A 105,638-nucleotide genomic window follows, 5' to 3' on the forward strand; every position below is an offset into this window, starting at 1 on the left:
GCCCCAGTGAGCCCCGCCTCTGAGGAGTTTAGGCAGTAGCGGTGACCGGAGCCCCGCCCCCTCCAGTTTAAGTAATCGGGCCGAGGAGCCCAGTCCGGCTCAGGTCCCAGTCAGGATCAGAGACCTCAAGCCCCGCCCCATGCACGGCCTCTCCAATAGCTCCTGGGGTCCGCGCCCCTTCGTTAAGCTCCGCCCCTCCTCCGCCACGGAGCCCGCTGCTCTAGGAGGTTAAGAGGTAGCTGCACCCTGGCCACCTCACCCCGTCTCCCGCATAAAGAAACTGAGTCTTAAGAAAAGAGACGTGAATTACCTAAGGTCACATAGCAGGTCAGGCCTGGAAAAAAAAAAAAGGCCGGTGAGCGTTCATTGGCACCCAGGAATTGAGACTTAACAGTGAGCTTGGTGGGACATCCTTTTTTATCAAGTCCCCTATTTACAAAAGGGGACAAGTGCCTGGCATCGCAACCTAGTTAGGGAAGCTATTTAGCTTGACTGAACCTCAGTTTTCGTAATTATAAAACACGCGGCCTCAGGCAAATCTTTCAACCTCCCACTTATTTCCCTTCTGTTGTAGGTAGGCCTGGCCCTTCCAGCTCTGGTGCTCACCACAGGAAGACCCCAGGCCCAGCTAGGAAAAGAAGGTCCGGGAAGTGGGAGAGGCAAGACCCTCACAGCCGGCAATGGCGGCAGGCACCGGCTTTTACCTTTCTCTGCTGGTGCAGCAGTAACTTGAGACGACGATGGAACCAGACCAGGACTGCTGAGGGCCCCAGGTCTGGACGCACTGCCGGGACAGCCCAGGAATCCCTGGGTCCCTGAGCCCTCCATCTCTGCCTCAGTTCTCCCCAGGGTGGCAATCTTGGGGATGGGAGGTTCAAAAGGCATCTTGGAGATTGACTTGCAAGGTCGCTGGGAATTCCAAACTCTTGGACCGAGTAATAGTGGTCGCTACACCCCTGCCCCTTACTAAACTCTGCAGAAAGCGAGGTTAGCTCAGATTCCCCACAGGGCAGGCATTTGGAGAGCTCCTCAGCACCAGTCCGTGCAGGCAGAGGGACAGACAGCATGGACAGACCTTGTTCCAGGAGATAGTGTGTACCTGACCTACACACGTGCCTGGGCCAGATCTGGCCTACGTCCTGCGGGAGCCCCGCTAGGACCACATTGCTACTGTTCTGAAGGGCCTCTGGGGTACACATTGACCCAATTATTCCACATATATCACTGTGTTATAGTCTGAGGGCGCCCTGTACCACCCATTTTTAGGCATCCTTTGCCAGACTCACCATCGGGAAGGCCAGCCTTCCGCCTTTACATCTTTGCACCCAACCTCCCTTGATTCCATGAGGGAAGTTGAGGCCTAGGGCAGAGTCCCCCACCCTAGGTCTAGCAGCCTGATGTGGCCTCCCAACTGCAGGCTTCTTGCTCGTTGGCACTCCAGAGTTTGTACAACATTTGGTCCAATGACACCACCCAAGGTCACAGGGATTCTACACCCTAGACCATACAGGAGGCCCCCGCTACCCCAAGCCTGCAAAGAAAGAAGGCCTTAGTCTATGACAGGACAGCTACAGGTATACAAGGGGCTACCAACCACTCCTGATGTCCACACCAGGATCTACATGAGGTGCAAGGCACTCCCTCGATCAGGGATGGGCCCTGGGTACTCCCACCTCTTCCCGAGGGTAGGGAGGGGGAGATGGGCACAGACTACTGCTCTCCCACTGGCAGGACCTGTGGACTTAAGATATGTGAGTGTGGAAAGTCTGTGCAGAGTTCTAGGGTGCCAGCTGATGTTAACCCGACCTCCTGCCAAGCAGCTGGAAGTCCTTTTTCTTCGACACAGCCAAAGGAAAGCCAGAGTTGGCTAGAGTCACAGCCAGTGAGGCCAGACTTACTCAGGACCATTGTAGTAGACGGAAAGAATAAAAGCCAGGTGCAGAAGATAACTCTGGTCTGAATACAGTAAGAACATTATGGGGTTTACAGCCAAGGAGGCAGCTTTGGAGGCTTGGCAGATACCAAGAGGCCGAGGCTCAGTTGGTAGAGTACTTGCTTGCCTAGCACACACAGAGCCCTGGGTTAGATCTCCAGCACCAAATAGTAGGCATGACAGTGCACACCTGTAATCCCAGTACTCAGGGGGCAGGCAGGTAGATCAGAAATCCAAAGTCGTTCTTGGTTACATAGTTCAAGGTTAGCCTGGGATAGGTGAGGTTCTCTCAAAAATTAAGATAAAAAGAAAGGCATCATCTGGAGTAAGGGGAGGAATGGGGCTGGGGAGATGGGATTAGTCAGCCTGCCCCATGGCATGAGGACCTGAGTTCAGAGCCACAGCATGCATATAAAAAGCTGGGAATAGGTCCAAAGCCACAGAGAAACCCTGTCTCGAAAAACCAAAAAAAAAAAAAAAAAAAAAAAAGCTGGGAATAGGGCCGGGCGGTGGTGGTGCACACCTTTAATCCCAGCACTCTGGGAGGCAGAGGCAGGTGGATCTGTGAGTTTGAGGCCAGCCTGGTCTACAAGAGCTAGTTCCAGGACAGGCTCCAAAGCTACAGAGAAACCCTGTCTCAAAAAACAAAACAAAACAAAAACCAAAACAAAACAAAAAAGCTGGGAATAGCAGCATATGCCTGTAATCTGAATGCAGATTTTAGTCTTCACATGCACCCACAGACATCCTCAAACATGTACACACACACAAACATGCAAAGTATAAGGGAGACTCTGGCTAAAGCAACTGCTAGGGTTTGCATTGCACGGCTCAAACTCATGCAGATTAATTCACACAATGAGGTGTGACCAGATTGGACTGCCAGGGGTTGATTAGGGCTCTGCCCTCTCAAATGGATTAATCCATCTGTGAATTAGTGGATTAGGGGATTTGTGGGTTATGAGGAATGGCTTTGTAATGAAGGAAAGCTTGCTGCCTCTCACTCTGTCCTCCACTGAGCCACCCAGCAGGAAGACTATTGCCAGGGGCCCAGGAGATGCTGAGGGCAGGCCAGGGTGATCAGACACCACAGGGGTGGGGTGGGGATGAGGAACTGGGCCTCTCCTAACTGAACCAAGTGGCTGATTTAACTCTCCCGAGGAACGGATTGTTTGTTCCCGCTGCCTTCTACCACCCATCATAATCAGCTCCAAACATCAGTCTGTCTCTTCGGCTGCTTCCCTCCACCTTCTTTTTCCCGGTACTTGAGTGTCACTTGGAGCCGCCTGCTCTGTCTCGGTTGGCTCCTCAAACCTACCACTGCTACAGAAGTTGCCCCAGTCTCACCCTAATGGGCACCCATCATATAGAAGGGGAAGTCTCTCTTTTGTGATTTGAGATTTTTCTCTCTGACAAGTCTCCTGATTCGCTTGAGGACATCCCAGATTGGAATTCTTTGCCACCAGGACACTTACTCTTCTCTCTTCTATCCGTGATCCTCCTCCCCACATTTTCAGCTCACTCCTGGAGCTCACTCTGCTCTTGGCTGCTTCCTCTCTAGCTTGGCCTCTCAGTTCCCTCCTGGAACTTTCTCTTGTCTCTAACCAGGGCTATCCACTTGTTTATCTTCATCTCCTTCTAGGAGCTGCCTGAGCTGTCTCTGTCCCTATAAACTGCTCTCTGGAGCCTGCTGTTTAAGTCCCCCAGGGACACTGGGCAGTTTACTATGTCCTCCTGGGTTTCTTAAGATGTTGGATTCCTCCTCTGGCAGTGTTCCTGTTCATGACCCTTTCCCCGCTCAACCTTTCCCACCTTCCCTTCACTCTTTTCTAAAAGATGTCTTTTTTCCTGCCTGTTTCATTCTCAGCTGGGTCCTGTCTCTAACCATGGGCTCTTCCCATTCAGAATACCCACTGCCTTCTCTAATCTCTTTTCCTCCTTGAACTCGGAGATGCCATAAGTCTCGCTGTTTTACTGCAAATGACTTGGCCTCAGTACAGCCCAGTGGCCAAAGATGGCACACTAGATTTCCAAATTCTCACAGACTGTAACAACTTCTATGCAAACAAATGATCCCAAAGTCCCTTATCTCTAAATTTTACTTGCTCTCCACTCTCAAAAATCTCTTATCTCTAAGCCTTCTTTGTTCCACAGATGGAGAGACCATCTGATTGTTAAATTCAGTTCTAAGAGATTCAGATGTCTTTGGGGTGTAGATAATACTAAAATTTTGTTTTATGTTGTTCTACTCTATAAAAAGTTGGATTATGGCCCTTTCTCTCCAGACCCCAGCATGCTGGTTTCAAAGTTTCCTCCAAAATCTCTGTCCTGGGTCAGGTAGGTCACCTGACTCTGTGACAAGGAGGAGAACAAAAACATAACAGCACAGGAAAAGACAGTACGTGTTTAAAACAGCCAAAAGTAAACTATTCCCAATAGGGGTCTCAGCTGCTTCTCTCGCACTCCTTTCCTTGATTTTGTCTAATTCTCTAAATACTCTCATTTCCAGGATTTGTGATGTGAAACTTAAGGCTGAAGAAGGTAACTAAAAACAAATAAGTTTGTTTAAAACCAGGTATACTGATTAGACGATGTCCTTCTCAAACCCCTAGAGATATGCGATGAATATGGCATTTAAAGTGTTTACTGAAGAAGACTTTTCCTGATAGACAAAAGTGTTGGAACCATTTGGAGTCCTGTCCTCCTGCTGCTCTTTCCTGCTAGAGATCTTTACTAAAGGCTGTGTCAAAGTTATTTACCAGCTCTGCTTCACGAGCACGTGTTGCCTTGGCCTTGAGGATCAGAGGATAAGGCTTTCACCTGTTGGCCCACTTGACTGTTGGGTATATAAGCCTCCATGGTGCTATTGAATAGCGGGCTTCTTACCAGTGACTAGAGGTCTGTGTCTCTGTCTCTCTGTCTGTGTGTGTTTGTGTGTTTCAACCTCCAGGCCCTTGCCCGAAGCTCGGCAACTGTATGGTAGCACATAGAGAGCAGACAGGAATTGTGCGCTGCACAAAAGTACCAGCTTTTGGTGGCAGCAGCTGAGGCTGTCTTCATAGATGGGCAGCAATGGACTCCACCTGGAGTTTACTTCAATTGTGATAATGCTGACCACTGGGCGAAGAACTGCAAGGGCCCTGCCCAAGCTGTGGACACGTTGGGTTTACTGCCCTACTCTGCCTTACCAACGTAGGCCAGTTTTCCCAAGTTCCTCCTCCAGAGAAAAATCTCTCAGACCTTCTGGATCTGGAGGCTGAAAGTCGATTCTGTTCTTTGTGTAAGCAGAAGGCTCAACGCTGTCTTGTGTGACATCCCAAGACCGATGACCTGTGCCCCAGGGCCAGCGTGATTACAATGGAGGACCCCGGGCTGGCTTTCCAGGTAGAGGGCAAGTCTGTCATTTTAAGGATACAGAGGCCATTTGGATTCTACTCCCTACTCAAATTTACCTCCGCAAATCTCTGTGATGGTGCTGATGGCACCTGGTAAAGATACTGCTTTATCAGGTTAGCAGCAGCAAGCAGACCTGAACCAGACAGCTTCTTCCCACAAGGCTGCAGTTGCCTTGTCCATTTCATATGTAAAATTCAGGCCTTGCTTTTTCTAGAGTTACTAGTAGGTCCCCTTCTGAGCAAGGCAGACTCACTGACGGGTTTACCTTGCTGACATGCTTCACACCGAAAAAGAGTTGCACAAAATGGGTTTCCATGTGAAAACAAACTCAAGCGATTATGCTGCTTTCACTAATTAAAAAACTGTTTCTTTACTATTCCTTTATTTAAAGGTGTAATGCCCAGCATCCATCCTTGGAAGCCCCCTCCCCCTGGGAGTTGCCTTGGTCTGGACTCCACCTCCAGGAAAGCCCACCAAGCAGTAACCCCCTCCCCAGGGAGGGTCAAAAAAAAAAAAAGCCCACCAAGCAGTGGACCACTCCCACAGGCTATTTAGGCTGCCGCCCAGAAAAGGCACACGTGGTCTCTGGGCTTTGCGTGGTCTTCCCAGCTCTCTTCCCCTCGCCATGCTTTTCCTGGCCACCTGGGAGCGCTGTATTAAACATGGGTATCTTTTATTCCGTCTAATTTGGTCTGATGGGAACTATTTGCATCGGCGGAGAGGCTTGTCTTAAGAATTATTCTTACAAAAGGAACTTGCTTTTCAATGACTGCTCTCAATAACCAACTTCCTATGACTGTGGTAAATGACTGAGTGGAAAAAAAGGTTTAGAATTTATGTAAGTTGTGAGGATCCAAGAAAGCAAATTAAGGTATGTGGAAAAAAAGAGAATTAAAGATGATACATGATATTAAGGTCTCAAAAGTTCAGAGTTTAACATATTTATCAATGTAGTTCTGATGAGTTATTAATCTAGCCTTGGTTAAAGCTTTTGCTACTATTATCATAATCACAGGCTCACATTTTTAAATTTCCTTTGGTGATTTTCTAAATGTAGACTTAAAAGTCCTCCCATAGTGCTGCAAACATATATCCAGCCCTCTGTTTGGAGGAAAGTGTTTATGCTTTTAACACAGAACTATATCCTTTTGGGTCTTCAAACTTCTACTGACTCAAAGGTATGAGTCTACTCCAGCTGTTTATAGACACTGCCAACTGCTTTTTCTACAGTGAGGATTTCAGTGCAGATTGTAGACAGTGCTCATGCTAATACATCTAAAACTTTTATCTTTTCATAGACATGAAAAAGCTCATATAAGCTTCAGGGAGTTGTGACTTGGAGATCCACTTGTCACAGGTGAAACTGACTCCAGGAAAGTACTCCTGTTAGTCAACAGCCTAAGCTTTCCCACCCACTGCCTATCCCTGAGGGTGGGCTCTTCCCTTCCCCCAGTCTTGGGACCCTTCCATACCCCCAACTATTGGGACCACAGTGCACACCCAAAATAAAGATTTCCCCCTAAGCTCCTAAACTTTACCTTCAGTCCCTAGTGTATATCTGTCCCAGAAAATTTCCACTCAGCTGACAGATACCATCCAGGAATCTATTGTGACCTGAAGGCTGCTCCAAAACGGCCTACAACATGTTAGCCCCAGGTATGAACTGACAGGCCCCGGACTTGCTGAAAGCCTATGTAAAGCCTATGAGACTGCTCCCTGCCTCTTCAGGTTGGGTCAGCAAATGAGATGCTTCTGACAAATGTCCCCTACCATAGCCTGAATCCCCTCTCCCCACTGACTTTTGACTCCTGGGCCCCAACAACATCCTAATTTCAGCAGAGAAGTCGGTACAGAAGAGACTACATCACCACTTCTCATTAACAAAAAGCTTCAATGGTTGTTTCAAAGAAAACTTAAGTTGCCCAGACTGCAAAAGGAAGTCCAATGAGCTCAACCTGAACTATAGGATTTCTGATGGTTAGGTAAAAGCCAGCATCCCTCAAGAACTTGTGAAACTAGTTCCCATCTACCAAAAGGAGTCATTTCCCTTACCTCTGGCAGAAGGGAGTTATGGCTATCTGTGCTTCCTATCAGCATATCAAAGCTCATGCTGGCTTCCAGGCTCCCTCAGTATCACAGGTACCTGTTCCACACTTCAAAGTCCGTGCTAGCTAGCATCCTAACCCGTCTCATCTCCTCCCCTACCCTAAACTCCATCCAGCTCATGGGCTTCCCTCCCAACTCCTCATTCTCCTTATAACCCTGCTATTTCTCACTATGTGTGCACACTCTCTTGTTCTGTTCTGTCTTCTCTCACTATGTTTCCTCTATTCTCCCGTCTCACAGATAGCCCTGGCCAGGTCCAGTCTGCTGGCCATGTTCAGTCTACTTTTTCTCTCTGCTTTAGACTCTTCCAGATGCCTCTGTTTTCTCTCATATTTACAATAAAAATCTCCCCTTCAATCATACCATGGAGTCGTCATCTTGTCAGTTTATACACGCACAGGCCAGCAAAGATAAACAATTGTCTTGTGCATGTATGCACACATGGTGCTGACAAACACAGGACCTTGTGTAGACTCACGTGTGCTCTCCCACTGGGCTACATCAGAGCACAGAGCTGGCTGAAGTGAGAGCGCTACAGGATAACTGGGGAAGAGTTCTACAGTACATGCAAGTGATTGTGCTGTGATTACCATTAATGAATAAAGAAACTGCTTTCGGCCTATAGCAGAGCTATAGGGGAACAGAGCTAGGTGGGGAAAACTAAACAGAATGCTGGGAGAAAGAAGGGCGGAGTCAGAGAGAAGCCATGGAGCTGCTGGAGATAGACACTGGGAACTTTACATGGTAAGCCACAGCCATATGGCGATATACAGATTAATAGAACTGGATTAAATTAATATAACATTCAGCCAATAAGAGCTAATAGGCCAAGCAGTGATGAGTCAGCCAAAAAGAAGCTAGAGCTAAAAGGCCAAGCAGTGATTTAATCAATACAGTTTCTGTGTGATTATTTTGGGTCTAAGCTAGCCGAGTGGCCGGGAACCAATAAGCAGCCTTCTCCAACATGCAAGATCCATGAGCGGATTTTCTGTATTGTGTATTTCTGTATCCAGCATAGCTGGAGTGGAGGGGACTAGCAATAACAGTGAAGTCAGAAAGTAACTGGCACATCATGTAGGGGTATGCAAGCCAGCAACTGTGAATTCAAAGTTTGAGGGATATGGTCTTGGGGTTAAAGTGGGCTTATGGTGACCTGCTCTGGATAAAAAAAGAACTGAAAGGTGAGTCTCAAAGAAAGATGGGGACACCAGTGTTCACAGCAGCATCACATACAGAAGCAGAGGCTGATGCCATTCACAGGTAACCAGCGAATGAAAGCAGCTCATCCAGGCTGGGCAGTGGTGGCGCACGCCTTTAATCCCTAGCCCTCAGGAGGCAGAGGCAGGTGGATCTCTGTGAGTTAGAGGCCAGCCTGGTATACAGAGTGAGTTCCAGGACAGGCTCCAAAGCTACACAGAGAAACTGTCTTGAAAACAAAACATTTTTTAGTTCATCCAGACAATGGAATATTTTTCAGCCTTAAAAGGGAAGCAGAGAGCTGAGGAGATGGCTTATTAATAGAGCGTCTGCTTAGAGAGACCCTGGCTTTGATCCCTAGCAATACAGGAACTGGATGTGATAGTGTATCACTCAGAAGGTAGAGACAGGAAGATCAGCAGTTCAGGGCTTCCTGAGCTTCAAGAAACTCAGTCTCAAAAATAAATAAATAAGCAAACAAACTTCAAAAGGGGGGGAGCTGGGCTAGCTCTGTTGTCACACAGTGAGGATGGTACCAGCTAGTTGGTAGTCTAAAGCAGGGCAGTCTCTTGAACACACAAACTGGAGGCCAGCTGGGCAAGGCAGTAAGACCCCATCCCAAAAGCAAACTAAAAATCAAATAGTAAAGTTCCTGATGACTTATGACTATCATCCCAGTCATTTGGGAAACTGAGGCAGGAGGATTTGAGCAAGGCGAGTGAGCCAAATTAGTGAAAAAATGCCTTCAACTAAAAAAGAGACTGGGGCCTTAAAGCACCTGCTGCTCTTGCAGAGAACCTGGGTTCAGTTCCTGGCACCCACATAGTTCACAACTTTTAAGTGCCACTCCAGGGAGATCCACTGCCCTCTTCTGGTTTCTGTGGGCACCAGGCACATATGGTCCATTCACATACATACAGACAAAACACTCATACACATTTAAAAAAAAAATTAAATCTTTAAAAAAATTTATGCACCCAATTGCAGGGGTGTCCAACCTCTGCCATCCTGATTACTACCAGGAAACAGGGACTGGAACTTAGCTGAACCCAGAGTCGTTTGCTGTCCAAGTCCAGGTTGGTGGACGAAGTTCTGGGAAAAGCTGGGCTGTTTCTGACCAATGTCGAGATCCATTGTAGCGAGGCAGACCGGGCCTGAAGCTAAGTGTGGGAGCCCATACTAGATTCCTTCCACCTTAACAAAAGGTTAGAGTTCAGGCCTATTCCTGCTCCCTCAGGGTTACTGACAGGAGGTTTGACTTGGAGTGTGGCTACTAACAGGATGTTTTGACCTAACTGGTTACTTGATGCTTTGGGTATTTGAGAAGCTAATCACTTTGCTTGTTCCTTGCATTTTGGAAAAGTAGTCTTTTGTCTTCCCCTCCTCTTTGGATTGGGCTACATAAAGCCTATGAAACATAAACGTGGGCCGATCTGGTATCCACTGGGCTGCCTAACCGACTCTATCCCGTGTCCCTGTCTTTCTTCTTGTATATTTTTCTGTCTAACATTTCAAATCCACACACCCCTACCCTAGAATGTACTGAGGATGGACCCTGACAGCCAAGACCACAGGACCCTCAGAACACTGCTCTCCACCACCAACAAAGCAGGGAGACCACTTCTGAGTCTGACATCCCACATGCCGCTGGCTTGAATTTCAACCCTGGAAATCTGCAGCACATGAGGTCATCAGGACAAAGGTATGTGACACCTGGGAATATCAACATTCGTTGTCTTTTTAGCCATGATATATAATTTACATTATAAATGTGTGTAGAAAATATATTTTAGCCGGGTGGTGGTGGCGCACGCCTTTAATCCCAGCACTCGGGAGGCAGAGGCAGGCAGATGTCTGTGAGTTCAAGACCAGCCTGGTCTACAAGAGCTAGTTCCAGGACAGGCTCCAAAACCACAGAGAAACCCTGTCTTCGAAAAACCAAAAAAAAAAAAAATATATATATATATATACATATATATATATGTATATATATATATATATATATAAAACGTAAATTATGGGGCATTCATCAGAAGGACAATGTGACTTCTATCAGGTACATGATTACCTTTATTTAAGAAAATATAACCATGGTTTTAGCAGGCAAGGACAGCTGCTCTAGCTTCCTCTTGACTACTTCTTCAGGTTCTTATTCATGGCTCAAACACACAGGAAGGATACAGGACAAACTAACTTTTCTCAATGGCTAGAGACAGGTCATAACCCAAACTGTGGGAGGATACAAGTATGTAAAAAAATTGTTTTAAAATTATGTACACATGAGTACAAGTGCCCGTAGACAGAAAAAAAGTGACTTTCAAGGCAACCACAGCCTCCACCTGGAGCTCACCTTGGAAACCAGCCTCCAAGCTATGAGGAACCTTGAGGGAGGGGGCTATGAAAGGGAGAAGGTTCTCCCTGAATGCCAGCCGCAAACCCAGATCTGTAAGTAACCAGTGCGCAGGGTGCTTAAGTCATCAGACTCTATTAAGAGTCTCCAACAAGCTCAGAGCTCCAGGGAGTGAGAACACAAGATAGGTTTAGGACAACCGGGTTTGAGGTTCGCTTTTTCAAGACAGAGTTTCTCTGTGGCTTTGGACCCTGTCCTGGAACTCACTCTGTAGACCAGATTGGCCTCGGACTCACAGAGATCCACCTGCCTCTGCCTCCTGAGTGTTAGGATTAAAGGCATGTGGGCACCACTGCACGGCTCTATAGTTTATTTAGACAGGGTCTCCTATAGCCCAGGCTAGCCTTGAACTTAGTATGTGGTTGAGGATGGCCTTGATCCTCCTCTTTCCACTCTACCTTGTTTATGTGGTGCAGGGGATTCTGTTTGCTAGACAAGAATTCTGCCAACTGAACCACTCCCATGCCCACCTTTATGTTTTTATGCAAAGAAAACACATTTATTTCTCCCACCTGCAATTTACAGATGAAAGTCCAAGAGGTCCCTGCTTGCAGGCCATGAATGAGGTGCTGGCTATCTGTATTGCTGAAAGTACTTTATTAACATTTTCATATTCTATTATGCAAAACTATATCTGCTTAAAATTTCTCAGTCTCTGTAAAAGAACCCTGGTCATGGCGCAGCTTCTTTGGGACCTCGTTCCCGTAGCAGTTCAATGAGTGGGTCCTGTAACAGCCACAGGTCTCCTCCGGGACAGACGGTTCCCTGCTGGGGCCTCAGCCTTTCGTGTCAGCTAGGCTCCCAAGAGCTCCCTATACCTGGAAGTGACTTCCCTGGCACATCTCCAGCTGGGCAAGTGTTGAGTTGCAGGCCTCTGGCTAGTGGGGTCACCCTGGAAGGTAGACTTTGGGCCTCATAGGCATTCCAGGGGCCGGCCCTGCAGAGTTCACAGCGTGGACCATCACGTAAGTGCATGGAGAGCTGGAGGAGCCACCAGGGCTCAGAGTTCCCATCCCAAAAGTCCAGGGGTCTTTGTCCACACTGCGGGCCATACCAGCCTGCTCTCTGATGTCGCTGAGGTCTCTGTGAGAAGAGGAGGCATGTGTTGGAGAAGGAAGACTTTTCTCTGGACTTACCCAGGACCTTAACAGACTCAGGCTAGACCACTGCCCAAGGGGCCATCTCCTTCTAATAGACGTGCCCACCCCCCAGAAAGCCCTGCAACAAGAGCAATTTCTTCCTGGACCCCAGCTCTCTCATGCCCAGCGCCCAGAGAAAACGAACTCTTTGGGGCTGCTTCAGAGTATAGAGAACAACAGCCCAGCCTCTCTACGTAGCCCTGACTGTTTTAGAGCTAGATATGTAGACCAGGCAGGCTTCAAATTCACAGAGATCCTCTTGCCTAAGGAGTGTTAGCATTAAAGGTGCGTGCTATGACGCCCAGCTAGCATTAAATTTTTTAACATTACAATAAATGGGGACAATTCAGTATATCCTCATTTAGGAAGACAACAAGCATCTGGAAGAATTTAGAACAACATTACTAGATATATCGGCAAGGTTTGTTAAGAGTATATGCACCAACAGCAAGAGCAGAGGCCGGCTCAATACCCAGGCAGTGTGGGCCTTGCCTGAGGGGCAGATGGCCCCAGGCCTAGAGCACCCTTCTTCTTGGGAACCCAAGGCCAGGTGCTTTGAGGCTCAGGGTTATAAGCATCCACCATGCTAAGCTAGAGTTATCTGAAAGGAGGGAGTCTCAATTGAGGAAATTCTTCCATAAGATCTTGGCTGTAAGGCATTTTCTTAATTAGTGATTGATATCGAGGGCCCAGCCCATTGTGGGTGGTGCCATCTATAAGAAGGCAGGCTGAGCAATCCAGAGGGAGCGAGCCAGTAAGCAGCACCCTCCATGGCCACTGCACCAGCTCCTGCCTCCAGGTTCCTGCCGTTTGAGTTCCTGTCCTGACTTTAGTGATGGACTATGATACAAAAGTGTAAACTAAATAAACCCTTCCCTCCACAGCTTGCTTTCTGATCATGTCTCACCAGTCATAAGAAACTCTAATTAGGACAGGGTGTCTATCTATACGAGACCTCCAGCCTGAACCTCAGACGTGTACACCGCAGAGGACAGAAGCCTCCTCCCGTTTAGAGCCCAGAGGCCAGATGCTAAGTGCAAAGGCAGAAACACCAATGCCAACCGCAACCCTGGAGGTTGTTTCTACTCTACCTACCATCCAGGCAGCCAGATCCTGGAGTCAGAAAAGGCTGAGGAGATGGTTAAGTTGATAAGAGTGCTCGCCCAGCATGCACAAAGCCTAGCATTGCACAAAGCAAGTATGGTGGCACCTACAGGTAATTCCAGCACTTGGAAGGTGAAGGTGGAAGGACTAGGAGTTCAAGGTCATCCTCAGGTTCTTAGCTACAGAGCAAGCCTGAGGTCAGCCTAGGTTACAGGAGACTATCAGAGAGACCAAGAAGGATTGTGCCTTTACTGGTTCATTAAAAAAGATAAAGTGTATTGAGAGAGAAAGAACCATCGCTGCTGCCTACCTGGCACTAGGTGAAAGAGAAAGTGAGGAGACATGGAGACCTAAGAGAGAGGAAGGCAAGTAACCCTGGCAGAGCAGACAGCACAATCGGAGGGCACAAAATCTTTGCCAGCTACCGCATCCCACCGAGTTTAAACTCAAGGTGATCATACTAGATTGAGCAATAGCCAGGGCTAGGATGTAAGTCAGGGCAGGGCACTGGAACAGCTTTGGGGTTGGGAGTTGAGGTACCAGAGAAGTAGGTGCACCCAGGTCCCCAGAGTGTGAGGTGGCCAGTGTCGCAGGACCTGGCAGAGCTTGAGCTGGGGAAAGGGTACCCCTAACATTCCCCCTGCCTGTGACCGAGGTAACCCACGTGGAGAAGCTGTGGTTGTCATGGGCCTGGCTGTGCTGAATCCCTGGCTTGCCTCCGCCGCCGCCACCTCCGGCACTACCATGGCCACCACTGATGCTGCTGCTGCTGTTGTAGTTGTGTCCCTTGAGGCCCAGGTAGGCAGCTTGTACCGTCTCCAGGTCCTCGCCTCTCAGCTGGTACCAAAGCTGTGCCGTCCTGGAGAGAATGCAGGATAAAAGACCTTGAGGGGCTCCTTGTTCCTGGCTGTGCACATGTAGAAATACCTCACACAGCTCATCTTGGCTCTGGCTGGCAGCATACAGCAGCTGGACACGTTAGGCAGTGGGACACCTGGGCTATTGGATGTAACAGCCACGGGCGGAGAAAAGCACATAGGCTCCAATGAAAAGCAGCTTAGCAGACAAGAGGTGGACATTTCTAGCACGAGGCAGTGTTAACTGCTGAGTACTGCGCGGAGACACAGAGCAAACAGCACTGCTTTTAAAGAATTAGTTTCTTCGCTCACCTGTTTTTGTGGTGCTGAACAGCATATACAGGGTCATAATTTTTTAAATTATGTTTTTATTTTGTGGTGGGAGGCACAGGGCATGTGTGGAGATCAGAGGACAATCTGTGGGTCAGTTCTCTCCTTCCACTGTGTGGTCCCAGGAATAGAACTCAGGTCCTTACACTTGGCAGGAGGGCCTTTTACCCATGAGCCACTGCATGTGCCCCAGTGAGTAGTAACACAGTGAATTTATGTGTGTATGTTTTAACACAGCGAAACTGCCAGGCGTGGTGGCGCACACCTGTATTCCTAGGCTCCCAGTCTGTGAGATAGTGATGCCCATCTGATGGGTGGAGCATCTATCTGTGGCAGTCCAAAATGTCGCTGACACAATAGACTATCACATGTGTGTGCAAGTTCACTACGTGCCCCCTGTCTGTGGACGGGGAAATGGCTCAGTGGGGGAAAACATTTGCTGTGCAGTATGAGGACATGGTGAGTTCAAATCCCCAGAGCTCAGGTAAAAAGCTGGACACATAATGCAAGTGTCTGTAATCCTAAAGGAAGACAAGAGGGGCAGAAGGGAAAATCCCAGATAGACACCCAAGGTTGTCTGGTGACTTCCACATGCATGCACCCATGTTCATACATGACCAACTGCACACACAGACAGACAGAAAGACCCCCTCCCCACATACACACGTCCTGTGCCTTCACAGCCCAGATCTACACCCCAGAATCTCAAGAGCCGCAGTACCCACAAGAACAGATTGGGCCTGTGGGACCCTCAGACACCGCCCCAGGGTGCCTGGCAGGTGCGGTCAGCAACCCTACAGCCAGGCCCACCTCCTGGAAGGACACCTGCCACCGTACCTGTCGGCACGCCGCTGCTCACCCTTCTTCATGCACTTGAGGAGGCAGCAGGTGAGGAAGGCCATGGACATGAGCAGGATGATGGCGCAGCTCACGATGGAGGCGATCACTGCCACTTTGAAGCCGAAGGTCTCGTGCGGTGGCACAGCTAGAACAAGAAAGCCACCAGGTCCTGGCACAGGGGCACTGGACAATCAAGACAGGTCTGCCTGTGCTACACATACAGCTGGACAACTAGAAAGTGCATCTTCCTCCCCTGAGACAGGGAATCCAGGGCTGGCACAACCCTGACCCTCGAACTCCCAATTCCTAGAATTCTTGGCACCTAGATTAGAACACCCTCCAGGGGATGTTTGAGGCGTTCATGAAGGGAGAGTGGGTAAGGAAGTGGGTAGGGTTTGTTTCCTCATCACAGATGACAGTGAGTGACCCGTCAGGAGTCAGGGCAGCTGCAGGATGGAAGCCAGCCCCTGGGTCTGACATCTGTATTCGGTCACAGTAGTAGGCAACAAGGGGAAAAGAATCCTCAATGAGGAATAGCCTTCAGTGTTAATAGTATTTGGGGTCCCCATCTCACCAGCAACTGAGCTGGGGCATCTCGGGGAGGTTACCTTTGCATACAGGGCTTCCTGAAGACCAGTCAGCGACACTCCCATTCCAGGCACAAGTGAGGAGGCCAGACCCCACCATCTGGTGTCCAGAGGGGCAGTGGAACATGAGCACAGTCCCCAGTGAGGTGCCATCTCCACGGACAACTTGCAAGGTGCCTCGAGGGGGCGGATGGAGCTGAGCACAGGTGCCTGGAGAAAGAGGTGGCTGTGAGGCTGGGGTACAGTGAGCAGCAGCAGAGAGGTACTGCCTCAGCCCTCCAATACACAATGATTAGATGAGCATTGTTCGAAAGGAGGGAGGGAGAGAGAGACAGACCGGAAAAGCAATGTTTCTCCTAATAACAGAAAGATAAACATTAACTCAGATGAACAAAACAAGGAAAGAGATTTAGAAAGTAAACAAAACTCCAGTCTCTTTGATTTGCAAAGAGATCTTACCAATGAGAGTTAAACACAGAATTTTCTTTTAAAATTGAGCTAATGTGTAAGCAAGGAATACAAGAGATACAATGGCTAGCAACCACAAAAACATGCTTACCACACAGCAAGCCAAGAAACTTGAATGACAGCTGATCTCTCCCTCAGCAAGGTTGCTAAGATTTATTTTTATTTTTTATGTTGCTTTGTTTTTGTGTTTTTTGAGACAGGGTTTCTCTGTGTAGCCATGGCTGTCCTGGAACTTACTCTGTGAATTGGGCTAGCCTCGAACTCACAGAGATCCTAAGGCCTCTGCCTCTCAAGTGTTGAGATTAAATACACCAGACCGAGCTGTAAGGGCTGCTCACCATGGAAACAAATGAGATGGGGGTGTCACCCTGCCAAAGCACTGGCCTAACATCAAAGCTCTGGGTTCTGTCCCAGCACCACACAACCAATGACGATGATGACGAAACCCAGCACCCCTTGGGGCAGAAAAGGGACTCCTTGGGTTGCAGCGATGGTCAAGCCGTCCTGGGTGGCATCTGGTGAGTGTGTGGGCTCACGTGATGCACACCATAATGCCACCTCCATTCCTGGAAGCAGAACAGTCACCTCAGAGTCTGGAGAGACAGCCACAATCTGGGAAGCATCCACACTCAGGCAAGAAGCAGATTCACCCATCAAGGTACAAACATGCTAATGCACAGCCACAAATTATAGCAAAAGTTAGGAAGCAACCAGGGACACAGAAAGGCCAGGGAGAAGCTGGCTCAGTCGGTAAAATGCTTGTCATGAGAGCATGAAGACCCGTAGTAGCTTCACTGGCTTTGGGTCAGTAGTTGTCATAGGTACAGTCATAATTTGATTTTTTTTTTTTTTTTTTTTTGGAGACAGGGTTTCTCTGTGTAGCCCTGGCTGTCCTGAAACTCTCCGTAGACCAGTCTGGCCTCAAATGCATGGAAATTCACCTGCCTCTGCCTCCTGAGTGCTGGGATTAAAGGCATGCACCACTACCACCTGGCCATAATTTGAACTCTTAATTCCAGGGTCTCATCTCTCTCCATGAAGCATCAACTTTGTCTCCACAGACATCAGGGCAGGACCGAAGGAAGCTGACTTCACGGACTAATCATGGTCCACACTCCTGCTTTGCCTTTTCAGAATCCTGGAATGTGGAAACACACTATCTATCCCCTGGCCAGGGAAGTGGACATGGGATTCTGGAGCTGTAGTAGACATGGCTGGGCAGACATTAGCCAGGCCCAGGGCTCTTCCCCAGGATGCCAGGCAGCCAACACTTCCTAGTCCTCAAATTAGAGTCACAACTTCTGCATTCTTCTGCAGCTGAGCTGGCAGAGCGGAGGCCCACCCTCACCACCTGCTACCAGCCTGGTCACAAGCCAGACAGAGACGAGGTGGGGGTGGGTAGCAACACCCATAGTGGCCCACCAGCACAGGGCTTTGCTAAACTAGAACTTCATCACAAAGGGTCCAGAAGCAGAAGTATCTGCCACACAGGATGGCCACGACACACTACAGCCCCAGTGGGGGCTGTACCACAATCGGGCTAGCCCCGACTGTGGAGCCAGGGGACCTAGCTCAGGGCAGCCTTTATCACCTGGGGACTTCTTACCCTGGGCTTGTACCATCACCTGCAGATGAAACACCAGGCAGCGATGCGAGAGGACTGGACGAAGAGAAGTCTGTGGCCCATCAAGGAAACCACCCCGTGGTCCACTTCCCCTAAATATGTCTTAGCTGCAGAGAGGGTGGGGCACCGCAATGTCCCCACTTGGTTCACACTATGTCTGTCAGCAGCCACATCCGGTGCTGTGGGGAGGGCTCTGCTGGGACAGGGTGCCTGTCCTCAGCTAGCGGCTGTAGGCCTCGGTATACCTCACAGTCAGTCAGTCACGAATCTTAAAAGGCAGATTTCCTGCCTTGTCATGGAGCCTCACAACTGTGGGGGATGAAGGGTGAAGTTACCAACGGCGACCAAGGAAAGAGGTCCAACTAGCCCTGCCACACTGGCTATCAGAAGCCCAGGAACTTCTGTCAAACTGAAGAGCTAAATAAAAGCAGGAAAACACATCTAGTGAAGTCTAACCAGAGGGATGGCAGCCCCGGAGCAGAAGGTATGAAGTAGGCAAGGTGGAGAGAAGAACCTGGGGCAGACTTAGGGAGACCCAAGATGGAGAGGCTTCAAGGGCAGTCCTGGTCCCAAACTACCAGCCCTCTAGGGAACTCACAGCGGGTAGAGTTCAGCCTCCTAAACACTGTTCTTCCATTTTAAAAGTTAAATAGAGAGCAAGGGGGTGGTGGTGCACGCCTTTAATCCCAGCACTCAGGAGGCAGAGGCAGAGGGATCTCTGTGAGTTCAAGGACAGCCTGGTCTATAAGAGCTAGTTCCAGGACAGGCTCCAATGTTACAGAGAAACCTTGTCTCGAAAAAAAAAAAAAAGTTAAATAGAGGAGCTTGGGCAAAGGACAGAGGTGAACAGTGGGGGTATGCCCCTCCTTGTGTTACTCAAGGAGACCTCAAAACAGGTAGACCCAATTTCCTTTAAACAAGCTGAAGGAAGCACAGAGAAAGTGGCCCTGGCTGGGTGTGTCTCCCCAAAACAAGTCCCCAGACTTTTCCCCCATACTGGGGCAGGGGAAGACACTTGGGCTGCTGGATCTAATTCAAGAACAAGTTCCAGCTCACATTTCACGCTGACCTCAGACTTCCCCACCTGCAAAATGGGTATTCTGCCCTACTGGGTCCCTGGGAGGGTAGGGCTGGTTCACAGAACCTGCCTCAGTGGAACTTGATCCATTGTCTCATCAGGCTGCCTTGAATTCACAGTGTAGCAAATCAACTGCTAACCCTCTGCCTCCACTTCTCCAGTGAGAGGATTAGGTGTGCCACCACACTGGGTCCGTGCCACGCCAGGGTTGGAAACCAGGGCTTCATGCATGTTAGGCCAGTATTCCACCAACTGAACTGCATCCCTCAAGTAGGAATTTAAGCTATGTCTCAAACACTCCAGACTAAGGGTGCTTGTAGTGATATTTTATTTGTATTTTAATAAATAAAACTTGTCTGAACGTTCAGAGAATAAAACAGCTGCACTGATCAGCCTTATAGACCAGGCAGTGGTGACACACACCTTTAATCCCAGTAGTTACACTAGTTTGCCAAAGCTGGTAGTGGCACACGCCTTTAATCCCAGCCCTAGAGAGGAAATAAGACGGGAGGAGACAGCTCACACACAGTCTCATTCTGAGATTCCTGGAGGCAGGATCGCCACTTTGGACTGAGGCAGAGGTAAGAGCCAGTGGCTGACTATTTTGCTTTTCTGACCTTCAGGTTAAACCCCAATTCCTGTCTCTGGGTTCTTGTTAATTGTGCTACAGGTACTAAAATACATGCAGTCACACACACATGCAGTCTCTATCTCCCGAGTCCACAGCACAAGGGACCTTCCTTTTGCCCATCCCTGGGCCTGCAAGGCTAGTAGTAGATTCTACTCTGGGGTAAACTCACCTTCTAGATGAGGAGGCTGAGGCCTACAGATCTGCTCAAGGCAAACACCAGGGTGGGCACCTGGGTTTCCTCAGCCTCGAGTGGCCTTTAAATGATTGCACAGACTGCACCGGGCAGGCAGAGATATGCTGTCAAAGTCTGAGGCCTGCGATTCTCTGGGTGCAATGGCACAGGCCCTCAGGAGGCTGAAGCAGGCAGGGCCAAGAGCTCAAGACCAGCATGAGCAACACAAGTAGACCTCTTCAAGGGATGCTTCAAGGCGTTTCCAAGAGCCAGGCATGCTGGTACACGCCTTTAGACCCAGCACTTGAGAGGCAGAGGCAAGCAGAGCTCTGAGTTCGAGGACAGCCTAAACTACAGAGTTCCAGGACAACCAAGGCTACACAGAGACCCTGTCTTGGAAAAACAAACAAAGGGTACTTAGAGATAGACCTCCAAACTTAATCTACAGACCCACAGTTACTCCTCATCAATGCTCAACAGACTCCTTATGCCAAGGGTCTAAGAATCAAGTCCATCCGCCCCTCCACTGCTCAAAATGTCCCACCAAGCCCAGCCCCAGCGGGTACACTCTACTTCCTAACTAATGTGAAGACACCCCATGTTCCCAGGCAGGCACCCAGCTGAGGTGACAGCAGGTGACTTTCAGCCCTCTCTGGGAACCGCCCCTGGACACTGGACACAGCGTATCCCGCAGTCCATCATGTCTATGCATCTGACCGTAGCTCCTCTGGGCAGTTCTGGTACAGCTTTTACTTCAGTAACTCTGGGGGGGTGGTGGGCACTTTTTTGTTCTATGTGAAAGTAAATCTTCAAGAGAGTGAAAAGCAACAGAAAAAAAATGAAACAAATGGGATTAATGCTAATATGAAAAACACACACGACCCAGCCTGGTCCTCTAGGCTCAGGACGGAGCAGAGGACAGATGGGTACAGCAAGGTGACCCTCCCAGCCCATGAGAGAGTCTCTAGCCTGGCCCACCTGACATCTCAACCCAGTCCACATGCAGTAGCTGTGTTCCCAGATTCTTCTACCCTGAGATGCACAGGGCTGGATCTGGGAGGGGCCCCACTCCTCCTCCCTTTTCCTCCCCCAGTCCTTGAGGCCAGCCGGATGCCTGGGGAAAGAGCCTTGTTGTTAATCTTTTATCTGGAACCTTGGACCACAGGCGGGGGCCAGCATCTTCTGTCCTTCCTGGGGCCCACAGCCCCCTCACCCTGACCTTGTTAATAAGTTCCCTTTTTTGTTGGCAGAGGCTGTGTGAGGCAGGCTTCTGGGCACAGCCTCGCCAGGACTTGGTGGCCAGGCTTGTGTTCCTACCTGCCAGTGAGTCCTTACATAATTCTCTCTGGGTCTGCATCTCTCCAAATGCCAAATGTGAATCATGGTGGTGGTGGTGGTAGGGTTTCAAAGTTCTTTGCAATGACTGACTTACACATACACAGGCACTCTGACGGCAGGGACCCTGAGACACCAGCAGCCAGGACAACATGTGGCTCTAACACTGAGTATGCAAGGCCCAAAGCCTGGCCATGTTTCCCCTGGGAAGCCATCTGTCTCTTCTGAACCGATCTTCCCATGCCCCTGAAACCATGAGCCAACTAGGCTGGGCTCCATATCATCAGCTGTGGGCTCCCTTCCATGGCAAGACAGAATATTCTAACCAAGGGAAATGTAGCCCTGAATCTTCTGGGGGAGTATATGGCAAGGGGAGGGGAGCCTCATGCTGATTTACACTGGCTATCTCTGGGTCTCAGTTTACCCTATATAATATGGGCACAGCAGACTTCAAGGATGAGGTCAAGAGGACACTCAAAAGGCCCACCAGCCCCTATCCATTGAGCTTCTCTTTTTGTACTTTTCAAGGTTCCTTCCGGAGTTAGCAGAAGGTGGCTTGCAGCCACTGGAACCCTGTGCTCCTGGAAAACCTCCCGGACTAGGGAGTTCAGGAGCTGCCCTCGGGCTGAGTCAAAACCCTCCCTCCAGTCCAGATAGGAGACCCTGGCTGGGGGGGGCGGGGAGTGGGACGTTGACAACACTCTTAGTCCTGTCCTGCGACTGCCTTTCCTACCCACGGGAGACCTGACCTTCAGAATGCCTCTGGCCTACTCAGTACGGGGCCCATTCGACAGATTGTGGGAGCCAACTATAATTTAATATCCCAATTATCTTTCTTTTTCTTTTGACAGCACCAAACTATCTCCAAGAGGTTTCAGGCCCCTTCTTTTGCCTTCCCAGCCTATAAAACAAATAAGACAGGCAGCCGGAAGTCCCACTATTGCATTATTCAAGGACAAGGACTCCCTTTGTACTCCTAGCCCTGCCCCCAGTTTGGAGGCAGGGACACAGCACTCACCTTGTATCTCATAAGGGAACTGAGGCACCGGGGTAGGACTCATCCCAGGTGTGAGGGGACGCAACCAAAACTCCAACAATGGGGACTTGGACACACTGAGAGGACCCTATTCTTCCTGAAGCCAGGCAGAGCCAGGGACAACCAAAAGTCTCTGACCTTCTCCTGAGATTCCCTATGCAAATAGTCTTTTGTATGCAAAGTCAGCAGGGCCTCAGGCCACCCTAGGGTCACCTTTTCTAGTTGGTGACCTATTCCTCCAGGCAGAAGGTGCTCACCACTGGAACGCCCCTTTTCTCCAGTACTACCTGACCCAGGGCTGGTCTCCATAAACACACAGGTAATCCTGTGGATTAACCATTAGGAAGCTAAAACTAAGCACACCTGTGGGGCCAGCAATGGCCTGGCCCGCTGGGATAGTATCAGACAAATCAGATCCACTAGAGCACAGTTCTCAACCCGTGTCTGGACACTTTTGGGAGTCGAAAGACCCTTTCACAAGACTATCAGAAAACACAGATATTTATCAGAAAACACAGGATTCATAACAGTGGCAAAATTACAGTTACAAAATAGCAACAAAATAATGTATATGGTTATGGAGTCACCACCACCACCAACAACACCAAAACGAAAACAAAACCCTCTTAAGCACATTTTAGAAACGACACACCTAAAAGTCACTTTGCCTCCTTCCAGAGACCTCTGTTGACAGCGTAGGCGCAACCCAGGGCCGGGGCAGCTGGATGACCTCAGTCTCTCCACTCTCACAGACTTACTTTCCCGTTTTACAAAGTGAGGCTGGAGTAGTCACCAAAGAACTTCAAAGATTAACACCTCTCTCCCACCCAGAGGCCACCCCGGCAGCTCCCTCCGCCCCCGGGCCGCGCACCCCGCCAGGTGAAGCCGGTTCCGACTTCCGCAGGCGTTCGGGACGGCGGCCGGGCGACTATCGCCGAACTCGTGCAAACGCTAGGAGATGCCCGCCGCCTGGTTTCGAGTCGCTCGCCGCCGGTTTCGGCTCAGTTAGGGGTCGCCCGTTGCATCGATGGGAAGTCGGGAAAGTTCCTTCTCGAGGAGGCCTTGGCGGTGCGACGCACGCCCCCTTCCTGGACACGGTCCCCAACACGGCAGCCCCTCGCCCCTCCGCTTCTCCGTCTATGAAAAGGGCGCTGAGACCCGTGGCCCCAAGTCCTCACCTGTCTGGTTCCCTGGGGCCGGCGTGGCGTTCCCGGCCCGCCCCCGTGGCTTTGCCCTGCCACGGAGGGTCGCAGACACCCGGGGCATCCTGAGCGCTCTGCAGCGGTCAGGGGGAGCCTGCCTAGGTGGAGGCGGGGCCTAAGTGAGGGGCGGGTCACTAGAAGGCGGGGATGTCTCTAGTCACACCCAGAACACTCCCTCCAAGACGCTGTTGTTGAACTTTAATCAAGTCCCGCCTTCGCTTTGGGGTGGGACCGGGCTGACTGAGGCAGAGACTGGACACCAGGTAGAGCGGATTTTGAGAAGCCCCAGGCTGATCGCCCAGAGGTCAGCCCTTGAGCTTGAGTCCCCCTGGTAATCGTTCTGCACACCTTCGGCTCACGGCCCTCCTCAGGACACGGGCCAGGCAGGTGACCTTGGAGAGTGCAAGTCCTGGTATAGAACAGAAAGGGGCTCCAGCCGGGCAGGCTCTCCAGCCTCTGCTTTCTGAGCAATGAGAGATGCATCCTCATTCTCCTCTGGAGTCAGGGTTGGTTACACCCACTAATATCCCCTTTCCACTTGAACTTGTGGGTCACACGTGATGGCTTTCTTCAATTTCCTTACATCGAAATCGTGAAAAGTAGGTCCCGTCCACACACCTCACTATACCAACCCCCCTCCCATCTTCCCCGAGCACACTCTTGAGACACCAGTGTTTCCTGCCCAATAGCTAGGGATCCCACTGCCCTGTGTGGCCCCCTCTCTGCCAGTGGGGACTTGCAGGGAACTAAAGTGCCCCCGATGCTCGGGTGGAAGCTGTCACAGATGAGAAAATGGTACCCACTACCATGTGTGGCTCAGGCTCCAGGTGCTCGGCACTGCTGGCCAACAGACTATTTAGGTGGGGGTGTTTCCTAGGTCTGCAGAACAAGGAGCTCCACAGAGAACCACAGAACCGTGTTATCTCATCATACAGGAGGTGGGAAGCCAGAGACCGGGTCTGGGCAGGGCCAGAGCTCTCTGAAGTTCCCAGGGAGCATGTTACTTTTTTTCTTTATATTTTTATTGTATTTTCTGTATATGAGTGTTTGACCTGCATGTATATGCACCCTGTGCATGCCAGTGTTTGGTGTGTGTGTTACCATGTTGAGCACTGGGAGCCAAACTCAATCACAGTCTAAGAACAGCAAGTGCTCCCAACTGCTGAGCTATCCTTCCAGCACTTGTTGTCTTTATTCTGTTTCTTTTATTTTCTTTGAGATAAGGTTTCCCTGTGTAACTTTGATGACCTGTCCTGGTACTTGCTCTGTAGATCAGGCTGACCTCACAATCACAGAGATCCACCTGCCTCTGTCTACCAAGTGCTGGGATTAAAGGCATGCGCCACCACTGCCCAGCTTTGATTCTTTGTTCTAGTTTCTACTCAATAAAAAAAATGATAATTTTATCCTCAAAACCTTTCACAAGGTCAGGCAGTGGTGGTGCATGCCCTTAATCCAAGCACTTGAGAGACAGAGGCAGGTGAATCTCTGTGAGTTTGAGGTCAGCCTGGTAGACAGAGTCCCTGGGCAGTCAGGACTGTTCCACAGAGAAATCCTGTCTTGAAAAACCAAAACCAACCAAACCGAAACAAATAAACAAAACAAAACAAAATCTTTCACAGTGGACCAGGGATCTAAAGTTCCATTGTTAAAGGCTCATAAGATTCAGATAAACATGAAGAACGTGTGGGCTTCTGCTCTTTTTAAAGATGTTTTGCCTTTTAAGAATAAAAGAAATTTTTAAATAACCCAAATTTGTACCTCCAAAAAGCTAGATGTTAGGGGAAACCAGAATTTCCCTTACAACATTTCTGCCAGGCCCTGTGGAACCTTCTACAGGAACCACTGGGGTTAGCTTCCTGGTGGCAGGTTAAGGGGAGGATATGCGGGGGTTCTGGTTATGTCTGGATTATGACCACTTTGTTGTTCTACCTGGAAGTTGAGCCAGTTTGTCAACAACTAGCACCATCCCCAGGTTCAGAAATGATGGCTCGGGGACACCTGGAGGATGTGTGTGTGTGTGTGTGTGTGTGTGTGTATGTGTGTGTGTGTGTGTGTGTGTGTTGTAGGGGGTGACTGCCACCCACCAGGCCAGTTCAGGAGCAGAGGACACAATGGGGTACTAGGGGAAGGGGACACTATCTATTAGGAAGCTGGCTCTTCCTGCGTTTTCACGCCTGGCTGCTGTAGGGCAGCAAGGTTTCAGGCATTCTTTCTTCTGGCCTTTTTACTCTTTCCTGGATTTTCTGACTTTGTTACAATGAGTGAATGTATTCTCTTATCAGAAAACAGGAAATAGGGGCAGCAAGATGGCTCAGTGAGTAAAAATGCTTGCTGTGCAGGCCTGGCAGCCTGAGTTCGGCCCCCAGAGTCTACTAAAGGCAGAAGGAGACTACCAGCTCCACAGAGTAACCCTCTGCCTTCACACACGCTCATGCATGCACGTATACATATGCTAAATTAACATGAAAAACAGGGAACAAACATTCGAGGAGGGGAGGAGGGAATAAAACCATCTGTAGAGATGCCAAAGACAGCATCAAGATCCCTGGAAGCTGGTGTTACAGGGAGCTGGGAGCTGCTTGACGTATGCGTCGGAAACCAGACTCGGATCCTCCAGAAGAGAGCAACAAGTGCTCTTACCTGCTGAACCAACACTCCAGTCCCAGGTGACAGGTATCTTTCAAAGATTCATACTCAGAAACTATTTCAAACACACCCAAGGCCATTGTGCTTTGTAGGTGTCAGAAAAGATGTAGGCTAGTTGATCATGGGGCCCATGCCTGTTACCCAACACTTGGGAGGTGGAGGTAAAAGGAATAGGGGTTCTAGGCCAGCCTGTACCGTGATGTTATCTCAAAGAAGGAAGAAAGGGAGGGGGCACGGAGGGACAGAGGGGCAGAGGGAAGGAAGGAAGGAGGCAGAAAGGGTATGAACTAATGCTCATTCTACAGATGGGGAAACCAAGGCTCAGAGAAGGATGCATCTGGCCCAAGGTCACGTAGCTGTTAGGAGTAGCCTCGTCGTGATGATCTGAAGAGTTCCCTTCTCTTAGCTTTCCAGAGGCAGCCTTGTGTTTTCATTAGCGAGAGGGAGGCTGCTCCCAGATAAGCTGGGAGGTAAGAAGGTGACCGGGTAACTCAAGGGTGACCAGAGGCTTAATACGCTGGGGCCTGCTAAGCTGCTTTGATACCTAGCACCCACACAGTGAAAAGGGCAGGCCTCCAGGGCCTGGGATCCAGACAAGTGTGACAGCCTTGTCCTCCCTCCCTCCCTTCCTTCCCCATGATGCCCTTACTTATGCTAGACCAACAACTGCTTAGTCTTTAGCAACCGTGGGGTTCCTGTGCCTCAATTCTGACTCTCCCTGTCTCTGCTGGGCCTGGCCTCTGGGGGCTCTGAGTAAGCCTCTGCCCCTTGGTGGGGGGCTCCCTGTCTCTTTCTCCAAGTCTCAGTGAAAGAGTGACAGTTTGTGGCCTGCCAAGCACCCCAGCGAAGGTATTCTTTTTTGTGACCCAGAGAGTTTCATTAGGGTTTGCTTACAGGAGCATAGGCACATAACTAGGGGTTACACCACAGAAGACGGGGTTTCTCAGTGCGGGGAGGGGTGTGTAAGTTCTCCCCCTTCTTGGGGGGGGTGTGTTTGTGTGTGTGTGTGTGATTCTTGACTCCTCCAGGGTAGGGATTCCAGAAGGATGTCTCTGTATCCTCTAAGACTGGCCAGGGCTCATCCAAATGGGGGCACAAGAACGACTCTGACCCTGGAGGTTGTTTGCAGACCTTCCACTCTACCAAGGCCTAGCGCACCAATGAGGATCTGCCCTGAACAACACGATCCATCCCAGATCCTCCAAAATGGTGAGCCAAAATGACCCTTTGTTCTTCCTAAATTAACTACCTTTAATTTGTTGATGATTGGAGAGTGATTTGGTCCAACGCAAGTCTGAATCCTAGCAACAAGTTCCATTAGGAGTTATGGTCTTAGACCAGGCTCCCATGGCTTGATGCTGTGCTCCCTGAGCCCATAGCAGTGACCCTGCTCATTGGGGCCTTGGTAGCAGACGCTAGCCTGCTTTCTCCAGCTTGCCTTTGCAGCGCTCCAAGCTCTGGCCTTTTCACCTCACCAGTCACCATTTATGCCTCCCAGTCCAGGGTAGCCATGTTTCTCCTGTTGTGATAGTCTTGGAAAATCTGTCAGTGTCCCAAGTAACTCATGGATGCCATCTGGAAAAAGCCTCTACCCCCAGATATTTCTGGATCTTGTACTCTGAGATGAACCATTACCCATGGGCTACACCCTAATTTCTTCAATAAGTAATGTTCAGCAACACTTTCAGCATTGTGTTCGGACAGCTCTTTCCCTCTCTCCCTCCCTCCCTTCCTTACTTTTTTTCTTCTTTTCCCCCAAGACAGGGTTTCTCTCTGTAGACCAGGCTAGCCTCAGACTCACAGAGATCTGCCTCCTATGTGCTGAGATTAAAGGCATGCACTACCCTTTCTCAACAATGCATTTCCTAATTTTAGCAACCTGGACAGGCCTGCAAAGCCTCAGTCCCCTAATCCTCTGCAAGCATCCCCTAACTGGGAACCAAGCATTCAAATGCCAGACACTTCAGAGCTGACGCATAGCTCTAAGGTATTCTACCGACAGAGAAGTAGAGGCTAAAGATCAGAATGTTTTAAAAACTTCTTTTTTCTAAAGATTTATTTATTGGGTGTACAGTATTTTTTATGCGTGTATGACTGCAGGCCAGAAGAGGGCACCAGACCTCATTACAGATGGTTGTGAGCCACCATGTGGTTGCTGGGAATTGAACTCAGGACCTTTGGAAGAGCAGGCAATGCTCTTAACCACTGAGCCATCTCTCCAGCCTGCTCTAGGATATTCTAAGCTCCTTATATTAGTGCATTTTGCATACACACACACACACACACATATATATATATACATAGAGATATATCCCAAAGTAGGTGAATTTTATGAAAAGGAGAGATTCATTTAACTCACTATTCTGGAGGTTCAAGGACATGATGTCAGCTCAGCCAGGTCTGGGGAGGACTGATGGTAAGTATGTACATGGGAGGAAGCAGTGGTTCTCAACTTTCCTAATGCTGCGACCCTTTAATACAGTTCCTCGTGTTAGGATGACCTCCCCAAAACCATTAACTTGTTTCATTGTGATTTCATAACTGTAATTTTCCTACTGTTATGGATTGTAATGTAGACATCTGAAGTGCGACCACCGTGAAAGGGTCATCTGAACAGCAGTGTTGTGACCGACAGGTTGAGAACCACTGGGAAGAGGTTACGTCTGAAAACAGAGAGACTCGGGTCCCACAGCCTTTTCCCAGGAGACCTCCAGTGAGGTAAAGACCTCCCACCAGAATCTACCTCTTCAGGGTCCCACCCTTGTCACCTTTCTAAGGACTCGGTCTTTGGTAAGTGAGCTTTAGAGGGAGTTACCAATTTCCACATCATAACACCCCAACTTCCACATCATAGCCCCCTAATTTCCACATCATGACATCCCAATTTCCACATCATAACATTCCAACTTCCACATCATAGCACCCCAATTTCCACATCATAGCACCCCTTAAAACTCTCCTGGCGCTGGGAGGCAGTGGCACACACCTTTAATCCCAGCACTTGGGAGGCAGAGGCAGGCGGATCTCTGTGAGTTCGAGACCAGCCTGGTCTACAAGAGCTAGTTCCAAGACAGGCTCCAAAGCAAACCAGAGAAACCCTGCCTTGAAGAAACAAAAACAAACAAACAAACCCAAAAACAAAAACAAAAACCTGTCCTGGCCTCCAACCCCTACCCAACTCCCCAGCTAAGGTCACACTCTCAAGCTCTTATGACAGCAACACAGCTCCCCTGCCCCCACCCCACGCATGTAACACAATCAACAGCAGTTTGTAGCACCACTGTGCCCTCACCAAACTTGACAGTTCCGCATCGCCGAAGCTTTCTCTCTCCCTCAGAGGCTACAAGTCTAACACTGAGGTGTCTGCTCGGCCATACTTAGAAAACTTCAGGAATGATTCTTCCTGTGTCTTCCTAGTTTCTGTTGACTCAGAGAAACCCTCCACACTCCTTGGCTTACCGCTCCACTCTTTGCTTCTGTCATCTAATGGCCTCCAGTCTATATTTCCACATGTCCTCTTTTTTTAAAAACATAATTTCTATATTGATTTTTTGGGAATTTCACATCATGCACCCTAATTCCACTCACCTCCCAGTCCCCTCACATCCTCCCCTTACTCCTACAGCATCCCCCAAAAGAAAATTTAAAAAAAAATAATAAAATCAAACCAAAAGAAAACTAACTAAGCAAACAAACAAAACCAAGAACAAAACAAAGCAAAATACACCCTCTTGGCTTCTCCATCTTTCCTGCTTCTCCAGCTCCTCTTCGTTCATCCCTGTAGCAGAGTGTCACAGGCTACGTTTTTATCCAATCAGCTTCGCTAGCAAATGCTCATTGCAATGAGTCGCTGGTCTGGCTCAAGGCCTCTGGCTTCTGGTCTGCCATCATCACTGGATCCTCAGTAAGCTCCTCCGGGTTGCTCTGAGTCATGGAGATCCTGCTGGTACCAGTCGCTTCACGAGTTCCATCAGGTCCTAGATGAAGTAGATGTTAGGGTGGGCCAACCCAAGACCCGACTGTGGGCCTGGGTGGTAGGTCCAGGTCACTGGGGCCACCTGCCTCAGGCTAGGGAGCAGAGCCAGCTCCCCTACGCCCATGCCATCAGGATCAGTTCTTCCTCACCTGTGGGAGGGTTGGGGCCAGCTCTCTTGCTGCAGTGTCCAGCAAGAAGCATGGCCAGCTTTCCCAGGGCCAGGTAAGGGCAGGGCTGGCTCAGTAAGGCCCTCTGATTTCATCATGTGTGGTTCCTGTGTCCCCTAGAGGTGACACGGGCCACAGATATCAACACAGATCCCAGCTGCAGCTGGGCCATGAACCCAGACATGTCCCTCAGTAGCAATTCAGGCATAGTCAGCATCCTTGCTTTGAGTGGAAGCACTGGTCACACAGATCAGGATGGCTCTGGTGGCAGCATGGTCTCCGGATGTCAACAAGGCCACAGGTTGCGGCCCCAACCCCAGACTTCCATGTGACCTTTGGTGGCAACACTGGCCTTGAACTTCAACACAGATCCCAACCACAGTAGGACCCCAGACCCAGACATGGTACTTGGCAGCAGTTGGGACTAAATGTCCCTGCCCCAGTAGCAGGGAGACCCTTGGACACTAGCACAGCTTCATATCTCAGGCATCTGCACGGCCTTCAATGACAACAGAAGCCTCAGACATCAACACACCCCGGCTACCATAGGGCCACAGACCCAGACATGGCCCTCAGCAGTAGCTCTGGCCTGGACATCACCATGGCATTGCGGAGCAGCAGGCCACTGACATCTGTACGGCTCTAGCTACAGCATGGCCTTCGGGACACCGTGAACCCAGGTGGCTGACCTGATTCTGGGCACCCCACGGCCCTCAGTGGCAACAGAAGCTATGGACATCAACTGCCAGCTTGACAGGATGAAGAATCACCATGGAAATACACCTCCGATGTGTCTGTGCAGATATTTTCAGGACCAGAAAGACCACCCCAAATGTCAGTCATACCATCCCATGATCTAGGGTCCTGAACTCAATAAAAAAGGAGAAAGCAGGCTGAGCACCAGCATTCAGCACTCTTGCTGCCATGGCAACCCCAACCATGACAGGCTGTGCCCTCAAAGCCTGCAGCAGAATAAGCCCTTCTTCTTTTAGTTTGTTTTTGTCAGGTATTTTGACACAAATGCAACAACAGCCTGAGACCCAGGCACTTAGCCCTGTGCAGCCTTCAGATGAGCCCATCTGGTGTTGCAGGAGACTCACCTCTGCAGCCTCGTGGGCCCCAGAAAAGACACAGGTCCCAAATTCTCTCTTCTTCCCTCTGACCCTGTGAGATACACTACTGTCTGGGCTCTGTAATACACTTTATCTTTTAGCCATTCTGGTCAAAGTATCCCCAACCATCCTGGACCTCACTGAAGCCCCACACCTCACAAATCACAGCAGTGGCTTCATCTGAATTTGCAGGAAGACAGGAATCTGAGGGCTCCATTCAATACTTTCCACCTGTGTTAGTGTTGGTCCTTCTCAGTCTTGCTCCTTAATTGCTTTCCAAATAAATTCCTTGAGCCTGAACCATATTGCAGGGTCTGCTCCTGGGAGGAGCAACAAGGTCCTCCCCTGTAAGAGGGGAAGGACAGAAGCTTTCCGGTGAGGCTCTGCAAGGACAGAGGACTCAGCCCCCACCCCCCTCGCCCCTGAGGTGGTTGCTTTGAGATGAGAAACTCTCTCCTAGAAATAGATGGGCTTGGGGGATATCAATAGTTTTCCAGTTGTCTTTGGAGATAGGGTTGCTTTTCCTTCAAAAAAGGCAATAATTTACATCTTTTGAATTTGGACAAAGAAAGGAAAGCTGAACTCCTTCTCGGGATGGAGACGCATGAGGAAAGGAGCCATAGTGTTGGTGCAGGGCTGACAAGATCCCAAGACTAAGCTTCCTGGAGGGTGGGTGTGGCCCTGGTGGTGGGGGTGGAAGGGTCTGATTCCTCACTGAAGTGCTGTGAACCTGGGTTCTGAGTGCGAGATTTGTGGGCAAGGCAAGAGAGTCTAACAGCTGGGCCCTGTTGGCTGTGGCCATGTGGGCAGGTCCCCTGTTTGTTGGAGGTCTGGTCCAATAGAAACAGAAGTTCTGGTGTGTCTGCCTGAGGTACAATCAGAGCTCAGCCTGGCCCCCTTGCCTCTGTTTGGAACTCAGCGAGAACTTCTTTCTACTAGCTCCAAAACGATCTGAACTCATGGGAGCTTACTGCTCCTGTGGTCACATTACCCTCCATCTTGGCTGGCAGTACCATCCTGAGCCAATCCCTAGGACTGGAAGAAACTGGGTACTTACTAGTCCCACCCATGTCATGGATGCAGAGTGGGGAGCCCACTTCTTAGCATATTCTTGCCTTTCCCAGAATTCCGAGCTGCAGTGACACATTCCCAGCCTCCAATGCTTCTCGGAGATGATTTGTGTTCCTGAGACCTATTGGCACAGTCTCCTGTTGTCCTGTGTCTTGCCCCAGTGGTCAGAGATGGCTGAGCCCATTCCCTCGACAGCACATCCTTGGCTTTGCAAACAGGGAAATTAAGTACAGAAGGAGCAAAGATGGCAGAGATTGTGGGTACCATCCTCAGACACCTCTGGGAATGCGCCTACCCAGGGCAACTTCTGGGTATGTGTTCCCTATGGCCTAGCAGGAAGAGGTCTGGAAGTCCTCAGGATCCAAAGGTTGGGCAGTGATGCAGGGTTTCTGTGAGGCCACACCCTGTTCCACTGGTGGCTAAGAAACAGATTTACAGAGGATTGCTGGAGGCTGTGTTTGAGCTCCTACCTGGGGGCAGGCACCCAACTCAGACACCCACGGGCTGGGTGGACCAAGGACGCCTGGAATGTGTAGAATGTTGGTTGGGCTGCTGCTTTCCCAAAGCCTGCCCTGGTCGGCTGCCTTCCACCTTGTCTCACCCAGACCTGCCGCCCCGGCTTCGGGACACCAGAGCAACCAGCGGTGGAGCACTGGTCTGGGAGGAGGAACCTGTGGTCTGGGTGGATCCCCTCTCCTCTCAGTCTTCTGACTGATAGTGATGGATGAGCATGGGAGAAGCTTGGTGGGAGGACTGCCTGTCAATGCTGAGAAGAGAGATAGGCTTAGACCACACCCATGGATATCTGGCCTCATCCACGCCCCTGAGGAACCCTGCTAGGAAGACAGTTCAAAGTAGCCACTGAAGGATTTGGCCATGGAATCAGCACGCAGCAGCCTTGTGATTGCCGGCTGGGCCCAGACTTCTCCCTGCCATACCCCTGAGACCTGTCTAGGGACAAAGGTGAGCATCTCCTTTTCCTGGACTGGTTGCTAAAGGCAAGAAGAGACATCTTGGAGCAACCGGGGCTTAATGCCCAAACCCCAGAGACCACACAAGTGGCAGAGAGAGTTGATGTGGCCAGCATGCCAGGAAACCTAGAATTTGGCAATTTAGGCTGTGGGCTAGCCCTATTGCCTCTGTGGGAGAGTGAGAGGCAGACACATTTGGAACCTGACCCACTGGATCCAAGCTCCTGTCTACCTTGGGTGTGGTCTTAGGGTATGGTGGCCTGTCTGGGACTCATTTCCCCCGTCTCTACAGTGGAAGTTGGTTTGTGAGCAAGAGCTGCCTCTGATGCCTTGGGAACCCTGGTTGAGTCTGTCTGACACTGAGAAGTCCACAGACAAGCCATTCAGGAGCCACACTGAGCCTTTCCCAGCTGCCTGCAGTTATTCGCTGAGCTTTCACTGCATGCCAGGTCCTGCTCTGCGGCAGCATGCTATGTGTAAGCTTATATATGGTGTGTGTGTGTGTGTTCATGTGGGTGTGTGCATTTGAACGTGCATGTACACATGTGTGTGGTGGCCAGAGGTCAACATCAGGTGTCTTCATCAATCTCTCTCCACCTTATTTTTTGAGACAGAATCCCTCACTGAACCCGGAGTTCACCACTTCAGATAGGCCGGCAGTCCAGTGAGTTCCAGGGATCTGTTGATGTCTGCCGTCCCCAGCACTGTGATTGCAGATGTACTCGGCGCTCTGCCATACCTAGCTCTCCTATGAGGTTTGGAGATTAGAACTTAGGTCCTCATACTTGCCGAGAGGACGCTTTACCCACTGCGCCGTGCCAGCCCACTCTTGGTGCTCCAACTGCACACGGGGCAATAGAACAAACAAGAAAGCTAAGAGTCAAACAGGAAGGTGGGAGGCCTAGGCTAGACAAAACTAGGGCTCCCACAGGCGGCCATCTAAGGTCTCAGGAGGAGCCCTGCCAATGCCCCAGCACAGGCAGCAAGCAACAGGTGCAAAGGCCCTGAGGTGGCAGGAGGCCAGCTGTTTCTGCAGGCTGGTAGGTTGAGCATGACTTGGGGTGGGGGAACGATAGTGTCATCAGGAGGAAACAAGGGTGGAAGTGTGACAGGGCCGGGAGCCACAGGTGGTATCCAATACCTCTGATCCCAGAAGCCCAAGTGGCATCCAGCACTCCCACTCCCCTGTGAGACTGGCACTCAGGATGGGTGGCAGCAGTGCCTGGTATGTGAATGAATGGGTGACCAGGGAGTGAACCCCAGCTGGCCCTCTCACTCACTGGGTGACTTCAGGCCGGTGTACTCCCTCTCTGTGCCTCAGTTTGCACCATCCTAGCCTGCTGCAAACTGACCTCTTTTCCTTGAAATGGTGAGGATGAAGCCGGTGCTCTGGGCATAGTGGGGATGGTGTGCCAGGTAAGGTGGTTGGTGGGCTGAGTGCTGACACAGCAGTTGGCTTTTGCCCTCTATGTGGGACCCTCCTCTCCACGGTTTTATACTATTTCCTCCAAGTGGAGCTGCAGGTGGTTGTGAATCATTTGTTGGGAATCGAACTGGGATCCTCTGGAAGAGCAACATGACCTCTGAGCCACCTCTCTCGCCCTTTTACACTATCTCCTATGCACGCGGATGTGGAAGCCATTTCTGATGTTGTCATGAACTGTCACCTTGATGGATTTATAATCACCAAGAAGACAAGCATGTGCCTGCCTGTGAAGGTATTTCCAAAGAGAATTAACTCACCCTGAATGAGGATACCACTATTATCCCACAACTTGGGATACAGGACTGAATTTAAAAAAAAAAAAAAAATTGAGCTGAGCAAGCAGAAGCACTCATTGCTCGTTGTTGCCTGGTGATGGAGGCAATGTGACCAGAATGTGACCAGAATGTGACCAGCTGCCTCAAGCTCCTACTGCTCTGCCTTCCCACCCTGAAAGACCATACCCTCTCACTGGGAGCCCCACCCCCAGCCCCTTCCTTCCTTCAATTGCTTTTTCAGACCAAATGAAAAGGTAAATGATACAGAAAACTGGTACCAAGGAGTAGTAGGGCTACTGGTGTGTTAAACCTGCCCATGTGGTTCTTGGGCCTTTGGAATGAGCTGGCAAGAGGAAAGTGAATCTCAGAATTCAGAGCTGCAAACTAGAGAGGCCTAGGATTCCCCATGTAAATAGAGCTTTCTGGTAGGAGTTCAGAGGACCAGAAAGAGGGGAGAAACTGAGAGGGCCTGGCTCATGAGGTTTTAGAGAAGATCAAGGACTCTTTGGGGAACTGGACTACACAGCCAGTGTGTGTTATTCTGGCCAAGGATCTGGTCTGTCCGTGTTCCAAAAGCTCGCGTGAGGCTGAATTAAAAGGTAATAGACCCATTTGTTTGATGGAGGATGTTTCAATAAACGATAGCATTCGGCCTGTGGTGTGCTCACTGTTTGCTCTCCTAAGTCTACAGTAAAACAACGCAGAAAATGGAGCAGAAAAATATTAAAAAGTGTGCAGCCTGGTGAGCAAAGGAGTGTGAGGGAGGGAGGGAGGCCTTGTTGGGAAAGCAGCTGTCATTGTTAAAGACATTAACACCCTTAAAGAGAAACCTCAGCTCATCACTAGGACAATGGGGAAGAGCCCACCATGGAAGGCTCCAGCTTGCAGACCACAAATCCGCAAATCTGTTTGAGAGGAGGGAGCCTGGCCTGTGAGTGCCACTGAGGTTTCCTGCTTGCAAACAATCACCTCAAGAGCGTTTCCTCTGATTAGGCCACCCTGGTACTCGAGCAGCCACACCTGGGGTTGAAGGGAGCCAGACTACATCTGGAGCCGGAAACAGAACTTAGTGCTGGTGCTGGGCATGCAAGACACAAGGGTTCCAGCGTTTGGGAGGCTGGCACTAAAGTCCTAGAAGGCAGCTGAGGCCAGACAAGGTGTGGTGTGGCCAGATACTCTTCAAATGAAGAGATTTGAAAGACTACCGTGTGAAACCGTGATGGTAGAGCCTAGATTGCAGACTGAGGCTGCCAGGACTGAGAAGCCTCTTGAGGAGAAGCAGCAGGTATGGGGTGGAAGAAAAGACAGGCTATGTGGGCTGCAGGAAGCAGAAGTGGAGGGGAGCGGATACCCAAGGCTGCTGGAGCCTAGATGATGCCATGTGCTGGATCAAGATTTGGTGTTTATCTTGCCGGGTTACAGTTTTGCCTTGATTCAGTCTTACTTGGTGGCCTCTCTAACCCTGTTTTGAAGACTTGTTTTAGTTGTGTGTGTGTGTGCATGTATGTTTTCACATGCATGCGGGTGCCTACAGGGCCAAAAGGGCATCGGATCGCCTGGAGCTGATGTTACAGGCAACCTGTGAATTACCTGATGGGGTGCTGGAAACTGAACTGTGGTCCTCTGTAAGAGCAGAGAACGCTCTGAACTTGAGTCTCCTTTCCGTGCCCCAGGGCTCACTTCTGAACTGGGAGGACTTATTCTGTACCACTGCATATTAGAAGAATGTAACTTGTATTTTTTTTTTTTTTATTTCACAGGGCCTCATAGTTAAGAGACTGCCTGAGACTCAGCAGAAACTTTGTGCTTATACCTTGGGGAAAATTTGGAATTGGAAAGAGTTTGCAAATCCTTTATGAAAACGAGCAGGAGGCTCCGAGGGTGGAATACTGAGGTTTAAAAGCGATGCATTTCACAAGGGGTGGACTTTGTGATGGTTGGTGTTGTCAACCTGGTAGGATTCAGAACACTAAGATGACAACATTTGGGCTATGTCATTAGAGTGTTTCCAGAAAGGTTTAATTGAGAAGAGAAAACAGACCCTGCATGTGAACAGCAACATTCCCTGGCTTAGGGGCCTGGGATGAATAAAGAGGAGAAAGTGGGTGGAGCCCTGCTCTCTGACTGTGGAGGGAATGCAGCCCACACTCCTGCTACCATGTTTTCCTCGGCATGATGAAATGTAGCCTCAAACTGCAAGCCAAACAAATCCTTTCTTCTGTAAGGTGCTCTTGTCTAATGCCCCCAAACTGCAAGCTGACGAGTCCACACCCTGGGGGCAGGATACAAGCCCTGATTCTTCAGAGGATGGGCACTTGGCATCCTTGAAATGCAAAGGCCAGAACTTCTACAAGCAGGAGGAAGCAGCAGAGGATGGCAAGAGGCTGAGGGCTTGTGTCTGTCTAGTGCATCTGCCATGTAGTGTGCCGAGCCAAGGAAAGCACCTCCTTCCTTTGTTGTTCCGCCTGGGCCACCTTCACCACTGCCCCATCCGGAACTGGGTGACAAAGGACTTCCCTGCCTTGAGTAGCCTCATTCCTCCCAGTGTGGAAGTGTTCTGTCTGCTTTGCTGTTTCAGCTCAGCATGGCGAGTCCAAGGCTGTTTGCAGCAATCCTCAGGCAGCCCATGCCCAGCCCAGCTGTGTTCTGACCCTCGCCTGCACCCCTGTATTCTGCCCACCTCACTTCTGCTCCAGCCCGCTTTACTTTTACCCCATCCTACCTTACCCGGGGCCCCATCTCACTGGAGGCCCCACCTCATCGGTGCTTTCCAATGCTACCTAGAACCAGCACCCATTATCCCCTCACCCACAGGTGGTTGCCTTCTGCCTGCCCAGTCGTCTCCGCACAGGGCTGTGCTGATACTAGAGGGCTGGAATCCTGAAGGACCAAAACCCCATCATTGTTTTCTGAATTTCCTGCTCCTCAAGAGGCAACACCCCGAGTCCCACGACCTTTGTCACATCCCCACATCTTGACTGCCAGCACCCCCATCCTGACGTATGGCTTAGCTGCTCACCCACTTCCTACAGCAGCTGGGATACAGAACCACTCTCCCAGACAAGTGTGTGGTCCATGCCATTTCGTCTCCTGCACCCATCATCCCTCTGCCAGTCACCTGCCTCGAGGGGAATTCTGTTAAGAGTGGATTTGAAGGTCCCTAGGCCGAAGGCCAGTATTTATTTATACTGAAGGTCACCCGCTGACAGCCAGCATTTATTTATACTGACAAGCATGGCACCTGCCCACAGAGAGACCAGTCTGAAATCCCATAAACCTGCCACACAGGGGTGAGGGCCTGCCTCCCCACAGTCTCTGAGTGTGGCTGTTTGGGAATGGTAGGATGAGAAGGCCCTCCTTGCTCCTTCCCCTTCAAGGGCTCAGCAGAAACGGTAGATGAGCAATGCTTCAGGAGAGGACGGGGTGTGGAAGTGGGGCCCAGAGGAGTGGAGCCCAGGTCACGGTCCAGCTCACACAGCGGACAGATGGACAAAAGTCAGGCCAGGTTACAGACATCTCTGCCTTTCCAAGAGTGACATCACACCAGGTTAGACATGCTCACCCCTGGGCAGTGCCCACCTGACCTCCTTGTGCCTTTTGAGGGCTGGTATCATCATCCAGTCCACTCAGATGACATTTGATAGTTGGTAGTGGCCATTCTCCCCTGCGCTGACCACAATGCTGGGGCGGGAGCCAGAAGCCCAACTCTTGTCTAAGACCTGTTGAGTGATCTTGGGCCCACTGATACGCTTCTCTGGGCCATCAGTCCATCCTTGGTGGTCCCAGGAGTTCTTCATTGCTTCATGTGACATCTACGGTCACTCAAAAAGAACACAGGCTAAGAGAATAGTGGAAAGGCCAGCAGGAGGCTCTGCTCAAGGAGTGTCACTGCTTGCTGAGGCTTGGGGCTGCGCGGCACCAGGTCTGTCCCCAGTTGTGTCCCCACAGGCAGCAGTGCCCAGAGCTTCCAGCCAACTCTGCCGCAGCTTTGTGGAGGGGGCGCTCAGCCACCAGGTCTGTGGGCCCTGATGTAGCTTCCACACACATCCTGTCTCCAGCCCCTCCTCAGGGTCGGGCACCGTTATAGTACAGCCAGAGAGAGAGATGGAATGCAGCAGTCTGCCCGCCTGCAGGAGAGACATGGGGTCAGTGGGGCCTCCAGCTCATGCCAGTGGCCACACAAGCAGGCCACCATGCCCAGGCCCACATAGTGCAGCCGGTCACCAGGACAACTGCAGACAGGCTGCCTGACAGGCTTTCGGGTAGTTCCTGGGAGGAGCTTTTTCTGCTTCAGCAATCCTCCCCAGACCCATGGCTTCCCTCAGAACCCCTGTCCCAGGGTAGGTGAGGCAGGATAACTCTTATAACTTAGCAACGGGAGTTAAGAGTAGCCGGGCAAGGCTCAGAGTGCCCAGATGCATCTGCCCAAGATGTATGAATGAACGAAGGGGTGAACGAGTGAGTATGTGTGGAGAGGAGGGTCCAGCCTCCGTGTCCTTTGACTATCCGGCTCCCACTCTGACATTACAGGGACCCGTCTTCCATGAGAGGGGAGCAGAGAGTTGTGCTGGGCATTGGGAGAAGTGTGGGCCCAGGTTCTATGACTAGAATGGTCCAAGTGGCCCAGACCTACTATGCGCACTTCAGGCTTGAGGCTCTGCACTGTGGTAGCAGAGTACATCTCATAGTACATAGGCCTGGACATGAACAGGGACAGGGACACATACCTGGCTGCCTTCCAGCAGGTCCAGAACCTGGGGATCTGACTCACGGATGTCTGCCCACACGTCACTCCAGGCTGTACCATTGTCGGACAGACGCAGGGTGCTGCAGAGCCGAGGATGCACAGATGGCGGCTTCTGGAGACAGAACAATAAATAGGGTTGGGGGTAGCCTCACCTGTAGTGATCTCTGTCACCTGAGGAGCCTGGGCTGGCCCAGGGCCCATGGAAGGAAATGATCACAGAGATATAGCTAAGGCCTGGATATAGGTTGGGGCCAGCTTTATATGGGTCTAAGGGTCACTGGAGGCCAGTGGGAGGTCATGTGGTCTCAAGTAGTGTTTGGAGCTGGGCACTCTTGGGAGAATGAGACCATTCCAGGTTAAGACATTGAAGTATCAAGGGGAAGCCAGTTATGGTACTGTGTGTTTATAAATTCAATAGTAGGTACAAGAGTGTGGGTCACGAGGTGAAGGGACCACATACATTATACCTTCCACCTTCCACTCACCACACACACACACACACACTTTCCACAGCACATATGTGTACACACACACACCTCACCTACGCCTCCTGTAGACCCTGCTTCCCTTCTGACGTGTTGCAGTGCTATCACGGAAACAAGACACTTGGGCCACATGAACATGATTTCGATACCTCTTGCTGGGAAACGGTTCTCCCAAGACTCAGTGCCCCTCCAAGGTCTTAGACCACATCCTCAGGACTCCCAGAATGCATCTCCACATGGAGAGTGCAGAATGCAGGCATATCAGTAGATGGGGCCAGAGCCTCACCGTCAAGGCCACTGCAGCCTCAGTCCTTAACAGCCTTTTGTCCTTGACTTCCCAGTTAGATTTACCAGCCAGGGTGTTAGGAGCTTTGACAGTTGCTGACCCTAACCCTCTTGGACCATCCCACACCATCTTTGGGAGGGAGACTGACATCTGAGAGAACTCCCAGGAGACCACAACAGCACCTAATCAAGTGGGGACATAGGAGAATGTGGTTTTCCTGGAAAACAGAGGCTTCCTTTTCAGGGATGTCCTGCTACTCCATAAAAGGGACTGGTTCTTTAAAGAAAGAAGGCTGGAAAAGTAGCGGCCACACTCAGGAAGAAGAGGTGGTAATGGAGAGGGGCTGACACCCCCAACCCTAACCCTACCCCATCATTAACCACTAGCATGCACACGCACATCTGGGGTTCCGCCTGCCCCAAGCTGAAGGAGGGGCTCCATGAACCTCAATGCCTAGAATTGGGGGCCATTTGATGCTGCACCTCCAGTCAGGCCCAAAGTGGAGCTGACACGTTTCCATCTAACTCCTAGGTTACAAGTGGTTCCCAAGCTCTAGACCTGACTAGTCCTGAGAAGTCTTCAGACACACACACGCTCCAAGTATCTTTCCCTGATTCCAGACCTGTGGACCACATTGGGCTGTCCCCTTCATCTGTCCTGGCCCCAGGAACCAGGGACACCCACCTCTGCACTCTCTTTGAGCTCAGTGGGAGTCTCAGAACTAGGGTTCGCAGGGACCAAGGGCTCTTCCAGGAAACACTCTCGGCAGACGCGGTTCTGCTTACTGTTCTCAGCCTTGAACTCTGAGCACTTTCGACAGATGACCTGCAAGAGAAGAATGCCCTTGACCATGCATGCATCTTGAGCAGATGAAGGGGAAAAACCTGTAGAGGGAGAGGCAAAGCTTGACCTGGGATGCTGGAAGCCACATCTAAAGGCAGAGAGTGACTTTAGTCTCTCTTGGTGCCCAGGACTGCTTGCCTTACCAGGACCATCCAGAGTTCAGAAACCCTGTGTATAAGAACATGGCCCACTCACATAAGAAGACCCAGGACACTACCATTAAGAAAATCAAAGCCATGGGGTATAGCTCAGTTGGTAAAGTGTTTCCTGTTCAAGCATGAGGACCTGAGTTCAGATCCCCAGGGCCCATGTAGAAGCTGGGTGTAGTGACTCGCCTCTGCAGTCCCAGTGCTGGGAGAACAGAGATGGACAGGTAATTGGAGCTCACTGGCCAGCCAGCCTAGGATCTTTTCTCACTTCAACTGCAGCCCAGGCCTGGGTAAAGCAGCCCTCACCCTCACACCTCTTCCATTCCTTTTTTTTTTTTTTTTTTTTTTTGACGGGGCTTCTTTGCATGGCCCTGGCTGTCCCGGAAGTCGCCCTGTAGAGAACTCACAGATCTCTACTGCACAGCCCATTCCTCTCTTAATAGAGAGCACAGATTCCAATTGTCTTCCAGGTGCTCCTACCTCAGTTGCAATCACTGCAACACACTGCAACTCTGCTAGGAACCTCCTGGTATTGGTGACGTCTTTAAGCCCATGCACTTGGACTGGAGCCCCAGCCTGCAGGCTATTCTGTGCTCTCCAAATTCCTCTTGTATTCATCCATTCACCCATCCAGTCTCTCTATCATGCATTTACCACCCACTCATCACCCCCATCCATATCTGTCTATCTATGCATTGAACAACCATCTACCATCTATCAATCCACCATCCCATTGTTTAGATATTTATCTATGCACCATCCACTGTACACCCATGACCTGCCCATCTATCTATCTATCTATCTATCTATCTATCTATCTATCTATCTATCATCCATCCATCCAAAAGTTCATTCTTTTATTCTTCCCTCTACTCTACCCCAGCCAGTATGGTGCAATTTTATGAAAATGTGTAATCAGAGAACACCAGTCTTTACGTCCTTTGAATAAACAGTTTCAAGTAAGTCTAGGAGATACATAGCTTCCTCTCTCTCTCAGTCTCCTTCTCCCTCTCTTTCTCTTTCTCTCCTCACTTCAATCCTTCCCCCAGATGCAACTTGGATATCTAAGTCTAAACATACTTAAACCATTAGTTCTTTCTTCAAGGATAATTTGAAGTTCAGTATTAAGTAATGACTCAGCTGCACATTCCCAAGAGCATGGACTTTGGGATTGAGTGGAGAAGACTGGAGATGGTATATTTGGGAGACACCAGTCAGTGGTGGCCCCTTATGGCATGATCCCATCAGACCTTGCTCACCATTGGCTCACTCCCACCATGGTCAAGCCCTCCACTTTCTCCTGCCTCCTCAACATCTTACATAGGATAGCATTGTCACCTCTCTATCACAGGACAGAAATGCTACATTTTACTCCCAGCTGGGGCAGTGAATCTCCAGTGCTAGCAGTATTCCAGCTGGAAGGAATGTTGTCATACATCAGAGCTGCCCAGAAACCAGCTTCTACATCAGAGGGTCACACTGATACACATCTATATGTAGGGGACAGTGTGCTGGTTTAAAGGTGAAATGTCCCCCCACAGGTTCATATGTGAGAACACTGGGTGTCTGGTGCTGTTTTGGAAGATTGTAGAAAACACTGTTAGAGGAAGTAAGTCAGTAGGGGTAGGGCCTACTGTTTGATTGCCCACCCCCACTTCCTGTCCACTTCCTGCTTCCTGACTTGCAGATACAACATGACCCAGATACTTCATACCCCTGATTGCCATGCCTTCCCCGCAACAATGGATTGTGTACCCCCAGACTGTGAGCTACAATAAAGCCTTCTTCCATTAAGTCGGTTTCCCTCAGGTATCACATGTCACAGAAATGAGAAAAGTAATACAGGATCTGGAGGAGGCAGCCTTACTGGGCTGCCGTGTGGCTCATGGAGCCCCCCAGCTGTGCACATGAAGACTCTCAAGAAGCACATGCCACCTGCTAACAGTGGCTGCTGCCCACCCTTAGAACCTGTGAAGACTCCGTGAGTAGCAACCTGGCCTCCGTCTAATCCACTCCCCCGCCCTTGCCCTGTGCTCACCTCTCCACACAGCTTGCAGCGATGCCTCCGCTTGGTGATGGAGTTGAAGGTCTCACCACAGCTCTTGCATCCAGGCTTCTCTTTGTCACGTCTTGTTTTAGAGGACAACTTTCTGGACTCAATCTACAAGAAGACGAGTGGCCATTGTCAGCTTCAGAGTGTGAGCACAAGATGACGCACTGTGGGTCGGGGTGGGGGGTTAGCTAAGGATTCTGCAAGTGGCCATGCCCAGAGCAAAAGTGGCGACTGCAGAAGGGAATAGGCAGAGCGAAAGCAGCTGCACCCCTTCCCAGCTCCTATCCCAGGGACCACCCCAGTGCATCATGCAACACACCATGCACTGCCCAAAGGAAGGTTCCAAGAGGTCAAGACAGCTTGGCCAGTGGCTTTGTAGGGTGTGTCTGAGAAAAATACTCCAAGGCAAAGCAGAAGAAAGTGGTTTGGACAGGCACCTGCTGCCACAGCCTGGGGTGTCCTTGACTGCAGCCCAGAGGGATCATGTGACCCCTAGATCCTCAGGGTCATCTTTCACCCTGCCACATGCCTAGTCTGTGTTGAACACTTGGGGACAGACACACATCCATAAACACACATGTGCCTCCACACGCCTGTGTACCAATCCTGCAGAAGCAGGTCACATGAGGAAACCAAGCCATCTGAGGCTGTGCTCAGACTTGACCTCTTACTGTGTCTCCCACAGCCATTGCCTTCTTCTGTCTTGTGAGTCCTTGCTCCAAGGACAAAGTTGGAAGCTGGCCTTGGCTTCCTCCCTCTGCAGTGTACTTTGTTTTCAGGTCCACTGTCAAGCTTTGTGTCCAGTGGGTGGAGGGCAGGCATGCCAGACCTGACGTACAAAACCCTCACTCCCAAGAGCTCTGAGTCTTTCTGCCTCCAGAAGTGTACCTTTCACCTAGTCTCAGGAGCCCCCAGCCCTACATAAGACTTTCCCATTGTGGCCTCCTCTCGGGACTGCCTAGACCAAGTCACAAAATGACCCAGCAGTCTACTCAGACACAGGCTAAGAACACCAGGTCCTATTGGAAGTTGTTCCAACAGGAGGTCTCCTGGCTCAGCTGAAGCTAAGGCTGATCCCTCTATTCTTCTAATGGCAAATCTGGTCTGGAGCCTAATGGCAGGTACAGAATGGGGTCTTATGGAGAAAAGGCAGTTCCAGTATCACGGGGAAGCCATTGACTTCTGGGTAATCAGGGACAGTGTTTCGATGGCAGATAAGATGGGGCTGTGTATCTCTCACAGTAGGTCTGGAGCTCTGGAGGGGGCTTTCAGACTGTCATTGTGTGTGTGTGTGTGTGTGTATTTCTGTTAAGGCAACTGGACTTTTAACAGAATGAGGAAGTCTTTGAATTCTGCAAGGGTGCTTGCAGAACTTCCTGGATGGGGTTCGGCTTCTCTTAGGAAAGACGGCTGACAGAAGCTGTGTGTCGGAAGACACCTAGGCACAGGGCACAAGCCCAGTACACTGAAGGGATTTATTTTCCTGTCCAAAAAAGCCAAGAAGCAGTAAAAGTCTGGCACCAATGGTCGAAACCCTTTTGATTAAAAATGAAACCTTGCTTTTGAGCTTCTTGTAGTTTTCCTCTGTGGTAGACCCTATCATGCTGTTCAGTGCAGGTCCATAGATGCCTCAGAACCATCCTGAGTTCACCAAAATCTCAGCTCAGCTCGGCTCAGCCCAGCCCAGCCCAGTGGAGGAATCAAGGGAGAAGCCCATGGCCATACTCTCCTGGGGTATCCATTGTTTGTGGGCCATTTGTTAAGGAAGGGCTGGCCTCAGCTTGGTTTAGTGAAGAAAAGGGGACAAGGACATCAGAAGTGGACACTGGGCTGCTGTGGCGTGAATGTTATGAGCCTGTAAAAGACTGTCCTAGGGCAGAAGCAGGAAAAGCAAGTGGGACAGACCAGGCACGAAGTATGGCCATGGTGCCTAGCAAGTGCAGTGACCATGCTGTGAGATCAGGCAGGCCCTGGGTATGGCTTGAGGCCTTGACTCTTGGGCTCCCATCTGTCCCTTCCCAATTAAAGGACATGAACAGCTAGCAAGAACAGCCTGTATTAGGTACCTCAGAGCTTCCCCGTCTCTCTCAGAAGGCAGTAAGGCCGCAGAAAGCAACACTTACCCAGGGCCTCAAACCGGAGCCAACTCTAGCTCCTTCCAGCTGTATCCCCCTAATCTTGGTTCTGACCCCCACTGAGCCCCAGCCGTGAGATATCTCACTTGCAAGCCCCACTACTAATGTCCTCAGAGCAGTCGCAGGCACCACTGTTCCTATAAACAGTCCCTACCTCCACCCTGAACCTCTGCCTGCCTGCAGCTCCTGGAGGCTGAGGGTTCCCTTTCCAGAGCCTGTGGGCTTAGCCTTAGAGACTGCACAAAGAGCTGGTGATTTCCTGGGCCTGGATGCCTCAGCCATCGCTGGTCACCAGAAGTGGCTCCACGAGCTGACCCCAGGGCCGAGGATGGGACAATGCAGGAACAGAGCCCAAGGCATCATCAGGGAGATGGTCATGGACACCCATCCTGGCATTTCAGACTATGAGTTCATGAACTGCTGAGCCTGGCTTGGCCAGGTAACTGTGTGTCCCTCTGGAAGCTCAACTGTGGTGCAGCCACAGCCACATAACCACAAGCTTCAGGAAAGAGACTAACAGGATTGCAAGGCTCTGGGTAAGGCCAACCTCATTCATAGATGATATAGATATAGATTAGATAGATAGATAGATAGATAGATAGATAGATAGATAGATAGATAGATAGATAGATGAATTGCGTACATATATATTAGCAACTCAGAAGGTTGACACTAGGTTAGGTGTCATGAGAATGAGAAGTATTTAACAGGAACCCTGAGACAAGCCATGGGGCTTCCTGGATGTAGGCAGAGCTGATAGTGGGTACAAACATCTGGGACCTGGCAGAGCCAGCGGGAACCAGAACATTGCCAGTAGGTGGCAGGAACAGGCAGACCAGTGCAGGAAGACACTGGGGTATCTACATGTTTGTTTCCCCCTTGGCTGCATGCAACACATTTAGACTTCCTGACTTCCAGTTTCAACAGAGCTCATCCTTGGGGTTCCTCTCTGCTCTGTAGTGGCCAGACTGCAGCAGCCTTTCAACAAGGGTCCCTCCTCTTGTCCCATTCCTTTTATTTTGGGGTTCGCCTTGCTCTTTCCTCAGCAGGCCTTATCATGTCTCAGCCTTCCCTCACCTCACAAGTGCTCTCAAGGTTTCCTGACCAACGACCAGTGTGAGCTTATATCTGTGGGGCCTGGGAGAGCTGCGGTCACAAGGAGGGGAACAGCAACATTCAGGGCCACCCTGAGAGGCTATGGTTGCACACTGTGCACTGGACTCATTGCCACACCAGCCCTCCTCTGTTCTCTATCCCACGTGGCTCTGCCCACAGTCTGTCTCTCGCCTGCTTCAAGGCAGCTCACCCGACTGACCTGAGCCTATGTCTTTAGGGGAACAAAACCCCAGCAGTTATAACCTAAGAAGGTCATAGTCTCAGAGCTGCAGGGCCAAGTCACCAGCTGTTCTGAGCCCCATTCAGGGCTCCAATGCAAGGAGATCCAGGCTATGTATGAGCAACTGAGAGATGGAGACGGAGACAGAGGAGAGAGAAGCATAGAAGAGACATGGAGAGACAGAGACTGTGAAAGAGAGAAATAGAGACAGAATGAGAGACAAAGAGAAAGGGGGGTAAAGAGCAGGAACACTGGGAGGGGAAGAAGATGTGCAGGAGAAAACAGGGTACTGTACCCCCATGGTACTGTCAAAAGGCCCAGGGAGAAGAGCCCATGTCTGGGATGGGCTGGAGACACCTTACCAGATGGCGCCAGTCACTCCCCTAATGCAGTAGTCCACCAGGACCCAGCAAGCCGCTAGGCAGAATCATCACTGCAGGCTACAAGGACACTGTGCCCCAGAATTGCCCCGACTACTGTTGCCATAGATGTTTGTGAATGCCAAGCCCCAAAGTGAGGCTGTGGCTTGGTTGCTGTCCACAGCAAGCATGCATGCACCTTAGCCTATCACACATCCCCAATTAAAATAAGGACACCCTCCCCAGTTCCCCCTGGGATCAGTTCCTAGTAGATAGGTCCATGTGCCCAGTTTCCTGGCCCTGAGAACACAAAGGGTGAGAGATGAGGTGACCATAGCTTCCGGGAAACCTGCCTGGTATGAGGGACAAACCCGTCCTTCACATTGCTGTCCTGGGGAGCTGGCACTTCTTTACTGCACATGTTATCAGGGTGAAATTTGCACACAGCAAGCTTGTAAGCATTCAGAGATCAGATGACACACATAGTTGTGCGATGTATACAGACAGGTTCCCCGTGGCCTCCACCTTTGGTACTTAAGTCACCAGTACCTTGCCTCAGGTGCAATCTCACATCTGCACACCCAGGCCCAGAGAAGGCAAGCTGACTCCTGGATCTTCACCCTCCAGGATGCCTTGGTTTGACCCCAACCCCAGTATCTCCCTTTCCTGCTAATCTATAGGTATCAATCACTCACCCCAGCAGGACCCCCATTACTGTCGGCTACCCCTGTAGTTTCCACGGAGCTGGCACTCGTGATCTGGAAGAGAAGAGAGATCAGTGTGAAGTGGTTCTCCAGTCACATGGCACGCCCCATGTGGCAGAAGACATTTCCTCCACCTAATACCTCTGTGCATCGAGGGGTAGTGTGTGTGAGACAACCAGTCTAATAAAGGCTGGGACTCCAGGAGCCACACCATTCCTGAACTGAAGGCACCAGGGTGTCAGCAGGTGAGGCTGACTTAGCCTACCCTAATCCTCATACTGAAAAAAGTCACACGTTATAGAAGGATGAGGTGGTCCCTGAGGATGCTCTCCCCATCCTTGTGGTCCATGAAGACTCTGCAGGCTTTCTAATGCTCCGGGCCCTGCTTACTAACAACAGCCTGCTCTGTACCCTTTGTCTCCAAGTCACTTGCCCTCAAGGAGCTCACAGGGTCCTTCTAAGAACGCTAACCTTTCCTCAAAAATATATCCAGGGCCAGGTGGCGGTGCATGCCTTTAATCCTAGCACTCAGGAGGCAGAAGTTCAAGGTCAGCCTGGTCTACAGAGAGAATTCCAGGACAGGCTCCAAAGCTACACAGAGAAAACCCCGTCTCAAAAAAACAAAACTAGGGGCTGGAGAGATGGCTCAGTGGTTAAGAGCACTGGCTGCTCTTCCAGAGGTCCTGAGTTCGATTCCCAGCAACCATCTGTAATGAGATCTGGCATCCTCCTCTGGCATGTGGGCATACATGCAGGCAGAATGTTGTATACATAATAAATAAATCTTAAAAAAAAAAGAAAAAAAAACTAAACTAAACAAAATCCCAGGAAAAATGGGAGCAGATTTGATGCAAATAATAAGGAAAAGGCAGACCCTCTGAGGGCAGGAAGCCAGTCAGCTGGAGGTGGGTAGAGACTGAGGAGTTAGGAGGGGCCAGATGTTCCCTCCAGATGTACCTGGTGCGTGTGAGCAAAGCAGCCCATGAAGGTGGGGGGAGTGTGTGTGGTGGGGAGGGGCGCACATCACTGTCCCAGAGGACTTCTCTACAGGAGTTTTTGCTGCACCCTCTGGTGCAGCCTCTAAGGCTGCCCTCCCACAGGGCAGAAATCATCTTCTGCATCCAGTCTGCTCTCTGATTCTGGGGAAACCCTAACGTGAGGGATGGATGCCCATCCCCCATCCCTGCCTCAATCGCCTCTTCTTATTGTACCCCTGGGGCCACTCCACAAGGGATGGGGAACCATATGCTCCTGGTACTACTGGCAGAAGGGTTGGAGCTGATACCTCAGGGGTGCAGGAGAGTCTGGGGAGAAACCATAAGCACAAAAAGGCATCCACTTGCTGTTCCAAGTGGAGTGGAAGAGGGGCACCGTGGCCTGAGGGTATTTGTACCACTGCAGTGACCTGGGGGTATCACTGAGCTTCTGAGGCTCAGTTCTAGGAAGAAGATAAGGCTCTTCGTTGCTTATGGCTATCTTGCTGAAGGCATGGAGATGACGAAATAGCACTTAAGGAGCGCAGCCTCCACACAGATGCTAACGTGCAAGGCAGCAGGCCCAGCCCGTTGCAGTGCTCCGCAGCATAGGGCAAGCAGAGAAATGTAAGTTCAAGCTGTCTGCATAACACCCCTAGGCCTCTCTCCCTGGCCAAGAGTTGACTTCCCACTTCCCCTTGACGACAGGCTGCTGACTCACAGGCTGGTCTGGAGACAGGCTGGGCTCTTCATCCTGGCTACAAGCACTGCTGAAGGCCCTGAAGGTCTCACTCTTCTGTTTATGCTTCTCCACGGTGGCCTGAATAACCTGGACACACAGCAAAGCCACAGGGCTGTCAGGAAGGACCCTGAGAGCTCATGGTCTAGGTGCCCCGGAGAGCACCCTTGGTCATCTATGTTATCCTCATCGATGACTCATGCCTTGGAGCCAATATGACCAAAGAGACTGGCTCCAGAAAGACATACCTAGCCCGAGGCCCCTCCTGGCCTTGGTTTCTTACTTGTGGAGAAGGGGCTCAAACAAGTAAATGAAAGGCTTATGGTACCTGAAAGCGTAGAGAGAGGCACCCCATGGCCACTTCCTCCCTTCAGCATGAGGACAGGCAGTACTAGCATTAGGAAAGAGTACCTGGCTCATGTAGTCCAACATGAAATGGCCATACTATAATAACATGAGGATGTAAGGCATACATGGTGATGCATGTCTGAAATCTTAGCCTTCAGGATCCCAAAGCAGGAGGCTTGAGGGTTTGAGGCCAGTGTCATTCCCTTAACAAAACCTATCCCCCAAACACAAGAGCTGACGATTGCAGCTAGCAGCCGAGCCCTTGCCGAGCAGGCCCCAGGTTCTAGGTTTTATCCACAGGATGGAGAGACAGACAGAGAACAAACTTGAGAAGCTTCACCTGAATCCATTCTTTCTTCTCTTCTTCTGTCCTACGAACACAAAACCAGTATTTTATCAGTCCATCCACGGACACCCGCTGCGTGCCTACTTAGCCACTCGCTGTCTTGTGACTGTGACTCAAGGCTGGAAAGGTAGTTTCAGTGTTCAGGACACACGTGGGCCCGTGGGGCTAGCTCACCTTGTAGACCAACAGTACCCTGGACCCTAGCAGGTGATTACCAAGTTCTCACGTCATAGGTGAAATGGGACTGGATCTCTGACACACAGCCAGCGAGAGCTCAAGCTTGGCCTTGGGGGACAGTGTGACCAGACAGAGCAGGCACACCACACGCTGACCGGTAGTTCTCCCTCAGAGACACAGCTCACAGAGGCAGTAACACGTGTGCACAAAAGCCCAAGTATGGGACTCTGTCCTTGGCACAGTTTGCAGAAATGAGACTCAGACTGTCAACAACGGGCCCTGTTGACGATTTTTGAAAAAATATCATTACAGTTTAAAGTTTTTGTGTATATGTACGGGTGTTAGTGCCACCTATAGAGGCTTAGGGACAACCTGCAGGCATTGGCTTTTTCCTTCTACCATGCAGGTCCCACCATGAAGGATGACACTCAAGTCATCAGGCTTGGCAGTGGTGTTTCTACCCACTAAGCCATCTCACTGGTGCCAGTTGATAATACTGACAGGGTTTGTGCAATTCTGGGAAAATATGTGAGATTATCAGATGAATCTTGACTCATTAACTGAAAAAAGCAAGATGAAGAACTGGTGTTCTGTCCAGCGTTCTGTCAAACTGACTAGGAAGAGGACCGTCAGGGGAGAGAGTGTCTCCATCAGATGTCCTGTAGGCAAGTCTTGGGGCATTTTTTTTTTTAATGACTGATGTGACAGGATCCAGCACACTGTGGGTGGTACCGCCCCTCTGCAGATGGCCCTGGGGTCATATAAGCAAGCAGGGTGAGCAAGCCATGGGGAGCAAACTGGTAAGCAGGTTCCTCTATTTCAGTTCCTGCGCTGACTTCCTTCAGTGGTGGATATGACCTGAGAGTGTGAGGGAAATAAACCCTTTTCTCCATAAATTGATCTCAATCATAGTGTTTTATCATAGCAATAGAAACTCTAACCAAGGGGCTAGAGAGATGATGGATCTGTGGTTAAAAACACTAGCTACTCTTCCAGAGGATCACAGTTCAATTCCCAGTATCCACGTGGCAGTTCACAACTGTAACTCCAAGGTCTGACACCCTCACACAGACATGCATATAGGCAAAATGCCAATACACACAAAATAAAAATAAGTAAATCTTTTTTTTTTAAAAAAGAAACCCTAACCAAGACACATGCTATTTGTTATAGCCACCCCTGAGTGTGTCTGTGTGTGTTTGTGTGTATACATGTGGTCATGTGTGTAGAGGACAGAGGTCAGTATTGTGTGTCTTCCTCAATCACCATCCACCCTACTTTTTGATACAGGACGTCTTACTGAACTTGAAGCTCATTAATCCACTAGGGTGGCTAAAGAGCTAGCCTGTCTCCATCTTCACAGGACTGGGATTACAGACACACACTGCTGTGTCTAAACGTAGGTCCTCATGCCATGTGGCAAGCACTTTACCCACTGATCCATCTTTAATTTAAAAATGCAGACACGCTGGGTGGTGGTGGCGTTCACTTTTAATCCCAGCACTTGGGAGGCAGAGACAGGCGGATCTCTGTGAGTTTGAGGCCAGCCTTGTCTACAAGAGCTAGTTCCAGGACAAGCTCCAAAGCTACTGAGAAACCCTGTCTCAAAAAACAAAACAAAAAAAATGCAGACACACACATACACACAAATGCATGTGCACACACATGCATACACAGATGTGCAGAATTTTCTAGACCATTACTTAAGAGATGGTTAGTATCATAGTAACACAGGCCTAGAATTAAAAGGCTTAATTCGTAATTGTTGCTGTTAAACATCCTTAGCTATGTAAGGTGTTGAACTACAAGTGAATAAGAACATATTGAAAAGTTATCTCCTTCAGTAACAGAAGCCATCTGCTACAATCTCAGGCCAAAGGTGTTCGTGCAGCTGCAGATTGCTAGTGCCATACCGAGTCTGAAGCTCCAGGGACCTTTTTCTTCCTGTTATGATGAATGTGCGTGCCGCATTTGGTTTTGCAACATCTTGCACCTGCAGGAAGAAGAACACAGAACAGAGCAAATGAAGGCGAGCTGCCATTTTAGCTGTTCCTTAACCCAGACCTGTGGTCTCTGAATCAGAGGTTTTTCTTTCATTTGTTTCCCTGTGGAAGTGTCGGGGTGACCCCAGGGGCTCTCAGATCTATAAGGTGGGAATACTGAGGCTCAGGGGGATGGCAGGTCATTGGTCTTGCCCACCCAGAGCTGGGCCAGTCTCTGTGATAGCCAGCTGCTTGGCAAATGTACCTGTCCATCAGGACTCCTTGAGCCATTGTCTCCCCGCAGCCCTGGCCAAGTCTTTCCCCTCCAGCACAGCTGCACCTCCGTGGGAGGAATAAAAATGTTAGAAGATCCTTGACTCTGTCCCTAAGATGGTGCTGGAGCCCACATGGACAGGTGCATTATGGGTTTACAGGAGTGCACCCAAGGAGTAGTGTTGTTTCCTTGGGGGCTCTCAGATTTCACCCTCTTCCATCAGCACAAAACCACAGAGCACAGTTTCTCCCAGCAGCTCTCAGGCTGGTCCCTGTAAGAGTCCCTGACCTTGGTCAGCTGGTTAGGGATCACAGAGATGCAGTCCTGGGCCCAACCAGAAACCTCCGGGCTTTCTCACTGCATGTTGAAAAATGGTATTAACATATAAAAGTCACTAAAACAGGGCTGCTTTTTTAAAGACTTATTTATGTGTGTGTGTCTGTGTGCTGTTATGTACAAAAGTGCAGGTGCCCAAGGAGGCCAGAGGGAGAAACTAGATCCCCTGGAGCTAGAGTTAGAGGCAGTTGTGAGCCACTCAGTTCGGGTGCTGGGAATGAAGTTGGGTCTTCTGAAAGAGCAGCAGGAGCTCTTGACTACTGAGCCATTTCTCCAGCCCAGGACTGATTTCTCATAGAGCGACATGGCAAAAGTGGATTCTTCTAACCATGGAAGAAGCAATTTTTTTCTTCTGTAGAAAGTCATTGCTTGTAATTATTTCTTAACCTGGATCCAATGAAATTTCTATGGAATGGGCAGTTGTTTAATCAAATCTTTGCTTTTTCAGATACTTAGAGTCATTTAATTAGAAAATATTTCTGGAGCAATTATTATTTGGAGCAGTAGACTGCCCACCCAAGGCTAGTCTACCAGGACCAAGATGCTGGCTCAGAAACCCCTGAGTCACACAAGTGGTCATCAAAGCCTAGCATTCCCATCCCTGTTTTTACCCCTTCCAGGGCAAAAGCGGGGAAAGAGGGACCCACCCACCTGGAGATCAGAGATGTCCATTTTCTCCCGTACACTGAACTTCTGGCCCATGAGCCTTAGTTTGGGTACACAGTAGAGCATTACATTGTTGAACTGCAAGAAAGATGCCATGGGGAGAGACAGTCACAGGGAACTTCTCACAGGGGACCCATATAAGCTTTCTTTAATGTCTTAAAGTTATATATATATATATATATATATATATATATAATATGTAAGTTATACATGTGTTTATTTAAAGATGCACCTATGCCTTTAAGCACAACATTCAAAAGGCAGATCCTGAGCCTATAACAGACAGTAATGGCCCCACTAAATTCCAGAGACTAACAAACAAAAAGCCCAGCTTCAGGAAAGCATTACTTCCTTTGGAGTGGCTGGCCAGTGAGGGCCCATAAACCCCCACACAGTACAGGCTACCGCCAATGCTCCTGGTTACCGTCCAGAACTTGATGGCTTTCCTGCTGAAAATGCCACATACTTGAGTCACAGAACATGGGGAAATCAAGTAGTACTGACCTGGAAGCTTCATTCCTACTAAATAGCTTCTATAGCACTGAAAGATGCCACGCACTTTACCAGAGGAGCCAGTCATGAACCCTGTGAGCTACAATAACAACTGGTCTGGCAAGACATGCCCACTGGCACAATAGTGGCAGGAATGTCATGGGAGGAACCAATCACTTTCTGGTTGGATTTAAGGCCCATCCCATAAAATGAAACCCATATCTAGTATTATTAGCTGATAACCTGTGGCTAGATATGTCACAGGCCTTAGGCTAAAAAAGGAAAAATTTCAAAGGCACAGCTACTTATTTAAGAATAGATGAAGGACTATGGGTACGAGGCAGTGTGATAGGGTGTGTGCCTAGCAAATGTGAGGCCTTGGGAAGAAGAAAGAAGAAAGAAGAGGAAAGAGAAGAGGAAGCAGAGGTAGGGGAAGAGAAGCAGCTATAGAAAAGTGGAAAAAAGAACCACGTCTCTTCCTATACATCAGGTGCTCGAGGAGAGCCCTCACTGTGATTCCTTCCTGTCTTTCCCCCTCCCTATAAACCAGAATTAGGTTCTGGGGACAGTTGGGATCTTGATGTTTGGCTACAATTCCTTTTATTTCTGGTTTCTGGAGACTCTTTAATTGTAACAGAGGTAGATCAAAGAAAACAGAAATGCTGGATATAAGGGACATCAATACTAGATGCTTGTGGAAACCAGGGCAGAGTCATTGACAAGAGACAGCCCAGCCAACTATCGGGGAGGCCATGGAAGAACCTCCTCCTTGGGCTTCTGATTCTGAGTCTTGCTAGCGTCTGAGAAGGCAGATGGGGAGTTCTGTGGCTGGGGTGGCAGCCTGGCTCACCAAGAAGAGGTGTCGGTCCTGAGCGGTGCCGTTCTTGGCTGACAGTTTCTGGATGTTACCCTCCTTGATCAGCTCATTGGCTGGGTTGACGATGTCCTCTTCCCCGCCCAGCTGTTCATACACCTCCAGGAGTTTGTGCATTTTCTCCTGCAAGGGGACAGGAAGTTGTGGCAGCTGCAAGGTCGCACAGGCTGATTCGGACCCAGAGGTGAGCAGAGCCATGCTCTGCAACTGTCATCCAGAGTCCGACATAGCAATGAAATGACCACCCGTGAGAAGGGAAAGAAACACAGGGTGACGTTTGAGCTGAATAATAAAGGTGACTAGAAACCCGTCATTCGGAGAATCACAAACTTCTGCAAGCTCTACGAGGTGAGTGGCATTGTTATCCCGAGTTACAGACAAGAAAACTGAGGCATGTAGGGATCAGCTGAATAGCCATGACCCAGACTGGGCCAATCCACATATCGCGTTCCCCAGACCCGGTTAGGGTGACATGATGCACAATGATACATTGGGGACAAGGTTAACAGTTCATGGGCCCTACTCAAAGAAGAATGGAGCTGCAGTGTCCTGTCCTTGGACTTGTAGAAATTACAAGTGTACCTAGAGTGGGCAGGTCAGGCTGGCCCTTTATGTTTCTTGTGTGGATCCCACAGATGCTGGTGGACCAAACAACACAGGATGCATGGGACCCTGGAGGGCAGGGAAGAACTCATGGCCTTGCAGGAGCTGGTAGGTATGTAGAGGAGTAGTATATATAGGTGTAGCCACGGCGTGTCCTGGCTTGTATTGGGAAGGTAGGTGTGGTACAAAGAATATAACGCCTCCCATTAAGCTCACAGGAAGAGGCAGTAATAGGAGGTGTGGCCTTGTTGGAGGAAGTGTATCACTGTGGAGGCGGGTTTTGAGGTCTCTTTTTGCTCACACTCTGCTCATTATTGACACTGAGACTACTTCCCATTGCCTTCTGATCAAGATGTAGCTAGTACCACGTTTTGTCTGCATGCTGCCATGCTCCCCGCTGTGATAGTAATGGACTAAACCTCTGAAATGGTAAGCGAGCCACCCCAGTTAATGTTTTGCTTATAAGAGTTACTGTGGTCATGGCATCTCTTCACAGCAATAGAAACCCTAAGACAAAGGGTATATGCCTTCTTGTTTTGTACAGAAAGAGGCTGAACCTGCACTTGGTATTACCAGGGGGTACTGGGATGTGCACCTGGCGTATCCTGGGGAGACAGGATACACATGTGTTCACTGATGGGGCCCACCTAGAATGGGGTAAAGGTCCTCCCTGCCCCCGACCCTTCCTGCATAGCTTTGCTTCCCTGCAGCAGACTGCACTCACCATCTTCCTGATGGCAGCGTTGGAGTGGTCGGCAGCTGTAGAGATGAGCTCCAGCGACCCTGAATGGGGAGAACTGATTGAGACTAGGCACGTGGTAACGCTACAAGTTCTTACTGGAGAGGCTGACATTGAAATGGAGGTGTGGCTTCCAGTGGGAAGATTTGTTCCCGTTCCTTGCTCGGGGTGCCCAGACTGCTTCAGAGGTCTGGCTCAGAGAAGGGACAAAGCCCAGAGCCACTTGCTGATCCTGCTGGGGCCCACACAAGTAGGACCCCTGACTCTTGCACAGTCCCCAGCCCTGTGCTGCCCACCAGTTACATTGGTTATGTCACTTGAAATAAGAATGTCCTCACTGTGGGGCCCATTGCTGGATCCTAAGCTCTGAAGAGAGCCAGGGTTTGGCAGTGTCTTCCCCAGAGACAGCATCCTTTCGTATGATCTTTCTCCTGCCTTTGTGTGTCTCAGCCCAGGGTTCTCAGCCTCCTCCAGAGATTCCCCCTCAGCCTTGCAGTCAGCTTCACTTACTCTCAGCATCCTTCCAGTCCGGGGCATCCCTGGGGAGCCTCTTTAGGTAGTCTTTGAGCAGCAGCTCGTAGCGGGGGACCCTCTGCACAGGCTCCAGCATGTGATGCTGCAGTGTCAAGTTCCCACACACCTCTTGCTTCTGGGGGAGCAGAGAACACACACGGGGTCACCAGCCTAGCCCCTGCTTCTGGGGGAACACACACGGGGTCACCAGCCTAGCCCCTACTTCTGGGGAAACATGCACGGGGTCACCAGCTTAGTCCCTGCTTCTGGGGGAACACACACGGGATCACCAGCCTAACCCCTGCTTCTGGGGGAACACATACAAGGTCACCAGCCTAGCCCCTGCTTCTGGGGGAACACACATGGGGTCACCAGCCTAGTCCCTGCTTCTAGCAACACAGTCCCTGGCGGTTGCCTGGAGCTGTCTGCTTTTCAAGACACAGTTGGCACAGACCACAGGTGCCCACGATGGAGAGAGAGCTGCAACTCTCTGGGTGAGCAGGTTGGAGTTAAAGAAAACAAGCACCAGGACCAGGCCTCCCCGCACCTTGCAAAAGTGATTCCCACCCCTATCCCATCCTTGTCACCCTCAGGTCCACTCCCTCCATTTCTGTGCCTAGCTCCCCCCGCCCCTGCACAATAAACAGAGAGAGCAGGTGGAGGCAGGAAGGCCTAGCCCTGTGTTGTCCACACACTCCACACCTCCCCTCCTCTCTCCATATCACAGTTTCACGTCTGCCGCACTTTAGAACCTTCTTGGCACAGGCAGCAGGAGTCTACACCCTTGACCCTGCACACCAGCCTGCCAGCGATGACTGCCAGGACGTCATTGCCTCTTCACTCGCCTTGGGCTCTCCTGCCATGCTGCCTGGTTCATCTGCCTCTGCCATGCTGACAGCTGAGAGAGCTTGCTGTTTCTCATCCTGACCACTGCACTGCCTGGAGCAACCTCAGGGCTCCGGCTACCCACACCTTCCTCGGGTCCCACCAAGCCATTTTCTCAGCCCCTAAAATAATTAGGGTTTTTTTTTGGGGGGGGTCAGGGAGTTGTTTTTTCAAGGCAACATTTCTCTGTATAGCCCTGGCTGTCCTGGCTTTGAACTGAAAGATCCACTTTCCTCTGCCTCCTGAGTGCTGGGATTAAAGGTGTGCGCCGCCATGTCTGTCTTTGTTTTCTAAATGAAGGTTGCGCTTATGAAAAAAAAAATCTAGCCGGGCGGTGGTGGCGCACGCCTTTAATCCCAGCACTTGGGAGGCAGAGGCAGGTGAATCTCTGTGAGTTCAAGACCAGCCTGGTCTACAAGAGCTAGTTCCAGGACAGGCTCCAAAGCCACAGAGAAACCCTGTCTCGAAAAACCAAAAAAAAAAAAAAAAAAAATGAAAAAAAAAATCTGAGTATTGGTGCTGGAGAAATGACTCGAAGGTTAATAGCACTTACTGCTCTTGTAGAAGACCTGGGTTTAGTCCTAGCAACGGCACGGCTAATGACCGTCTGTAACCCTAGTTTCAAGATATCTGACATCAGCTTCTAAACTCCTTGAGAACCAGACATGAATAGGGTTTACAGACACATGCAGGCAAAACACTCATACACACACAATTCAAGAAAATGTGAAAAAAAAATGTCTGGGTGTCATGGTGCTTGCTTCTGATCCCAATTCTGGGGAGGCAGAGATAAACAGATACCATTGGCTAGTGTGCCTAGCAGAATCAGTGAGCTCTGGGTTCAGTGAGAAACCTACTCCAAAACATCAGATGGGGAATGATAGAAGGCACTTGATCTCAGCTGACCTCTGACCTCTGCTTGCACACACACACACACACATACACACACACACACACACACACACACACATATATATATATATATATATATATATATATATATATATATATATATATATATGAATGAGCATACCCACATACATGTTCAAGGGCATATACCAGAGAGAGAGAGAGAGAGAGAGATTGAGATTATTTCAAGCAAGAATCAAGGGAAGATGTGGGGAATGGATGTTCACAGGGCTACAAGTTATCTCCCTCCTAGGAACTTATGAATTGAGGCAAAAAAAAAAAAAAAAAAAAAGACTTTACTCCAGTAACACTCACACAGAGGCACAGCCCCAACTGAATCATGGAAAAACCGCAGAGAAACCCAAGCCAAGAGGCAGACAGTTCCCTCAAAAGGATAAGGACAGAGCATGTCCTAGGGAAGGACTCAGCCTGATAATGAGAACAGCGTGTGGTCCTGGAGAGAAAACTTAGAAGTGCATCGCCGGGATCGCTGGTGACTGTGTGGGCTGTGAGGTGATAACAGCTGCGGCAGCCATGTGAGCTTCTTGATTTCAGTCAGCACTGTGGATGTGTGGGAGACACTCCTTCACTCAGCCCTGAACCTGCAGTACTGTCTGCAGATGAGTTTCAAAAGGCAGTAACCACTGTGCGTACTTGGAGATGATGGCGCAGGAGGTCTGGACTGTCTGCAAGTTTGTCCTTTTGTGGTCAGGCCTCGGTGTGCTGTGTGCATGCATATCTCTGGCTGAAAACTGAGTTTCCTCTAGGCTTGCCCCTCAGCCCCAAAAATCTACCTGTTACGTGACCCTACCCTCGGCCACTGGCACGAGGGTTCAGACACGTGACACCATGCCTGCCTTCACCTGGTGCTAGAGATCCAAACTCAGGTTCTTGGTTCTTTCTCTAGTCTTAAGTTGGTCATTTTACAAACTCTTAGTAAACGTTTGGATTTTAAGGCCAATAATTTAAAATATGCTTTGGATCAAGCAAAGAATTCTCTAGAGACCAAGAGAAATCTGATGGTCATTTGATCCCATTTTGTCCAGGTCAAGGCTTCTCAAACAATGCAGGAGAATTTTCTGTTGTGGGCAGTTCTGTGCACTGTAGACATGCCCCAGATTCTAACCTCCAGATACCAGAAGCAACACCAGTATCAATAGACACAGTCCAGGTCTTTGCTGAGAATGGATAAATTGTGTTGAGGCCTAGGGACAGAACCATGGCTGTGTCTATCAGGAAGTATCCCCAGACAGTACCCACTGTTCAGGGATAACAGAATGCCGAGGTGGTCAATACAGACAAATTGTCATCCCAATCCTGTATGTGCTTTGTCACCTGAGGACCTGCTGGACCTGGTCTGCCCTGTGTGGACAGGAACAGTTGTGTGTGGTCAGGTTGAACACTGCCTCACCCTCTGGAGGCAGATGTGTGTGGAACTCACAGCTATTGTGAGGTTCCCCTCTATATGCTATGATTACCATTAATGAATAAAAGCAGAGCTATAGGGGAACAGAGTGAGGCGGGGAAAACTAAACAGAATGCTGGGAGAAAGGAGGTGGAGTCAGAGAGAAGCCCTGTAGCACTGCTGGAGACGGATGCTGGAACTTTAGCTGGTAAGCCACAGTCACGTGGCGATACACAGATTAATAGAAATGGGTTAAATTAATATGTAAGAGTTAGCCAATAAGAAGCAGAGCTAATGGGCCAAGCAGTGATTTAATTAATACAGTTTCTGTGTGATTATTTCAGGGGTCTGGGTGGCCAGGAAACGAACAAGCAGCCAGTGGCCTGCTACTACACACAGCACAGATGAGTCTTGTACTAAGCACTTGCGTGGGGAGTTAGTGCTACCACTTCTCCAGAGGCCTGGGATGGCGGTGTAGCTGCTCAAATATGAGGACCTGAATTCAACCCTAGAACCCATGTAGAAAAAGCCAGGGATGCTGATGCGGGCCTGCAATCCCAGCATTGCACAAGCCAGGTATGGTGGTGCACACTTGTAATCCCAGCACTCAGAAGGGGAAGTTCAGGGTCAACCTTAGCTACATAGGGAATTCAAACCAGTCAGGTCTAGAGACCTTGTTTTGTTGTGGAAGGTTTATTTGTTTGTTTGTTTGGTTATGGTTTTGTTGCTGTTTTGGTTGTTCGTTTCTGTTTTGGACATGGTCCTAGTACATAGTGCTGTCTGGCCTGGGGTCTCACAAACATTCACCTGCCTCTGTCTCCTGAGTGCTGATATTGAGTGCCTGGCCTGAGACCCTGTCTTGAAAAATCTTTTTGGTGTTTAAAAGTGAGTATGTCACACTCCTGCAGTCACCTACCTGGATGCTGTGGACAACATCACTAAACTGTGGAGAACGCTGGGTCCATGTGCTCACCAGCCCCATTGCCCTATCAAAGTTCTTGACATACTCGCCGTACATCTTCAGGAACGGGGCCAGTTTCTGCAGGATGTCTCCGAGCCGAGGGTTTGTGTCCCTGTGTGGAGAAGCACGGTCGTCAGATGAACAGTCTAGGCGGAGTGGGGATGATGAGTAATCTCTGATGGTCACCCTCCCAGACTGTGGAGCAGAAAACAGTGTTACTGGACATTAGGAGAGGGTTTCTCTAAGCACCTCAACAGTACTGGCTGAGGCCCAGAGCCCAAACACAGGGTCCTCACAGAGGTGCTGCCCTCAAGTGGCAGACAGCAGTTATCAAAGATGGTCAGTGAAGTGACATTCTAAATGAACACAGGTTAGAAATGACGGCTCTGTGCACCACCACCAAAGCCACGGAGAGAAGGTTTTGCAGGACTGCAGCCACCTTGAAGTCACCCGTGCTCACTGCTTCAACTAAGTTGGGACTTAGTGGAATCCATTTCTAATTTTTTATTTTATTTATTTTTTTTTTTATTAAAAATTTCTACCTCCTCCCCGCCTCCCTTTTCCCTCCCCCTCCCCCCCTCCCCACACCCCACTCTCTTCCCCCTCCCTCTCCAGTCTGAAGAGCAGTCAGGGTTCCCTGCCCTGTGGGCAGTCCAAGGTCCTCCCCCCTCCATCCAGGTCTAGGAAGGTAAGCATCCAAACAGGCTAGGCTTCCACGAAGCCAGTACATGCAGTAGGATCAAACAATTTTTTAAGAAATTTTTCGGTCTGTCTTTGGAGTCCTATCTTAGGTAAGTAGGTATTGTTCACATCTCCACGGGAAAAATTAACATAGTAATTTTTGACCTTAGCACTCTGTTTTGGAGATTTATCCTTAGTGACTACCAAAAGAAGAGGAAAAAGGCACAGGTACAAAGTCACCACTTGGTGTTCCTAGGAAGCTGCACCAAGGATTGATTTTATAAATTGAGCAACTGGGGATGCAAGGCAAGTGGCCCTGTGTCATCATCATTACAGGACTGCAGAGATGCTGTGTGGACCCAGAATTCCAGAGCACAGAGGGGAAAGCCTGTGCTGCCAGACACGGACTTTGTCACCAGAAGTCTATGCCCAGCTCTCAGCACCTTCAGGACACAGTGCCACCTGCCCCACAGCTTCCGAAGATTCCCAAAGTGGCCCAGCCACACAGAGACAAAGATGACAAGACACCCTCACAACCACACAAGGCAAAGTCAGGAGACACAAGGCACATGCAAGCCCTGCAAAGGAAGGCAGGCAAACTTCAAGCCTCCCAAAATGCAGGGGGTGCAATGGTTAAAACCAGTTTACCTCTCCCTCCCATGCCATTGCACTCCTTATGGCTTGTAGCTTTTGCTAAAATAGGCAAAAACTGAGGGGCACAGAAAGCAGAGGACCTAGAACCACTTCTGAGGATAAGGTCCTTTTTTTTTTTTTTTTCCTGAGACAGGGTTTCTCTCTTTAACAGTCCTAGCTGTCCTGGAACTACCTCTTGTAGACCAAGTTGGCCTCGAACTCACAGAGATCCACCTGCCTCTGCCTCCTGAGTGCTGGGATTAAAGACGTGCACCACCACCACCTGGCAAGAAGGATTTTTTTTTTTTTAAAGCAAAGGTAGAACCAGGCTGAGAGGAAAATAAAATCATCAGTATTGTTCACTGTGCTGCTTCCAGATATCAGATCTCATCCAGATGTCAGATCTCATCTAGATCCACAAGCTAAGAGACGCCCAAGGCCCAGTCAAAGCCACCAGCCTGGTCTCAGCCAAAGGAGGCACTCAGGCCTCCAGGCGACAGCCTCCACCCCCATGAACCTGTCAGGCTGCCAGGCGGAAGAACCCAGGCTTACGGACCCTGTGGGTGGCCATGGACCACACTCACCACTCCTCTGTGATCCTCTTCTGCAACTCAGGCAGGAGGAACTGCCCGTGGAAGCGGTAGATGGACGAGATGTTGGAGAAAATGCCAGTGGTGACATCTGGAGGGACCCCTGCTTCTGTCAGCTTGGTGCGGAAAACCTGAGCACAGAGAAGCCCACAATGGCCCCTGAATATGAGCCAGACACCTGCCACAGGAGTGGGCTCTTGGGTTCCTTTTTTTTTCTCCTGACCTCAAACTCACAGAAATCCACCTGCCTCTGCCTCCCCGGAAGTGCTAGGATTATAAGGATCAGCCCCCATGATTAGCCTGGCTTTTTTTTTTTTTGGTTTTTCGAGACAGGGTTTCTCTGTGGTTTTGGAGCCTGTCCTGGAACTAGCTCTTGTAGACCAGGCTGGTCTCGAACTCACAGAGATCCGCCTGCCTCTGCCTCCCAAGTGCTGGGATTAAAGGCGTGCGCCACCACCGCCCAGCTTAGCCTGGCATTTTTACATGAGTTCTAAGCATCAAACCCAGGCCCTGAGCACACACTTTACTGACTGAGACACCTCAGACCCCAGCATCCATTCATATGTTCAAACGATACATCCTCCATGAAGAAATGTCCCCCAAAGAGAACATACTAAGTTCTGCTCCAGAGCCACAGTTTTCAGTCCAGACTTCGCTTTATCTGAATTTTAGTATTTGTCAATTCATACTCTATGCATAATAATTAAACAAAATGAAGGGACGGATACTCTGAATTCTGGGCATGGAGAGAAGGGGATCCCCAGCCCTATGGGCTACCTGGTCCAGCAAGTGCAGCCGCCTCACGTAGGCTTCTTCCGTGTGCAGAAGCTCCTGGGCAATGTGCAGCAGCTTCTGTGGGTCAGAGCACTGCAGAGAGAAGGGAAGTCACTTACTTGGGTGGAGGGGTACACCTAACAAGGTTACCCACAATACACCAGGATGCCCAGGGGCAGAAAGAACTGAAGGAGGATTCTGGGTTTCAGATGTGGTATTTGGTTCTCTTAGATGCTATTTCCATGGAGTGTTCTAGAAAGCACAGCAGTTTTGCCAGTCTCCCCAAAGCTACTACAGTACAGATGGGACAGTTCTGTTTCTGGACTTTTAACTAGGGAGCAGCCATAGCAACCATATTAGAATCCAATGTACAGGTGGGGTGCAGTTCAGTGAAAGAAAATTTGCCTACCATGTACAAAACCTGTTTCCATCAGTAGCAACGCTCGCGCTCACACACACACACATACATGTAGACACACACACACACATGTCCTACTGTGATGCGGAATATATATAAATATGTTTTACATTTCTTTTTTTTTAATATTTATTTATTTATTATGTATACAATATTCTGTCTGTGTGTATGTCTGCAGGCCAGAAGAGGGCAACAGACCTCATTACAGATGGTTGTGAGTGTATATGTGCATGTGTGTGTGCATGCATGTGTGTGTGTGTGTGTTCAGGCATATGTGTGTAAGCCAGAAGACAATCTCAGGTGTTATTCTCCAGGACCTGTCTTCCTTGTTTTTGAGACAGGGCCACTCATTAGCCTGACTAGGCTGGCTGGTCAGTGGGCCCCAGATCCATCTCTATACCCTCAGCACTGGGATTACCAGAGCAGGCCATTGTACTCAGCTGTTTTTTTTTTTAAATATATATATATTTATTTATTTTATTATGTATACGATATTCTGTCTGTGTGCATGCCTGCTGGCCAGAAGAGGGCACCAGACCTCATTACAGATGGTTGTGAGCCACCATGTGGTTGCTGGGAATTGAACTCAGGACCTTTGGAAGAGCAGGCAATGCTCTTAACCACTGAGCCATCTCTCCAGCCCTGTTTTACATTTCTTTATGCCAGGTAATATTACTTGAATTGTGTAAAGGTGTGTTACATTTGTTTCTGCTGCATTCATTAAATTATATAAAGATGTGCTGCTATTTCACCTTGTCTGCCTAAGGTACCTGATTGGTCTAATAAAAAGCAGAATGGTCAACAGATAGGCAGGAGATGGATAGTTGGGGCCAGCGGACAGAAGAGAATAAATAGGGAGAGAAATGTAGGCAAAGAAGAAGGAGGAGGAGAGAGGGACATACCTGGGGCCAGAAGCCAGGCAGCTGTCATCAGACCTGGAGACAGTAGGAAAGTAAGACACATAGGAAGGAAGGAAGGAAGGAAGGAAGGAAGGAAGGAAGGGAGGGAGGGAGGGAGGGAGGGAGGGAGGGAGGGAGGGAGGGAGGGAGGGAGGAAGAAAAACAAGCCTCGAGGCAAAATGTAGGTAAAGAGAAACAGATCAAAGTAAGAGCTAAGACAAGGCCAAGCTAAAGCCAAGCATTCAAAACTAACAAGTCTCCAAGACATGATTTGGGAGCTGGTTGGTGGCCCCCATAAAAGCCTACTACATTACTGCAAAGGGACATCAACAAGACAGTAGGCCAGTGAGCTGCAGGTCCTCCACAGAGACACAGATGAAACAATATACGAACCACAAAACCTATGAGATTTGGAGACACAAACTGAGCAACCACTGTACCTACAGGTGATGCCGAGAAGGAAATCCCCGGGGAAATGGTGGCACTGGGTGTGCCCGAGGTAGTCTGATTGTTTGGCAGATAACAAAATGCCCGTGAGTGTATAGTTTATAAACAACTGAAATGCATTCCATGGCTATGGAGGCTGGAATTTCAAGATCAAAGCACTGGTGGTTCTGGTGTCTGGTGAAATCACAAGTCTCTGTTTCAAAATGGTGACGCTAATGCTTGAGCTCACAGTGCGAAAGGGGCGGAAGGGTGAAGAGGGGCGAGTGCTGTGTTCTCAAGTGACAGAAGGACAGAAGGAAAGGCACCCACAAGCCTCCACAAGCCTTTCCTATTTTATTGTTAGTACTGGGGATTGAACTCTGCCCTGACCACACCCCGAGGCAAGCACTCTGCAGCTGGGCTACATCCCCAGGCTTTCCCGCTCCCTTCTATGGGGACACTGATTCCATCCTCATTTCTTAACACCTCCTAAAGGCTAACCATGAAGCCTTTGATATTAAGACTATGGTATTAGTAATATCACATTGATGACAGGACTCTAGCAGGTGACATTTGGGGTGCACATTCAGTCTATAGCAATGCCCTGCAGCATTCCTCCCCTTATGCAATATGACACAGAACAAATGGGAGGGAACCTCCACACCAGGGCTCCTCCCACACCAGGACTAGGTCTTCAGGGCAGAAATAGAAAACAGGCACTGATAAGCCAGGCTCCTCAGAGCTCCACCCAGGGGACTTGGGACTGTGGACTCTGTCTTGCATGAGTGAGCAGATGAACCCAGAACTAGAGTATGAAAGTCACTGAAAACAAAAGCACATTAGAATTCCAGTTCCACAGGCAGACGCTCTGAGATCCCTGGCTGTGTTGATGGGGGAAGTCTTCACCTAAAGCACAGAGCGCTACACAATCTGGAGGGATGGTTTTTTCAAATGCCTCCACCCATCCAAAACTAAAAGCAACAACAACAACAAAAACCTTATAAACAATAAATAGAAGCAGGAGCATATGACCCAATCAGAAGAAGAAAACAGCCCACATGAAGTTAACCCTACAGAAATACAGATCTGAGACTGAATGGTGGTGGCGGTGGCGCACACCTTTAATCCCAGCACTCGGGAGGCAGAGGCAGGTGGATCTCTGTGAGGCCAGCCTGGTCTACAAAGGGAGTTCCAGGATAGCCAAGATTGTTACATAGAGAAACCCTGTTTTGAAAAAAGACAAAAAACAGAGCTAGTTCCAAAATAAGTTCCAAAGCTACAGAGAAACCCTGTCTCAAAAAACAAAAACAAAACAACAACAAACAAAAACCAACCAACCAACCAACAAACAAAAGAATGAAGCAAATATTCTAGAGTCTGAAGAGTTCATAAAGAGGGTCCATCTATACCTGAACAGACAAAAGAAACAGCAAACTTACAGAGAAGTCATTTAAACAGGCAAAACTGCTGTGATCGTCTCTTCTTTTTTATTTTATATGAATCAGTGTTTTTAGTGGCTTGTGTCTGTGCACTGCGCATGCAGTAACCATGGGGGCCAGAAGAGGGCATCAGGGCTACAAGCTGTCATGTGGGTGCTAGGAATCAAACTAGGTCCTCTGGAAGAGCTGCCAGTACTTTTAACTGCTGAGCTCTCTCTCCAGAACCACACCCTGCCTTTTTAAAAGATGTATTTATTTTTATTTTATGTTATACAAATGTTTTGCTTGCATGTATATATGTGTACTGGGTGTATGCCTAGTGCCTGAAGAGGACATCATATCCCTTGAAATTGAAGTTGTGGGTCATGGGAACTGAACTCAGGTCTTCTGCAAGAGCAACCAGTGCTCTTAACCCACATCTTCAGTCACAATGGAATAAAGTCAGGAAAAGGGGCAAATCCACAGATACAGGCATATTAAGTAACAGTGATGCATTCAGGAGGCAGGGACAGGGAATCCCAGGACAAGCTGGTTAGCTACACTAGCCAAATGGGAGAACTGGAGGCTCAAGGAGAGCTCCTGCCTCAATAAATACAGTGGAGCGTGGTCTAGGAAGACATCCAACATCAGCTCAGGGCCTCCACATGCATTCCCACACAGGTGTGCACGTGCCTGCATACATGAGTATGCTCCCCACGTGTGAATACAGACACTCAAAAGACAAAGAAAGAAGTGCGAGAATGTAGCTCAGCGACACAGCACTTATCTGCCATGTACAAGGTCCCCGGTTCCATTCCAAGCATAGAAAAATTATATATATACACAAACGAAATCTTAAAACAAGCTAACTGCACATATTGAGAAACTAGAAGAGCAGAGTAGGCTAAGCCCAAGGCTAGGCTAGAAGAAGGAAGGAAGTAAGAAAGATCAGAACAGAGATAAAAGACAAAGAATGGAAAAAAACAATCTCAAAAGAGTAATCAAGCTAAAGTTGGTCTTCTTAAAGGCTCAAGAAAGCTCACAAATTTTAACTATGTTACCTTAGAGAACAGAGAGAAGACTCAGTTGCCAAAGTCAGTGAAAGAAGGGTGGGATTGTTACAGTTGGTGAGGTGAAGATACAGTTTATAAGAAAATGAGTAACTATGTGCTAACGGGTTGTACAGCCTAGAAAAAAATGAATCCTCAGAAATACTTGGCTATAAAGATTACTGAATCATGAAGAAATAAAAATATCTGGAGAAAGCAATGAACAAGGACCTTGAATGAAAAATTCCCAACAAAGGGTAAGGCACAGGTGGCCTTACTGACAAATCCTACCAAATTTTTAAAGGAGAATTAATAACTATCTATGAACCCCCCCCCCTCTCTCTCACACACACACACACCCCACACACCAATAAAAAGAAACCACATTCAAGTGTCATGGATGAGCACACCCAGGGTATCTGGGGCCCCACCTGGCCTTTTCTGGTATACTCCATCAGAGGCATTCTCCTTGCGTGGAGCGAGTGTGTGGGTACATTTCCTGAGCACAGGTGTGGGTGTTACACACTACAAATCTCTGTCACTGCCCAGGCACCCTGTGTTGGGTGTAAAGGAAGGGAGGCTTACCTGAGTCAAGCCGACATTCTCCTCTGACCTGGAAGGGGTGATCTTAGGGTCAGGGTCCTCACCCACGCCACTATCTTCCTCCTCCTGGGCGGTGGTATCTTGTGGGACTTGGCTGTCCACAGCTGTCTCAGGGTGTAGTCTCAATATGGCTGGACCTGGGGAGCCCTCACTGCCCTCTTCACAGGGGAAGTTCTCACTGGCCACGCTGGAGGATGGACTGTCAATCCCACTGTCCCTGTTGGGGATCTTCATGGCACCACTTGGCTCCCCCAAGTATCTGTCCCCTGCTGAAGCTGGGCTGCCAGGAGCCCCTCGGTGGGCACCTGGCCCAATGGGAAGTACTTTAAGCTTCCCCAGTGGGGAGCTTTTGGGCCCAGCACCTAGTACCCCAAGAGGGGCAACGGCTTCTTGGGGAGTTGAGGAGCTTCCATCCAATTCCATCTTCACAGCCAAACTTGCTGGGCTCTGCTCAGAGGCTGGCCGGGGACTTCCTGTTAGAGAGAAAGACGCAGGCTCCGTATGGTCACTGAAAGCAACCCTCAGAGAGCCAGCCTCAGTCAGACAGGGCAGGCTGGGGCTGTGTGGGAAATATCACTTCACAGAACCGCACTGGCCTCGGGTGGGTTCTATCCAGCTAGTCTTCGAGAGAATGGCAAAGAGAGCATGTTTTATCTGAAGAGTAAGGTTTTTACCGACATAAAAAAGTAATCCTGTCCTGGGGAGTCCGTGGGTAAAGAGCTTGCTGCTGGGCAAGCACAAGGACCCCAGTTCAGACACAACACCAGCTTTAAAAGTCGGGTGTGGTGGTACGTGACTGTGCATGACCATGCGTGACCGTGTGTGCAATCCCTGCGCTGGGGGTGAGGGCTGTGGAGGCAGCTGGATCCTCGGAACTCAACGGCCGGCCAAAAGAATGAGTTCTAGTGAGTAATCCTGCCTCAAAAAAATAAGAGGGAAGTTGGGCAGTGGTGGCGCACGTCTTTAATCCCAGCACTTGGGAGGCAGGGGCAGGCAGATCTCAGCCAGTTCAATGCCGTCCTGGTCTACAAAGCGAGTTCCAGGACACCCAGGATTGTTACTCAGAGAAACCCTGTCTTGGAAAACATAAAAACAATAACAACAATAAAACATAAGAGACAGATGCTGATATGACCTTTGGCCCCTTCTCTCTCTCCGTCTCTCTCTCTGTGTGTGTCTGTGTCTGTCTGTCTGTCTGTCTGTCTGTCTGTCTGTCTGTCTGTCTCTCGTATACATAGATGAGCATATCCCACCCCCACCCACACAGAAGTTATCCTGCGGAATCGTGTGTGACGCAGCCAGCAGTAGGGTGGCAGCTTCCATTCACAACACACTGCCGGGTCCACACAGCTTTTTAAACCCTGGCATTCTCAAGAGAAGAAGCCAATGACCTGGGCACTACAGGCAGTTCACATGACACTTGTACACTGGACAGGAGACAAAGTCAAGTGTCAATTCTCAGAGCTCACGGAATTCGTCAACAGCTCTAGGAGGGTCAAAGGTGAGACTCAACTAGAGGGAGATAGACCATTCCTGAAATCATCTTGAGGCTAAGTACAGCTTCAGAGGAACAAGGGGGCTGCAGACAACAGTCTCTTACCTGTTACCTGATGCTGTGGCCCAAAGAGGCAGTCAGAGATTGACTGGCAGGCAACTGCTTCCTCCTGGGCTTTGAGACTGCCCAACAGAGGCTAGAAGAGTCTATAGAAAATTTCTTGCCCAGACCATAGGCAGTGGAGATATTTAGACAATACTGGAAAAACACAAAAGAGAATGGTGTTTGGAAGGGTCGAAGCCAAGTTCTAAAGGAAGGAGCTGGAGAAAGGCATCTTAGGCCCCCACCCATCATACCAAACCCAAGGCAGAACACAGGCTTCCTCGGGGTGGATGGAGGCACAGCAAGGCTCACTGTCAGCTTCTAAACCACACAAGTGACCTAAGAAGGGTCAGTGCCCATGGGTGAGCAGTGCCCTGTAGTCAGGGATGAGCTGAAATCACGGGCCACGCCCAGGTTTAGGAGAGCTGGGCGCGTTCTCCCTAGCCCACACTGTCACCAGATACACTCCTAATAACTCACTGTAGAGTCCCCCACGCACACACAGTAGTGATCTTAAACACTCACACACAGTAGTTCTGCTATTCACGCGGTCACTCACACACACCCACACTCTCCTAGCCACACTCTATAACACATTCCGACAGTGGCCCCAGCGGACACACACAGCCAACGTGCTCACACTGTTCCTACCCTGGACACTCGGTAGCTCGACGCTCTTGCTGGCTCCCCCACACTCGCTCTCAGATATTCCCTGGCCCACAGCTTCTTTCCTCACGTCCTTCTTCCCTGGAGAGCAGAGTTAGAACCATGGGTGCAGCCTCACACACTCTTGCGCACAGAGAGATGTCTGTCCTTGTCCTGGAGCTACACTTGACTGCCTCGCCTCTAGACTCTCACAAGGAGTCAGTGGTGTCCCCTATCTCTGGGCGCCAATCGGCCACTGGACGGAGCCCCTCCCACCCACATAGGCTCCTTAGCTCTTACCTTCCTGGGGCTAAACTATCTTGGAGTGGGTTTTTCTGTCAGCGACTCCAAAGTCACTTCAGGAAGACAGTTTTTATTGGCTAGCGTCACATTTTTTTTTCTTTAAAGGAAATAGCTTTATTACTCAGGTTACTATGTAACAGCGCCTCAAGGCCAATGCCTGTTAGGTGTCCAAACGTCTATAGTAGCTGGACTGTAAGTGAATTTACCTGTCAAATTCCACCAGAAAGAAGTTTGTTGAGCATGCTCCAAGACGGTAGCAAGTTAAACAGTAACTAGAATTCATGTTTCATTCTTTGCGGGCTCGCTGGACAGAAACGTTAGACTTCCAAACAGAAAATACATGTTTCGCTGCATTCTTGACATAGCACGGGAGATAAACTGCTAGTTTCCAGAAGTCACACATGACACAGCAATAAAAAGCTCTGTAAGGAACGTGAGTATTGAGTTCAATCTCAGCGTGGTCAGAGGCTGCGATTCCGGCAGAGTAGAGGCTGTCTCTTTCCCACTACAGGGGAGTTGTGCTTCTTGGTCAAGACATGTGTTTGTGTTTGTGTGCGTGCCAGAAGTCAACACTGAGTGTCCTGCTTAGTCACTGTCCATCTTATTTAGACATGGCCTCTCAATAACCCTGAAGCTCAGTTTGTTTAGACTGGCTAACCAACAAACCCAGGGATTCTTCTTCTTCTTCTTCATCTACCCAAAACTGGGATTACAGGAACTGGCTGCCGCGCCCAGCTTTTTATGTGGGTGCTGTGGACCGAACTCAGATTCTCGTGTAGTACAGCAAGCATTTTACCAATTGAGCCATCTCCCCGCCTCATCTTTGTTTTTAAGATAGGGTCTCATGTAGTTCAGGCTGGAGCCAAACCTGCTAAGTAGCCGAGACTAGACTGACCTTTAACCCCCGACTCCTACTGCTTCTATCTCCCAAGGCCTGGGATGCTGGCTGTAGACTGTCATGTCCAGCTCAGAAACCAGATTTATTTTTAGTGGAGCCAACACCAAATGGAGAAGAAAATGCCCGTTACAATTGGTGTGCTGAAGCCAGGCGGTTGTGGCACAAGACTTTAATCCCAACACTCGGGGGCAGAAGCAGGCGGTTCTCTGTGAGTTCAAGGCCAGCCTGGTCTACAGAGCTAGTTCCAGGACAGCCAGGCTACGAGGAGAAATCCTGTCTAAAAAACAAGCAAACAAACAAACAAACAAAAAACAATAAAAACAAAATGGTGTGCTGTATGCTACTATATACCATACAAAGGCGAGTTCACAAGACAACACACATCAGACGGCAGAGCCCCACTAGCCTTGAGACACGGCAACCAGTCCGGTGAGATCGCTTGTTGTCTCACATGACTGCCTAAGGATCACTGGGAGCCACGGAGCAGGAAGGGAGCCAGTGGGCTCTCAGAGGTGAGATGTCCCCCATAGTTGATGAAGAAGGCTGATGGGGCTGACAGGACAAAGCCCTACAGAGAAGAGAACTTCACAGAAAAGACCCAGAGACCTGCAGAGATGTCCCCAGGACTGTCAAGTACATGTGGGAGGAAACTCTAGAAGCCTGGACCGAGATCAGCCCCTCAGAGGACCAGAGGGAGCATTTGCAACACCCATGGGGCAGGTTCCTGTGACCACTGTCCAGCCAGAAACTGCAGAGCTGCAAGAAGTCAGGCCCAGTACTCAGGAGGGTCTTGCCTCAGTGCGGGGAGGTCACTCACCTTCTACTGGCCCACCTCTGCCATACCACTTAACAAGTCTTAACAGGAAGGGCAAACTGTTTACAATTTAGTTTTATACTTAAAGAAAACTCTAAAATATCTAGCACCCAGGAAGGCAAAAACAATAATGCCTAGCATCTAACCAAAAAAACGCCAGGCAGGGCTGGGGATGTAACACAATCAGTAGAGGGCTTACGTAGTACGCATGCCCTGGGTTCAGTGCCCAGTGCACTAAACTCTGTGTGGTGGTGCACCCCTGTAATTACTCAGATGAGAAGGCGGGGGCGGGGTCAGAAATTCAAGGTCATCTTTGGATATATGGGAGGTTAGAGGATAGTCTAAGCCACATAGACCTTGTATGGGGAAAAAAATTCTCTCCTCCCAAATACCAGACACATGATGGAAAAAAACCCAAACCAAAACACTAGTCAGTTGAAACTGACTCATAACTGACAAGGATGTTGGAACTATCAGACAGGAACATTAAAACGTACCCTATATCTAAAGATAATGACAGAATAGCTATAGGTAAGCCACTTTGGGTCCTTGCTTAGCTTCTCCTTGGATTAACTTAATGGCTTCACATTGAAAACCCACCAAGTCCAAGTGGTGGTGGTGGTAGTGGTGGTGCATGCCTTTAGACCCAGCCCTCTGGAGGCAGAGGTCGGTGGCTCTCTGAGTTTGAGGTCAGCTTCCTCTACAGAGACAGTTCCAGGACAGGCAGAGAAACCTTGCCTTGGGCATGGTAGTGGTGGTGGCGGTGGAAATCCGCCAAGTCCATATCATCCAGGAGCAAGTCCCAGGGTGCCTGTAGCCTGCTTGGCCCAGGTAGGACAACCAGCTCCCAACCCAGCAAGATTAATGTCACCTCACGACCCAGAGGAGCCTGGGAGCGATCAGCACTCATTGTGGGTTCTCAGTCTAGGAAGGGCTCTAGTAGCTGCTGCTGTGGCCAACGGCCCCCATCTCCCACAGGGCGGTGTCTGCTGAGAGCATAATGGGGTGCCTCATGCCTTGGAATTGGGGGTGGGATTAAGTGGGACCTCAGAACAGAGCAGGGGTACGAGGGCAAGCTAAGTGCAGAAGAAAGATGATAACACAGTATCTAATTTTGTTTTTTTTGTTTTTGTTGTTTTTTTTTTTTTTTTTGAGACAGTGTCTTGTTAGTGTCCAGGCTGACTTCAAACTCAGCATCTTCCTGCCTCAGACTCCTCAGGGTTGGGATTGCAGGCATAAGCCACCATGTTCAGAGGAAACAGTTTCTTTTGAACCAAGGGGGGGGGGGGTGAATGTTGGGAGCTGTGAACCCCCAGATTCTGATTTCTTGTAAACAATGTGTTATGCTTGCAGCTGCTCTGAGCACAAGACCCTCAGGAGTTCCTGATGGCAGGGGAGTGGTTCCTGGTGGGTTTGGCTGGGGCGTGGCTATCAGTTAAGGATCCCTATATAAGCTGCCCCTGGACACAATAGAGGGGGCATTCTGGCATCAAGGATGACCTGTTTCTGTCTGTGAGTCTTTGTGTGTTTCAATCTCCAGCCCCTTGCCCGGTTCACGAACTGTATGGCAGCGCATAGAGCACAGACGGGCGTGGTGTGCTACAAGTAAAAGCTGTGAGAATTCACATCAAGATACCAACATCTCAAAGCACCTGAGTTTAATCCAGGTCGAGTGGCACTCCAGGAGCAGTGGGGCCCACAGAGACCTCAGCCATGCAGAGGACACTCACCACCCTGTTTCCGAAGCCTCAACACACAGATTTGGTTCCCTATACCACTTACTCTCTTTTCCCAGTCCTCCCCACAAGATCAAGGCCCAGCTGTACATCCTGTCACCTAGGGTTGAGGCTGGGGACAGTGAGTGGTGGCACAGCATGGGGGAGCTGATATTGTGGCCCTGGTATTAGTACAGCTTCAGCATATAACTCTAGGAAAATAAATGCAGGAATGACTTTCTCGTGGGCTACTTTTCTAGGTCATAGTAACCTCCCTGGATGACAGACCCAGAGACGGGGGAAGGGGAAAGCAGAAGGAGAAAGCTGGACCCCTGCATATCCAGGAGTATCCATGTCATCTATCTGTCAGGATCTACTTCACAAGACAAGGGACCAGGTAATACCATCTCATAGGATCTGAGAGTCCAGGCTAACCCACCTACAGGCCCTGAGAGCATAGGATCAGGTCATACCATCTTATAGACCCTAAGAGTCCAGGTTAACCCACCTACAGGACCTGAGAGCATGGGATCAGGTCATATGATCTCATAGGTCCTGAGAGTCCAGGCTAACCCATCTACAGGCTCTGAGAGCATGGGATCAGGTCATACCATCTCATAGGCTCTGAGAGTCCAGGCTAACCCACCTACAGGACCTAAGAATCCATGTCATTCCATTGCCCAGGTCACCCATGTCTTAAGAGCAGGGTGCCCAAGTGAGGGTAATAATTGCAAGGAACTTAAATGCTTTCTATTGCAAGAATGATCCCTGGGAATGCGACCTTTGCAATGCTATTTTGTAATCTCCTCATCTTTAAAGATTTTTGTTTACTTAAAGGCCCTACCCCATTCCCAAAATTTAATGGCCAGGGCAGAGAACCCCTTTTCTCATTTCATTCATTTTCTTTGCACTGAATTTTTCCCTCTTGTTTTTTTATTAGTTCTCTGAGAATTCCACACAATATGTTTTATGCAGTCACTCCTCTCCCCTGACTCCTCCCACACCCACTCCCTTCTCTACCCACCCAAATTTGTGTCTTTTTATTTTAAACCATTGAGCTCAGCTTGCTTTGCTCGTATGTTGGATATGTGGCCTTCCACTGGAGTATTGTAGGCCTACCGGGGACTACAGTCTTGAAGAAAGCGAGTCTCCATCTCCCAGCAGCTATCAATCACCAACAGCTCCACTGCTAGGCGTGGGACTCTGTGTCCACCTCCACTCTCCATCCCAGGGTTGTGTACAGCCGGAGCTTGCACCAGGTCAGGTATGCGCTGTGCCAACCATTGTGAGTTCATATATGCACCTGTCCTGCTGTGTCCAGAAGACAGTCTTCCCTTATAGTCACCTGTTGCCTTTGGCTCTGGCAATCTTTCTGCTCCCTCTTCTGCAATGATCCCAGAGCTTTGGAAGGAGGGGATGTGACAGAGACAGCCCATTCAGGGCTGGAACAGGAAGGATTAAATTGGGATGGGGTGAGAGGGCAAAATAGAGGAGGGAATCCAGGAAGGGATAAATAACACTAAAGACCTTTCAAAAAAACTCATATGAAAGACTATTATACACGTTTCTTTAACACAGAGAGAGAGAGAGAGAGAGGAGTTAAACTAGAGCTACCTTATAATGGGGTGACTAGTAATACCCTTATTAAACACCATAGGCTAACAAGTAAAGTACCCAGGACTAGAAGTGGGTTACCTCTTTTGGAGTTGTTGGCAATGAGGTCCCATAGACCTCCAAACATTACAGGCCAATATTATTGGTCACCCTACAGAATTTGATGGTAAAACCCAGTTACTGAAGATATCCATATTGGAGTCATGAAACATGGAGGAAATAAAGCTGGTGCTGACCTGGAAGTTTCATCCCTGCTAGCTAGCTTTCATAGCGCTGGAAGTTGCTAGCAGAGGAAGAAAGTAACCATCAGTCATACCCAGCTGTGCCCTGAGTTACCATAATGACCGGCCTAGAAAGACAGGCTCAGCATTGTAGTAGTGGCATGAACACCATGGGAGTAAACAATGACTTTCGGATTGGATTTAAAGCTCATTCCATAAGAGGAAACCTATACCTAGCACCATTATCAGGCCAAGAACCTGTGATGAGACACATCACAGGCCTTAGAGAAGAATCTATTACCACTATTCTGCCAAGTAGACATTGTCTTAAATACTCTCCTGACGACTTACTAGACCCATAGATTAGTGTGCCCTTCCATCCTCATCAGAGAAGCTTCTATTTGCAGTAGGTGACAATTACCATAGAGACTCACAAACTTGCACCAGATTTTAAACTAGCCAATAGCAAGTAAGGTTGAACCCCAGCCAGTGGGGAAAAGACACAAGACCCTTGCATTAGGATAAAAACTTGCTTGATGTGCTTGCCACCTAGAAATGTACCCTTTTGCAAAAGTAAAAGCTGCTTTGTCAATTTATTTCACTTTGTCTGTGTGTTCTTTGTGCAGTATTGGTGGGGTCTTTAAACTCCAGGTTTCATTTCCAGCATAGGTGACCCCACTTCCTAGGACCTGAGTGTCCAGATCACTCTGCTTTACAGAACCCACGCATCTAATTATCCCTCATCCCTAGGGGTTCAGAGACGGGCAGCGACACAGTAGAAAGGGAAAGGTAACAAGAGTGAAGTTAACAGACCAGGCCATGTATTAGACCGGGCCATCCAGGGCAGGGGTCACTGGCGTGGGTGTTGGGGAAAGGACTTGAGACCAGTAAACTAAGTTCAGTGTCAATGCAGATGGAAGCCAGTAGGCACAGCCCCAATTGGGGAGTTTTTGAAACAGGGTCTCACCAGTCAGCTTTTTAAAGGAAAATCAAATGTGAGGCTCAGATGCCACAGAGCCTACCTGCTGACCAGAAGAGGCTGTCCTAGCACTGAGTCTTAGCACTGAGAGCACCAGAAGGGAGAGTGGGAAGGACCTCAAGATGGTTCAAATGTCTGCCTCCCTGTGGGTGCAAGGCATGTCATCGGGCTGTACTTGGCTTGCCTTCAACCCATCACGGTGCTGCCTCCATTTCATATAGGATCTGCCCTATTACACTCCTCCCACCAGCACAGACCTGTTGGGTCTAACCCCTCGTTCGCCTGCTGGGTATCTGGGGCATGGAGGATCCTGTGCATAGAGGGAAGTGACCACAATGAATGAGGGCCTTCTCATCTCTCATTTCCTTCCTGGACTAGCTTGGTCCCTGCCCAGTCAGTCGCCTTGCCCAGAAGCAGGCAGAGACAGGCCATCACAGCCATGACCAGCCCTGTGCTTTCTTCTGTCCTGGTTCAGCACACACCCATCTCGGAGCCTTCTTGTAGCCGTGAGAACAGTCCACAAACCCCGCATCATCTGGGTTTTATATCTGCCCAATGCTGCTTTTAACTCCCTTCCCAGTCACTTTACAAAGGAGCCTCAGTTTTTCTATCTGTACATAGGGCATCAGTCAACCTACCTAGGGCCTATAAAAAGGTACAATGCAGCCGGGCAGTGGTGGCGCACGCCTTTAATCCCAGCACTCGGGAGGCAGAGACAGGCGGATCTTTGTGAGTTCGAGGCCAGCCTGGTCTACAAGAGCTAGTTCCAGGCCAGGCTCCAGAGAAACCCTATCTCAAAAAACCAAAAAAAAAAAAAAAAAAAAAAAAAAAAGAAGGTACAATGCAGTGGAAACTTCCTGAACATGCACTAAGATACCCAAAGTCGCCGGGCGGTTGTGGAGCACCCTTTAATCCCAGCACTTGGGAGGCAGAGGCAGGCAGATCTCTGTGAGTTAGAGGCTAGCCTGGTCTACAAGAGCTAGTTCCAGGATAGTTAGGACTGTTAATCCCGTCTCGAAAAACCAAACCAAAAAAAAAAAAAGATACCCAAGTCCTGTTGTAGCCTATGGAGTTGGCTTTCACCACAGGGCAGCAGGACCGTGCTCATCAGTCAGGCTTCCGAAGACAAGCTCATTTCAGTGCTAATCTCATAATGTGTTCTACCTCTATACACACAGTCCAGTGTGGCTCTGGGGCCCCTGAACATTGGGAGGTACGGATTCCTCTAGAAACAGAAGTTATAGCCTCTACTTCTACCCCCAGGAGCAGAAGCAGGCTTCATGGGGCCTGTAGCAGCCCAGTTGAGACAAACCACTTCCTCCTGTCCTTGCTGGGTCTGGCCCCACCCATCCCCCAAGCACTCTGTAAATTATCAGCTCAGAGAGTTTCTGTGGGGACTGGCCAGTTCATTCACAGGCTTGAGAGGCCAGGATGAGCTAACAGAGTGCTCTGTACCTGCTCCATCTCTCACTGAAGCAGGGCCTGGGAAGAGACCTCTGTCAGTAAACCACTTGCTTTGCAAGCGTGAGGATTTCAATTTGATTCCCTAGAACTCAGGTTAAAAACAAAAACAACAGCTGAGTACAATGGCCTGCTCTGGTAATCCCAGTGCTGAGGGTATAGAGATGGATCTGGGGCCCACTGACCAGCCAGCCTAGTCAGGCTAATGAGTGGCCCTGTCTCAAAAACAAGGAAGACAGGTCCTGGAGAATAACACCTGAGATTGTCTTCTGGCTTACACACATATGCCTGAACACACACACACACATGCACGCACACACACATGTACATATACACACACATACACACACGCGCGCACACACACACACATACACACACACATACACACACACACACACACACACACACGAATGACTAGCAACGACCCCCAAGGGTGTCAAGAAGGACCAGAAGGACCAATCTAAACTGAGGCAGCGCTGCATAAGCTCTAAACCTCAGCAAGCTTGGCATCATTCAGATTCCACTTTATGGACAGGGAAATCAAGGCAGAGTCTGAGAAGTTGCCCCAAGTCGCAGTTCTAGGCTCTGCAACTGCCTGTTACCCTGTTTCCGGCTTTCTTTCTCCATCAGGGTCCTCTCCTTGTCCCCTCAAAGCTGCTCATCCTCTCCTCACAGATCCCCAGAAAAACGGAAACAGGCTGGTCATTCACAATGACAGTGAGTCCTGCCCCACACTCCCCACAGGTCCCAGAGCCCGGCTTTTCGAATACGCCCGGCCTCTTCTGTCTCTGTGCCCTCTGCACGGCACAGAATCAGACTGTGATCACAATCCTATTGATCCATCTCTGCTGCTGTGATCTTGCCTGCCCTAGAGATGCCAGGCTCCTAGGGTACCACTCACTCCCAGAGCTCCTCGGGCACAGCTTGGGGGTCCCAAAGAGTCCTTGGTGGGCTCAGCTTTCTTTCCTAGCAGTGCCCTGCTAGGCAGGTGCATCTGTGAATATCTAAACTGCAGATTCTAGAAGATTCCAGGCCACCTGGAGTGGGAAGGCCTATCCCCCACTAAGGACTCACCTGGGACTACCTCCTCAGCTTAGATAAAGACCTGCTTTCTTTCCCTCAAGCCTGGAGGACACCCTGAATGGGGTCATCACTTCATGGGGTCAGCCTTGGATCTGTGCCCCTCTTGAGCTTCACCATCTCATCTCATCAGTCTGAGCCATGCCCCATCTGCCAACAGCACGTCCAGCACTCTGTAGTGACAGAAGTTTCTCTGCTTGCCAGCCAATGCCTGTAGCAACTGTCTTTTCTCCAGTGCAAGCCACTGAGGGACAGCGACAAGAAATGAGACGCCGCTAGCACTCCCCAGCAACTTCCTGCCCTGAAAACATCTGTCTGCCTTGAATGGTTCCTGTTTGGCTTCTAGTGTTTCCCCACTACCCTCCCCCATGTAACCCCCCTCACGACAGCGGCAACATTTTAGGGTTCACCAAAGATCCCAGGAGCCAGTCTCTACTCACCGTTCTTCCAAGACCAGTCTGTGTCTTTGCCAGGGCTGAACTCACTCAAGAACAAAACCCAACTTCCTCTTTCTAATTTTTGCAATATTGGTCACACAACAGTGGCGTATTTGCATTTCCGTAGCAATGACGCAACGTGAGAGGAGGCTGCTTTGCTGTTTCTGAAGGGCCTGATCTGCTTGTGGTGTGGATGACTTCGAAAGCGTAATTCTTAGTCACATGGGCTCCTAGCTCTGCAGGAGCAGCAGCCAGAGCTGAGTTCAAGTTTAACAGTCCATGGGTGAGGACCACTGCAACCCCCATCCTGCATCTGACTTGGTGGGCTCCTCTGAGCAGACCTAAGATCACTGAGGTTTTCAGAAAGAGGATGCGATACACAGGACACAGGTGACCCAGGCCAGACAGACTCAGAAACCCCACTTGGTCTTCAAACCTTGGTTGGAACAGCAAAATGACTACAGGTTGGAAGAGGCAGACCCCACCCCACTCCAAGAGACCTGGAGAACCTCTGGTGAACTGGCTGATGAGGACTGCCTCAGCAGGCCTGAGTACTGCCCGTCAGCCCTAAGGGCAAGGCCCTCTCATTATCTCAGGAAGTCAATAAATAATGGGGGCATTTGCCTCCATTTTAGTAAAATAATTTTTTTTGGTCTTTTTTCAAGACAGGGTTTTTCTGAGTAGCCCTGGCTGTCCTGAAACTCACTCTGTAGACCAGGCTAACCTTGAACTTCTCTAAACTCCTATTTTATTCAGCTGACTTTTTGTGTGCATATGAGTGTGCACCCGTGTGCATGGGTGTACATGCACCTGTGTGCACTTGCACCTGGAAGCCAGAGGACACACCCAGGCATCATTCTTCAGATGCTGCCCATCCATTTGTTTTTAAAGCAGGGTTTCTCAGGGGACCGGAACTGAAAGTAAAAGCTAAGGCCGATTGGCCAGCAAACCTGAGGGATCTGCCTGTCTCTGCCTCCCCAGAGCTGGGGTTACAAGTGCTTGTACCACATCCAGATATTTTATGTGGACTCTGGGGGTCAAACCCAGGTGTTCATGTTTGCAAGGTGAGCATTGTCCTCTTCCAGAAGCTGAAGACTGAGGTGATGCAGAACTTTTACAGGTTCCTTCTGACTCTGTTGGCCACTGTGTGTGGGACACACTCACTCACACACACACACACACACACACAGCTGCTGTATGCAGAAGTGATAGGCTCGAATGGTCCAGATCGCCAGGAGCTCAGACCTTAGCTCTCAGGACGTGTGTCCTTGATGGAACTTCTCAGAGCCTCAAATTCTTCTTCCATAAAATGGAGAGGTTGTGCACGTTAGAAGTGTTGTGAGGAGTGAGGGCTAACCCAGACGAGTACCTGAAGACTCAGTCCCTGTCTGAGCCTCCCTTGCTGTGCTGTCAGTGTGAGGCCCAGAGACTTTTGCTTCACTCCCTGAAGGACCATGTGGCCTGAGGAGGGGGCCTTGGGCCACCCAGATGCTTCCAGCTCAGGCCAGGAAGCACAGCACCTGTTGTCCCCTCTGCTGCCACATCCTGAGTCTGGAGGCCAGCCGTGGACTCTCACCAGGCCTGGGAGCCATTCGTCAGGACCAGCTGGAGGAAGTCAAATGAGCAGCGGCAGGCCAGGCCAGGTGTGAAGACTGGAGAGAAGGGCTTCAGAGTAGGAGAGGAAAGAAAGTGAGGGAGGAGGGAGAACCCCTGTGGCTTAAAAGCAAAGCCAAGGCCAGGTGTGGTGGTGCTCGCCCCTAAGAAGCACTCAGAAGGCAGAGGCAGCCAGCCTTGTCTACAAATCCAGTTCCAAGCCAGCCAGGGCCACACAGTGAGACTCTGCCTCAAAAAAGTGAGGGGAAAAAAAAAGGGCAGAACGGAGGGAGGCCAATGCCCTCTTGTCCCTGAGTGGGAGGAAGCAGTGCCTGGACTTGGAGTGACATCTCTAAGAAGAACCCCCATGAGCCAGACGGTGCTGGCACACAGTTTTAATCCCAGCACTCAGGAGGCAGAGGGAGGCGGATCTCTGTGAGTTCGAGGCCAGCCTGGTCTACAGAGCTAGTTTCAGGAAAGGCTCCAAAGCTACATAGAGAGCCCTGTCTCAGAAAATGACTCTATCCTGATAAACTCTTACATTGCCCTTCCCACTATGAATGACTCATAAATACTAGTGTCCAATACAGCCTGCATAGGTGGCCGGGTGACTTTCTAGATCGGGTCATTCACACACAGCACTGCTGTTTTCGTTGGGGTAGGGTAGACTCAGTCTCCATGTTGGAAGGGTATTCAAGCAGCTCTGAGACTTATGCAGAAGAAACCGAGACCCCAGCCAACAGTCTGCACCAACTTGCCCTGAATGAATGAGTTACCTTAGAAGATGACTATCCCAGCCACCATCTGACTGTATCCAGAGCCAGGCCACACCCAAATTCCTGACCAGACAACTGAACAGAGGTAATAGATTCACTACTGTGTGTGTGTGTGTGTGTGTGTGTGTAAGATATGAGTATATACATGTAAGTGTGTTCACCTGTGTGTGAATGGGTACATGCACGCAAGTGTGCACATGTATGCTGAGGTCAGAGGTCAATGTAGGGTATCTTTCCTATCTCTCCCCTCCTAACCTTTTATAGTACATTTTGCTTTGAGTGTTTTTGAGTGGGTGCACGTGGGCCATTGTGTGCATTGGAGGCCAGAAGACAGTTTCAGAGGTCAGTTCTCTACTTCCGCCATGTGGGATCACTTCCGCCATTCTAGGGATCAAACTCATTTCATCAAGTTTGAGAGGAAGTTGGCCCCCGCTTAGACCCAAGTGTGTATATCAAGTGTCCTTCAAGGTTTCTTGTTTGGGAATAAGCTGCCCCCCCAAAACTCTGTGACAAGGAGGAGAAGACAGCCTAACAGCCCAAGAGTGAAAACTGTGTCCTGGAGAACGGCACTTCCAAGAGGGCATTATTATCTATCATATGGTAGAAAAGAGCCTGAGGTGGGAAGAGAAACCAGGGGCTCAGTCACGGGGAGAAAGCTCAACCAGAAACACTCGGGCTGCCTGCCTCAACTTTCCCGGTCCATGTCTGCTGCTAGATATTGTGAGTACTAGATTTGATGAGGCCATTCTCTGTGTGGTGTTCCTTGTTCTTTTGGTTGGAAGCCTCCCCGGAAGGGACGCCATACAGAATATCCCTGAGCCATCTTGCTGGCCTTTCACATTATTTTTCAAGACAGGGTCTGACCCTGACCCTGGACCTGACTCTTTCAGCTGGACTGGCTTGCCAGTGAGCTCTGGGGATTGACCCTGACCCTGGACCTCATTCTTTCAGCTGGACTGGCTGGTCAGTGAGCTCCGGGGATTGACGCTGACCCTGGACCTGACTCTTTCAGCTGGACTGGCTGGCCAGTGAGCTCCGGGGATTGACCCTGACTCTGGACCTCACTCTTTCAGCTGGACTGGCTGGCCAGTGAGCTCCGGGGATTGACCCTGACCCTGGACCTCACTCTTTCCGCTGGACTGGCTGGCCAGTGAGCTCCAGACATACACTTCTTTCATTTCCTCAGCACTGGGTTACAGATGAGAACTGCCCACAATGGCTTGTGTGTGGGATCTAAATCACTCACCCAATCATCTCCTAGCTCCTACCACTTTTTTAAGCCACTAAATTCTGGGTGATTTGTTAGACAGCAGCAGATCCACGGTACAATATTTTCATCAGGAAAAGAGCAAGGAGATGACCTGAGGTCAGAAGGAGGGAAGCTCCGGCCCAAAGTAGAAGAGTGGGCACTGGGAAGTGAAGGTACATGTTCTAATTTTTCTGATCATTTCAGCCAGCAGTACATGAGACCAATGGCCTGACGGACCCACAGCCCTGCAGTGTTCCTGAGGTGTTAACCGTGTATCACTGAGACACATTGCCTGACAGATACGGCTTAAAGGAGGAAGGACCTATCCGGGCCAAAGGTTTCAAGGTTCACAATCTATCAGTCCATTGTGGCAGTGGGAATGTAATAGAATGCTTTACACAGTGACTGATCAGGAAGCAGAGAGGGTGGGACTGGAAGAAGCCAAGGATAATACACATCCAAGGGATGCCCCCAGTGAGTGATGTACTTCCTCCACAGAGGTCCCACCTGCTAAAGGTTTATGACCTCCCCTAATAACTCCACCAGCTATGAAGTAGGAATCTAACACTAACCAGCCAGTCATGGTGACACATGCGTGTCATTCCATCCCTGTAGAGGTGCAGAAAGGAAGGATCAGTTCAAGGTTGTCCTTGGCGACGTATTGAGTTTGGGGTCAGCTTGAGCTACATGGAACCCTGTCTCAAAAACTGAAACAAACACATGAACTTGTGAGAGACATTTCATATTCAAGCCACAACACTGTAGACATGAAGGCCTGTATGTGCTATTCAACCTCAAGGACCCTGGATAACTTCGTGCAGCCAGAGGCTCTGCAGAGGAAGGCCACATCGGCTCCAGGTCCCCCTCAGATGTCCATCAGCGGTGTTTTTCTCTTCTGCCAAGCAGCTCACTGCACAGGAGGCAGCTCCCAAGAGGAAGGACACCCCTTCCTAGGCCCCTATCCTGCCTATAAGATCCCTAAGCCTTATTCTCTAAGAAACCTAGCAATGACTTAGGGGGAACCAGGCCCCTAACTCGGGTTCCTCTGCAAAGATCAAAAGACAAAGAGCAGACTCAGAGGTACCTTGAAGGAGAGGGAAGTGGAGCAGAGACCTGTCTACAGGGGAATGTATGGGAAAATGCCACTTTCTGGGAATCCCCATAGGAAAGATCCACTTGCCAGGACAGAACCCACAGCTGAGGCTGAGCCAATGCTGTTACCTAATCAATGACCCTTTACAAATCAGCTGCTAGACATAGAACATACAGCAGGCTCCACAGGCAATTCCCGGAGAAGAAGGAAAGACAATGAGACCTTTCAGAGCAAGGAAGCCCTCGTGCTGGCCCTTCGTTTGTTTGGGTCCCAACCGGTCACTCTAACCATGAGGGCATGGAGTTTTCCAGTTACCCATCTGTTCTTGGGAACTGAGAGTCACAAGTCCCAAATCCTTCCTGGAACCCTTTAGAATCCAAGTGCTGGGCAAAATGCCTAAGTGTGTCTTATCTTTCCATAGGTGGAGACCCTTCTAGTACTTCCAAGAGGGAGCATCTTTGCATGTATGTATATGTGCATGTTCATGTATGTGTGGGCACACTGTGTACATATGCATGTGGAGGCCAGAAAGCAACTTCAAGTGTGGTTCTTTAGGTCCTGAACACCTTTTCTCTCCCTTCCTCTCTTTTTTTGACACAAAGTCTCATTGTGTAGTCCAGTTGTCCTGGAGCGCTCTAGGTAGACCAAGCTAGCCTTGAACTCACAGAGATCCACCTGCTTCTGCACCCCACCCTACTCCCGAGTTCTGGATTTAAAGGTATGTGTCATTATGCCCAGATCACTTTTTCTGTTTTGACACAGTCTCTTACTGGCTTAGAATTTGTCAGCTAGGCTAGGATGACTGGCTATCAAACCCCAAAGATCCACCTGTCTTCACTTCTCAGCACTGGGGTTACATGCCAGTGCACCATGCCCAGAGGTGTGTGTGTGTGTGTGTGTGTGTCTGTCTGTCTGTCTGTCTGTCTGTATCTGTGCGTGTTGTGTTTATGTGTGTATGTGTATATTCATGTGCAGGTGTGAATGTGTGTGTACGTGTTGTGCTTACGTTGGTAGTGTATATGCAGGTATGAATTGTGTGTGTGGGCACGCGTGTGGGGAAGCCATCAGTCAAGATCAGGTATGGTCCTCAATTTCTGTGTCTGAGTGCTTTGCCTATATGCATGTCTATGTGTGTACTATGTGCACACTTTGTCCTCAGAGGCCAGAAGAAGGTTGGACTTCCTGGAACTGGAGTTACAGATGGTTGTGAGCCACTGTGTGGGTGCTGGGGACCAAAACCTAGTCCTCTGGAAGAGCAGCAGTGCTCTTACCCACATCTCTCTAGCCCCTTCCTTACTTTTTTGTACATGAATATTTTTGTTTGTTTGTTTGTTTTTGAGACAGGGTTTCTCTGTGTTACAGTCTTAGTTATCTTGGAACTAGCTCTTGTAGACCAGGTTGGCCTTGAACCCACAGAGATCTGCTTGCCTCTGCCTCCGGAGTGCTGGGATCAAAGGCGTGCGCACGGGTATTAGGGATGTAAACTCAGGACCTAATGCTTGCACAATAGGCACTTTACCAACTGAGCCATCTCTCCGTCTCCTTTTATGTAAGATCTGAGGGTTGTACTCAGATCCTTGTATTTGCAAGGTAAGCACTTTACAGACGGAACTATCTTCCCAGCCCTCAGACACCCTTGTCAGCTTCTGGGTCCAACAGCCAAACTCCTGCTGAATGATAGCCTAGACCCAGGAAGACAAAAGCTTCCAGGAGACCACTTGTGTGGCTGTGTTGGGGTGATGAGGTTCAATAATTTTTGTTTTCTTCTCAAAATTTCTCAATAACTCATACATTTTACAGAGATTAATTCACAATATTTGTAACCAAGAGAAAAGCCAATCCATTTAAAAATAAAAGCGCAAAACTTCTGGTTGCTCGTCCACGATTCTCAGCCCAGAGTTCTTGTGCAATGAGAGCCAGCTGTCTTCGTGTCTGTTTATGTATGGAGATTTTAATTCCTACTTCACTGCCCTTAAATTTCCCTAAGGAAAAAATGTAGCCAAGAAACTGAGAGAGGGGTGCTGAGAACAAGTCTTTTCTTTTCTGAAAACCATTTTCTTTTCTTTCAGAAAGCTTTCTAGGTCATTCAATTACAATGGCACTCAGGTCAGGGGTGAACAATATTTCCTAAACTTTGACATAATTTTGCCTTCTTTCAGGAAGTAGCCACAGGGTGCTCAAAAAAGGTCTGTGTGTGAAGTCAGTCAGCTTGTTGACCTTGGATGGGCCCTTAACTCCAACTAGGTCGTGCGTCCATGTAAAACACTGGGAACAGAGAGTAGCTAATTAATGAGGCTTCTCTATACCTTTTAATCTTAAAAATAAAAAAGCTTTTCAAATATTTGATGGTTTAGTCATCTTAGCGCACCAAGCATTCAGCTCTGAACTGAAGAGGCAGTACCAGCTCAGTGCCTAAGTGAAATGGCATTTTGAGAGCATCCCAGACAAGGGGGCATAATTACAGGGTGACTCTGGCAGTCCCTCCAATAACAGTTGAGCCTGAAATGAAAGCAATTGCTTCTTCTTACTTATAACAAAAAGCTATGATGTGTCTGCCCTTCATGCGAAGTCTGTGACTGGTGCTCCCCTCCCCCCACTTTTTTACACTATAAGAGAAAAAAAGCGTCGAAGCATAAATAGAGTGATCCATAAAAACTAAGGCACTAAAAGGGTGGCCACGCCCCTACTCCATCAGGCCCTGAATAGACCATAATTCCAGCTTTGTTCCGGTGCAGCTGCGCGGAGTCAGCCAGGAACACCCTCTGAAGCCTGAGTGATGTGGAAACTGCCTCTACCCTCCGCATCCAACCCAGACACTAAATCCTGCCAAATGGTTATTTTTACCACCACTTGGACCCAACCTTTACTCTTCACTCTTTATTCCCAGGTCCTCCCTAAGCGAAAACTGCTCAGGGTTCAACAGCAGGTGGGTACTTGGAGGGTTACAGGATGAGGCTGAGCTGGGAAGCTGAGGGTGTGGAGAACTGGAAAGAACGGAGCTATCAGCTACTGAGGATGCCCACAGAGGTGCACCATATGAGCTATCTAGAAGGGGGGACATGGGGAGAGAGAAGGAAAGAAGAAGGGAGGGAGAGGCAGGTGGATCTCTGTGAGTTCGAGGCCAGCCTGGTCTACAGGAGCTTGTGCCAGGACAGGCTCCATAAGGAGATTAAAAGTTCCTCAGTTGGCTTGGGGACCTTCATGGGACAGCATACATGAAGCATGGGGTTCAATTCCCAGAACTGTGTAAACTGGGCATGGTGGTACACACATGAAATCCCAGCTCCCGAGAGCTGGAGACAGGAGGATCAGCAATTAAAAACCGCCTTTGGCTACAAAGCAAGTTTGAGAACGGACTGAACTCCACGAAACTGACTCAGAGCTCCTCAGCAGACTGCAGGAGGGTGGCTGGCTATACCTTCACTCGCTCACACAGATCACGGTAGGCACAGATGGCTGCACCTTCGCTGGCTGCACACCCGGGACATGATAGTCATCCAGGGACAGGTGCTGATCGTCGTGGGACTCTTCCCTCTTCCTGAACACATCTCTATCAGCAAAGCTTCTTAACCTCTCATGGGACTGTTGGCCACAAAGACACATATGGGGTCTCAGATGTCCCTGGAGCGCTGAGCTGAGTCTCCACCCCAGCTCCTTCTGTCTCTGATAGTCCACGCGTAGCCTCCCTCCATGGGAGAGAGTGTATGCCCCAGCAGCACTCTGAAGCTGCAAGGGTGATGTGACGCTACATCCATTACGTAGTAAATGGACCAGATGTGTATGGTCTCCCCGAAGCCTGGAAGTGGGGAGCTCTTATCAGACCCGACTGCCAGCCACTCAGGGCATAAAAGTACCCTTGGCTTTTCCACGCCACAGAAAGCTGCCAGTAAGTGACACATGATCCTCTTACAGTGGGTGCTCTGACCCCAAGGCCACGTGTGTGTAACCCACTCTTCTGGAACAGTACCAGACCAACAATAGGCTGACTCTCACCAGGAGCCTGAGAGACAAGCCCTCACAGCACAAATAAGGAAACTAAGGTCTCTTTCAGGAGCCGGAGCTCCGAGTCCCTGGGCTCAAGGATGAGGAGACACCCTGGGACCCAGCCCAGCCTTGGGGCGGAGGGACTGGAAATCAGTTGCCCACCCTAGATAACTCTGGTTTTCAGGCCTCAAAGCCAGAAGCCCTTCAGTGGAGCACCCCCTGCCCCAGAACGAAGTCAGGGAAGGAAAAGCCGTAAGCTGTGGTCCAAGAACAGCTGGGTTCACCACTACAGAGATCCTTGACTTCTGTGTATAAGATTCAGCCCCTAATGACCTACTCAAACCCCTCGTTTACCCTCCCCCTCCCCCACACGGCTAAACACACATTCTTTTCACCTCACGCTAATTTCAGCCAACCATGCCTAGGTTCTCAGTTGCTCTAGAAAATGAGAAACTCTGTCTTAGCTTACAGAGTGATATAGAGCAGTGGTCCTCAGCCTTCCTAACGCTGCGACCCCTGAATACGGTTCCTCACGTTGCGGTGACCCCCAGTCAAAAAATGATTTTTGTTGCTGCCTCACAACTGTAAATAATGAATGAACTGCTATGAATCATAATGCGAAATCTGATGTGCAGAAGGTCTTAGGCAACCCCTGGGACAGGTCTCTCAACCCATAAATGGTTCATGGCCCATAGGTTGAGGACCACTGATACAGAGCATAATCTACACACAGCTGAGCTGGATAATGGATACTGTAGTGTATGTCTATAATCTCAGTCCTTGGAAGGTAGAGGATTTGGAGTTCCAACTCAACTACATGTGAGTAGGAGGTTAGCCTAGGCTAACATAAAAACAAGAAAAGGAAGGAGTGGAGGATGGAAGGGAAGAATGGGAAGGAAGGGAGGGAGGGAGGGAAGGACTGGGACTTTCTGGAGTGTCCAGGGGCCTGTACCAGAAAGTGCAGACAGGCCACTGCATGACCCTTTGATAAAATTTCCCCCTCCTTCACCTAAAGAGCAAGTTTCTTTCCATGATCCTCCAATTCCCCACAGAAAAGCGGAAGATCCCTTTTTCTCTTGGTTTATTTTCAGTTGCGTTAGAGGTGACTTTCCGGGAGAGCAGCACTAGGAACACTAAAGGAAAAAGGGTGAAAAGATGCTTATCCACTGACATGGGGCCCCACCATCATGGGGCCCTTACAGGCAATGATATATCATTTAAGTACACTATTTTCCCTTGCTGTTCATTTGAAAACAAAATTGGAAGAGTGGACTAAGGGTGGAGAAATCTCTACATATTGTCTAATAAACACCTAGACAGTTAATTCTGTGTGGAAACTGGGGACCCCAGAATCATAGCAGACAGCCCCAGCGGCTTCCTCACAGCCTTACTCAGGAGGCTTCAATTACACACCTTCCTCCTCCCTCAGAAAGAGTCCTGCCTGCCGGCTCCACCCCTTGGAAATCAGCCACACAGATTCCCCAAACGAGGCCCCAAAGCCACCTGAAAGCCAGGGTACTTACCGACTTCCTTTGGGAATGAAAGTCTTTTTAAAACAAACAAGTTCGCGCCTTCCGTCGCCCCAAGCAGGCAACCTTGGAGACTGGCACACTTTCCGAGGGACAGCTTCCGGAGGAGCTCACCCGGGGCCCAGAGGGCAGCGAGCTGGGGGGGTCTCCTCAGAGATGTCAAGAGCTGAGCTGTGCTTCAGGCCCTGATCAGTCCCGCTTGGGGTCCTGTGGGTGGTCCTGCCTCCCTGGCAGCGCCCTTGTCTTCTGCTGGCCACTGCTGTGGAGACAGAGCCCTGACAAAGCCAGCACGTGGAGAACTAAGGAGACAGGCAGGCGGGGCTCAGCCCGGGATGCTACAGGCTGGTCCCCATAGCAACAGGGCAAGGAGCTAGGCTGGTGGTGCCGAGCTGGTAGTGAGTGGAGACTGTGGCCTGGGCGAGCAGAAATCCATGGGGGTTTGGGTTCCAGGCGGGTGCAGGAGAAAAGGCTACTTTTTTTTTTTTTTTTTTTGACACCATCATTCACCTACCACTTCTGACAGACTCTTGAGGGTCCTGAAGCTGCAGGGATCTTTAAGTATCCTTAATACCACAGAGAATTCCTTTTTGTGGTGTGGGGACACTTTTCCTGTGTATAGGGAGGCTACAATGAAAATAAACGTGCGTTTTTTTATTTTTTGGTTTTTTGAGGCAGAATTTTTCTATTTGTATCTCTGGTTGTCCTGGAATTCACTCTGTAGACCAGACTGACCTCAAACTCACAGAGATCCGCCTGCTTCTGCCTTCTGCGTGCTGGGATTGAAGGAGTATCACACACACACACACACACACACACACACCGGCTAATGTGCATTTTCTTAAGGAGGTCTTTGTGTGGACGCTGTGCCAGGGTGTGTATACACATATGTGTAGTATAAAGAGTGTGTGATGTGCGTGCCCAATGTGTGGTGTGTAGGGCACATATGTGATATCCATCACGTAAGTCTGGGTATGTGCCATGTGTGGTATGTATCTATCTGTATTGTAGGTATGTGGTGTGTATATGGTGTTGCTTTGTAAATAAGGAATCTAAGAAGTCTGGACAGTCTCTATGGTGTTTATTTGTTATAAATGGGGAAACTGGAATAAGCTCTAAAGAATCCCACAGTCCTGGGTGCTACCAGCTAACCAGAACTCATGAGTCAGTAGCTCTGGGTGGCCAGTTCTGTCCAGCCATCTGCCTCTAAGCCCAGAGCTTCTCGGGTTTTGTCCATTTGTCTATATACCCACCATCTCATTACACACGTGGAATTCATTAGAACAAGGCCAAAGTCCCACAGATGTCCCTGAAGTGCCCTCCACATGCTAGGAGGGAGAGGAAGTCAGAAACTTGGGTATCTAAGATGCTACTTGTGAGATTAAAATCAGATGCAATGAAGAAAATCCATCCTGAAGGAAAAGAGTCCCCTTGAGCAGGATCAGTGGGGGCCTGCCTGAGCCCAGTCTTCACCTGGAGGGGTGGGTCTTGCTCTGTGAAGATCTCGAGTGAGCTCTCAATCCTCAGTGCTGGATACAAATGCTTGTGCCTCTGATGCAGGGTCCAGCTCACAGTCATTGCCTAGGTAATTTCTTCAGGTGCGGTCAGTATTTGTATGTACTTCTTATTCTTTAACCAGCGTTGACCCCACATGTAGACACAGTTTTCCCACTCTTCAACCAACTGTAAATGTTCTGTTGATTCCGAGTCTCCCACCACTGAGAGAGACCCTTTCTGCCCCGTCTCTCTGCTCTCTGGCCTGCTCTTTTCTCAGCCTTCTCCAAGTTCCCCTCATTCAAACCCCCGACAGAGGCACTTCTCTCTCCCCCGTGTGCCAGCTTCTCTTCTCCAGCCCTGAACCACAAGCCCACGCAACCTCAGCTGCCAACCAGGATGACGACCACAGATGGTGATTCATTTTTACCCGGCCACGTGGCTATTTTAGAGATGGATGGAGAAGTTTTTGCCATCTTAAGATGCCTCACACTCCCCAGAGCGTGCAGGCCTGCGCCCCTCCATATCTCAAGCTCTGTTTATTTATTTGGAGATTTATTTAGCTCATTGTTTTTGTTTGTTTGAGACGTGTGTCTCTGGCCTGCCTTGAACTCACTACGTAGCTGAGGATGACCTTAAACCCTGAGGCTTCTATCTCCACCTCCAAGTCCTGGGATTATAGGTGTGTGCCACTACATCTAGTTTGTGTGGTACTGGGGATCCAGCCCAGCACTCCCTGCATCCTAGGCAAACACTGGACTACACCCCCAAATCCAGACCCCGTACGACCACATTTCTGATTTGTTCTTGAGTGTTATGTCAGGAAAGGAACAACAGGAATCTGGTGCTCTGCACCCCAATCCCATAGCTGCAGCTTCCCACAAGGTGGTGGGCTCTCCTTGTGTGTGAGACCCTGCATGCAGTGTTAGTCAGGAGGATGACCATGGCTGCAGCTGCCCACAAGGTGGTGGGCTCTCCTTGTGTGTGAGACCCTGCGTACAGTGTTAGTCAGGAGACTACAATCAGGGGAGGTGCTCGGTACCCCAAAACTGCTTACCTTTCAACCCTCCCCACTTGAAAACAGCTCTGGCTTTGAAGCTGCAAGTGTCCCCATCTGGCCTCCGCTATGTTGGGAAAATCCCTGAAATAACAGCATTCGCTTGAGGTCTGGGATGAACGTCTTCATCTTCTTGAGGAGCCCTTGCTGTGAAGAGCTGAGGCACTGCATGTCATGTGGTCACCAGAATAACCAGAGGGTGACACAGCAACACAGGGAGTCACTCAAAATAGGTGGGCTGGCAGAGATGCGGTTAGCACTTGGAAAAAAACAATTTCTGGAAATGTGGGGCAGGCAGAGCGTGGGGGTCCATGGGAAATGCTCCCTCCTTTCCCACCTGCTACCATGACGAACAGTAAACAAAAGGCAGGGCAGAAGGAGATTTCCTTTGTTTCCGGAGTATTCATTGTGTTACAGGCACGCTTCATAAATGGCTTCATTTAATTGTCCAAATTCAGATCATTTTGCCCCAAACTAACCCATCTCTTGGGAAGTAAAAGGAAAAAAGAGCTGCTGGGATATATCTCAGTTGATAGAGTACTTGCCTTGCATGCGTTGGTTTTGAACTCGGCACTACACAAACCAGGAATGGTGGCGCGTGCCTATAATCCCAGTATTCGGCAGAGACAGCAGGATCAGAAGTTCAAGATCATTCTTGGCTGTGTAGTGAGTTGAAGATTAGCCTGGTGTTTATGGAACCTTGTATCAAAAATAAGAAAAAAGCCTGTTTTGTAATCCCTAAAACACTGGGGAGGGGCAGAGGGGGGAGCAGCACTGTCTCATTTCCAGGATTCATTCCAAATTCTCCCTAAAAGAAGCCCCCAGTGGTGCTAACCACACGTCACACAGAATTCATCCCCAGAGGATCTGAGCCTATAGTGGACTTTGTAGTTCAAAATCTAAATTTAAGGTTTGAGGAGTGTGGTTTCCCAGAAGCACACAGAAAAATGTGGGCCACATTTTCATCCTGAGCTTCATCTGCTGGGTCTAAAGAGGACCCTAGCTGCTGGCTGTGCCTGTGGGAACTTTCTGCTTTATTACAGAAGGGAAGGAAGGCCAAAGAGTCCCAGGGAATCTCTCTGTCTCTCTGTCCCTCTCTCTCTCTCACTCTGCGTGTGTGCGTGCGTGCATGCGTGCAGGCACACATATGCCACAGCGTGCACATGGAGGTCAGAGGACATCTTTCAGGAGTCACTTCTCACAGTCACCTTGTTTGAGACAGAGTCTTGTTTCTAGGGCTGGGCTGGGAACTGCAGGATAGCTGGCCTTGAGTTCCCAGGTCTCCTTACCGCTCAGCCTTCTATCACCACAAGACAGTGCTAGAATTAAAGATGTGAGGGCCTGGTGTGCTCAAACGTGTTCGCAGTGATTAATCCATCACTTATTTTGTAAATATTTAGCAACCAATTCTCATTTAATTTTTATTAAATATATGCAGTAATACTTTATTTCTGTCTTTTGATCTCATACTGAATAAAAATTCTGAATAATTTTTTTAAATGTAGCTCAGTATTCTCCTGCCTCAGTCCCCTGGATAATAAGATTCCAACTATACACTATCACACCTTGCCAAATTCTGTTTTGAGGTGGGTTTTCCTTCCAGGATATTGCTCATTCCATTTTGTGTTGGCACACACTGAGATACCTGAGATGCCATTTCTGGCCAGTGGGCCCTGGCAAGCCTGATACATTATGGGTCTCATGGTAGTTCCCCAGTGCTGGGATACTAGCTTGGGAGTTTGGGGAGGAGTTGATGTTGCCACTCTTTCCCCTCTGAATCAGAGTCACAGGTGGTGACCAAGGGAGAGGACCTGGGCTGGGTGCCTTAGGCGACACAAAGTTCCTATTCATCCTGTAAAATGTTGCAAGCATAGGCAAATGTGACAAAGAAAAGAGATCTGGGCAGGGGTTACAACTCAGTTGGTAGAGTTATTGTCTAGCGTACACAAAGTCCTGGGTTCCATCCCAGGCACCAAACTAGGCATGGTGGTAACCCCAGATCTTGGGAGGTGGAGGCAGGAGAAACAGGAGTTTAAGGTCACTCTCAGCTGTGTGAGTTTGAGGCCTGCCTGTCTCAGAAGTAAAGGAGCAAGAAATCCAGGCAGATGGTTTAATGAGTCCAAGTACTTGAAGCACAAGCCTGATGTACTGAGCTCAGGTCCCCAGAACCCACATAAAAAGCTGGATGTGGTAGCACACATCTGTGGTACAAATTCCCTGTGGTAGGGAGAGGATGCATGCCAACTTAGAAACCAACACAGACAAATTGGCTGAAAGATTAAGGAAACACAAGCTGCAGAAAAGGCAAATTCAAGAAGATGGTTTTCTCTGAGGAAGAAGGAAGAAGCTGGGGGCTGGAGGATAGATTGTTGGGAACTGCAGACTTCAAAATGACATTGTTCTTAAACCCTGCAATAAAAGTGACTCAGTGAGAGAGAGAAAAAGGCAAAACTCAGCAGGGCAATCATTTATGGGAACAAACACTTCCAACACAGGCCCCAAATTTTCCATTATGGAGTATTTTTCTGTCTCCAGGCTTTTTTTTCCCCCGAAGACTTCTATCCATAATAAGAACTGGTCAGGGGGTTTTGTTTGTCTGTCTGTTCATTTCTTCATGTTTCCCTCGATGAAAAATAAATTAACGAATGAACAAATAAATAAAAACATTTTTCCCTGGCTCCTGGTGGACCATCATGTGGCAAGCACTTTTGAGCTCGGCTCATGGGCCTGGATATCTGGTATTTGCAAGGGTTGTCTTGGAGATGACACTATTCTCCTAGAATCTTACACCCTTCTTGGTCAAACTCCCCAAAAGGTGTTCCCCATTCACCTCTCCTTTTCCTGTGCAACAGGCACCTTGAGTCAGGCCATTTGCACCCTGAACATACTGACTGGGTCAAGGAGACATGCTGTTCCCAGGCCAGGGGCCCAGATGTCCTCATACATGGCCGAGATAAAACCTGCTTTCCAGGTCCAACTTAGTCGGACAAACGACCTCCAGAGATCTTCTCTGCCAAGTGCTAAGGGCAAATTTCGCTGGGCTCTGCGACTTGTGAATACTGACCAGGCTGTGTGTGCAGAGCAGAAGAGGATAATTCACACTCCTTTCCTCTCTCTCAAGGTCTCTTAACTCTTCATGGCGTCTCACGTCTGCACTTAACATCACTCAGAAAAAACTGAAAATTTGGAGGTCTGTCTTTGTGGGTTTTTTTTTTTTCTTTTTGAGACAGGGTTTCTCTGTGTAGCCCTGACTGCCCTGTAACTCACTCTCTGTAGACCAGGCAGACCTCAAACTCAGAGATCCCCCTGCCTCTGCCTCCTGAGTGCTGAGATTAAAGGCATGCGCCACCACTACCTGGGAAATTTCAAGTTTTAACACCTGGCTAGAGAGATGGCTCAGCAGTTAAGAGCACCTGCTACCCTTTCAGAGGACCTGAATTTGGTTCCCAGCACTCTGCAGCTCTAGCTCCAGAGGATCCAAGGCCATATTCTGAGCTCCTTGGTCACTACACACACGTTTTAATTGGCATGACTTTTATGGTCTTGTTTACGTCCTGCAATGTCAGGTTTTCTTTTGTTTTTTTGTTTTTTTTTTTTCTTTTTTAAAACATCTGATGTGTGTGTGTGTGTATGTGTGCTCATGTGTGCACCATGGCATACACATGGAGGTCAGAGGGCAACTCGTAGGAGTCAGTTCTCTCCTTCTACTAGGACCTTTACCTCATATGCATAAACCTAGAGTTCAATCCCCAGTACCACGCACTCCCGTGGACACACACAGCTCAAATGCAAATATAAACCTTCTAACTTGCAGGCAGGACCACCAGTTAAATAAGCTGTCCTTTGTAGCTGCTTCAGGGTGGAGGAGCTGCAAGCAGGACAGAGAAGCAGATGGTAGCTGATTGGTAGGCTGGAAGGAGGAGGAAAGAGTCCCCAGCCTTTAGACACAGGGAACTTGGACACTCACAGGAGATGCAGCTGCTCACGGCTGCTCACCAACCTGTGACCCATGCTCCACAACTGCTGGGGTCCCTTTGACTGCTCTGCAGACCCCGAAGCAGTTGAGCTAGCCTCTTCCCTTCCCACAGTCATCACCCCATTCTGTGGTACATACGCGACCCCAAAGACTCAGAGTTTGAATGACTGCAGCGATGTTCACCCTCACTTCTAGATGTCCCAGGGTCTATATCCTTGATTGTGACTCTTGAGAAGCCACAGGAGCCTCCTTTGACCTAAAAGACCTGTTCACTGCCCTAGGCAGACGGTGCCCTTGTCAGGCTTGGAGGCAAAGGGGGATGGGGGAAGGGTCTGAGACACCAGGGAGAAAGGGAAGGGACCCCTGGGAAAGGCAGGAGGGCAGCAGTAATAGGGCTCACTGGATCCCATTCACTCCTGATGAATGATCGATCATTATCCTATTGGAGTTTACCCACAAGCACATGTTCCATGATAAAAGGGCTTAGAATCATAAAATAGTGACAGTTTAGCATTCTACCATATGCAGGACTCTGAGATCGCAGACATGGACCCATGAAGCTGCCCTGAATGCAGAATGGAGAGGATCTCAATATCTTGGTCTCACAGAGCAAGGAGTTAGGAACCCCAAGAGGTAAAACAATGACAAGATAGGCACAGCAGAAGTGGGTGAGACCGTGTGAGCGCCACGAGCACAGACTCAGAGAGGACAGTGAAAACTTCCTTAGTTATAACTTATGGATCTTGACGGATAAGTGGGAAATCTTTAGAAGGAGGCCGGGCAGACATTCTAGGTGTTGAAAGGGAAGGTGTAAAGGTTGCTTCAGCCAGATTTCAGGTGGAGCTCATGCCGAAGATAAGCTTGCCGGGAACTAACTACCTTGATGTTTGCAAGAGGGACTCTGCCATTCTGGCTGTGGCCCATGAAAGAATCAGTTTTCAGTTGTCTGTCGTAGGCACAGGGTAGAGAAGAAATGGTGAGATTCTTCCTTAATATGATTCTGGGACCAGAATGGGTGACAGTGGGCTGTGAGACAGGAAGTGAGGAGCTTCTGGATAATGGCGGATATGATCAGCTACCAATGATTCTGAGGCTGATGTACCAGACCTTCCATAACCACTTGGTTGGGTCCTAAATATCTAGCTTATATTTTCCACTCTGTTTGCAGGAACTGAACTGTGCCCAGGGAATCAGCTACTACCTGGAGGCCAGTGTTCATTCTGAATGTTGAAAGAGACCTGTTCCTCCTGCTTCAGTTTCTTTATCTATATCACAAATTCTCAGAGTCTCCTGGCTTGGGTCTAAATGTGGTGCCCAGACTTCATGATTGCTTATGGCCTGGCACAGTGTTCATGTTGACTGACAACACCCAATATCTTGGGAACATTGCTCAGGCCCCAAACCAATGTCCTGATACTTCCTCAGTCCAAGTTTCTGTTCCTCCTCCCTCCAGTCCACTCCAAGTGCCTTAAGTCTGAGTTCTGTGAGTTCCAGCTTCATGCAAAGCCCAGAGAAGGAAACATACAACCCAGCATTGCTTCCAAAGACCAGACATCATCGCCAACATCCACATTACCAGCAATACTGATGCCTAGTGTTTTTTCCATCAGGAAATGCAGATGTCAGTGCCAGCTAAACTTAGAAATCTTGTGGGCTATACCTGCCCTGAGCTGGGCACCGCAATTCAGGAACTCAGACACTTTCCCCATAGCCAGGTTGGCTCCTATTCTCAGACAACACACCTCTAATTATTGGAGCAAAGAAGAAATCCTGAGCCAGGAGGTGGTGGCACATTGCCTTTAATCCCAGCACTTGGGAGGCAGAAGCAGGCAGATCTCTGTGAGTTCAAGGCCAGCCTGGTCTACAGGCTCCAGAGCTACACAGAGAAACCTTGTCTCAACACCCTCCAAAAAAATGAAAGAAGAAGAAATCTCAAGAAATAAAACTAACAGTGGATGTTAGGGCTAGAGCAGGGGGTTGTATAACTGGCCTGGAACTTACTATGTAGCTGAGGATGACCTTAAATTCCTGATCCTTCTGCCTCCACCTCCTTATATTGAGCTCTTAGGGGTGAACCACCATGCCCAGACTGTAAAATACTTTAGGCCAAAATAATATATACATCTTTAAATTTGTTGGAGATGGGTAAAACTATGTTCACACAGGATGTTTATGAGAGATGTTTGTTAAAGAGAAGAAACGTCTGGATGGCAATATAAGCATCTGTCTTGAGAAACGAAGGAACAAAACAACCCTAAAACAAATAGAAGGAAGCAATGAAAGATAACAAACAGGACTCAGTGAGAATTAGAGAAAAATCAGTAAAGCCAAGGATTGGTCCTTTGAATTGATTCAACAAATTGGTCAATCCTTAGCCCTGTCTTAGTCACTGTTCTATGTTGTAAAGAGACACCATGACCACAGCAACTCTTTTTTTAAAGATGTATTTATTTATTTATTATGTATACAATATTCTGTCTCCATGTATGCCTGCAGGCCAGAAGAGGGCACAGATCTCATTACAAATGGTTGTGAGCCATCGCCATCATGTGGTTGCTGGGAATTGAACTCAGGACCTTTGGAAGAGCAGCCAGTGCTCTTAACCGCTGAGCCATTTCTCCAGCCCCAACCACAGCAACTCTTATAAAGAAAAAAAATGTTTAATATTTTTTTCTTTGGAGACTTTCTGGAACTTGCTTTGTCGACCAGGCTGGCCTTGAACTCACAGCGATCCGCCTGTCTCTGCTTCCTGAGTGCTGGGATTAAAGGCGTGAGCCACCACTGCCTGGCTCACATTTAATTTTTTTAATAGTTTACATTTTCAGAGGTTTAGTTCATTATCATCACTGTTCGACGTGGCAGCTTGCAGGCAGACAGGGTCTGGGTAAGGAGCTAAGAGTCCTACATCTTGACCTACAGGCAACAGGGAATAGTCTGAGACACTGACGTATCTTGAGTACAGGAGACCTCAAAGTCCACCCCCACAGTGGCCACAAGGCCACACCCACTCCAACAAAGTCACAGCTCCTAATAGCACCACTCCCCATGAGCTTTTGGAGGCCAACTACAGTCAAACCGCCACAGCCCCTAATAGGAGAAAGGGGAGAGAACTCATCAATCTCGTAAGCCAGTGAGATGGCTCAAAGGATGAAAATGCTTGCCGCCAAACCTGACGACCCAGGGTTGATCCCTAGGACCCAATGGCGGAAGGAGAGAACCGACTCCTACAGTCAGACTCCTCTGACCGGCACACGTGAGGCACTGCTTGTGTGTCTCCCCACCCCAGACAAGTGCACAAAATACATAAATATTTAATGAAGCCAAAAGAGAACAAGGGTTTCCGTTCCCATTTCAGCCCTCTAGTGAGTCACTGCCCTAAGGGTTAGGTGCCGCAGGACACATCCATTTGATACGTTTCCTTCGCTTTATGTGGATGGGGAAGTATGTCCCCCCCCCCCCCCCCCGTCTGTGGAAATGTAACTTTGCAGTATAAAATGACACAGTTGTCTCTGTCAGGCACTTTTTAATCATACGTTTAACATTTTCAGCTTTGGTTCACTATGAAAAGCCCGGTGTGACGTGTCTATTCCTGCCAGAACCAGCTTATAGCTCCAACAAGGGGTTACTGGCATGACCTCCATATGGAGGGTTGCCCTGCCCTGATCCCTTTGTGGTTTCTGTCTCTGATGTCAGAAAAGAGAGTTCGTGTGTGTGTGTGTGTGTGTGTGTGTACACATGTGTTCATGCACTTGTGAGACATTGATGTTGAATGTCTTCTTCGACTACTTCCTGTCTGATCATCATTTGGGTGGTATTGGGAATTGAACCTAAAGCCTTGAACACAGTTGGCCAATGTTCTATCACTAACTTCTGTCTCCCACCTTATGTTTTGAAACAAGGTTTCTCCCTGAACCTGGTGTTGAGCTAGGCTGACTAGCCAGCAAGCCCCAGGGAGTCCCCATCTGCCTCCTAGCCCTGAGATTGCAGGCACACACTCTCATATCTGGCTTGAAAAGAGAGTTATTAAGGGCATCTTATACCCCAGAAGGAGCAAGAGACTCACTTTCAAGTAGCCCCCCTCTGCTCAGCAGCAGTTCCCCAAGGCCTCCCTGTGTCAGACCCTAACGGGCACCTCATTTGAGTCCCCTGGGACACACGCCTGCTACATCTACTTGATCTTAGAAGGGTTCTTCAGATGTCAATAGTGAGTTCCTCAGGGCCACACGCAACTTGGGTATCCTTTCAAAAACCCACTTCACCGCTGCTGTCTGCCACACGGCCAAGCCACTGGTCACTGCTTATGAGTCAGCGAGATCCTAACATAAGGACTCTTAGCATTGTGCAATCCTTCCACAACTGTAAGGAAAACGGCCCACAGGTCATCCCATTGGGTGGATTTGTTCTTACTGCCTTCGCTCTGAGATTCTTCATTAGTAGGTCATGTTATGGTGGCCTTGGGGTCAGATGTTAGCCATTCACCTTAAAATGGCTATCTGTAAGTTAAGCAGCTCTGAAGGTCCTTGGGGACTGCTCATGGGGCAGCATCATTGTGGCCATAGATCTGGAAGACCCCCCTGATGGTTCTCTGTTCATCCTGTGGGTGTGCATCCCCCGGTTGATGTTCCAGCTCACTTGGGAAGTCTTCTCGGTACCGTCTTCCCTGGAGTGTGTCTCCGCCATCACTCATGCATTGTGGGTATTTCAGATTTCAGGGCCCTCAGGCTTAGTGGAGTTCCGGTAAATGCCTACTTGCAAGCCAGTAATTTTGTCTCTAACAATAGATGTACATAGCAACTGACAAAGTCCTTGTCAAAAAATCCCAGTACTCACCACTGGGTGGCACTCGTGGACTCCTTTCATCAACCAGAATCTAAGGTCTAGGAACCTTTTGTGAGTCACATGATGGTCTGAAGTGAATTTGTTGGTGATAAGTTGGCAATGCTTAACATTATCATTAATTAAAATGATCATCTCTCTCTTTTTTTTTTTGCCTTTTTGTTTGTTTGTTTGTTTTGTTTTGTTTTTCGACACAGGGTTTCTCTGTGGTTTTGGAGCCTGTCCTGGAACTAGCTCTTGTAGACCAGGCTGGTTTCGAACTCGCATTGATCCTCCTGCCTCTGCCTCCCGAGTGCTGGGATTAAAGGCGTGCACCACCACCGCCCGGCTGTTTTTGCCTTTTTTGTTTTGTTTTGTTTTTCGACACAGGGTTTCTCAGTAGCTATGGTGCCAATCCTGGAACTAGCTCTATAGACCAGGCTGGCCTCAAACTCACAGAGATCCATCCACCTCTGCCTCCTGAGTGCTGGGATTAAAGGCGTGTGCCACCACTGCCCAGCAAGTGATTATCTTCTTATCCAGCAGGTATTGTACATTGTTTCAAATTAATGGCATATAAGGACATATATAGGATTAGGTAATTCTGTGTGTTATCATGGGGTGTAGGCAAATAATATGGACTGAAGAGCAAATCTACATGTTTGTCATCTCACAACAGGTCGGCAAAAAGTCTCTAATCTGATGTGGTGTCCACCCCACGAACACATGCAGGTAGAGGAGACAACTGCAGTCACTTCACAGAACCCATCCAAACATTCCTGAACATTCTCAGTTTGGACTCCTCGACCCAGCAGCGATTACTTTCCCATATAACTGAAGCCCCAGTCAGAATTTCTCCAACAAGCTGTTAGAATTCCAGTTTACAGGGGTCCCATGTCCAAGTATACCCGAAGGGTTTCTCCAGCCCCTGGGAGCCTTTAGGAGGTCATGAGGGTGGGGTTCCTGTCATGAGATTAGTGCCTTGTAATCAGGGGACTCCCTGGAAGCTCGCTCCCCACTCCTTAGCCACTCTTCCTCTCTCCCCATCTTCCTCCTTTCCCTCTTCTGATTGAGGGATATGGAAAAGAAATATACTCTTTATTCCCCCTCTATTTCTTACTTTATTTCCTACTGTCTTTATGTCTTACTATCTTTTCTATCAAAAGGTTAAATAAGACAAAACTCTGTTTAAAAAAAAAAAGAATTGTTTGGGGTGGATAGACGGGAGGTGGGGGAGGAAATGGGAGGAGAGGAAACTGTGGTTGGGATTAAAATAAATTTTAAAAAATTAATTTAAAAAATTGTAAAAAAGCCACTTGACAGAAATTCAAATTTCTCCAGGGTCAGTACTTCTTGAAATCGAAATATATGTTCAAGGTTATATTTGGTGCCGAAATTTTCATTCTCCTTACCAGTTGTGGTGCTTTAAATTAGCCAGTCGTATGCCATGTGAAGTTGAGCTCCTGACCACGCTGAAGGAGGCACAGGACGGATTCACGTTAGGATTAAACAACCAGTGGCCCCTGCTGTGAGCGCTTGACTGCTTGGCCTGGCACAGGTGCTCACCCTTCGGCAAAAGCAGACATTTTATCCTGACAATACCTTCTGGGTTGTGCAGTCATTGTGTTGAGACTCATTTCCTTCTGTAGAAGCCAGAGAAGAATTGGATGTGGTCATGGTTAGAGCCATTCTGCTCAGCCTCTGCTTTTTGGCCAAGGATAGAAGCCATTTTTGGCTCTGAGTATAAGCTGGCAAGCCTTTGGCTGAATGCTCAGCTATGAAGTCACAGAGGCAAAAGCTGGGAAGCAGGGCTTGTGAATAAAAACAAAACAAGACAGCTATGTGTCGTCAGGGAGACAGAGTCTGGGAGCAAACAAACACACAAACAAAACCATTACATGAGTTGGTACAATACTGTCCTTCAAAGGCCATGTGTTTAACAAACACTCAGAAAAAAGAAATCCAGAAAGAATTGTGTTTGATTGTCTTCAGACACTGGATTTATTAGACAAAGCCTTCAAAGCGGCTATGCTAAAGAAGTTCAAAGATTAAGTTTTAGAAAAGTCAAGTAGCTAAAGGACGAGCATGGCGGCATAATTCAGCAGATAAGGAGGTTCCACAAAGACAGGTTACACCGAAGAAACAAGCGGGAATCCTAATCTGGGAACTGAAAAGCACAGTAACAGAAGAGGAGCACCTACTGGAGACAGCAAAGGCAGAACAAGCAATTGCAGACTTAAAGACAGACCAATAAAAATTGGCCAATCCAAAAGCAAAAAGAAATAGAGATGGATAGCAATTTTACTAGCCAAGAATAACGCAGGCTCTTTGTATCCAACATCAGCAATTTCCATAAATATTTAGTCTGATGCATGCGACTGGGAAAGAAACTTCCAGAGCACTGAGTGGATTGGGTGATGGAGGTGGGTCATCTTTTTATCTGTTGTTTTTATTGGTTAATTAATAAAGAAACTGCTTGGCCTCTGATAGGGTAAAATTAAGATAGGCGGAGTAAACAGAACAGAATGCTGGGAGAAAGAAGCTGAGTCAGGGAGTCGTCATGATTTTCTCACTCCAGACAGACGTAGGTTAAGATCTTTCCTGGTAAGCCAGCTCGTGGTACTACCAAAATATTAAAAATGGGTTAGATCAATATGTAAGAGCTAGCCAATAAGAGGCTGGAGCTAATGGGCCAGGCAGTGTTTAAAAGAATACAGTTTCCGTGTAATTATTTCGGGGCATAAGCTAAGCCATGCGGGCGGCCGGGTGCCGGGGACGCAGCCCCGCCGCTCGTATTACAACAATTGGGCTTTTGTATTTTGGGTTTCACTGTTTTGATTATTTTCTCCAGACTCATAGGTGCTCTTTGGGGGGAAACTGTACTAATCTTATAGCTATATTGCATCCAAATTGATGATTATAGGGCTACAAGGTGACTCAGGTAGTAAAGGCCTCACTGTGCAAACGTAAGGACCTGAGTTCAGATCCCCAGCGTGTGCCTGTGATCCCAGCCCTGAGGTGGCAGAGGCAGGAGGATCCATGGGATTTGCTGAGCAGCCAGTCTGGTTGAAAGATGCACTGTAACTTCACTGCCAAAAACAGGAAGAAGGGCTGTTGAGGAAGCCACTCCATATTGGCCTCTGGCTTCCACTCACACCCCCACAGCCCACATGAACACATGGAACACACACACATGTACCCACGCAACAAGACTGCAAATAGCATTTTGTTTGTAATGTTTTCTATCCATCTATTTATTTTTGCAATACTATAGGTTAAAAGTAAAGCTTCAGACCTAGTAAGAAAGCATTTGCCTCATGGTGGAGGCACAGACTTTTATACCAGCAA

General features: G+C 49.3%; 2 protein-coding genes across 4 annotated transcripts; both read right to left on the reverse strand.

Moving 5' to 3' along the window:
• Positions 1 to 10,726: 10,726 nt before the first annotated feature.
• Positions 10,727 to 23,511, reverse strand: Susd3 (sushi domain containing 3). 2 transcript variants are annotated; one of them, XM_057787628.1, is made up of 5 exons: positions 23,422 to 23,511; positions 15,921 to 16,109; positions 15,310 to 15,457; positions 13,950 to 14,144; positions 10,727 to 12,125 (listed from the first exon to the last, which is right to left on the reverse strand). In XM_057787628.1, exons 1-5 carry the CDS (start codon positions 23,507 to 23,509, stop codon positions 11,930 to 11,932), a joined length of 816 nt encoding a protein of 271 aa, XP_057643611.1. In that variant the 5' UTR covers positions 23,510 to 23,511; the 3' UTR covers positions 10,727 to 11,929. The 2 variants fall into 2 exon arrangements, with proteins under 2 accessions (XP_057643611.1, XP_057643612.1); XM_057787629.1 differs by lacking the exon at positions 23,422 to 23,511 and adding an exon at positions 17,974 to 18,040.
• A 14,847-nt stretch (positions 23,512 to 38,358) lies between these two features.
• Fgd3 (FYVE, RhoGEF and PH domain containing 3) lies at positions 38,359 to 91,155 on the reverse strand. 2 transcript variants are annotated; one of them, XM_057787490.1, is made up of 18 exons: positions 90,946 to 91,155; positions 70,564 to 70,716; positions 68,946 to 69,436; positions 64,154 to 64,243; positions 63,371 to 63,507; positions 61,428 to 61,584; positions 57,310 to 57,448; positions 56,785 to 56,843; positions 55,434 to 55,580; positions 54,077 to 54,169; positions 52,747 to 52,826; positions 50,651 to 50,681; positions 49,945 to 50,052; positions 48,241 to 48,303; positions 43,701 to 43,823; positions 41,355 to 41,495; positions 39,880 to 40,011; positions 38,359 to 39,279 (listed from the first exon to the last, which is right to left on the reverse strand). In XM_057787490.1, the coding sequence occupies exons 3-18, from the start codon at positions 69,384 to 69,386 to the stop codon at positions 39,028 to 39,030; spliced, it is 2,193 nt and encodes a 730-aa protein (XP_057643473.1). In that variant the 5' UTR covers positions 69,387 to 69,436; positions 70,564 to 70,716; positions 90,946 to 91,155; the 3' UTR covers positions 38,359 to 39,027. The 2 variants fall into 2 exon arrangements, with proteins under 2 accessions (XP_057643473.1, XP_057643474.1); XM_057787491.1 differs by lacking the exons at positions 70,564 to 70,716; positions 90,946 to 91,155 and adding an exon at positions 80,731 to 80,765.
• Positions 91,156 to 105,638: the final 14,483 nt, after the last annotated feature.

The sequence above is a fragment of the Chionomys nivalis genome, chromosome 13 (assembly GCF_950005125.1).
Source record: "Chionomys nivalis chromosome 13, mChiNiv1.1, whole genome shotgun sequence".
Classification (NCBI taxonomy): domain Eukaryota; kingdom Metazoa; phylum Chordata; class Mammalia; order Rodentia; family Cricetidae; genus Chionomys; species Chionomys nivalis.

Bases quoted from the DNA above. Each gene is read 5' to 3' on its own strand.
- Susd3 (XM_057787628.1), bottom strand. From the start codon at position 23,509: ATGCCCCGGGTGTCTGCGACCCTCCGTGGCAGGGCAAAGCCACGGGGG. The intron at 15,458-15,920 runs GTAACCTCCCCG...TTCTTGTTCTAG, and splicing joins AGGAAGCCCTGTATGCAAAG to CTGTGCCACCGCACGAGACC. The intron at 14,145-15,309 runs GTACGGTGGCAG...CATTCTCTCCAG, and splicing joins GAGCAGCGGCGTGCCGACAG to GACGGCACAGCTTTGGTACC.
- Fgd3 (XM_057787490.1), bottom strand. From the start codon at position 69,386: ATGGAATTGGATGGAAGCTCCTCAACTCCCCAAGAAGCCGTTGCCCCT. The intron at 63,508-64,153 runs GTAGCCCATAGG...CTCTGTGCTCAG, and splicing joins GGCTGCACTTGCTGGACCAG to GTTTTCCGCACCAAGCTGAC. The intron at 40,012-41,354 runs GTGGGTGTCCCT...TTCTGTCTCCAG, and splicing joins AGCTCAAAGAGAGTGCAGAG to AAGCCGCCATCTGTGCATCC.